Here is a 144,179-nt window from a genome sequence, read left to right on the forward strand (position 1 = left end):
TTGGATTTGTCTTGAGAATTTTCATAGGTACAGTGATTTAAATAAATAGCTGATTAAGACTCATATATGATTTATCAAACCACTTCATTATTCGTATGCAAAAATTGGATTGCTCCACCAAAATGTGAACTGTATCTGATAGGAAAAATCTCAGCTTTCTAAAGGCCTTCCTTTTTTTCAAAATCGGTGCGAGGATAGCTAATGAAAAACGCCGGCTAGAACAGATTGTCACCTTCGTGGGACCGAAAGAAGGACAGCAGGTGCTTCTGGAGGCATTATTCATTATATATTTGGCCGTTGATGGTGCCGGTCGTTATGAACGGCTTGCTGAATTTGCCACACCCACAGATCGCCTGCCACACTAAGTACTTCTTGGCAAATTTTTCGACCTTCTTCATCCGGAACTTATCCGGAACATCCAGGCGAGACTTGTCGACGAAAAACTCCAAGCCGGGAATCTGCTTGGCGTCCGTTTTATTGTTTGTCTCGTCGTCCATTACGATGCATTTCTGCTGCACCAACCACTCGCGGTACAGCTTCCTGGTGCAGGATTTGGCCACCGTATTCTTAGTTGAAGATGCTTATTTCAAATAACAGAAAAAAACAATCGTCGGTACTTGAGCGTGTAGGTGATCATCTCTTTTTGCCAGTGGTAGCGGGGAGGAATACCCTTCACCATCCCTCTCCAACGTGGGATATTGGTAAAGATAGATGATAAAACCAATTTGTACCTTCCTAAAAGTTGTCCTAGCTCGCTTTCTACTCTCTATATGCAATGTTCACACTGCCGTACTCTAAACGGAACTAGCAATTCTATACCTTCATCTCCTCATCTATCGTATAAAAATTACCACTTTAGTCTGTTATTTGAAATTAGCATCTTCAACTATGTAAATCGTTGACTTCACGCAGAAGTAATGCTAAACATATAGTCAAAGCACCGTATTATGTTTATCGGTTCGGTTATGCGCCTTCCTTACCTTAAAAACACGAAATCCGGCCCGCTTCATTGTCTGCTGGACGAACCAGATGGCCACCTTCTTGGCCACGTCCCAATTCGAAAGGTTCGGATTGCGCTTGAAGTAATCCCTCACCTTCCTTGCGTTCACGGGGTCGGTTGTCTCCGCTTTTCTTCCGCTGCCAGCTCGCCGCTGGGTGGTTCACCTGGAACGATTTTACCCCACGAGACACGGTCGAATTGTCGATTCCAAACTGTTTCGCGATCCACCTGTGGGACTGGCCTGGATTTTCGACGACGACACCCATAATTTTTTGTCGAGGCACTTATTGCTTCGAAGTCATCTCGATATCCACTTGACAGATTGTGACGAGATTTTGCTCATGTAAACATTACTAGTTTTACTCAAAATATCATCAATTTTTACCCATGCAATAAAAAGTTATACATAAAAGAAAGTGTTGCATTTTTTTTTCGAGTACAATCTTTACTCTTGCAGAAATGGTCCAGGCATTGAACGCTCTCAATTAATAACTGTGGAAGTGCGTCTAGAATACTAAGTTGAGAGCACGCAATAAGCTACAATGCGATAAGTAATAAGCTTAAAATGCGAAGAAGAAGAAGAATCAGAAGAAGAAGAAGAAGAAGAAGAAGAAGAAGAAGAAGAAGAAGAAGAAGAAGAAGAAGAAGAAGAAGAAGAATAAGATTAGAGCCCCTAGTTACTCTCAAATTATCTAATTTTATAACTAGAACTTCTGAATGTGTACAAACAAAAATGGTGTTTGAGAGACTCGTGCAAAAAGTGGACTGGTTTCAGCGACAATTGCTTAGGCTTAATTGAGAAACATGTAGTGTTGATATCTGGTAATATCTGGGAACATCCAGGATCGATTATTTAATATGTCCGGTGATGTTCAGAGAACTTTGAGATGAACTTCTAGAGTCCTCCCAGTGGAGTTCTTTGCATTGTAAAGCTCTGAGAATGAGGGTAAGGGTAATTAAAAAAAAATCTACGTGATATTTTGGAAACTCTATGTGGGATTCTGAGCAATTCCTGTTGAAGTTATGGAAGTTATTTGGTGAAGAAGCTGTTCGTTCAATAATGTATATCTCTAATCTAGAGTTAGGAGTGAGCATTCAGCCCAATTATTACTAAACCTTGATAGGCTCCGGAAATCTCCCACGATTGAGTCATTCATATAGTGGAATTGAAAGAAGCTTTGTTATATGGTAGCTGAAAGCGTTCTGTGTACTTTATAAACAAATCTTTGAAAGCAAGTTAAGGCCTAAAATCATCAAGATAGAGCTATGTGAATTTTCCTAATGAAGTCAGAATCAGAATATTCAATTGACTTTCTTCAGTTCTATTTACATCTTGGACCTGCTGAACATATATTATATAAACGTAGCTCTTGCATGACTTGATTAAGATAATAACAGACAAATATAGTTCGCACAATTATAAATACTGTCAAATCTAGGACAAATAGAAGAAACTACTACGGTAGCTTATGGGTGCGCTCATAGCCTTGTCAGTTAAGGTACGGTATAACCAAGCTGGAGGCGGTGGATTCCCTGGGCACAGAGTATCACTGTGCTTGCCACACAATATACAAATTCATGCTTTGGTATTGGCATCGAAGCTCTCAATCAATAACTGTGGAAGTACATTTAGAACACTAAGTTGAGAGCACGAAATAAGCTAATATATCATAAGCAATACGATTGACATGCAAAGAAGAAGAAGGAGAAGTAGAACAGGATCTGAGATTTTGAAATTGATAGATAATTTACTCAATATTCATCTCAAAGATTTGCAGGGCAAACCAAGAAACATGCATTAGCTTGAAATATTTAACTCAGTCGATGAGTGATCGTGGTTTTGGCAAATTTGTGTAAACGGAACTCCAATTTAGGTGACATTCAACGTCCGTGCATGCTGCGCTCATTGAATAACTTCCAACCAACAAAAGCGCCTCTGCATGAACCGACGTGTACTTCAAAGAAATCCATCCACTGAAAACGAATCTTACTCAGAAAGTGAGTCACTTCTACTCATTCGTATGGAGACATTTCTAAAAGTGTAGGGTATATGCGCTGAGTGACCTACGCTCCATACGAATGAGTAAAAGTGACTCACTCTCTGAGTAGGATTCGTTTTCAGTGTCCATTTTGAACGATCTATACGATTTTTTTCACCACCCTCCAAGGGATCGCAGCTTTCAAGCTCACCATGAAAAGCTCCCCTCAAGTCACCTAAGCTTCACGCGTCTCATTTTCACGTCACAACTCTCAGCTATTCAGCCATTCGCGCTTAAATGGACCTCAACTCCTTACTCGGACTTACCCCATCATCGTGAGGCAGTACTTGATCATGAAACGAAACGCACTCTCGGCAAGCAATTAAAATCCATGATGCAATTGAACCCTTGTCCGCGTGTCTGACTAACTGACTGACTGACTGGCCGACTAGCCGACTCTCAGCTCTCTTTCTTGGCAGGTATGTAGGTAGGTAGCGCAATGGCTAGCTTCACCGAGTATAGTTGGTAATCTAGTTACAGCCAAAAACCGTTCACCGTCGGAACGAGCAACGAGCGCCTTTTGCTGTTCTATTTGTATGTGGGGGTGCGCGATGTTGAACTCCTTGGCTCAGGTGCAATGGCTCTAGCTCCTGCTGCAGTACGGCGAAGTAATTGATAGCGGGCAGGTCGCGTTCGAGTCGTTTCTCACGTGGTTGCGATCGGTCCTTGTGTTTTGTTTGGTTTATGAGTTGTGACTTCTGTGGACAGCGAAAACAAAGAAACACCAAAGTGGAAAACGATGGAATTGGTGTGTTGATGAGCGGTGGATCAACAACAACAACAAGAAGAAGAAGAAACGTGCGAAGCCTTCAGGGAGAATATGACCTAAGCAGTGGCTGTTGTTGAAGAACGTAAGTGTTGTGATGGGCTCGTCTGGATGTCAAAGGGCTCCAGTTTGCCTTGGTTGGAAATCGTAATTAAAGCATTTCTCAGGAATTGTCGAGCTTCGCTCGAGTGGATCGTTACCAAAAGGAAAAAGTGACAATTGGTATCGTTATGTTTTTTTTTTATGAAATTGACAGCACAAGGTCAAGCCGTGGCTTTTGAATAAAAGCTAAGCTGTTGTAAGTGGCGTTACCGTGGAACTACAATTTGGAATGCCGAAGCCATTACCGGTTTGCTGGTTGATTAATGCGACGCCGATGTCGTACGACAATGCATTGAACATACATATGTAGTGGTGTTGCGTGGCAGCAGGTGCCTGACGTTGACATTGGGATTGATTACTCCGCTTATGTGATTTACATTTGTACTCACCGGACAGCGTCATTAACCAGTATGTACCTATGCCATAGAAACTAAACGCCCGTTCGAGTAATGCATTCCTTTCGATTTATTAAATTAAAGTGACGGATCAGGCAGTCACGCGTTGGGCTATGATTAGTGTGGCTATTTGGCGTTGTAAATTATGATGGAACTATGATTGGCTTTACCAGGTGGAGTGCACCAAAAAGGGCAATTTAGCAGAAGCGGAGGCAACGAGGCATTCAATCACTGCTTCCTGGTTTTGTTAAAACAATGTTCTTGATTTATTTCGAGTTGAAAGTTTTGACCATTGAATGATGTGAAACGGTTACTTTGTAGCTTTGAAATGAGTTTTTGCAGGAATTTAATTTGAAGGTTAGTTCAAGAACTATTGAGGGAGAGGCATTTTTACAAGACTTCAACCAGTGGTTTGAGAAAATCCAACGGAAATCCAGTGAATTCTGAAGGTAAGCTTACAGGACGCAGTGGAAAAGCCCGGAGGAGCCTTTGGGTTGAATCAAAGTGTGTTGTTACTTCATACTTCATGTTTACAATTTTTAGAGAAATCAACTAATATCAACAATAAGCATAAGTGTGAGTTGCTGCTAGTCAATTTTGGGGTGTTGGCATCTTTTTTGTCTTTATTACAGAGATTTTTAGCCGCTAGTTCATCTCTTAAGATAGTAAAAAAAAATGGGTTATCAGAAGAAGATTTCCAATCTTGGCTGTGGTACATTCATCTTGCTAAAATTAAAAGGCGTAGAAAACTGCCAAAAGGGCCAACAAACTGGAAACACAAACAAGGAACACTCAGATATTGTTGTTGTTCGCCTCCTTTAGGAAGCTGATGACGGCGGCTGCTATCGGGGACTCGTCGCCCAACAGGTTCCGAATGCTGATTGACTCCAAGCCGAAGGCAGTCCGAAGGTCCTCCAGCTCCGCGCAGTTCACGAGGGTGTGCTCCACGGTGGCTGGCACTCCGCAGGTTTCGCAGGTCCTCCGGAACGGTGTTCCTCCGAAGTTGTGGGAGAATCTGCTGTGCCCGGTGCGCAGCCTTGACACCACTCGTTGTTCTCTTAGGTTTGGTCGATCCTTCCAGGTTCAGGTGGTCGCCTTGATCTTCCGAAGGTGGTGTGTCCTGTTGTTCCTCCACTCGGTGTCCCAGGCTTTCTGAACCGTCCGCTTTATCCACTTTTTGACATCTTGGAGCGGTACATTGCCGGTGGACCTGAGCCGGCGAGGTGGTTGGCTGTTACGTTCCCTTGGATCCCGTAGTGACCGGGTACCCACATGAATACAGTGTTGGGCGGCGCATGCTTTACCATCCCTTGGATCCACGGATGCTTCGGTGTTTCTGTTCTTAGGGCCAATATCACGCTGTGTGAGTCAGTTACGACGAATATCGGCCGGTTGGCCGGTAACTTAACCGCGTGGAGAATGGCCGCTGCCTCAGCTGAGAACACCGAGTATTGGGTCGGAAGCGATCTGCTCACAAGAAAACCATCTCCGGAGACCCCCATTCCCACTCCGCTCCTGGAGAGAGATCCGTCGGTGTACCTAACTTCAGAACCTTGGTAGTGCGCCCCGAGAGTTTCGACAACTGTCCGGCGTAAAGCCAGCGAGTTGTCTCCTGCCCTGAAGCGGTCCTTGATTCGGCTGTCAATTTTGTTCTTGTGCGATTGCCAACTTTTGTCTCCGTGCCAGTGAACCCTGGCCACTGGAGGGAGATCTACGTCGGTGGCCGTGCGGAGGAGTCAATTCGCCTCGTCGAGGAGAACGATCCTGTTGTTTCCCGACGTTTTAGCGAGCGGCTTTGTTAGCAGTACCTGCGGTGACAACGAGCCGAAAAGGAAGGATACCGGCTTCAACGCATGCAGCGTCGGCCGGGGTAGAAGGCAGGAGACCGGAGACTGTTCGAACGTAGCCGTTGTACACCGGTTCCAGAATCTGGATGGCTTTCTCGACGGCAAGGCATGTAATCTCTACACCGTACAGTAGGCGACTGTCGATGATGGCTCGAGCTACGCGGAAGCGGATTTCGTGATTGTTTGATGGTGGGGGCGGGAGATGGTCTTAATAAGGTTGGACCGACTGCGACAGTCCTTCTTTACTTGTTGGTTGGAAGTGCGGTTCAAAGGATAAATTCCCAAGACCCTCACGGTGTTTTTGGTTGATATTGCTTGTTGTTTAATCATGATGGGCTGTCCGTTGTTGCGATGCCTGGTGGTACATATATGGCAGCGCACGCTCTTGCCGGCGGAAAGCTGGAAACCAACAGAGTCAGCCCATCTGACCACCGAGGAGACTGCCACTTGCGCTCTCAGTTTCGGACCCACCGTTACAATGAGGACGTCATCCGCGTAGACGAAGATGTAAACGGTCTTGGGTAGTTGGTCAAAGACCCCATTCATGGCCACCAGGAAGAGGGTGACCGTGATTACCGAACTCTGTGGCACTCCGGTTTCCTCACTGAAACTTCCGGATTGCACGTTTCCGAGTGAAACCCGAAAAGATCGGTCGGTCAGAAAGTTCCGGAAGAAGTAAAGGATGTGTACTTGTTCGGTTGAACGCTTTGGAGATGTCCAGTTAGACGATCTCCGCGTGATGACCTTGGTCCTATGCCTCCTTCAAGACTTCCCCAAGAGCGGCGAAGTAGGTGGAGGTGCCATACCCTTGCACGAAGGCGTGCTGCCGATGGTCAAGTAGCCCCTTGGCCTCAAGATATTGCTTCAGCCTCCTGTTGACCATCCGTTCAAAGACATTGGCCATGCAGCAGTTCAGTGCAATGGGACGGAACCCAGTGATGTCCTTGGTCCCGAAATTGGTTTTCGGTAACGGTATAACAAGGCTTTCTCTCCAGTTTTCCGGGTATTCTTCAGCGGTTCAGAGTTGGTTGTAAAGGTCGAGAAGTTTCGTTTTGCCTTCGAGTGGAAGGTGCTTTAGCAGTGGGAAGCCGATTTCGTCCGGCGGTCCGGCCGAGTTCCCGTTGCTCCGACTGAGAGCGAACACGAGTTCTTCCCAGGAAAGTGGGCTGTTGATCGGTAGGTCATCGTTGTCAGGAGGAATTTCAAAGGCAGACACAGAGGACAGAGAGGAACCGACTCGCTGTCGGAAGCTTTCGCTGCACTCCGAGATGCCGGATAGTTTGGCGAAGTATTTGCCCAGTTCGTCTGCTACGACGGTTGGATCAGTGATGGTGACGGTGTCTGTTCGAATCTGGAGCGGAGATGATTGCAACTTCCCGCTCCGCTGAAGATTGTCCTGATCTCCTGTCGGCATTTCTTGTGCTGCTGGCGATAGTTCGCGAGGAACTCTTCTCTTGCTGGTTCGTTTGGGGGAGGTGCGTTTGAGCTTCCGGAGTGCTTTTTGCCTGGCTTTTACTGCCCTTTTGATTTCGTCATTCCACCAGCGGAGTGCCTTCCGCCCGGGAACACGCCAGTTTTGGGTATACTGATGCTAACGGCTTTATAGATGATTTCCGTGATGCTTGGGATGTTCGTGGGTTCCTGGTTCTGCGCGAGGGTTCAGTACGTTTGCTGAAAACCGTCCCAATCAGCTTCCTCGTAGCGCCACCGCGGTCTTCAGGTGTTCTCTGGGAGCGATGCGGCGGATAACCGAATCTGTACCGGATAGTGGTCGCTGCCGCACAGATCCGGGTTAATCGACCAGAGCACTTTGCCCACCAGAGAACGGCTGGCTGTGGACACGTCAATGGAGGTGGTGTGTCGACCGTTGAAAAACGTTGGGCTGCCATCATTTAAAATGACCAGATTTTAACTCGAGACTCGAGAACATCGCAGAGGGTGACGCCTCTAGGGTCCGCTCGTGGGCGGTGGCCGTTCAGATCCCCTATAAACATCTTGGGTTCCGGTAGCTGATCAAGTATTCTGCGAACCTGGTTGTCCAGGCTGGGCAGCCTTCCGAAGGGCAGATATGCACAAGCGATGGAGATGCTAATTGGATTTTGGATTGGATTGGATTGCCGACGATTGGGAGGTCGGTATTCAGATCAACGATTCGGTGAGGTATTTCCTTGTGGACTCCTATAGCAACGGATCTTGGAGGTTGGACCCTTTTTTGATGGACCAGGTATATTGACCGTCTAGTGTTCTGTTCATGTGGTCTACTGTATCGTTGTTGACTTCTTGTTGGGCAAGCACCCAAGGAGACGCGCCGCTGCAGAGGAGTTCCAACTCAGCCAGGTGGAGAAAGAAGCCGCTAATGTTCCATTGAAGGATCAGATTCACAGGAACCGGTAGTGCGGAGGTAGGGTACCCACGCTCCGATTCGCTGGTTGAGGGTCGTTCGGTTGAACAGTGATGGCTGATTGCGTAGCAACTGGAATTTTGATGTGTTCCAGTCGGGCTTGCTGTGGCAGAACTCGGTACCGAATGAGACCGATCCCCACCAGGGGCAGGTGGAGGCGGTGGTAAAAAGGTTGGTCGCTTTGCTTGAGCTGGGTACTGTGTTTGGGGGTGATCTCTTGGCTTGGGACTTGAATCCCTCGTTGTCCTTCGGGGAATGGGAACAACTGCCCTTATCCGTCCCGATACTGAGCTTTGCCTTGCATCCCGCGTTGTCCGAAGGAGAATGGGGGACGAGGCCACTCTTGTCCGTCCCTCTTCCAGGTTTGCCGCAGCGCCGGGGGGTTGTCACCGGTTCCAATGTGGGGAAAACGTCCACACCGACGGGGCCCCGGCTACTGTGGGCTACTACTGGGTTCTTCACATTAAGCATCTTCGTCCGAGGGTCCCAGAGGCTATCCGATAGTTCCGGTTGGGGTATATCTTCCGCACTGCTGGTGCCCTGAGTACCCAGGGTGTTGGTATGAATGATAGTGGTAAATGCTACAAATAAACTGTTTGTGGTGGAGATTCTGGCAGAACAGCAAGCAGATCAGAAATTTCTCATTCTTGGCTTTATTATTATTATTATTGGATAGTCGAGGTTAAAAAATGTATCTGATTTGCCCCCAGAAATCGTTTATTATTTTCACCATTTTTGGTTTCTTTAAGCTGCCTTATGGTCACCCCCAGAAATCATTTGTTATGGAAGTCTTGTGAATTCTCACCACAAGAGATTTAAAAAGATGTATGGTTTCCTTAAGCTGCCTTCTGGTCACCCTCAGGAATCACCTACAGTGGAAGTCATGTGAATAAGTAATTAATTTCTGTTGGCGACCAGAGAGCAGCATAAGGAAACCAAAAGTCTCTTGGGGTGAAAATTCACAGGACTCTCAATATAAGTGATTGCTGGGAACGAACAGAAGGCAGCTTATGAAAAACATAAATCCTTTGGGGCGAAATTTCATAGGATTTCAGGCAACCAGCATGCAGCATAAGAAAAAAAAATGTTTTGGGGTAAACATTCACAGGACATCCATAATAATCGAATACTGAGAACAACCAGAAGGCAACTGAAGGATACTTAAAATCTGTTTGGGTGAATACTCTCTGGGCCTCCATAATAAGTGATTCCTTATGGTTACCAGAAGGCAGCTAAGGAAATCAAAGACTCTTGGGGTAAAAACTCAAAGGACTAGTAAGTGCCTCTTGAGGACGAACAGAAGGCACCTTAAGGTATCCAAAGGACTCATGTAAATCAATTTGACTTGTATAACAAGTGCTTTTCTATTTAGATGATTCATGAGGGCGACCAAAAGACAGCATTGGGCAATCTGGGGCAGGCCTGCTCCAACCGGCTGGTCTACCCTTTATTGCGGGGTCCCCTATGATTTGATATCAATTACCAAATTCTAGCACACATATTATAAAAATAGGAACTTCCCTGAACATCGAAAGAACTTCTCTGAACTTCCGCAGGACTTCGCTGAACTTCAGCAGAAGTTCCCTGAGCTTTGACAGGCCTTCTCTGAACTACGGCAGGACATGCTTGAGGTTCAGCAGGCCTTCCCTGAACTTCGACAGAACTTCTCTGAGTTTCCGGAGAACTTCCCTGAACTTTAGCAGGACTTTCCTGAACTTCAGCAGGACTTCCCTGAGCTTTGGTAAGACTTCCCTGAACTTCAGCAGGACTTCCCTGAACTTCGGAAGGACTTTCCTGAACTTCGGTAGGACTTTCGGCAGGGCTTCGAACTTCATCAGGACTTCGCTGAAGTTCGGCAGGCCTTCCCTGAACTATGGCAAGACTTCCCTGAGCATTAGTAGGACTTCCCTGAACATGGAATCTTTGAATTGAAGTTGTCATTTCAGTAGTAGAATTATTATAACTATACAAGAATATTTTGTTTACGAATACGGTCAAAATTTCGATACTTCTCATTTACCTTATTTGCTATGCTAGTTGGTATTGTTGCATTTTGAATTTGGGTGTGGTTCGAACGGGTGTGGATTCAGTATCAACGGAAAAGGATTTACTTTCACCTTAAGCCTAAGCCTTTAAACCAAGCTCTCGAATGTAACGACCGTCCAAGATTTCCAGTGTCCCAATGGGTTTGCCAACTCGAAAGCGAACTGATTCGATGTACTAGAAACATTGTAAAAGTGCCGCAAATATTTCAGAAAAATAGAAAACTTTGTAGAAGCTCAATAAACTGCATAAAACTTCAGAGAAGTTTGTAGAATTTCGGCAGTTTTATAGAAGTTCAGAGAATTTTGTAGAACTCCATCAAACATTGTTGAAAGTTTTCGAATTGAAGAGAAATTATGCAAAAATTTTAGGCACTTGGAGAACGTTGTTGAAGTTCAGGAATTTGTTTAATTTATTAAACTTTTTTAAACTTCAAAGAATTTGTAGATTTTCAGGGAACATCGTAAAAATGCAGGGAGAGCTTTCAAAATTAGAAAAAAAATCTACGTAATATTGGAAACCTTAAGGAAACTTTTCTTAATTTTAATAAACTGCAAGAAAGTTTCATGGACTTTGTATAAATCAGGAAATGCCGTAGAAATTCAGCAAACTTTGTAGGATTTCAGGAAGCTTCGCAGAAAATTATCGAAATTCTAAAAAATCCAGCGATCTTTGGAGAAGTGCAGTGAACGTCATAAGAATACTGATAACTTTGTGGAAGTCAAGCAAATTACATAATAATTCAAGGAATTTGCCGTATTTTTTTTTAATTCCGGAGAAGGTCAGCCATAATTGTGAACAATGAGCAAATTGTAAAAATTCAGCATGCTTCTTAAAACTTCAGGGCTTGATTTGGGAACTAACTTAAAGTTTTTGGAACTTTTTTGCATTAGTAAAAATCATGGAGAAAGTCAAGATCAACTTGAAAAAATAATAACTATAGAACTTGGAAGATGATAATGGAACTTCGTAGAGTACGGTGCTGACAAAAAATAAGATTTACTTTTGTTATTGATTTCTTCTGTGAAATGGTACTTCGAATGCCTTACCTGCCTACCAGTAAAACGGAGAATCTTCTGAAGAACAATTCCCAGTGGGTCACCTGCAGTCGGCCCGCAAGCTTGGGTAATGGTATAACCGGCCTTGGCATTCGCAAAGATGTTCCTTTCCATCTTCTCCCAAACAACTCTGACTTGAACGCCTGCATTGCTAGAGTCGAAATGCCGTGGAATATCAAAGTTATCTATATCTACGTACCACACTCTCTTAATAGTCAGGAGCTTATCGGTTTCTTACTAACTCTCGACCCACCATTATCATTACCACCGGTAAAGGCGTAGAATTCCTTCGTCGTAGACTTCAAAAAGCAGTTACAGCAATCGAGAATCGGGCTACTAGCATTGGTTTCGAGATGTCTCCTACAAAGTCTTCAACCATGCACTGTTGCAAGGTTATCCGTCATAAAAACTGGCATTTAGAAGGGGCTTAGATATTGTTGGGGGACTCCGTTATCCCTAAGCCCAAGTCTACAAGAATCTTGGGCGTTCTTTTTGACAGGAAATGTAAATTTAGCATGTATACGAAGCAACTTAAAGAGGATTGCAGAAGCCGCCTGAATTTTATAAGAGCTATTTCGGAAAAAAGCAGACCAAGACCCTTCTTTACATGGGAAATGCAACGAGAACATCAAAACTTTTCTCCAGTAGGATGCATCCTCTCTGGTTCTCTGGCTCCACCGCCCATGCATTGAAGTCGCCCGCAATGACCTCCGGTCTTAGACCGACAAGTACCGCAGTGAGTCTGTCCACCATCTGCGAGAACTGCTCGATAGACCACCTGGGCGGAGCATAACAACTACTTAAATATACTCCATTTACCCTGGCGATCACGAATCCCTCGCTCGAGTTGGACACGACTACCTCCTGAATGGGGAAGCTCCCCATCGTGCATATCGCCACCATCCCCAACGTGTTCGTGACCCAATTCCCGTTGCCGGTTGGGACGCGGTACGGGTCGGAGATGATTGGGACATCCGCTCCCCATTCCGCTGCCTCGAACATGGCTTAGCATTGCTCTTTGCCGGGGCAGCATTGCTCTTTGCCGGGGCAGCATTGCTCTTGGCCCATGGGCAGCGTGGGCCACCTGCCATGTGGTTGGTAGGGGATTTCCCTTTCTCCGCGCATATAGTGCACCTCGGCGGCTTTTGGCAACCTTGTGCCTTATGACCCTCCGAGCCCCACCATCTGCACAGCTTGCTTCTGTCGGTGTTCTTGCAGTCCCGAGCCACATGGCTCTGGCCGAAGCACCTAAAGCAAGCTGTAACCGGCCGGGGAGTACTCACGGGGCAAACTGACCAGCCCACTCGCACCCTCCCTGTGGCTACCGCCTTTCTGGCATCAGCTACCAAGAGCTTGACGGTAGCCACTTGGGTGGAAAACAGTCCCTTCCTCAAGGTAATCGCTGTTTGCGGTACCTCAACTTGACACTGCTCCCTGAGTGCCGTGACTATCTCGGTCACCACCGTCACTTCCTCCAGGTCCTTGACCTGGATGGTGATCGTCGAGCGTAGCGACTTCACCTGCACCCCATTACCAACGACCTCCTTTGCCAGTTTCTGGTAGGTTGGTCCCTGGTCTTTAGCGCCACGCTTGAGCACCAGGAGCATCGCGCCAGTACGAGTGCGCCTGATGCTCTGCACGTTGCTGCCCATCTCCACAAGACACTCGTCCGTTCTCATCTTCTTCAAGACTTCCGCGTAATTCGACGCTTCCGTCTTAAAGATAAGAGCCTCGCCCTTCATCTTGTTCCTGTTCCGAACAGAGCTGCTCTTGGGGGCAGTTTTGTCCGAGGGTTTCGGGGGTTTCGGGGGTTTTGGGGGAGCGCCCTTCTTACCACCCTGCTTGAAGCCGCTATTTTTCTCAACTGATTTTCCATTCACTATTTCAGCCCTCTTCTGCGGATCGTCCACTGTTGCAGTGGACTGATGGACCACCACCACGCACTCCACCTGGGCAGAGACTTTCCGTCTCTTAGGGCGTGCCGCGCCCTTTACTGGCGAGGGTGAGGGCCGATCGCGCTTCTGTCCCTGCGTAACGGCAAAGTGGAGGGCCTCGCTGGCCATCGTGTTGTTGCCCACGAAGTTGAAGGCGTCCGTCTGGGTAGACTTCGGCTCCTTCTGTTCCACCCTCCTCTAGTCGCGACCTCTAGTCGCTTCCTAAGCCGCTCGTGGTCGTCCTGGGCCTCGTTCACGGTTGCGCGGAGCTGTCGCAAGGCCTGCTTTAGGTCCTTCGCGATGTTGTTCCGCGTGCTCGTGAACTCAATGATGGCGTCGAGCTGTCCCGTGATTACCAGCAACCTAGGGAGGGGCCCAAAGCTATTCATGGCTCTGATTAGCCAGGGCCAGTCCTTCGGTTGCTCCTCCTGCTGTCCACCGATCTCGACCGTTGTCTCTGCGTCTCGCGGAAATTTCGACCGTTTGTTCGGATCACTATGTTGGGGAGATCTGGTTAGACCACCCTTCGCGAATGGATTCGCGGTCGCCTCCTCGGTGACTTGTTCTCTGGGGGTTTGGGGTTTTGGGCTTGTTTGATGATGATCCATCATCCCGACTATTGGGTCTCCCTTAGACCACTATCCTACCGTGCAACTGGAATAGTCGCTGATTGATCCCCATGGGTGCCTATGCAAGCAGTGAGGTCCATGACGAGGGTTGACATAGGCCTTCATGGGGCGTTATGTTCAGAGCCGGATCGCGTAAGACGGGAATAACTCAACCGAACCTATTCCCATCGCAGTTTCCCAACTGGGTGGCACGGAAGGAACGTATTCTAAGGCTTGCCAGAGTTCCACCCGACTGTACTAAGAGGATGAAATACCTTGGCCGCCAGCCCGTAGCGTGGTTTATACGAAGTTTCCGCTCTGTTTCCTACATACGGCCAGTGTGTCAGTAAACATACTTGCAATCTTACTGACATCGATCGCAAGGCGCCGTCCGGCGCGTCTCCTCGTTTGTTGTTCGATTAGCCGACTGGATCAGTACCGCAGCACTGGTGGTCCATCGTTTCGAGGGTGCACCACGAGGAGGCGAACAACTTCACACCCCCAACGGCCTTGTACTCATCGATTTCGCCGCCTCTAAGAACATGGACATACGTAGTACCTACATTCAGCATAGCCTCCCATATTAGTACACCTGGAGAACACCACAGCAGACAGAATCGCAAATCGACCACGTTTTGATCGACCGAAGGCACTTCTCGGACATTATCGACGTCAGGACCTATCGCGGTGCAAATATCGATTCGGACCACTACCTTCTAATGTTCAAGGTGCGCCAAAAACTTTCCGTTGCCAACACCGACCAGTACCGACGCCCGCCACGGTACAATCTGGAGCGACTGAAGCTGCCGTTGCCGTTGCCGGATGAGGGAGAGCTCACCGAAGCCCCTCTTGAGGACTGCTGGAGCAACGTGAAAGCAGCCATTAACAGCGCTGTTGAAGGCACCGTTGAGTTCCTGGAGCAGACCACAAACTCGCTCTACCCGTGTGAGGAGGGGATGGAGGTAAAGCACGAAAAGTAACATCGACATTGGGTCTCCCTGCCGTACGGATCGCTCTATACGGAACGGCTGTGATAGGCGCCCATTCACCAGCAGACGTGACGAAGACGCAGCAGCGACCCGAGAGAGCCAGCCGAAAAAACCCTGGTTGAAACCCAGAGATAGAATAGTCCGATGCAGGAACTCGTGAGAGACCCGATCGAACGCGTGGTCGAGATAATTAAGAGATCATTTTCCCTTTTTGCTTTCTCGCAATTAGTTGTGCTACACGATCCTTAAAGCTGGGTTTAGAATAGGCAAGACAAATGATCAACTCAGTTGAATTCAATTGGTTTGAAAAGTTGAGCCTGGTTCAACTTTTTTTTCAATTCAAGTGAGTTGATCAAGTCAGTTGAATGGCATGGTTTACACGTTCAATTCGCGTTCAAGTCATTTTAATTCCACTAACTTGATCAATTGACTTGCCCTGTCTAAGCCCAGCTTAAGCGAGAGCGTGGCTTGGAAGATGGATCGATCGGTGTTGGCACATTTTTGCGCGTCACTCAGGACTCGATGTGTCCGGAGAATGTGTTCCAGGCGGGTCTTCATGACGTGGGAGAGAATTTTAAAGTCGACGTCGAGCAGGCTGATCGGACGGTATGCTCTCGCTGTTCCATCGCTACCTCTCTTTTTCACCAGTACGATAGTGCCATCGGCAAATTCCGAAGGTAGCTCATCCGTCATAGCTTCATTGGTGATGTCGAAAGTTCGATGGTAAAACTCTACCGGTAGACCATCGATACCCGGCGATTTTCGTTTTTGTGACGTTCGGATGGCATTTTTCAATTCGTTGATACTGATCTCTGCCACAAGAGCAGCGTTAGCTTCGACGTTCTCGGGTACTGCTCTCTCGGTTTCAAATATCTTCTCCCCAACTTGCCTGGTCTCCCCCAACGCATACAGGTCCTTGAAGTATCGGAGCATGTGCTGCTCGATCTCCAGGGAGTCTAGAATCTGCTCTCCTCGCTCGTTCTGCAGCTTTGTGATTATTGTTTTTTTACGTCGTCTATCACCCAACTGGAAGGTGGATATGCTCTCTCCAGCTACGAATGTTTCATTGATCCTAATGAAATTTTGTGCGAAGCGTCGCTGCAGCGTGAGCATTTTCGCTTTCACACGGTTGATAGTCGTCAACATGCCTGGATTTTGGTAGTAGCCATCATACGCGAGCCTCAATTGCGCGTAGAATCCTTGGTATTCAGCGTTAAAGATGCTGAATGCTTCGCTTGACTTTCATCGGAAAAATGATTTAATTTTTGGCTTCGCGTATGAGATCCACCATGCCATCCAGCTGGGGAAATTCCTCCGTTGGCGGGTCCAAAACTGCCACCGGACTTGGAAATCATCGATGTTTTCGGCAGTCAAAAGATAAACGGAGGGACCAGAATCCACGTCCTTGTTCACGACCGAGGTGCGGAAGGCAAATTCGCGCTGTAAGAGCTTTGTGGTCTGTGAACGAACATACGTGTGTGGCAGCACTTCGCAGATACTCGCAAAGCCCATAGCTTACATATATGCGATCGAGCCTGGATGCCGCATTGTGCGTAACGTATGTGGGTGCGGGGGTGGTGGGATATAGCTTCAGCAACAGGTCTTGAAACTGCGGCTGCCGTATGGTGGCTTGGAGCGTCGAACTTGTGTTTGAACTCGTGGAGTCGCTCGGGCGAAGCACGCAATTAAAAACGCCAGCGAGGACGACGTGTTGCGTGTTGTGCCGAAAGTAATATGCGATCGTGCCGTTGAAGAATCTCTCTCTTTCCGCACGAGCAGTTGTTCCCGATGGCGCATAGATATTACAGAGAGTCGTGTTTTGCACCCTCAAAACGATGAGGCGGCCATCCAGGCTCTTCTCCACATGCGAGAACTGAATGTGGTCTTTCAGCGCGATTGCCGTTCCTCGCCTTGCCTGGGCCACTGGTATTGCAGACAATGTTGAAGTCAGGGAGAGAGAGCTGATCATTCTCCACCTCCTGGAGGAAAACGATATCTAGCTCCAGCGTTCGTACTAAGGTCCGAAGAGATGATGTTGATGGAGGCGAGGTTGTTACTGGAGAACTCAGCCATTACGACAGTTGGTTACTCCCATCTCGCTTGTCGTCGCAGTCGTCCTCCACCCGAGGCTTCTTGCCTGGTGGTCGATTGCGGAGATGCCTTCTTGAGCTGTTTCGTTACCATCGGACTTGCCAGTTGCAGTTTTGCGATCCACTTCGCTGCTTGCAGGGGGCTGTTGAGCTGTGGAGGGAGTCAACGACCCGCTGTCCGATGGGGGAATCGAAGCCGAGGTAGAGGCTAGCGTGGGAAAATATAGTCAGGATCTGGGATTCAGAACAGCTACCGGAGGAGTGGAAAGAGGGAGTGATATACCCAATATATAAAGGCGACAAGCTAGAATGTGAGAACTATCGAGCGATCACTATTCTTAACGTGGCTTACAAAGTGCTTTCCCAGATCATCTTTCGCCGTTTATCGCCGCTAGCAAGCAGATTTGTGGGAAGTTATCAAGCCGGTTTTGTGAACGGGCGATCGACAACGGACCAAATTTTACGTTGCGGCAGATCCTCCAAAAGTGTCGTGAATATCAAGTCCCTACGCACCACTTATTCATCGATTTCAAGGCCGCTCATGATACTATTGGCCGTGAAGAGCTATGGAAGATTATGGACGAGAACGGTTTTCCCGGGAAGCTGACCAGACTGATCAGGACTACGATGGATGGTGTACAGTGCTGCGTGAAGATATCGGGTGCGATATCGGACCCGTTTGAAACTCGCAAAGGGCTTCGACAAGGCGATGGTCTTTCCTGCCTCCTGATCAACATTGCGCTAGAAGGTGTTCTGAAACGTGCGGGCTTTAACATGCGGGGCACGATCTTCAATAAGTCCAGCCAATTCAGACGTGGAAAATTGTCCGAGGAACGTTTCAGGCCGTGGCGGAGTAGTACACCAGGCTGAAACGTGAAGCAGAGAAGGTTTGACTAAAGGTGAATACGTCGAAGACAAAGTATCTGTTAGCTGGAGAAACCAAGCGAGATAGGGCTCGCATAGGCAGAAGCGTGACAATCGACGGGGATGACTTCGAGGTGGTGGATGATTGGTGACGGAAGTCGTGCTTAATACGGACTCCACAAGACCATGAGGTCGGGTAAACTGCACCTCCGTCCTAAATGTACCATGTACAAGGCGCTGATAAGACCGGTAGTTCTCTACGGGCACGAGACGTGGACGATGCTCGAGGAGGACCTACAAGCGCTGGGTGTTTTCGAACGACGAGTGCTTAGGACCATCTTTGGCGGGGTGTGTGAGAACGGTGTATGGAGGCGAAGGATGAACAACGAGCTGGTGCAACTCTATGGCGAACCCTGTATCCAGAAAGTGGCGATAGCTGGACGATCCCGCAAAAATGGTGTTTGCCTTGAATCCGGCCGGTACAAGACGAAGAGGAGGAGAGCGAGCAAGGTGGTTAGACAAAGTGGAGCAGGATCTTGGAAGTGTGGGACGGTCAAGAAATTAGAGACAAGCAGCCACGGACCGAGTGAATTGGCGTAACATTGTGATGCAGGTGCAATCCTGAGGGATGTCGGACCAGGATAAGTAAGTAAGTAAGCGAGAGAAAGCTACAAACAATGTTCCAGCACACGATAATAGTCAACATGGGATGGATCAGCAAGGAATATCCCTAGGATTGTTAAACCAACAGTTTTTGGATGGATGGACCAGATGGACAGAAAATACCAAATAGTTCTTACGAGGCTTCGACTTGGATACACCTGGCTAATAAAACACTATTTGTTCGAAACGAAACCGCAAGACATTTAAAATACCTGTAACAAGAACGAAACTGTTCATCATATCCTAATAGGCTGTCAACAACAAAGATGCCGAAGTGAAAGTTATAAGTTTTTTGAAAAAAAAAATAAGAATGTATATATTTTGTGAACATCAATTATTAAATTTTCAGAGATGAATGTCTCTTTAATAAAAAAAAATGCTTTACCGAATTGTTCAGTAATTCGAAAACCCAGTTAAAGAATACTGTAAAATAATCTTAGTATGTATCTGTACAGTTTTTCCGGCTAAGCTCCAGACGTTGAGCTCTAGCATGTTTTGTTATGGCACTGGCTCAACAGGTTAACTGCATGTGCTGAAGTTTCACCATTTGCATTAACCCTTTCGTTTAGATATCCATTGCATGACATTTTTGCACACCATACTCATTTCTTACGATGTCTTTTTTTATGTTATATGCAAATCAGAACAACACCATTTACCTACTCATTTGCATCAACACCTTTGTTATGCTTCTTGAGAGCCAACAGTTTTCTAACAAATAATCATAAAGGTGCCAGAACCGTTTAAAACCACCATTCTTTTCCATTAAAGGCGCCTCCGGTAGTGCCATAAAATTAATTACAATTGCAAACTACTTCCAACCAGTCCCTGCATATGCTCAAGCGCAAACTCCACGTGCCGTACCGATGCGTGGCATCCGATTAAACGAACTGCGTATAAACAATTAACTACTTACCATTTTCCAAACTACGTTAGACGAATGGTTATTTTTGTTTGCTGAAAACTTACCATTATCACATCAATTGCAAAAAAGCCAGACATGCTTCAAGCTGCACTTCATTTATCAAACGCACGTTTGAGTAATACATTCTGGCAGTAGGTCCGTCTACTTCCACGAACCAATGCAAACTTGAGGTAATGCACTTGTTTGTGAATTTCCTTCCACTCTTTGGCTTCAAATAACGAACACTATCTACTGTTGCAGCCCAACCACAAACCGCACCGATTGAGATCAAGACCGAGCACCAGCCATTCACCGGTTCCCGTCCCAATCGGCTCCTCTCGACCTTTAAAATCCACTTATCGCACTGTAGCGTCACTAATCCTACCGACGACTTCAATCAGCATCTCCTCGAGTGCCACGGTGCAAGATTGCTGCACATGATGAGAGCTGGTCGTCGTCGTCACATCTATTGCAGCCAGAAGAGTATTGACCTACCTACCGTAAGTCCCCAGCCCTCAGTCGTTGCCATACATGGTTTAGGAAAAAAAAAAACGAGCGAAGAACAAGCCACCGTGCTTTTTCTCAACCAGCCGGTCCTAGCGGCTTGAAATTGCTGTTGTGATTAATCCACCGTTTCTCAACGACTGCAGCAGCCACCGATCAGCCGAGATTAGATTTGCAAAGTGATCCCCCCGCGACGAATGGCGGTTGTCGGTTGAGACCTTCGGAATTTGGTTTCTTATAGGAGGTCCCGAGTGCAGGTGAATGCAAGTATCGGTAGCTTATGGGCTGTTCTCGTGGGTCGTGTCATGCTCGAATTGGGTTGTGACTCGATTGCGATAAGTTTTCATTCAGGTCAACTGAGCCAAATCGATAATTCATCGATTTTGAAAAATATACCACTACTTCCAAACATTAAGTCCACCATCCATTAAGTGTCGTCGGCATCTGAAATATTCGAAAAACTTCACTTTGAAAACGTATTTAAACAACGCACAGTACCACGACGACCCATCAATTGCGTGAGGATTAGCATGATATGCTGCTGCTGCTGCTGCCATTTACCATCCGTGGCACGTCTTTCGAAATATGTAGGGTAAGATGGGGTAAGACGCTCCTCCGGAGAAAGATGACTTTTTGCAAAGTTTGAATACATTTTCAATGTATTTTCGTACATTTATCATTGCAAGTTCAGGCATTGAACTAGCAATGTTCCTTGACATCCCATCTTACCCTAAATGACTAGCCGACTACGACTACCAACAACCACCGATGACGACGCATTGGTTGTTGTCTCCAATAGCTTACCAACAAACAAGGCAATATTTACAACCGTCCAACACTTGGCCTGGCGGCGTACGTTTGCAATTGACCTCGAAATTCAAAACCCCTCAATCCGCTGCACCGACCGACGCTGCTTTGGTAGGCTTGAACCGAAATGCCAATTGGTTAGTCAAAGCAACCATCGCTGTTTGCAAGATAAATGTAGGTATGTACTCATATTGGCTCAACTTGGTTCCTCGTCCACACAACCCTCCTTACGGTGTGGCGGGATGCTGTGATTGCGAGCGAAGCGACCTTCAAACGATCGAAGTGTAGTGAATGCATGCCGAGTGAAAAGAAAATAAAGCTTCGGCAAACTCACCGAAACCGGTTGAGGAAGCTCGGACGTCCACACGGCTCGGCTCCGCGCGAACGAAGGAAGCAACGAGAGGAGAATGTTGCAATTTGCAGTCGAACGCCGGGCGAACGAGAGAAAAAATAGAGTCAAGGTCGCGAAATGCGGAGTTTATTTTGGATAGCATCTTTCGCCGCGCTCGGCCGTTGGCTGCCGCGCGGACAATGACTGCTAGTGATCGACCTGGTGGAGAACTGGAGAACAACGAGCGAGCAAGCGTGGAAGTGTCAAATCGGTTCGGTTGGCTTCGGATGAGAATGCGAGCCGGTTAATGCCGCTGGTGCAAGTGAGATGGTGAAATGAGCGGACCTTGCAGTTGGAAGTTGTGTGGTGGCATGAAACAGTGGTTGTAGAAAAGGATGGATGCACGTTAATGGTCTTGTTTGTAATGGATTGTCTCGATTGGCACAGTTTAATGTATGCTTGATGGGTAATAAGGGGAGATACAAAACATTTGAAGGTGTTATATGAACACAAAGTGAAACTTCCAATTACGAGACAGAATCATTTGTATTTAGGAAAATTAGGACCCGGAAGGAAGTGCACAACGATTATTAGGAAGAAGGTTCAATCCATTCATAAACAAAATGAGGAAATGATTCCGCTAATGCATTGCAAATTGCGTTGAATGTTTCTCTCAAAAAGCTGTAGGTCAGCTCTGATTGAGATATGTCTCAACTAAGAGGAAGGCATATCAAGACGACTTTAGCATGCTTATTGAATTTTCTAATAAAGTACGACCAACCGGTGGCAACTAACGATTTCAAATTGGCTCACTACTTGACTAGCATATTGATCCCAATTACATCTATAAGCGTACCCCACTCTAGTCGAAATTCTAGTACTACACTATGTTTGTTTTGATTCGCTATGAAAGTTTGACAGATAAAATGAGGGGTGTGTGGATTTTCCTATGTAAAGAGAGGCGCATCGAATAGTTTGGAACCGCAGATAGTACCAGAGCTGAGCCAAAAAGTTGAGCACGTTTCTTCGGGACCTTCTGGTCTTAGAGTTACCTCTATGGTATGACTATTTCATAGCCATTTTTTCAAGTATTTACACTTGTTTCCCACTGCTCTTTCAATGCTTATATAGGAAATCCAGAATGGAATCTAGACACTTTATCAAATGTATCTGTAGGATACAATGTTATCTTTTGATACTGAAATGATGAGCTGTGGGTGTACTTATGTGGATTTTCCCCTCCAAATAAAGAATAAATAATAAATAACAAATAATATGAATACTCTCTACTGGGATCTGTAACAAACCCTAGACTTGGATCGGGAAAATTTGGAGAATCTCGACTAGCATCCGGATTCATAAGCATCTGGTACCGACTGAAATATCTACAATATCGGGTGAAATCTGAAGAATCCGGACTGTGATCCGAAGATTATCAACTGGAATCTAGAAAATTCGAATGAATCCCGGTGAATCTCAACTACGATCCAAAAAAATATTGAATCTGTGATTCTACGCGAATCCTTTCTGGGATTCTGAGAAAATATTTTAAGGGATTCTAGAAGCATTTTTTCTCCGACTAAAGGAAATTTTTATCCGAGATTCTAGAGGAACCCCTTCTGTACGATATTCAAAAATTCATTCTGGAATTCGTGGAGAATCCTATCCGGAAATCACGAAGAATCCGTTCTGGGAATCACGAAGGATCCTTTGTAGAATTCTAGTGGAATCCTTTTTGTGATTTTAGGTGAATATTTTCTGGGAAAATTCATTCTGGAATTGTAGGAGAATCCTTTCTCAGATTCTAGGAGAATCCATTCTGAAATTCTACGGGATTCCTTTCTGGAATGAGACTAGATGAGACTCACCCTAGTGGCTTAACCAAGACTCCCGGATATCTAGCTCAGTAGCATGAGACCCCGGAACTGTGTCACAGGGCCGGCATGCTACTTGGTAATTTGGAGGGGTACGCGGAACAAACTGTGCAGAAACTGTGGGATTTCTTAAGTGATGGTGAAATTAATTGGAAGCTAAAGTGTGGGTGGAAAAAGTCTAGAAGTTTATTCAAATGGAGTTATGGTGCGGATGGTTTTATTGGGCTATTATGGGGTGTGTTCTATGGGTTTCTGTTTCCTTGGTACGTACCGGTGGTGTTTGCTGGACGATGGCGAGCACTCGCTGGTGATTGTATTGGGCAGCTGTTGTTTGGCCGCGATGGCGGTCCGTGGCTTGATCACTCCATCGACAATGGTGGATCGGTGTCTTCAACTGGTCTGGAAGATGGCGCCCGGTGGCTGGAGCTGTGGTCACTACAATGGCGGATTTGAGGCTTGGGTTTGCGCGTTGCAATGGCGGTTCGCAACCAGGGAATATAGCAATTCCTGTGCAGCTACTGAAGTAGCCTTTTCGTTGTCAACGGTGTCTCCCTTCGTTGGCGAACATCATCTGACCGTGACAAGGCCGATAAGGGTCTTCCTCCTTAACAATTAGGACTTCCGAGTCCGAGGATGCTCTCCTTTCTAGCAATTATTAAGCCGGAGAGTGGAAGGTCCTTGACATTTAAACCAAGACAGTCGAGACTGACTTGGGCGAAAAGTGCCGATCGTGAGGATATCCGTGAAATAAACCAAAAAGGTCCTGAATGAACACCAGGAACATAAAAAGGTAATTCACTGTACTTTGGTTCACTTTTGTACTCCACTCACGTCTTCTAGGCACAAACGCCAGTTTACTTCTGGGCTATGGTTGACCATCCCAGCTATCAAAAGCCCTCCTATTCCCATCCAGTTTTCAATTCGTTCCTTATTTCCTCAATTTTCCTACCTTGTAGCTTATCACCACCCATCCATATCATCTCCTTCGCCTATTGAGTTTTTCTACCACAGTTGATCATAACACCCTTTCGATCCTGTCACACCCAATTAAGTTTATAAACAAATATCAATTTCAAATTACCTACTAAGACATAAATTTTTCAATAACAGCAATTTTACCTACAATCCTACTAATCCTACTAACCCAACACTGACACTAAACAAACACTACAGTTTCCTAAAACAACATGCGCAAATTAAAACCTAGGACATTGTAACTAAACCGTTACAGGTATTCTAAGAGTATCCCTTATTTGATTCGGGGTTTCTAAATCAATGCTTTCTGGGCTTCAATAAGAATATTCTGAGATTCAAGGAAAGTCCTTTCTGGGATTCCATTTCCAAGAAATCATTTCTAGGATCCTAGGAGTATCCATTCCGGGGTTCCAGAGGCATCCTCTCTGGGATTCTACGAGAATACTTTCTGGGATTCTAGAAGAAACTCTTCTTTGATTAAAGTATTCTTTGTTGTATTTTAGAAGAATACTTTCTGGGACTCTCAGACTAATGAAGAATTCGTTCTGGGATTGAAGAAAAATACTTTTAAGAATTCAAGTGGAATGTTATCTAAGTCTCTTCGAGAATCCATTCGCATATACTGGGATTCTTTGAGCATTCTTTTTCAGAAAGTAGGATAATCCTTTCTGAGATTCTAGGAAAATATTTTTTTGTAATGTTAGAATAACCTTTTCTGGGATTGATTTAATAGGAATATTTTCTGGGATTCTTTGGGAAATTCTTCTGGGATTCAAGAATTCTTCCTGGGAGTCAATAATTATCTATGGAAATCCTTTGTGGGCGTCAAGAAGCATTGGTTTTGGGATTCAAGAAGAATCTTTTTTAGGATTCTAACGGAATGCTTTTTGGGGTTGTTTGGGAATACTTTCTGGATTACTGGGAAAATCATTTCTGGACATTCCTTTTTGATATTCTAAGAGAAACTTTACTGGAAATGAGTATTTATCCAGGGATTAAAGACAATTCATTTTTTGGATTCTGGTGAAATTCTTTTTAAGATTCTCCGAGAATCCTTTCTGAAATACCGAAAAATCTTTCTGGAATACTGGAGAATCCTTTCAGGGATTGTTTTAAGGTGATTCCCTGTAGCGTCCTTGTTCATGTTACACCTCGCAGTTTCACATGTAAATTCATGTGAATTAACGTAGCTGAAACTACTACTTGTTGTTTACTGCGGAAAAGCAAGCAATGTTTGTAATTTGCCTCGTAGCACTTGAGTTGTGTGCTCTTGAAATTGCGATGTGTGATGGAAAAATCGACTCTACAAGGAAACACCTTAAATGCTGTCTGTGATTCTTGAAAAATCCTCTTCTGAGATTATAGGAGAATATTTTCTGGAATTCTAGAATAACCATTCTGGGATTCTAGGAGAATTATTCTTAGAATTCCTTTCTGAGAATCTGCGGGAATACTTTCTGGAACACTCGAATTCATGAAGAATTTGTTCTGGCATTCACGAGCAATCCTTTTTGGGATGTTAGTGAAATGCTTTCTAGCATTCTCCGAGAATACTTTTTGGAATTCTGGAAAATCCGTTCTGGAATTATTTAATAATCCTTGCAGAGATTGAAGGAGAATCCTTCTGAGATTCCAGACGAATCTTTCCTGGAGTTCTAGGATTTACTTTTCTGGGATTCTTGATGATTTTATCGGAGTTTCATTGAATTCTAGGGCAACTTCTTATAGGATTCAAGAATTCTTTCTGAGTTTTTTGTGGAATCAATTTTGGGAATCAAGAAAAACTTGTTCTTGGATTAAAGGAGAGTCCTTTTTGATATTTTAGGACATGCTTTTCTGGGATTCAAGGAGAACCCATTCTACAATTCAAGGGAAATACTTTCTGGGACACTTGGATACAAAAAGAATTCATTTTGCGTTTCAAAAGGAATCCGTGTTGCAATTCCACGGAAATATTTTCTAGGATTCTCCGAAAATCCTTTCTGGAATACTGGGAAAATCTTTTCTGAGATTCTTTATAATCCTGTCTGAGATTTTAAAAGAATCCTTTCTTAGATTCAAGAGAAATTCTTTCTGGAATACTGGGAAAATTCTATCTGGGATTTAATGTTAATCCTCTCTGAGATTGTAGGAGAAACCTTTCTGAGATTTAAGAAGAATTTTATCTGCAATTCTAGAATAACCTTTTCTTGGATTCAAGGAAAAAAAAATCAGTAAATCTAGGAAAATTATTTCTAGAATTCTAGGGAAACCTCTTCTAGAATTCATGATTTCTTTTTGGGATTCTAGGAAAATTCTTTCCGGGAATCAAGAAGAATTCGTCCTGTGATTCAAGAATAATCCTTTTGGGATTCTAGTGGAATCCATTCTGGGAATCAAGAAGAATTCGTTCTGGGATTCAGCTCTTATTTTGAGAAAAACTAAAATACATACATTCGTGACGGCCTTAAACATTTGCTCATTTCACTAATAACAACACCAATAAGCCCTTTGGCCCATATATAACTATCCCTCCAGGAGTGCACTTTATGGACCGCACATATGGAGTTCACGTAGCATTTGGTATTCGGCTTAATTGATTCCAACATGGAATATCTCGTGGCAATTGCCGCCGGAAAAGTTGTTCAGTGGATCAAGGCCTTATGGTTGGTGGTTCATGCTAATGCTCGTGGCCATCTTGAAGGTTTCTGTCTTCAGAAAAGTTGTTCAGATGTGCAAGATCTGAAGCACGGTGAGCAGATTAGTTGAGAATTAATTCACTGCGCGGAACTAGTATACAGGTCATTATTTGTATCTATCTATCTATCTATCTATCTATCTATCTATCTATCTATCTATCTATCTATCTATCTATCTATCTATCTATCTATCTATCTATCTATCTATCTATCTATCTATCTATCTATCTATCTATCTATCTATCTATCTATCTATCTATCTATCTATCTATCTATCTATCTATCTATCTATCTATCTATCTATCTATCTATCTATCTATCTATCTATCTATCTATCTATCTATCTATCTATCTATCTATCTATCTATCTATCTATCTATCTATCTATCTATCTATCTATCTATCTATCTATCTATCTATCTATCTATCTATCTATCTATCTATCTATCTATCTATCTATCTATCTATCTATCTATCTATCTATCTATCTATCTATCTATCTATCTATCTATCTATCTATCTATCTATCTATCTATCTATCTATCTATCTATCTATCTATCTATCTATCTATCTATCTATCTATCTATCTATCTATCTATCTATCTATCTATCTATCTATCTATCTATCTATCTATCTATCTATCTATCTATCTATCTATCTATCTATCTATCTATCTATCTATCTATCTATCTATCTATCTATCTATCTATCTATCTATCTATCTATCTATCTATCTATCTATCTATCTATCTATCTATCTATCTATCTATCTATCTATCTATCTATCTATCTATCTATCTATCTATCTATCTATCTATCTATCTATCTATCTATCTATCTATCTATCTATCTATCTATCTATCTATCTATCTATCTATCTATCTATCTATCTATCTATCTATCTATCTATCTATCTATCTATCTATCTATCTATCTATCTATCTATCTATCTATCTATCTATATATTTCATTAGGAAGCGGTCCCAAAAAATCAATGGCAATTTCTGACCACGCTTTTGTAGGCATCATGGTGCAAAGATTACAGCTTTTGACGTATTTATCCACTTGGTCGTCCATTTTCAACCACCAGACTTTTCGACGTAGACGGCGTTTCATAACGATCATCCCAGGATGTCCATCATGTGCACATACAATGATTTGAGATCGAAGAATTTCTGGGATGACTAAACGATCTCCCCGCATGATAACTCCAGCCACCGTGTGAAGCTCGGGTTTGAACTGCTTATTACCCTTAACGCTCGTTGCCCATACATCTGTTTCCAAAGCATACATAAGCTCTTGGAGCGTCGTATTATTCTTGGTCGCTTGTATGACATCATTCAATACTACAGCATCGGAAATTGAGTGTTCTATCAATTGACGAATGTAGGCATCTGTTCATATGTCGAATGCTTTCGGGGAACACACCGACAATCGAGATAACGAATCAGCGAGATTACTCGATCCTGGTTCGTAAATAATCTCGTAATCATAAGCCTGAAGCCGCAAGACCCAACGCTCGATTCTCAGACAAGGGCGTGATCGAGGGTTGAACAGATATTTCAAAGCCTTACAATCAGTAATTAGTTGAAATCGTGTTCCCAGCAAGTAAAGGCTTGTACTCGAAAAAAATGCACAATTTTTATCCGTGTGTAACTTTTTTTATCCGTGGGTAAAAATTGATGAAAATCTGGGTTTAACTAGTTTGGAGTGAATTGTTTACATGTGCAAAATTTCATAACAATCGGTTCGGTGGTTATTGAGATGTCATCGAAACAAGAAAAAAAATCGCCGGAGAATTTTGTGCGCCGTCATGGAAAATCCGACTGCAACCATGAAATGGATCGGAAGACAACTGGTAATCACCCATACAACTGTGTCTCGGGTGGTAAAATCGTTTAAGCAGTCCCAGTCGACCGAGCGGCGGGCTGGAAGTGGAAGAAAATCGAAGACAGCTGACCCTGTGAAGGCCCGGAAGGTGTTGGATTATTTCAAGCGTAATCCGAACCTTTCGATTCGCGACGCGGCTCTGAAGGCAAAGTGTTCCGCCTGGTTCGTTCAGCAAACCATGAAACGAGCTGGGCTTTGTGTATTCAAGGTCCGGAAGGCACCGAACCGGCGTGATCAACAAAACACGGCGGCCAAATCCCGCGCAAGTATGCTGTATCGAGAGTGGTTAACGAAACCGATGTGTGTGGTTATGAATGACGAAACCTACATCAAGGCAGACGCAAAGCAGATACCGGGGCTGGAGTTCTACGTTGCCAAATCACGGTTTGATGTTCCGAAAGACATTAGGAAGCAGAAAGTGGACAAATTCACCAAAAAATACTTGCTCTGGCAGGCCATATGCCAATTCGGTAAACTGAGTAAATCGTACATCACAATGGGTACCATCAACAGCGAAATTTACCGCACCGAGTGCCTCCAGAAGCGTCTGTTGCCCTTCCTGCGGTCCCACGGAGGCGAGACATTATTTTGGCCGGACCTGGCATCATGACATTACGCGCGATCGACGTTGGATTGGTACAGAGACAATAACGTTGTTTTTGTACCAAAAACCGCCAACCCTCCAAATTCACCAGAGATTTGTCCGGTGGAAAGATGTTGGGCCATAATGAAGGCCAAAGTTCGAAAATCGTCCAAGATGTTTCAGAGCGAGCTGGAGTTGAAGAAAGAATGGATGAAAGTGACCAAAAAGGTCGGCTCCACCATTGCACAAAATGTAATGAGGGGTCTTAAGGGAAAGGTGTGGGCTTTCAGCGATGGAAAGGAAATTGAATAAAGTACTTATGCCGAAACATATTCCATATGTATTAGTTCATTCCCTGAAAGTTTCAAGAAAATCCGACTTAAAATAAATTTTTGGCGAACACTTTTGTGTGGTGCAGTTTTTTTCGAGTACAGGCCTTACGATCGCCAATGCTTCTTTTTCTGTCTGAAAGTATTTACGTTCCAGATCAGTTAACGGCTTGCTAGCAAAAGCGATCATTCTGGTTTCCTCTTTCTCGTTTTGCTGCAAAAGTACGGCACCCAAACCTTCCGGGCTTGCATCTGTCACATCTGTTCTATTCGGTCCGAGGGGCACGCAATACAAAGAACCGGTGCGTTCAATTTATAATGCAATCAAATGTACTTAAACTAATTAATGCGTTTTGAAGTAGTACTGACGGTAATTAAAATTATCTATCCGTAATTAATGTACTTTAATTACGAAATTTCGAACATGAGCACTCATACATTGGATTTCCAGTGAAAACTAATTGTATGAGTGTTCATTGCAAGGCGCCTATATAACATGATATGAGTCATAGTCTGTCCGGGGTATTAGATAACATTCACAGTACACTTTAACTTCTTTTACATTTTTGTACGGTTTTTTATGGAGGGATCCATAGTGCAATGGTCAGGAGAGTCCAATTTTTGGACGTGATTGAAACATACGAAACAATTTTTAAAAAAAAATTTGAAGTATTGAAGGTTCATATGAAGGAGGTGAGCCTAAGCTTTCGTTTGGTGGCTGTTTCAGCGTTTGGGATTTTATCCAATAAATTATTCTTCAAGTGTTACCATGCTATGATCAATCTTAAGCGGAGAAAATTTCTGAAGTGATCAGCAGATAATTCATTCCTTTTTCCCCATGACCATCGCGTTCCGACTTCAAATTTACACCGTCGACAAAGAGTTGTATTCCACAGTTGCTAGTTAAGGGACAATGCATTAGAGTGAATCGCATTTACACCTCGCAAATTCAAGAGCAGCTCACTCGAAATATTTAGAAAGTGGCACAACGTTTTGACAAAGATTTCAAATTTCATTTGTGGTGTCACAACAGTGTCCGAGATTTGTGCTCTAGAAAAATTGAAGTTATAGGGCATATCAGCCATCATGACGGCCATCTTCCTGGAATCACCTTAAGTACCTCGTACGATTTTCTCGAAAAAATGAGCTCCGCCTCCTCTCCTTTCGTCACGTTTTCCCTATTATTTATACATTGTTTTCCCTACAATTTTAAATCACGGTCTCTCCTTGGAGCGTGGCATACTAAATGGATCACTTCTTAACACTTTCCAAGCCTGCCATTAACTAGCACAATAATGCTAAAGAAAGTCGAGTGATAACCCAACTCAACCAAAATCAATGACCAGGTTTGAAAATCAACCCCATTGCCCACTGTTATCGTATTCCATGCTAATACTGCTAATAAAGGTACTATAAAATTTAAAATCATGCTAAACGAATCAATGACCATGAGCAGTGCACAGAAAGCCCAATACTTCAACCTTGCTTCGAACCCTTCTCATTCGCACAAAAAATAAGCTCACGCACAATTTCAATCGAACCACCTTTTTACCACCAATAAGTAATCCATCACAAATGGAATGCGCCAAAAAAAAAATTGTGTCCCCAAAATTTAGCGTGATCGCCCAAACATCCCCCCCTATTAATTAGCATTCCATTCACGGTGCACTTATCAAACGAATGTGACCGAAATGATCTTAGCGTCAGGCGACCGATCGATTTTATGACAGTGACACCTTTTGCGTTGTTTTTATGCGGACTGGTTACACCGGTGCGCAAGATATTTCGCTCCTTCGGACAGTTTGCACGTCTCAATTCTAGATCAAGGCAATCGATTCTTGGGTCCGGATCCACCTCGGCCCGTGCTCGCACACATCAATTAACCATGCGAAACAGGTTCTCATCTCGCCAAGCCTAAACGTTGAGACGTTCTCTTTCGCGATCGTGATACTGGGGGCAGCTCAGCGGTTGTCCTTTCGTGTGAGAGCAGAGTGCAGACAGAGCCCAGCTTTCGCTTTCACATACGACATACACTTTCCTCGTCTTGGATCGCTGGAGGGTGACCCTCGGCCAAACAAAACCGTCACATACGCCTAGAACCCTCTTCAGTCTAGTCGGAGATTCGAACTGGTTCAGATCATTTTGCCACCGAAGAAAGGAAACCGAGATGAGTCCAAAGTTGAGTATCCTGTTGGGAGTGCTGGCGGTGATCCTGGTCGTGGCGGAGGCCCGAAGGGAGCGAACTAGCACCATCACAACCACCAGCACCAGTGCCATCCGGGGGCCATTGAAGCTGGACGATCAGAAGGCAAAGGTCGCAGCCAAGGTAACCGGCCTGAAGGAACGGGTGGGCGAGGCCGTCGAGAAGGTCAAGGTCAAGTCACGAGAGCAGCGGATGGACAGCGAGAAGAAGCGTGTCGAGCGGAAGTTGCGACGCGATCAGAAGAAGGTCGAAAAGGAACTCAGCAAGGTGGAACCGCAAAATCCGCACAATTTGAAGATGCCCGACTGCAGCACACAGGGAATGGTCTACAACGGAAGACGGTGCGTTCTGCCGCACAAGATGCGGGTGTGATGATTGTGTTAGACATAGCTATTTCCAGTGCCTAAGATTGATAAGTAGGTTAGCGATTAAGGAAGTGTTGTCCGTTGTTTCCACTTTGTTGTAGGTATATATGAGTTAATAAAAAGGTGTTAATTTTGAAGTTTGTTTCCGCTTGGCTGGAGTTTGCTGCAGGTACGTAGGGTCTCTACTTAGTGTTTGGTTGCGGTGATCTTGAGCAAGGAGACTTCAGGCCTACACCGCGTGATTGCGACCAGTTTTTACGCATGAATCACTGCTCGGCGTGTGTTTGAGTGGGTACGTGTTGCATTCTAAAGTGAAGTAAAGTCATTCCACAGTGCAGGGGAAGCCGGTTAGCCTCGGTGGAGGATAACCGGAGCCCTGGTGTCTGCGGTGAGCGATCAATGTTGGATTATATGGTTTTAATTCAAATGATAACATTTCTTGATCAGGGTGCGTATGCAATTTTGCAACAATGAGTTAATATGTAGGATTAAAATATGTACTATACACGCAGTTCTGTTTTTACTCGAATTTTTCCTTGCCTTTTTTGATCATGTGATCTTAAGGGGCAAAAGGAAGTAATTAAATTTATTATATTAAATTGGAGTTCAGATTATTTGATCTACTAGATCAACCAGCCTATGCACATCATTAACTGATTAATTTTCATGCACAGGATGATTCATAATAACTTTCACCGATTTCACAAATATGCAATTCACAATGGGAATATATTCAAGTTTTTTTTTTAAGTGTGTACAAATATAAGCTTGTATTGATAGTCACTGAAATTTCTTCGAAAAAATGAAGCATTTATTTTTCGCATCATCCTTATCATTATACCAGGCGTAGAAAATCTGTTCACTGTCACAGCTAAGAAGCATCACAAGTCAAAAAGTGCTGGAACTAAAGCGTGCGTGCCATCTGTTTTGATGTAGAACTATGTCTTTCGGGAAAAGTGCTAATTCAGGGAAATGCAACGAAAATTGGTCAGATTTTAAATGCTAATAACTTGGCCAATAATCAATGGATATCGATGATTCGTGTGTCGATCGATTCACCAGTGTTATAAGATTTCCATGGTTTGTCACACATTATAATTGTAAAATATTTAAATAGTTAACAGTGAAGAAATATGGATATATTCAAATGTTCCATACATTTTCTTCGACTGCAAGTTGCTCATCCCTAAAGCTGCCACCAGAAAGTTGATCCCTAACCACACAAGCCGCACAATCATTCAACGTTACACGTTGAACGGTTCGACCTTGGACTTGTTCCCTGCAGTGTGGACATCGTAGCATTCCTAGCAGCTCAATACATACACCTCACACAAATAAAAAACAACCTGACGCAGGTGAAAATCGCTGCACTTACCATCGTGAGATCCGCTGCCATGGTCCATAGGTTATCTTTGCCCAACACGTACCTAAAATTCCGTCGAACATCCAGCTCATCGGAGTAACTGTGATCCGTCGATATCAGAAGAATTTGAACATTGAAATCAGTAGGAATTGTTCGATTTATCAGTCACCCATAAACATTTTGTAAAAACAAGCTGGCCTTAAACAGTCATGCTCATTTATAAATGAAATCCAAGTTCCAATTACACCACTAAATTCAGGTTGAATATAAGGTTTGTTTGGTATAAAGATGCGAGATGGTTATTAATGGTAAGTTCGACGTCCTCGCTCGCTATGATTATCGAGCGAACAGAGAGGCCAAGTATTGGGGTACCACTCAATGCTCAACATCATTTTTTGTCTGCTTTTTTTCTATTCATTCACCTACATCAGCAAAATACAAAAAAAAGAAGGGACATAGAATGCTAATCTAAATGCTTATGTAAGGGAAGCGTAGAAAGTTTGATTGCATCAGTTCATACTACGATCTGCACTCGGTGTGGTCGAATGCAAGTATTCTTTTCTCCCGTGTATTTTTGCAATGTGGACGATGGATGGTTCTCCCAGCAGCTGGTGCAATTCGTGGTTCATTCGCCTCCTCCACGTTCCGTCATCCATCTGCACTCCACCGTAGATGGTACGCAACACCTTCCGTTCGAAAACACCAAGGGCGCGTTGGTCCTCCACGAGCATAGTCCAGGTCTCGTGGCCGTAAAGGACCACCGGTCTAATCAGCGTCTTGTAGACAGTCAACTTCGTGCGGCGGCAAATTTTATTCGACCAGAGCGTCCTCCGGAGTCCAAAGTAGGCACGATTCCCTGCCATAATGCGTCTTTGAATTTCTCTGCTGGTATCATTTTTGGCGGTCACCAGTGAGCCCAAATACACGAACTCATCGACCACCTCGATTTCGTCACCGTCAATCTGAACTCAGGGTGGGAGGCTAACATTGTCTTCCCTAGAAGCTCTTCCTTTCATGTATTTTGTCTTTGATGCGTTGATGGCAAGTCCAATCCGCCTAGCTTCAGCCTTCAGTCTGATGTACGTTTTCATTTCAAAGTTCCATGCCATGATGTCAATGTCATCGGCGAAGCCAAGGAGCTGGATGGACTTCCTGAATATCGTGCCACTCGTGTCTATCCCAGCTCTTCTGATCACACCTTCTAACGCGATGTTGAACAGCAGACACGAAAGTCCATCACCCTGCCGTAGCCCCCTTCGAGATTCAAAGGGACTCGAGAGTGTCCCCGATACTCGAACAACGCACATCACTCGATCCATCGTCGCCTTGACCAATCGCGTCAGTTTATCCGGAAGTCCGTACTCGTGCATAATCTGCCATAGCTGATCTCGATCGATGGTGTCGTATGCGGATTTGAAATCGATGAACAAATGATGTGTGGGCACGTTGTAATCGCGGCATTTCTGCAGAACCTGCCGAATCGCGAAAATTTGGTCCGTGGTAGCGCGGGCATCCATGAATCCCGCCTGGTATTGCCCCACGAACTCTGTTGCATATGGTGACAGACGGCGGCATAGAATTTGGGAGAGTACCTTGTAGGCGGCGCTCAGCAGTGTGATCGCGCGGTAGTTGCAGCAATCCAACTTGTCGCCCTTTTTGTAGATTGGGCATACGACACCTTCCATCCACTCCTCCGGTAATATCTCCTCCTCCCAAATCTTGGCAATTACCCAGTGCAGCGCTCTAGCCAGTGCTTCACCACCGTATTTTAATAGCTCACTTGGTAATTGATCTACACCAATTGCTTTGTTGTTCTTCAGCCAACCGATCTCCTCCTCAACTTCTTGAAGATCAGGAGCCGGTAGCCTGTCGTCTTCTGCGCGTGCTCCAAGGTCTGTTGCCGTACCACCTTCGTGTTCTGCTGCTTCACCGTTGAGGTGCTCGTCATAGTACTGCTTCCACCTCTCAATCACCTCACACTCGTTCGTGAGAAGGTTACCGTCCAAGTCCTTGCACATATCGGCTTGCGGCACGTAGCCTTTGCGCGAACTATTTAGCTTCTCGTAGAACTTCCGTGTGTCTTTTACGCGGTACAGATTTTCCATCGTCTCGCGATCTCGGTCTTTCTGCTGACGCTTCTTCCTTCGGAAATTCGAGTTTTGTCTGTTCCGCGCTTGTCTGTATCGCTCCTCATTCAATCTCGTGCGGTGTTGCAGCATTCTCGCCCGTGCTGCATTCTTCTCCTCTCCTAACAGTTTGCATTCGCCGTCAAACCAGTCATTTCTTCGGTCCGGGATTGCAGTACCTAGTGCCGCTGCAGCAGTACTACCTATGGCTGAACGGATGTCCCTCCAGCCATCTTCAAGAGAAGCTGCGCCAAGCTGCTCTTCCGTGGGTAGTGCAACTTCCAGCTGGTGCGCGTAGTCCTGGGCAACTCCGGCGTCCCGTAGTTGCTCAATGTTGGGTCGTGGCGTTCGACTTCGACGGGTGTTATGAACCGTCGAGAGTTTTGAGCGCATGCATACTGCAAATAGGTAGTGGTCCGAATCTATGTTCGCACTACGGTATTTCCCGTCGATTAGAACGTGATCGATTTGGTTTTCTGTGTGTTGGTCAGGTGATCTCCAGGTGGCTTTGTGGATATCCTTGCGGGGGAAAAAGGTACTTCGAACTACCATACCCCGGGAGGCTGCAAAGGTCACGCATCGTTGGCCGTTGTCGTTCGATACGGCATGCAGGCTGTTTGGCCCGATTGCCGGTCTATACATTGCCTCCCGTCCTACCTGAGCGTTCATGTCGCCGATGACGATTTTGACGTCCCGTTGCGAACAGCCGTCGTACACCTGCTCCAGCTGCGCATAGAACGCTTCTTTCTCGTCGTCGGGTCTTCCTTCGTGTGGGCAGTGCACGTTGATGATGCTGTAGTTGAAGAAACGGCCCTTAATCCTCAACTTGCACATCCTCGCATTGATTGGCTGCCAACCAATCACGCGTTGGCGCATCTTACCCAGCACTAGAAAGCCGGTTCCCAGCTCGTTGGTGGTGCCACAGCTCTGGTAGAAAGTAGCCGCTCGATTCCCGCTTTTCCATACCTTTTGTCCCGTCCAGCAAAGTTCCTGCAGTGCTACGACTTCGAAGTTGCGTGGTTGAAGTTCGTCATAGATTAATCTATCGCAACCCGGGAAGCCGATCGATTTGCAGTTCCATGTTCCGAGTTTCCAATCGTAGTCCTTATTTCGTCGCTTAGGTCTGTGCCGATTATTCCGATCCGTATTTCTTTCTTCAGTATTTGCAACTTTGTTTTTTTTTTAGGGCGACTTGTTGGGCCTGCCCAAACCCCCTGTCTCGCCGGGGGACCATCGTGCACAGCTCTGTTTAGAGTCCCACGCTGGCACTAGGACGGTGATCAGCCGCTCCTAACATGGAGAACAGACGCCGTTTTGAGCCGCACCTCCATGGTGAACAGACGCTCGGGTTTGGTGAAGCATTTCCTCTATGACCGTACTATGGTTACCGCGCCAGTGTTCGCGTCGCACCTCTTCACTTTGCTATTGCCGGACTGGCAACTGTGTCCATGTTTCAGCTGGTAGTCTTTTGTTATCATATGACTCGAGGAGGCGTGAAGTAGGAACTTGTGAGGACCAGGGCTAGGTATTCCGCTCCTTCCAGGTTGTCAACTCACCATTTTGTAGCCTCAATGTTATGCTTCTTGTAATAATCTGAAAGATTACTGCCTTGGGAAGAACCTGATATGAATGAAACTGCCGATGGTATTTCCTCCAAATCGATGCGTGATGCAGAAGGCACTTGATTGATTGAGGAACTTCGATTGCAGGCGTCCACTCGCAATGACGATACGATGAGGAACAGGACGAGAGACGATCGCTGCGTGCTCTCGTAGTCTGCCGTCACATCAGCTGAGGAGTGCGCCGGGTTATGTTCGTAGTAAATAGTGAGCGGCTAGCATCTCTATGCGGGGGGTATTCAATACCGCACATCTCCCTCCTCCATTAAAAAAAACATCGATCGTAGTATCTTGAGAATCTTGAGAAGAATGACTTCACGGAAAGAGGAGGAAAGGAACACGTTTTTGCTACATTCACTCACAGGCAATCAAATGTAAGATGTATCAATATTATTCATGATGATGATGGACATCTGCAGCAGCTGGTAAAAGTGGATGCAATATTACACTTATCAAAATTATGTTATCTCAAATTCTGTTTACATCGCACAACTGCATTGAACAATGTGCAACTGTTTTTCGTCAGATTAGTAGGTGGTGTGTGTCTCCAGTAAAATGCCTTGGCTCTCTTAACATTTTCAAGAGGTAACATTTACTAAATTTTCCATGAAAAGAAAACTGGCATCACTGATAACTTCTTATTTGGGAATAATTGCCAAAAACTTGCACCTACAGTTGCTGGAGTTTCTGGATCTACACTGTTCTTCTAATGCTCGAATCTCTTAATCTCTACCAGTTTCTCCTTTCCCTTCACAACCTGCTTTATCCTTTCCAATTATATCAAACATACACAACTGGGGTGTCTTAGTAGGAGTAAATGCAACCATCTTCAAATTATCTGTGTAGCTTAAATGTACCGGTTAAATGAACAAACAAGCCTTCCTGCAGAGCTCCTTAAGCGGAAGGTTCTACTTAAGGTTCTAGCATTGCTAGATATAGGGTCCGCTCAAGATGCTACCCGGGTGGCCATTCAACAACGACAAAGAAAGATATTGGAGTGATTGTTCCACATTATCGGGAGCGAGACTGACCATGATCGTTTTCCTTCACTGGTGCGTTCGACAATCATTTTTGTTTGCATTCACCTTACCTCCTTGTCCATTAAACCCGTATCTTCAATTTGCTTCTGAATTTTCTTTAAAGGCTCAATCAATCCCACCTTGTCGCTATTTCGCCACTGAATTTGACTGAATTTTATGTAAATAAGCTTCTTAAAATTATACATCTTCCTGTTCAACGATTCATCCAGCTTGGGTAATGCAATTTAACTATATTCTGGGTTTGTTCGAAATTAAAACATAACTCATAATTGGGTTTGTTTCGATTTTCAAACCTTTAATGCGTCGCGCCGGTGGTCTTCCTAATGCACCATTAACCACGTTCGATTAATTTTGCATAACATAATTCACTTTCCATCATTATTCCGGTAGTTTTCCAGACGCAGTATTAATTGCTTTCGATCAATACTCCGGTGGTCCTCCAGACGCAACATAATTCATATTCGATCATTGTTTCGGTGGTCTTTCAGACTCACCTTTGACTAGCTATTGTCGCAAACAATTTATGAACAACATGCTGATGGTCTTCCAGACACACCTTGGATTACTGTAAATCACAAATCATTAACATTCCGGAGTCTACTAGACGCACCTTAACAGGTCACAAACCACTGACACCAATATTTTGGCGGTCTTCTAGACACGCCATTGCATGTCGATTTCCGATGGATTTCGAGACACATCCATCTTTAAGTCAAACTGCATATACTGCACATGCTTCAGTGGTCTTCCGGACACACAATGTGTTATGCCAGTCTACGAAACGGTTTGGATCAATTCTCCGGTGGTCTTCGAGACGCTGCATGCATCGTTCCCAACCATAAGCCAGAAATTTGAACAATTAATATGAAATGCTTTCAATTAAAAGCTCCGGTGGCCTTCCAGACACACCTTGCAGCATTCCTAGCCACAAACAAAATGCACAATGCTTCATGCCAAATACACGAGGTTTCCAATCAAAGCTCCGGTGGTCTTCCAGACACACCTTGTGGCGTTTTCGAACCACAAACCAAAACTATCTGCGCATAGTTTTATGCCAGAATACTTAATGCTTGTAATAATCAATGCTCCGGTGGTCGTCCAGACACACCTTGTGGCGTTCCACAAGCCAAATTTTTTGTTCGGACGCAACTGTATGAAATGTGTGAATCCGTTTATAATGACCTGGCAGGATCGCCAATGTGAATTCTGCCATTGATTGAGGAATTCGATTGCAGGCGTCCACTCGCAATGACGATACGATGAGGAACAGGACGAGAGACGATCGCTGCGTGCTCTCGTAGTCTGCCGTCACATCAGCTGAGGAGTGCGCCGGGTTATGTTCGTAGTAAATAGTGAGCGGCTAGCATCTCTATGCGGGGGGTATTCAATACCGCACAGTAACAGCTACACATTAGTAGGTATTATGCTTATTGTAAGACCATTGTTTCAGTCTTTATTCTTACCAATAGCAATTGCTCGAACTTTTCTTCGTTCACTGCCCATCATCTTTTTCACGAGCCCTGTTCCCACTTGCCAAATTCAATTTCCGCTTGAAATCCTTCAGGTCAATTGCAGTTCCACCCTTTTTCTTCAGTATGTGATTCACAATTGACGAGCATACCTCCATTGGCCTTAGTTCCGTAGTATTGACCGGTTTCATCTCCTTGGAAACCACTGTGTCGCACTTTTCACTGTATAGTAGGATAGGTTGGATTTATTAGATCCTCTGTATATATTTCATGCAACAAATGTAATGGCAATTCTTGTAATGGACTGCAGAATACCGTATGCGTGATAATGTTTGCACCATCGTACTAATAAGGTCCCGTTTCACCTGTGCATACAATGCCTTGGTTTTCTTTGCATGCACGTAACCTATAGCTCATACCGTAGTAGGCTGTGTATAAAAGAAAATGATTCACTTAGTTTGACAGTTGCACCATGACAAAGTGGCAGTGTATTCGTGATTTGTCCCACGCGCAAATCTGGCAAAAAGACATTTCAATCGCCGTGGGAGTGTCTCGGTGGACAGTCAAAAGGGTTTTAGACCGACAACTATCCACGAAGGTGGCCACAGGTCGTCCGAGGTCAGCTCGGGTTCCGAGGGTTATCGCTGCTAGCATTAGCAAGATTCGGGTGTTTCCAGTGCGTTCAATAAGGAAAATGGTAAAGGAACACGGGATCAGTGACTTTACGGCACGGAAGATCGTAAAGGAAGATTGCGGGGCGAAGTCGAGGGCACGGAGAAAAAAACTCATATCATTACCAACCGCATCCGGGAGCTACGAGTCGAACGATGCAAGTAAATTTTGAACTTTCTTAAGCGAAAAATCCGGTAATCCTGTTCACCGACGAGAGCATGTTTACCATCGATCCCGTATCAAATTCCAGAACCGACCGGTATATTACTTCTCTTCCGGTAAAAGACGTGGCCGACGAGCACAAGAACGTGTAGCGTTATGGTGGTTGGATTGGTGGCTTCCGATGGCAAAAAATGGTCTACATCGGGATTTTAAGTACCCAAGCAACAATTCTTTTATTTGTTTTATTTAAGTTGCCCAGAAATCCCTTACATGGTACAGGAAATACATCTTGATACGACAAAGTTTCAGCTTTGTTGCTTCATTTACTTTAGGTAACAATAATGAAACTCAACTGTTTCAATGTACTTGGATGACCTGTCAAATCATGCCTCAAATGGGAAGAGCAAACATCTTCTTCTTCTTATTCGCATTTCAAGCTTATTGCTTAGCGCATATTAGCTTATTGCGTGCTCTCAACTTAGTGTTCTAAATGCACTTCCACAGTTATTAATTGAGAGCTTTCGATGCCAATACCAATGCATGAATTTGTATATTGTGTGGCAAGCACAATGATACTCTATGCCCAGGGAAGTCGAGAAAATTTCCAACCCGAAAGATTCCCTCGACCGGACCGGGAATCGAACCCGCCGCCTCCGGCTTGGTAATACCGTGCCTTTACTGACTAGGCTATGAGGCCCCACAAGAGCAAACATGTAACACTCAAATTGGTATGAAGTTATATGCTACGTGATATTTTATGAAACACTTGAGCAACAAATCTAACTTGTGTTGTGTTTGTTAAATGAGAGTTCCATAAAACATTATGTTTCTTAAAACTTTGGTGCAAAAGAGTGTGAACTATATGTTTTTGTACCTATTGACCAACTGTTTCGAAATGTTACTAAAAAGTTGACGAACCAAGATGTGTTGAAGAACCTATTTGCAATCTTGTTCCAATTAAGCGTATGAATCTATAAGTTTTGAAACTTCGTTTTGCAATCAACTGAATCAAGTTGTCACTGTAGAGGTTTGTTGTAACCATCTAGTATCTACCATGGCTCAAATGTGTCTTGTCACATTGATGTTGTAAAATATTTTTGGACAACATTGGCAAAAGCGGAGAAATCGTAATGCATGTGCTAGGAAATGGGAAATAGGAAATGGAAGACCACGACGAGGACAATAGGATTACGGATGACGGGGGACGATGGTGACTAAAGACGATGCCAACAGCGGCTAGCATGTCCGTAGTCTCTCAACCAACCGGGTGTTCCAAAGGGCTGAATAGAACGGTGAGAAGCCTGAGGTGACGATGGATTGGTTGTTGCATGAGCTGGAGGCAGCATATATGTTGATACCGCCGAACGGAGATGTGGCCGTTGAGGACTCGTTTGAGACGGAGCTCGTATTTGCCGGAACTGCTGGCGAACTGGAAACGGCACCAAATAGCGGGTGGATTGCCAGAACTACTGGCTTATAATGCCGAAACCTGATGACTGCTGGTGGAGGAGCTGCACCGATGTCGCTACCACTCGATGTCACATTGCTACTGACAAGTGACGTTTAATGGATACCAACGATAATACGTAATGGTGCAGTTATGTTGACAAATCGTTGCGGTGTTGTTGCAGTTCAATATGAATCATTAGTTTTAATATCCATTCATCTGCAACGTAAAAAATACTTGCTGTAAACTTTTCACGATGTCTTGAAAAATAGCTACATTATTGTAACGTACTATTTAACATGTTTGCAACAGCTCAGTGAGCTGGATTATATCTGGATGAACCGTACACTACCGGCCGAAATTATGTTACTATAATGGAGAATGTTCACAAATATTCCAAACATTAAAAAATTAATTCAATTCAAAATTTTACACCTGTTAATGTTATGAGAGGGCTTTTTGATGTGTTATCGGTGCAGGACATTAAAGAACTATATTATGTTCTCCATTGGGAGTTTGAATCCTTAGGGTTTGATGGTTGAACTCAAAGCGTTGAAATATCGATCCCATTCACTAATTATTGCAGCAGCTAGCTGGTATATTTATTTGGAGTTGAATTTTTGTTTCTTGTTTCCAGGAGTCATACGAGTCCCACAACTGATCTCTAACGACCGTCGTCCGAATCCGTAACCGCTCAAGTTTTCTCATTTTTTTTAGAGAATATTGACGGATAAATACATTTTTTTCAGACATCATCGCACAAAGATGGACTCAAAAGCAGCAGCTTTCGGTTTTGTTGGGGGTCACACTTTCTTCGATGAGATTGAAAGCGCTAATTTTCTATAAAATCTTTGGAAAAAATGATTTTCTTGGTTTATTTATATCTTTTCCAACATTTAGGATCATCCACAAATTGACATTTTCATACGTAAAATTTAGTAAGTGAAAAACATAATTTTATTTTAAGCGATTTAATGCCAAAACACCTCCAAATACATTAAATGCGCAAATGCATGTAAAAATTTACCCAAATCGATATCTAACGATCTTCTGACTTTCGGGGGAAGGGTTGCGAACTGCAAATTTTACAGAGTCTTACAAGGACGGGAGGGGGATTTAATGATCATTCAAAAACCCTTACATAATTTGTGGATGGCTTCCTATTAGAAAAATCAAAACGCAAAATCAAATCGGACCGTTAAACTTTCGTTTGATTTTCAAACCCCCAATGTTAAAAATTTACACTATTTCATAATTTATAATATTTTCTGTAATTAATAAACTGTAATTTTCATCAAACCTGAGAAATTTGCGGTTCAATTGCAATGGATAGATAAAAATATTCTGTTCAAAAATGACGAAATTATGAAAGTTTTAGCATTTTTCAGAGGGGGTTTGCGAGTTAAAGTAATTAATTCCAATTGGTTTACAGGCTACTGTTTTAATTTAATTTATTTATTTACTTATTGAGTGACTATTTTTGAAATTGTTAAAAATTTATACCATTGATTTTATTTAAAAAAAATATATGTTTATGTTTAAATATATGCATAAAATACTTCTTAAAATGCCAATAAAAAACGCTTATTTGTTTTAAAAACTACAAGGGATAGCCCAATGGGGTTGTACGCAATGGTAACGTAGGACTACGTGGTCTTATATAATAAATCTTATTATTTAACTGCAGCAGGAGCTTGTGATTTGTGTAGGAATATGAATTTGAGCGGGGTGCCAAAAGCACTGCTGATGCCGACGACCGGACACCACCACACACGGTGGTTGGAACTGAATCCGATCAGCGGTTGAGGCCAGCCTTGATAGCTAGCTGCTTGCGATGAGTATTTCGTTGTGTACTGGAGAACACCACCACTCACCACGCAGTTATTGAATTCAACTTTGAAATCTGTGTTGGGGAAATCGCTTTTCGGTGATAATTTTAATCAACATTCGTGCAATTTTCAAAAGTGACATTTTGAAAAATGATGAAGTCTTAAATTAAACAGATGCGTAGGAATATTTCTTATAGATTGGTGATAAAATTATTGAAATTAGTCCAGGCGCAGCTGAGTCATTAATGTTCAAAATCTTTCATAAGTTTGTTACATATTCCATTTTTGGTTTCCACAAAGTGTACCCCCATATAGATATCACTGGTGTAGTCCTACGTAAAAAGCTGATCACTTACTAGGCCTTGATTGATTGTTACATCTTCCGTTCTGGGAGAAGGATATGTGGGCACCATCCAGTCCCGATCTTAATCCGCTGGATTACTCAATATGGCGCGTCATGAAGGCCAACGCCACCCGAGTAAAGCAAGCCTCAGACAAACATTGACCCGTACCTGGAGATAAATGGATCCAGACTATATTATTAGAACCTGCTGTGCATTCCGGCAGCGTGTGGAGGCCGTAATTGCATCAAGTGGAAACACGATCGATGATTAACATTGTTTAAGACTTTGAGAAACATCTCCTCTTTGAATAAATAAAAAAAAAAACTCGAGAACGAAATTTTTGAGAAAGTTTTTAATTTTGACATACGGTACAAGCAAGTTTTTCCAGAAAGCATAATTTTATATAAAAACCTTCACGAGAATGACTTTCAGTACATTTGGGGACACAAACTTTGTTCGACAAATATACAAACATAAAAATTACAAAATTATTAAAAAAAACCTTCCGGTGACCATATTACAGAACCTGTTCATGTAGCGAAATATTGTTAATTGATCCATTGATAATCACGCTTCTAAAGCTACAGCACATTGAAACCCCGGTATTACATAGTCACTGAAACGATCCTTCCTTCCCATCTATTACAGCAACCTCACTCTTGATCTTCGATCGCACTTGCATAACATTGCGCGTGTCAATTGCACACCTTCGCCTTTAGCACCTCGTCATCGGTTTCAACGCAATCGACCAAAGCCAAAGCAGCTCAGCACTTGAGAAAACCCATTTGCCGTGACTCTGACTTTGTTCTGTCGATTAAATCCGAGATACGTAGACATCCCCTAACAACCCCTCGTCCGATTTGACTTCCCAGTAGCAGATATGCGTGCTATTGATCCAGCGGTAATTACTCGTCGTAGGTACCCGCCTATCAAACACCGACGATCGCTTCAAATGGCGACGACGACGACGACGACTATCAACGTAACTAAGAGTACGTGCGCGTACGCATTCATTCGTCAAACTTTTCCGCTCAATCGAACGGTCCCGTTAGTCTAAACGAGCAAATAACCTGTAGTACTTGTTGATACCGATCATATGACAATCCAAGCCGGCGAATGCTCATTTTCTCGTTGAATGGATGAGAATCAAATCACAGCTATTATGGAGCTACCTCTTAACCACCCCCTCGCAACATGACAACAACAACGAACGCCCCCGTATCATCAACCCCTCATCAAAACGCTCGAGCGCGCGCCGGTGTGCATAATTTGTAGCGAGTTGATTCACGCTCGCGAACCACTCATTAGCCCATTGTTGTTTGACGTTGTTTGTACGAATCCCTACACCTCCGGTCCGGTCAGTCAGTGTGAGAAATCGTGTGCGGATTTTGGCACCACCGGTTCGTCTCTTGCTCTGTCATGCAGCTCTTTTGTTCGCATCTGTCACCACCAGCAACTACCAGGTGTTGATCTTCATGAGTGCGATTCAGCAGTCGCAATCTGATCCTAGTGATCTTTTGCTGGTGACCTTCAATTTCCCAAATTTTGGTATTCTCGGATCGCCGCACGAAAATAGCAACTTTCAACTTTTGCATCCAACATAAACGATAGCAACTCCGTTCGAGTTGCGAAACTGGTTGTCCTCTGGAGGCTCAATAAAACAAGCTTCGGACAAAAACCGACCATCTTGAAGTCGGTACCTATCTACCTTCTCTTGCAGCTGGCCCCGGTTCGCAGTGCAGTGCAACGAATCGCGGTTCTGTCGTCATAATTGTTTGTTCATATCTCTTACTACTAGCGCTAAACGGCGGCAGCAGTTTGTTAACTCCAAACACTCCAAATATCGATGGGTTTTTTGTTTAGCGTTTTTCGACATTCTCCTTTGGCTTGGGCAGGGGAAAAAAAAAAAGTATTAATGAAATTGACCGCGCTGCTTAACGCCACACGGCGATGGTCGGACCCGGGTGGTGGCCGGCAGTGGCAGTGTCCAGCTGTGGATTTCCAAATCACGCCTCATAGGCTGCATTCTCGGGGGGCCCACTCTCTCACTATCGTTGGTCGATGTGAGGCATATTGTTGCCCTTTCCTATCTCTCTGTACGATTTCCATTTTAGCGTATGGGTTTTTGGTTCTGATAGGTTGCCGGTTGCAATGGATTGGTGTTAGTGTATGATTGAACAAAACGATGTTAAACAATTTTTTTTGCGTTTAATATTTTTCGTATTTTAAGGGCTGTATTGACAGCAACGGATGTCATTCTGGAAAAAGGTGCTTCCTTTGGCCTTCAATGGCAAACGATGTCGTCCTAGCAGGGGTTCTGAGGTTGTCTACATATTAGGTGTGACATTAAAACGCCAAAATGACTCTTTAAATGAACTTAAACGATGAGAAGTCCAAATATGTTCAGGGAAGTCAAGAAACTTTTTGGAATGTTGCATGATTTGCAAGAAAATTTATACAACTTTTTGAACATTGCAGGAACTTCAGGGTGTTTTCATTAACTTAAGGAAAATTGCGAGAGCTTTTAAAAGTTCAGAAACATTCTGGGAGGTTTAGAGAACTTTATTGAAGTTCAGAGATCCTAAGGGCAGTTTCAATAACTTCAGAGATACACTGGAAACTTCTGAAAAGTCTGGACTTTTAAATACCTTGACTTTTGAAGATCTTGAAGGAATAGTCATTTTGTTTGGGTTTTTAAGTTTTCAAGATAAATTGCTGATTACAGTTTTATCATCATCAATATTTCTATCCGGGGGCTGCAATTGTTAATCATTTTGTTGGAAATTTGCTCTAAAGTCTCAACATTCGAAATTCTATGTATTTCGGTAGTACTGTACCAGGGAGGCAACTTCAAAATCATCTTCAGAATTTTGTTCTGAATCCTTTGAAGTGCTTTTTTCCTGGTAGTGCAACAACAAGACCATATTGGCACAGCGTAAAGCATGGCCGGTCTAAAAACTTGTTTAAATATAAGAAGTTTATTCGTCAGGCAAAGTTTGGATTTCCTGTTTATAAGAGGATACAAACATTTGATATATTTGTTACATTTGGCTTGAATACCCTCAATGTGATCTTTAAAAGTTAATTTTTGGTCAAGTATTAATCCACTTTGGTTGACCAGGTTTGACCAGGAAATTGGAACTCCGTTCATAGTGACTATGTGACTACTACTAGGTTTCAAAAACGAAGCTCTAGGCTTATGTGGAAATATTATATGTTGAGTTTTGGAAGCGTTGGGAGAAATCTTCCATTTTTTTAAATAAGAAGAGAAAATATCTAAACTTTTCTGCAGTCTGCTGCAAATAACACGAAGACTTCTTCCTTTACCGGAAATGCCTGTGTCATCCGCGAATAAAGATTTGTGGCAACCCTGAGGCAAATCAGGGAGGTCCGAAGTGAAAATGTTTTACAATATAGGCCCAAAAATGCTCTAACAGGTAGTCGATCAGATTTGGAATTTTGATAATTTACCTGTAGAGTTCTGTCAGTTAAAAAATTTTGAACGAATTTCCATAATATAGAGTGGAAAATTAAACTTTTTCAATTTAGCAATCAAACCTTTATCCTAAACACTGTCGAATGCTTTTTTTCTATTTCTAGAAGAGCAACTCCAGTTTAGCAGCCTTCAGATTTGTTTGAACGAATTAAATTGGTAACTCTTAAGAGTTGATGAGTAGTTGAATGCCCATGGCGAAATCCAAACTGCTCATCTGCAAAAATTGAGTTCGTATTGATGTGAACCATCCTTCTATTCAAAATTATCTTTTCAAAAAGTTTACTTATTGAAGAAAGCAAACGGTAGCTAGAAGCTTTAGCTGGATTTTTATCCGTCTTTAAAATTGGAACAACTTTTGCATTTTTCCAAACATCTGTTAAATAATTTTACCAAGAAAGACAAGGTACTCTCTGGGAGTTTTTTGATGAGGATATAGAATTTTTTTTTTTTTTTTTATATCTTTATTAAGGAGACTTTCAGCCGTTGGCTGGCTCGTCTCCGAATATAGAAAATTCCATCATCACCTGGAGCTTTCATATTTTGAAACTTTTTAGTTATAGACCTTACTTCGTCCAAATCAGTCCCCCAGGAATCATCAAAAATATTTTCCCGAGAGAAAATATTCAGAAAATCCCGAGCAACTTGATTCTCAATAGGACTAGTAAGACCCAAACTGAAATTATGGGAACTCTCGAATTGCTTAGCAAGTTTCTGAGCTTTTTCCAAATTTGTGATCAAAATTTTACCACCTTCTTTTGGAATAGACTTTTGAGGTGTTTTATCAAAATTTTGTGAGTTTCCAAAAGGGTTTGGAACTCGGGTCTAATTTAGAAACATTGTTTTCAAAAGTGTTGTTCCTCAGGGCAGATAATCTCTTTTTAATTTGTTTTTGCAAATCCCTCCTGATAACTTTCATGGCAGGATCGCGTGTTCTTTGATATTGTCTCCTACGGACATTTTTTAGACGGATCAAGAGCTGAAGATCGTCATCTTTTATAATTGAAACGAATTTAACCTCGCATTTTGGTACTGAGGCAACTCTTGCTTCAACTATAGAAGTAGTCAGAGATTCAAGAGCATAATTAATTTCATCTTTGGTTTGCAAAGGAATGTTTGGATCGAAGTTATATTCCATAAATGTTCGATATTGCTCCCAATCAGCTCTATGGTAATTGAAAGTAGAGCTATTAGGATTACAAATTATTTCTTGGAATATTTCAAAAGTTACTGGAAGGTGATCAGAACCGAAGTCACCAATTGACATCAAAGTTGACATGAATCAGTTAAGACCAAATCAATAGTTGAGGGATTTCTTGCTGAAGAAAAGCATGTTGGGCTGTTTGGATATTGAATAGTGTAATAACCTGCAGAACAATCATCAAACAGAATATTACCATTGGAATTGCTTTGAGCATTATTCCATGAGCGAAGTTTTGCATTAAAATCACAAATAATGAAGAATTTAGACCTATGACGGGTAAGTTTCTGGAGGTCACCCTTGAGAAAAAAAATTTTCTGGCCTACGCATTGGAATGGCAAATAGGCAGCTATAAACGTAAGTTGTTCAAATTTTGTTTCAACAGAAACTCCCAAAGTTTCAAAAACTTTGGTTTCAAATGAAGAAAGAATTTTATGTTTGATTCGTCTATGAACAATGATGGCAACGCCACCACAGGGTCCATCAAGACGATCATTTCTATAAATCGAATAATTTGCGTCCTGGTTAAGGAAAGTTTCAGTAACGGCAAAATGCACGATATGAACTCTCAAAAAGTTAAATAGCTCGTCTTCATTATCTTTAAGGGATCGAGCATTCCAATTTAAAATATTTAATGCTTTAAAATCCATTTCTGAATTTTAAAGTCATGGCAATATTGTGATGCCGGCGCCGGTGGTGTAGTGGTAAGCGTGACCGCTTTCTAACACCCCAATGGGTGTGGGTTCAATCCCAGCCGAGGTCGGTGGGATTTTTCTGAGGCCTAAAAAATCTCTGGTCACGTCTTCCTTCGCAAGGGAAGTAAAGCCGTTGGTCCCGACCCATGTGTGTTGTGAATAGGTGCGATATCCTACGCAGGTGTGGAAGCTGCTTTCCTGCACATTCGGTTGCCGTCAACGGATGGCAATCGATGTCCGTCGGTGATTGGCACTAGATTGCGGAACAGAGACCGACGTTAACTAAAGGAAAAGAAGAAGAAGAAGACAATATTATTCGCAAATTTTACTCCAGTTTGAATAGCATCAAACATAGAGTAAGATTACTGGGTTCAATCCCAGTCGGCGCCGCCGGGATGTTCTGAGGCATAACATCTCTGATCATGCCTTCCTTCGGATGGGAAGTAAAGCCGTTGGTCCCCGGTTCATGAGTTGATGGGTCGATAGGTAGGGTCCATGTGTGGGAGCTGCCTTCCTGGCACGTCGGTAGCATTGGTGCTCAGCATGGAAAACAAGATCGACGGAAAAAACAAACCAAAGGAAAAAAAATAGAGTAAGATTTAAGCATATCAGAAATCATGTCAATTAATGATTTCTGTAAAAATTCCATTTTAGGGGCAGTAATGCTTCCTAAGTCAAAATTTTCAAAATTTCCGTTAGAATTACGTTGATTAGTATTTTGATTTCCACCCGGTGCAATAGCAGCATAGGTAGCTCCATTAACTCGCTGAACATTGTTAGCAGCAAGGGGAGTAGGTACAGATGAAACATTTGAACCAGGGGTGATATTTGTACCTACGGGTACCAATGTAGAATTTGTTCCTCGCTGACCGTTGTTAACAGTGTGGAGCGTTTCCTACCTGACGGTTAGAACGAGATTGTAGGATCGCTTTGCGAGTCTTACATTCCCAAAAATTGGATTTGTGGTTTTCACCACAATTTGAACGTTTAAATTTCTTAGGATCTTCCTTCACAGGACAGTCGTCCTTTGCGTGAGAGGAATCACCACAATTCATGCATTTAGCTGGCATGTAGCAATTTTTAGTTCCGTGACCCCATCCCTGGCACTTACGGCACTGAGTGAGGTTTTGGAAATTTCCTACAGTCTTCCTGAAGTATTCCCACTTCACTCGGACATGGAGCATAAGGCTAGCTTTTTCTAAGGCCTTAAGGTTGTTTAGTTCACTAGACTTGAAGTGAACTAAATAAAAATCATTAGAAATCCCGTTGCGCGAATCGCCAAGACGGGATTTCATTTTCATTTTGATTACTTGGAGTAGCACAACTCCAAGTAATTTTGCCAGTTCATCCTTGATCTGATCCAGAGATTCACCACTGGGCAGTCCTTTCATGACAACCTTGAACAAACGTTCAGTTTTGGTGTCGTAAGTAAAAAATTTGTGCTTCTTCTCAGTAAGATACTTGAGAAGACATTTAAATCCGTCCAAGGTTTCAGCCAATACACGGCATTCACCCAGACGTCCAATTTGTAGTGAAAACTTAACTTTCATGAAGTTTAAAAGTTCTATGCGAAGAGCGCGGTAATCGGAAGTGGTTATCACAATAGGGCCGAGAAAGTTTACTAAAATTTTTCCTGGATGATGGATCATTCTCATCATCCGTGAGCAAATCAAATTGATTACTCAAATTAATTTCATCAGAAGGGGGATCAAGAGTTTGCCCCTTTCTTTTGCGTTTAGGCGCCATGGCGGCAGTAAATTTTTATCCAAATCGACTTCCAAGCAGATTACTATAAGAATCTGAAGGATCGAAGAGAAATTTTCCAAATCGATATCCAAGAAGGATTACCTGGGGTAGGGTCCAAACAAGGATCGAGGAGGAATAAGAGTTGAACAAGGTAGAAATTTTACAGGTTGAACACTGAAAAGTTCTGTTTAAATTTGTTGTAGCTTTAGGTTGTAGTAACACTTCCTTCAGCAAAAAGTAAATAGATCCGCACGGCACAAGACCATGATGCGGACTCATAACATTGATTTTAATTTGTCCAAGTCTGTGTTTATAACTAGAATTTGGAACGTAGCTTAAGAACCAGCCGGCAAAGTTTTTTTTTAAAGGCGTATAAATATAATTTAAATTTGAACTTAATTTTCCATGAAGAATTATCACAAAATGTCACTGTGAATGTGATTATGACCCGAACAAAGGGGAGAAATGGCGAAGAACTGGAAATTGAAAAGAAGGAGAAAGTTCTACATCGGGAAGGGAGTGAAGTGCACCATGCGCATGTGCATTGAAGGCATCAAGCTGATTGTTCCAGCAAAGAACCACTAAAAGGCCGTCGAAGAGCTGTTGAAGCAGAAAAAAGTGGAATATTCTTCCCACGACATCGAGGCAGACAAGCCGCTCAAGATGGTCCTGCGTTTTCTGCCCGACATGAAAACCGCTGCGCTGTCGGAGGAACTGAAGGAGAACGGTCTCAAACCGCACCAAGTGTTCAAAATAAAATGAATCGGTACGACACCTCCCGTAAGTACCGTGACCAGCTGTATTTGGTCCACCTTGAGCGGAACTCAACGTGTCTGAAGGACTTTCAATGCATTCGGGTTCTTTTCCACATCGTGGTTAATTGGGATCGCTATCAACTTAGCCACCGTAACGCTACCTAATGCTCAAACTGCCTCATGTTTGGGCACGGCACCAAAAATTGCCACATGGCTCATCGCTGCAACGATTGTGGCAAGCAACATGCACACGAAGCATACATAAAGGGTGATACGGTCAAAATTTGGTCAATATTAAGTTGACGTATTTCTTTCAATTTTGCATTTAAAAAACCTGAACACCCCTCATTTTGAAGGTGTGTGTGTGTAGAATGTTGCTCCTATTTTGATTTTGGAATTCACTCTTCAGTTGTCAAAATGCCGTCCAAGCAAGAAGAGCAGCGTATCAAAATTTTGCTCGCGCATCGCGAAAATCCGAGCTACTCGCACGCAAAGTTGGCAAAATCGCTAAAAGTTGCCAAATCAACCGTTACAAATGTAATTAAAGTGTTTGGGGAACGTTTATCGACAGCCAGGAAGTCTGGATCGGGGGGAAATCGAAAACCGGAAGCCGCTGAGACGACAAAGAGAGTTGCCGGTAGTTTCAAGCGAAACCCTAACCTCTCTCTACGAGATGCCGCAAATAAGCTGGGTGTATCGTCTACAACCGTGCATCGAGCCAAAAAACGAGCCGGACTATCGACTTACAAGAAGGTAGTGACTCCAAATCGCGATGATAAACAAAATACGACGGCCAAAGCGCGATCCCGGAGGCTGTACACGACGATGCTGACGAAGTTTGACTGCGTGGTAATGGACGACGAAACCTACGTCAAAGCCGACTACAAGCAGCTTCCGGGACAGGAGTTTTATACGGCAAAAGGAAGGGGAAAGGTAGCAGATGTTTTCAAGCACATGAAACTGTCAAAGTTCGCAAAGAAATATCTGGTTTGGCAAGCCATCTGTACCTGTGGCTTGAAAAGCAGCATTTTCATAGCTTCTGGGACTGTCAACCAAGAAATTTACGTGAAAGAGTGTTTGAATAAACGTCTGCTGCCTTTCCTGAAGAAACACGGTTGTTCCGTACTGTTTTGGCCGGATTTGGCATCTTGCCATTACGGTAAAAAGGCCATGGAGTGGTACGCCGCCAACAACGTGCAGGTGGTTCCCAAGGACAAGAACCCTCCCAACACGCCAGAGCTCCGCCCAATTGAGAAATACTGGGCTATTGTCAAGCGGAACCTAAAAACTGCTAAGGGCGAGCAGCAGTTCAAGGCAAACTGGCTTTCTGCGGCGAAGAAGGTGGACAAGGTGGCTGTACAAAATCTGATGGCAGGGGTCAAGCGTAAGGCCCGGCAATTCGGATTTGGAAAAGCGGAAGCCGAACTGAATATTTTTCCTGAATTTTATACTAATTGAACTTGAAAAAGAAATTTAATTTGATTTTTTAAATAAACGATTTCACCGATTTACACGCGTTTTCCCTTGACCAAATTTTGACCGTATCACCCTTTAGGATGGAGAATGCTGATCCACAATGCGCCAATTGTGGTGCAGCTTATCGCGGCACCAGAAAGTTATGTTCAAAACGTGCGGAATTTATGGATATCCGCAAAACCAGCCAGGTCGGAAAGTGGTTCCGGCACGCAACGAGCAGAATTTCTCCGCCATTACCCAACGGCGTCCGATTCCGGTTCTTCCGCCGCTACTGCATCGGTCCCGCCAACAGCTGGGGTGCATAACACTCCGGTAAACTCAAGTCGTCAGTCATAAGCGGCAACCGCTGCAGACCGCGACCGAGAATGCAGACACTCTGCTTACATCGGCGGAACTTGTTTCACTCGTGACAGAAGTCAGAATGATCCAGCGTAGCTGCAGGACCTAAACAGAACAGTTTCATGCTGCCATATACCTCATCAATAAGTATGGACCGTGAAGCCATCAAAACTGCCAATTGGAAGGCTTGCTCGCTCAGGAGCAAGAGCATCGAGGAACTCAGCTCGGACCACTATCTGCAATCCATCGAGGGAACAACACGTAGTATCGAGACAGATGAGCAATACGCTGAACTTTCACAGCCCTACCAAAGATCTCATTACGCTCCGTAACACCATTCGTAGGCAGTACCAGCGTTCTGGTCTGCCTAACTTGAAGACCAATTGTAATCGATTAAGAAAGATCTCAGAAATAACCACCACTGGAAGTGAAGGCTGATGGTATAGGTCAACACTTCGTCAGCTCTCATAATCTCGGACTGAACCTGACAAATCCATACGATACTGCGGTTCCTGAAAATGCAACCATTCGAGTGATCGGATTACAGTTGTATATCAACACGCGCGAGTTGCTCAAATTGGAATTGATCTTTTTGCTTAGTAGCACTGACTAATAATACCACGGTCAGTGGTCACGTGATTGTATTCGGTGGTGCTTTCTCAGCTAAAGTGAATTTTTCGTGAGATTCCAAACGAAAGTGTTGTAAAGTGATAAACATTTAGTGCGAATATCACGCGGTGGCTGCAAAATAACGTCACCAATACACACATCGTTGTGATAGTGCCCATTGAGGAACGAACTGAACAGTGTGTCCCAAGCGGCAGTGTGAAGTGAAAAGTGTCGAAAATCGGTTCCCGTTTGTTGGTCGCGAAAAATCGTCAAAGTGAAGTGAATTTGTAAAAGTCTCACTGAGCTCCGGTCAAATGACCGGCAGCTCTTCCACCCCACCCGGGGTCCCGCCAGACCCAGGCGATGGAAGAATTCCTGAATGGATGCGGGGTGAAGATGAGATGGGCCAAACTATGGTTCTAGTGTTGCAGCGGAAAATTAACGATCCTGAGCAGAATCAGGAATCTCGTCTCCCGGATCCATTCATCGTAGCAATCGGTAGGCAATCGGTGTAAAGGGAGCCAAAACCGTGAAAGCTACCCGTGAAGGACGTGGATCACGATATCTTCTCCGCACTAATTCTAAGAACGATCGTCGAAAAGCTGACAAAAATGACGGAACTCACCGATGGGTCAAAAATTGAAATTCTCCTTCATCCTACGCTCAACACAACACAGGGAACCGTGTATGATCCAGACTGCACCAATACCGATGAGAAAAAAATTGAGGAAAATTTGAGTTCGCAAGGTGTACACGCAGTTCGACGTATTAAGAAGCGAGTTAACGGCAAACTGCAGAATACTCCTCTACTGGTTATTTCATTCCATGGGTCGGTCTTACCAAAAAATGTGTACTTCAGTATGGTGCGAATCGCAGTACGCCCATATTATCCATCACCTATGATCTGCTTTAACTGCGGCGCTTACGGTCATCCTCGCAAATTTTGCAAACAAACCAGCGTCTGCATGCAATGCTCTCAACCTCTTCACTTGGCCGACGGTGAGCAGTGTGATAATCCACCTCACTGTTTCCATTGCAGAAACGGGCATTCAGTCACGTCACGTGACTGCCCAAAATACAAGGAGGAGGAGAAAATTGTCCACATTAAAGTCAATCAGTGTATTTCGTTTACTGAAGCAAGACGCATATACGCTGAAGAAAACAAAAAGGAATCATTTTCTCTTATTATCCAAGACCAACTGAAGCAAGAACTAGCTGCCAAGGACCAACTGATAGCCAACCTACAGAAGCAAGTGAACGATTTAGCAAAGCAGGTTGCTTAATTAACTTCTGTGTTAAGATCTCGCACCCATAGCTATTCCACAGCCCCACAACCACCACGCACAACCATCCAACCCAAACCATCAACACAGAACCCATCTTCCACACCAATTCAGTTAGCTGCGTCATCACAAAAAACCGATTCACGTCTATCTAGGAAAAACAGAGCTTTCATCCCGCCACCAGCTAACTGGAAAGATAACCGGAGTAATGATAGTGACCAAGGAATACGAACTCGAAGCAGAAGCGGAAAACGCCCTATTGAGATATCTCCAACCGACACAAGCAACAATCGGGGTAAGCTTCCATCAACCCAGCCTGACACACTGTGCAGTACGACTAGTATGGACGAATGATGGATCAAGCACCTACCAAAAAATCAACATTGACCCTCCCTATGATTGACCCCGCGACAAAAATGGACATGAGAACGGACGAACAACACCGATCAATCAGCACACGTATAGACCCCGGCAATATCGACATGGAATATAACTCAGGAAAACGTTTGAAATCAACGCTCGATTCCAACAATCAACGAGAAATGCGGTTCGAAGGCGGGGCAAGTGTAGTACCCCCTTCACTTCCAAAAAAGGAAGCGAAGCTGGCAAAAGAGGGGGTCCGGGACGACTTCCTCCAACCCGTTGATACCCAAACTTCCAGCTCGGCCGCTGTCGATTTGAAGCTGCAGTCTCTGCCATCCTCAACAGTCTCCAACTCCGTCGCCTACGATAATTTCCGCAAAATTAACAGTGAACCCTCATCCAGCAGGACAACAGCAACTAGAACTCTCGATTCGCCAAGCGCGAGGCCTTCCATGTCGACCCTGACCAGGGATGTTCTTCCGATGAGCCTCTGGCGGCAGTCGACGTGGATTGCTCCCATCTTCGGGCAAGTCCCAGTGAAAATGCCGAGCCACCTAAGCAAAACGGAGACATCTTAACCGAAAACGACGAAGCCTGTTCAAGCTCTTTCAGTCCGTCCTACGGACACCCTCGACAAGAGGAGGGTGATCGTGTAGTAACGTTACCCCTCCCAACACTGGAAGTGGATGTTCGGGGAGACAGGAATGGAGTAAGCCACGAGTGTCTTGCATCTCTTCAATCCTCCCGGAAACCAGTCGAGTTGAACTACAACAGCAGCAACGCCCGGAAAGAAAAACAACGCAAGCCATCAAGCAGTCCAGTTCGACCAAAGTCGCCGGCTGCACCACTCCTATCACCGCAATCTTTACCTCAAAAAGAGAACGCACGGTTGTCTTCCCAGTCTTCTGACGACACTGTGGTTTCCAACAACAAAGGACACAATTTTCCACCATCCTTTGCAATGCAGTGGAACATATGTGGCCTTCGTTCACACCAAAGTGAGCTGCAGATCCTGACCACGAAACATGAACCTGTCGTTATCGGTCTGCAAGAAACTAACGCTGATCATCACAGACTATCCACTGGAGTCTTGGGAAATAGGTACCAGCTTCTATTGAGTCAATGCTCAGCCCATGGCAGACAAGGCGCTGGTTTGGCTATCAAGAGCGGAACTCCTTTTCGTCAGATTCCAATACAAACCAACATCCAGGCAATTGCCGTTCAACTATACGCTCCGACTAATATAACAGTCGTATCGGTCTATCTGCCACCTAAAGAAAAAAAACTCTGCAAGATTATTTCGTGAATTACTGGATGAACTCCCGAAACCTCTACTGCTATTGGGTGATCTAAACGCACACCACACAGCTTGGGGCAGCAGGTTATGCCCATCAGCTTCAGAGGCGAAAAGAAGAGGTGAACAAATTTTAGATCTAGTGGTACAACACGACATGCTGGTGCTCAACGATGGTTCTCATACTCGGATAGATCCCACCACCGGAACCTCTCAAGCTCTCGACGTCTCCTTTTGTTCCACATCGATAGCTGCCAAATTTAACTGGAGGATCCTACCGGATTGCTCCGATAGTGACCATCTCCCAATTTTAATTGACATCTACAGTGTCTCAGATGAACCGAAGCATCGAGCAAGGTGGATCTACGATAAAGCTGACTGGGACCTGTATGAAAATCTCACTAGCAGAACTCTGCGTCCGGGACAACCTCTGACGGTGGAGGAATTCTCAAGCAGGATCATTTCGGCGGCAGAAGCTAGCATCCCAAAAACTTCTGGGAAGAACGGACCGAAGGCTGTAGTATGGTGGAATACAGAGGTTAAAGCAGCAATAAAGGAAAGGCGTAAACGACTTCGTGCTCTTCGTCGGCTGAGCCATGATGATCCACGTAAAATTACTGCATTACTGCAACAGCTCAGCTAGCCAAATTTGGAACAACATTAATAGACTTAATGGTAAAAGAAAAAACAACACAATCACACTGAATCTTCCAACGGGCATGACCAACGACGGCCAATAAGTAGCGGACGCACTGGCCGATGAATACCAAAGGAAATCATCTGATGCCAACTACCCTGAAAAATTTCAGAAGAAGCATAAAGCAGACGCTCGTAGTTCGTCAAAACCCAGCGTCTAAACCTACAGAAACCCTACAACGTAGATTTTTCGATGGAAGAACTGATGTGGGCTCTTGATCGTAGAGGAGGCTCCTCAACTGCTGCTGACAACATAAGCTACCTTCTGCTGCAACGGATACCATTCTCTGCCAAAACTGCCCTGTTAGAGCTCCTAAATAGGGTTTGGGACAATGGCACGTTTCCGAAGCAGTGGAAGCTAGGTACAGTAATACCCATACCAAAGCCTGAGGTGGATCGTAGCAAAACAGATGGCTACAGACCGATAACTCTTCTAAGCTGTTTCGGTAAAATGTTTGAAAGAATGGTGAACCGCCGCCTGATCACTAAACTGGAAGCTACGAAAAAATTGGATCCACGCCAACACGCATTCCGTGCTGGAAAAGGTGTCGACACTCATCTAGCCAAGCTAGAATCTCTCATCAGTCTCGGTAACGATGAACATGTGGAAATAGTTTCCCTAGACATATCGAAAGCCTACGACACGACATGGAGATCCGGTATTCTTCGCACCCTAGCAGATTGGAAAATATCTGGACGAATGATGAACATTATTTCTAGCTTCCTTTATGATAGGTACTTCCAAGTGGCTGCTAACGGAACCACTTCAAGCCTCAGAAAAGCGGAAAATGGGGTTCCGCAAGGATCCATACTTTCCGTGACCTTGTTTCTGGTGGCCATGCAACCAATTTTCAATAAAATGCCACCTGATGTCGATATTCTGCTGTATGCCGACGATGTCATTCTTATGGTGAAGGGAAAAAAAATCACGGAATAATTCGTAAATCTCTGAGGAAAGGTGTCAACGCCGCTACCGATTGGGCTTTCAGCGTTGGTTTTTCTATCGCCCCAACCAAATCCAAGCTATTACACGCCTGTCACCTACAGCATCGAAAACGAGGTCGTAGCATCAATATAAATAACACCCCAATTCCACGGGTGAGAAAAACGAAAATTCTTGGAGTCCTGGTGGACGCAAAGTTCAGCTTCATACAACATCTGAACTCTGTCAAAAGAAGTTGCAGCAAAAGGATTCATATCCTGCAAATCCTAGGGCACCGGTTGAAGAGAAGCTGTCGAACCACCCGTTGGTTGTGCCCAAACTGTTATTTGGCTTATGACTCACTAGCATTAACTTTGAAGATACGGTACGAATCCTTGGACCCACATATAATGATGTAGTGCGCCAAGCATCTGGTGCGTTTACAACCAGCTCAATCATCTCCATCATGGCTGAGGCCGGATGCCTTCCCTTCCGACTAGCACTCATACAACGTCGTTGAAAAAAACCCAAGTACGATCGACTATCCGGTTGTAAAACGAGCTAAAGAACTCCTGCTAGAATCTGCAGGATTCTCCCTTCCGAAGGTAAGCAGCATTCTAAGGGACACTGATAGACATTGGCACACACCAACTCCACAAATCGACAATCATCTGAGAAGCACTATCAGAGCGGGAACAAACAAGGAAATCGTAATACTCACACACACAAGTTTTCACTGATGGCTCTAAAGATGGCAACTCCACTGGTGCTGGAGTGGTTATAAATAGCGATCAATTCAGTTACTGTTTACCAGGTATTTGCAGCGTCTTCTCTGCAGAAGCATTTGCCCTTAACGCTGCTGCATCAAAGTCGCATTAACAACAAAACACACGGATTCCGCTAGTTGTCTCGATGCCCTACGGAGTGGTCGATCTAAACATCCATGGATCCAATCCGTCGAAAAATCCGTAGAAGGCAAAAACGTCACATTCATTTGGATTCCAGGGCACTCCGGCATTACCGGAAACGAAGAAGCAGACAGCCTTGCTAAACAAGGAAGAAATGAAGCTGAACTCGACATCCCAATACCATCCGAAGACGTCATACATGCTATCAAAAGGAACATTTGGGCTGCCTGGGAGTCCGAATGGCACCACAGCCAAGCTCAACTGAGGCAAATCAAACCTACATCAGAGAAGTATCCGGATCGGAAATGTGCTTCCGAACAACGCATTTTAACACGGATTCGAATAGGACACACTCGACTCACCCACTCGCATTTGCTGAACAACAACCCTCCACCAATATGCAGATGTTGCGGAGTGCAACTATCAACACAGCATATATTAGTCGACTGCAGGGAATATGCTCAAACACGAATCGCTTGCGGGATCAATGGATCATTAGCTGAAATATTGGCGTACAACCCACGGAAAGAGGCAGCAGTTCTACAATTTTTCAAAGATAGCAACCTATATAATGAAATCTAATCTTAATAATTGCCATGAGGAATTTGTTATGTAATATCTTTTTACCCGACACGAATGCCACGATGATGGTAAAGTGTCCTTAATAAATAATAATAATAATAATAATGAAAATGCAGCCAACCTCCATCAAATTCCCAACAATTTTCCTGTGGAATCCGAGATTACGGCTGACGAACTGAACATGAAGGCCCCAGATTTCGACCAAATTCCGAATCTAGAACTCAAACACTTGAGTTCCAGATTCTTCAACCAACTGGTACTGTTTTTTTTTTTAATCAGTGCCTTAGCTAAAGTCATCCCCATTCGGAAGCCTGGGAAAAATCCGTCCTCTCATTCAAGTTACCGACCCATCAGCCCTCTCTCGGGGTTATCTAAGCTGTTCGAAAGGCCAGTCTACCACCGGCTCCTAGCATCTGCCGATGAAAACAACTTGTTGCTCGAAGAACAATTTGGCTTCCGTGAAGGTTGCTTGACTGTTCACCAGCTAACTCGGGTGACAAACATTCTCAGACGGAACAAGACTGTATCCAAAGCATCTGCCATGGCATTGTTGAACGTTGAAAAAGCATTCGATAATGTCTGGCACGGTGGACTGGTCTGCAAATTGCAGCGCTACGGTCTTCCAATCTTCCATGTGAAGAACATAACAAACTATCTCTCAGACAGGACATTCCGAATATCTCTGAATGGCATCACATCGGATGTTCACCTCCGATATGCCGGCTCTCCCTGATGGTGGATCGTTGTCTCTGTTCGCAGACGGCACATTCATCGTCAACAAGGGTAGGATCATCGGAGCTCTGACTGCCAAACTTCAGAGAGGCCTGGACGTCCTGTCTGAATGTTTCAACAGCTGAAAGATCTCAGACTTATTCCGTCTGAGAAAAATAAGATCAACTTAAACGGCACAGTGGCGGAATGGTCCAAAGAGGTTGCCTACCTCGGCCTTACACTTGACAGCAAGCTGCTTTTCAGTGAACACGAAATCAAAATGCAACATCTTGATAAGGTCGCTGTACCCGCTAATCAACAGGAGATCCACCCTATCCCTGTCTACAAGCTAATCATTCTTCCCGCAATCGAGAACGGTATGCCAATCTGGGAGAGATGCGCCAAATGCCATAACCTTAAACTCCAAATGATCCAGAAAAAGATCTTCAGGATGATCCTAAACAGTCCTCCACGGACGCGAAATTCTGAGGTCCACCGCCTGGTTGATCTTCAGACTTTAGGAGAGCGAAGAACGGTTTTCTAGGAAAGGTTAAGAGGCACCTGTCTTAGATCAGATCATCAGATCATACGCGATCTGGCACGTTGGGTTAAGTTGTACTCGTTATCACATTTTTCAATTTAAACAAAACACAACCCCGAAGGCGTATTCCGTAAACTAGTTGAAAAACACAAATATTAAATTAGAATATCCAATGAAACAAAGATGAAGAGCCCGAAAGGCTTATCAGTTGAAACGTTAAATCAATCTACAAGCATAATCAACTGAAATAACGGCGCCGGTGGTGTATTGGTAAGCGTGATTGCCTCTCACCCCAAAAGGCCTGGGTTCAATCCCAGTCGGCGCCGCCGGGATTTTCTGACGCAGAAAATGTCTGATCATGTCTTCCTTCGGACCGTAATTAAAGCCGTTGGTCCCCGGTCTATGAATTGATGGGTCGATGAGTCCAGGTGTGGTAGCTGACTCCCTGGCGTCGGTAGCATTGGTGCTTAGCACGGAAAACAAGATCGACGGGAAAAAATATCAACAGAAATAAACATAATTTTACTTTGACTATATGTTTTAGTATTACTTCTACGTGAAGTCAACGATTTACATAGTTGAAGATGCTAATTTCAAATAACAGACTGTAGTGGTAATTTTTATACGATAGATGGAGTAGATGAAAGCATAGAGTTGATAGTTCCGTTAGAGTACGGCAGTGTGAAGATCAGCGATGGAAGAAAATCGCTTCTAGCGATCAATGAACTACTCCTACTCCTAAGCACTAATACACAGGGAATACTGAGAGCCGTGAGTAACAGAGATCTCAAGAGAGTACGACGAAAGCAAATCATTGACAGGCGCACTCACGATTCGTTTCGCATACCATGCAATGCTTGTCGTCAATGCAAGCTACCAACTGTTGTTCTCGATTTGTACAGTTTAGGACAAAAGGTTGTTCGGATTATGTACACTCAAAAAATTCTACACGTCATCATCATGTGTCTCACACTTAATTTTGCGCTTATTGTGAAACACATCCATTTCATGTGTGAATCTTATGCAATGAATCATGCCTGAACATTATTGATTTGCATTGTGACACACTTGGATTCTATGTGCCTCATATAGTGATATCAATAGCTTTGCACATCATAGTTCAATATTCTACTTTATCGACTTCTACTCTGCCGACTCTAAAAATGAATCGACAAATAATATAAGCAAAACTGCCAGAGGCCAGAGTTTTCACATATCTTTTTAATGGGTTCGATTTGGGATTCGATCATGAACTGTTGGGATGTGTTGCTGCCGGAGTCTTCGTTTGATCCCACTGTGCCACGGTTGTTCTCATATATCAGGCGGGTTGTTAGGATAAAGTCACAACTCTTGTTTTCCTTTTTGAGCAAGCAATTCACATTGCATTGAAATGCAAAACACTTAAAATCCATCTGTTTTGAACAGTAGTAGGATTCAATGTGCAATACACTTGAATTGATAGTGATAGTTTTTCAACATTTCAAAGTTTGAAACACTATAAATTAACGTGTACAACACATTGAACCAAGGTGAAATACACTTAAAGTAAATGTGATTGTGCATTTAAAAAATCAAGTGTTTAAACACTTTGATCAAACGTGTGGAATTTTTTGAGTGTACAGTGGACGAGCAACTGTATTCAAATCATGATCATTGGCATGATGATCATGACTTTTTTTAGCTTTTCAATTTTGATATAGTTTCGGCGCATTTTGCTAGTTTAACCGTCCTAGTGCTTTACGGTCTTTTTTGAGCCATTCAATTCGCTATAACTTTGTACTGCGAAAAGCAATTGACCTGCAATTTTGTGAATTTTCTCAACTTTTTGAAACACAAACGCAATCAAAAGCAGATTTCAAAGACCTCTAGGAACGGTTCTACAGAAAAAGTGACACATTATGCATTAGCGGGTCGCATTCATATATGCTTGCAAAAAAAATATTTTCAACCGATTTTTGAGCAGTTTATTGGATGCTGCCTTGAAATAAGTATCACGTAGCTCTGAAACCCTGGGCTCTCCAAATTGTCCTTGATTTTAAGCAAAGGCCGGTTCAAATCTACCATACTTTCAACCCTTCTGGGAAAGGGGGAGGGGGTGGGAATTAAATGAAGTAAAAAAAAACACACACACATGAGGGAAAAACAGATTTTCAACGTGAGGTGCTAACAAATTTTAACAACAAATCCTAAAAACGTGGAAAACTAAAAAAGATATGAATAATTAAGTGATTTCTTTCCATTTGATCCACATGATACATTTCTGTCAATTTGAATAACTTTTGAATTGATGATATTAATTGATATGAATTGGATTTTTACTAAATTAGATTTAGATTTGTATTGAATTTGAATTGGATATCAATAAAAATCGAACTGATTTTGAATTTAATTTGAGTTAAATTTAAACTGAATGAAAATTGGATTTGAATGGCATGGAAACCGATCCTGAATTGAATTTGAACTGTATATGAATTAGATTTGGCTCTCCCTTAGCTCTGTTGGTAAAGGCGCAGGGATACAAAGCAACGTTATGCTGGAGATGGCTGGGTTCGAATCCCGGTCGGTCTAGAAATTTTTCGGGTTGGAAAATTTCTCGACTGCAATGCGTTGCGTGACGATGTCATTTACTACAAATAAGACCATAGCAAATTCACGACTGTGGTTTGTATGTTAATGAGCATGCAGCGTGCTTCGTAAGTGCATATAATAGAAATTGTTTTTGTACTGATTCTATTCGGTCAAAATGCGTGCTTTGATAAGGGGATCAGACAATGCTGCAATATTCCAGGATTGACCTGACATAGGCGCTATGATATGATTGCTAACATAGTTCTATACTTGTTTGATCTAAAAGAACTAAGCATCTGAACTCTTGGATGGTTTGAAGAACCTAGAGTACCTGGCATCCTTGACAATAGATCACGAATCTCTGGTTCTACCTAGTAGTACAAAATATCTGAACTGCTGAACAATTTGGACAACCTAGAACATGAGACATTCTTGACACCGTAGAGCCACACACTCTGTTTTTACTGACGCCACACTCAAGTGCGTGAAATCTTGCACTCGAGTCTAGCGTCAGAGAAAACAGCGAATGTGGCTCTACGGTGCAAAATGCGCATATTCGATAGTGACAAAACGAGAGCTCACTTGACTATTTGAAGGTACATTCATTGAAAACTCATTATTACTACAACCAACCGGGGGCTGTTAGATTTCTAAACCATTATGTATGATTATTATACGAGATCTGTATAAGAAGGCCGCGTATACATTGAATGTTATAAATGAGCTACCACCCAATGTTTGAAAATTGAAAGTAACTGTGTATTGGTGCGGATGGTTATAAATAGCTTGCTCGAAGGAGGCAGGAAACTATGCTCCATTCCAAAAACATAGCAGCGTATGATTCTCAAGGCATGGACTTCAGGAACAGTAGTTTAGAGATGTATCCACTGCACATCATGGGTGACCAGCAAACATCGCCTTCCTCCTCGGTGCTTCCACAGTCTCTTATAGCATCATAGCACGCGAGATATATAGCCGCTATTCGCATAAGAATCTCATGTTCTATAGGAATCCCTATCTACATGGGACTATTATGGGAATACCGGCAGTATAGCTGCGCTAACTTCACATTTTTCGGCCGATACTGTAGATTAAAGTGACCAGATCTCTTCAGACCCAATCCGGGACGCTTGATTTAAAACACTTATAATATGTACAGATATATTTGTTTTCTTGGAAAACATAACAGCTAGGGTTTTTGATCTAATTTCCGTCCTACTAAGGACATCAAGCACTTTACCACGCTTTTTGGAAAGGGTTTGAACAAAACATGGAATGTTTTCATCAAAGATAACTTCTAAATTTATCCACCTTTCCATACGTACCGTTGGATTTGATAAAGAATCAAACAATGTTGAGATATTATTAAAAATCTAACACTGCTTCTTGCTTCTAAATTCGTCCTACGCGTTTCAATTCCGTCCAAACGCATTGAAACGCCATTAGATTTCCTTCGTCCTACGGATAAACGGAGAAAAAGGGGATGCGCTAGGAGCGCTTCTTTTGTTTACAATACGTTCTAATAGGATTTATGTTGTAGCTAATGAACTAACGCATCGGAACAAACGTATTATTGTTTTGTGCATTGTGAAATCATTGATATTATTGATGATTTCTGCTCGATAGAACGGAAATGGGCGATTACGATGAAGTAGCGCTCTTCCCTACCTGATACTTGATGCTGTTTTACACACTTAGAAGATGATTAGCTTAAGGTTCTTAAAATGTTTCTAAAGCTTTAGAAATGTGGCTTGAACTAAGATGAATTTTTGACAACTTTAAGCATAGAAATTCAAACCATGCCAAACATTTCACAAAATCCATTCATAATTCACTTACCCATACCCATAATCAGTGTGGTTAGTTGTATGGCTTAATCCGTAGTTCTACAGATATTGATATTTTCTACGGATCTACGGACGATTGTTGAAATTCGGATTGTTGCAAATTCTTACGGATATTCTACAGCTTCGCTACCCTCCCCCGCTCATCACTTTAAAAAATTTGAAGATTTTGAGCCGTGTTCTATGAAAATGTTTGTTGGGCAGAACAAATGTAGCTGAATATTTCTCAAGTTAACAACAATTTTCACTGTCTACGGATTATACTCCATGAAAAGTTAACAACACTGCCCATAATGTCAAAAAAATTCAAGATTTTCAGAAAGTATTCGAGAGCTTAAAAGCTGATTAAAGAATTTAATATAACAATAATTAAGAAAGCTACAATCTGTTGATTAAGTTCAAAAATGTTCAAAGCATACTATTGTAGATAAAAGTTCATAGAAAATAAGAGTATGGTAACCAGAGCTTCAGGAACGAATCCAGTACGCCAATATACACAGAACTGCTTTGATTTTGCCGGAAGTGCAATGTAGCCACCAAAATCATCGCAGATCCCCAAGAAATTCAACTTTGTTTTCTACCTAATTAGTAAACATTTTGGAAAATTTCACAGAAAAATAAGGGAACTTCTCAGTTCTTCCCATGGGTATTTCAGAGCTTGTATACAAACTTCAGTGAAATTTACAGGGTTTTAAAGAGCTGAGGGATTTTCTAAACATTGTAGAAAACTTTAAGAGGTTCTGAGTTGTTTCCAGAACATTAGAGAATCTCTCAGGTTTTTGGAGATGTTTTCGATCGCCCGAAGGAAGGTTTTAAAATAATGAATTTTTCGGAAAAACTTTCAGAACGTACGTGACATAACAAATCAAAAATCATCATCGTTTCATAGATTTTTATCTTTTAGGAATGTTTCACAAATTTTTCAGGAATGAGCAATCCTTAAAGAGTAGAATTAGAAGTCAACGTAGTTCATAGAAAATTTAGATCGTGAGATAATTTTCAACACTTCAGCAATTTGCAAATGAGATTTTCACAGAAGCTCTACACTTTTTATAAATTTTCGCAAAAATGTGCACCGGGAAACGTTCCGGGCTGGTACCGGAACCAGTGGACCGACTACCCGTCTATCAAAAGGCCTCAATTCGGCCACATTTTTGGCACACTATCACGATAGTCGTCGTGCATAAGGCAATGTGTAGCGGAGAACACAGCGCACTAGGTGCAACGTTAGGTTATCGTATTAATTCAGAAAAACGCGACTGACTTTCCAACTCCCAAGTGGAAATGCAGAATTCTTATCATGCGAATCTCGCTTTAAGTCTATAGTCTGTATACGGCAGTGCGCCAGTGCGCGCGACTCACGAAACCCCGAATTGACGGGGAATTCGCTTATATCTATTTTTTTCTTATTGCTTGCAGCCTGCTAGCAACCGTGCCCTGCATCTTCAAGCCCACACTGCTAATGAACAACAAACGCAGCAAAATACAAAAAGAACACTCACTCTCACACCTCACTCTCGTCATGTGAAATACACACGAGTTGCGATTTGTGTACGTAGTGAGCGAAAAAGGTAACTCACTTTTCTGAGCAGGACTCAATCCCTCGATGATTGATTTTCTGTGGGCTGCTTTTGTAGCAACGTTTGATCATGACGGGTGATGATTAACTGTTAGTCGTAAAGCGTACAGTTTGCGAGTAACTCTGTTGACGATGAAGTGGAAATCTAATCATGCTCGTTTGATTTCCATCGCTGATCACTGGAGTTAACAACATGGAATTGAAAGTTACCATCAATGACGTTCTGTACGTACCAGATCTACGAGCAAATCTACTTTTCGTGAAGGAACTGGCTATAACGGACATCAAGATATTGTTTGGAATAACACTTGCGAGGATGGAAAATGAGGGTGAAGTGATTGCAGTGTGTCCAATACGAGGAGACTTTTATAAGCTTAACGTCTACTATGAACAAAGCTCTGTTTATGTCTATGAAGTTGAAGATTAAAATCTCTGGCACCGTAGATTGGGACATTTGGTAAGTCGTAATTTCAAGACTCTGGCTGGTATGGTAACCGGCGAGATAGCTTTCAGTGAACCAAAAACTCAAAACTAACCAGCTGTTAATATAATGCAAACCGAAGAAGGGTAAACCAAAAAAACATTTATTTTGTAGGAACTGCTCATTGTTGTACTTCTATAGCCAAATTCGAACAAAAAGTGTTGAAAGTCCTTAAAATAAACCCAAGAATAAAATTGGGTTGAACCGGTTAAAACAATAAAATGGAACGCAACGGCATGGACCTTAAAGCACCAGATTTATCTTAAAAAAGCCAAAATGGTCTCAAAATAGCTAAATGCTTTTAAAATGCCAAAATGGGTTCTGAAAAACTCAAAAAAATCCGCAAACATTGCCACTTAAACAATGGCCTTGGAAACGCAAAAATGCAAGAGAAATGCCAACATGATTATTAATATATTTGATGTGATAAGGTTCAAACGAACTAACTTTACAGAGCCGAGGATTCTTGGTCACTATACAATATATCTTAAAACTATATATCTTCCGCTATCCAAAAAAAAAACCTCCTCCATCAGAACTAGAGCCGTTTCCAGTGGTTTCATTGTATGGCAGTTACGCCAACGGTGGTCAGAGCGCTCACACACTCATCACTAAACGGTTGCTTTCCAAAGTCGACGACGCATCGACCGAAAGAACTGCTGATGAATAACAATGAGGAGGACCACACAATGGTTGCTGCCGAGAAAACAGACGATCGCGTGGAACACATCGAAAGTGTAATGACAACATGATGTGTAGAATAAAAACCAGACGCCAAACAAGAGAACGAAGTAAATATTTGAGATGGTCTAAAATCTGCCAAAATTAACACAAACGCGTCAAAATGATCTTTGACACACTGAAACGGCCTTCAGTTGATCATCATGGTCACGAAAATAAAATAGTTCAAGGGCGTAGCCGGCTTTAAAAATAGGGAGGGGTGAAGGTGATCTTTAAAAATTGGTCATTAATGAATGCATCCAGGCTGAATATCAAACATACGATCATCAAGGTCAGTCTTTCGATCAACCAAACTTCGCTCAAGAGATTCGCATGCAAAATCCATCCGATCGTATCGCAAGTTCCAAAATACCTCGGCCCGCTTTATTTCCCGCACAAGGTGAGGAACCATCGCTTATAATTGGCTTCCATTGCACTTTTCCACTCTCCGGTTTCGATCGAGCCACGCCGTGTCCATCGAATTGTTTGCGTATGTTGATCAACCCCGTCCCGCTGCCCCCACCATCCAACCCCTTCAAGAAAACAAATTTCTGTTTACTTCTGTCGTCGTCGTCGTCGTTGTCGTCGACACGCTACACCTCTACCCAGCTAGATCGTGGTGCGTCGCACCAAAGCACAAACAACACATAGAAGCTCGTAAATATGCAACTCGAAAGAAAAAAAAAAGCTTCTAAGCGAGCGGCAGCAGCGTTCCGCCCGTCGTCGCCTAGAGCAAGATTCATCTCGCGGGTTGACTTTAGTCTCGATCCGGACACCGTTCGCCAACAACAATCACGTTTTCCAGCTTGGCTCGGACAGTGCAGGTAGATTTTGGAGGGATTTTTCCAAGTCGTTTTTTCGACGACGACGGCGACGACGGCGACGACGGCGACGCGAGTGTAATGAGAATGGGTGATCAAGTGGGGTCACGACGACGACGTGTTGGGTGAACCATAAAACCTAGGCTCAAGGTCGCCAAGGCGGGCTCCTAATTGAGTTGGAAGAGTAAAGTGCCTCAAATTAGTGCGCGCGCGTGGTTCAAAAGGGGAAGGAAGAAGTTTATATGTATTCAGGAAATTGCCACCGGCGCTGATCCGGTGACGAAGCGTGAATGAGAAGTCATCAAGGATACCGGATGGTTGGACGTTTGAAAGTGACTGAGCTTTTTCCTAGAGCAGTGATTTGGAAACCGTGCACGGTGGTGGTCTGATTGATCCGAAGTCTCGGAAGGAGCTCAGCGATTCGTTAGGAACAAGTTTTGGTCGATTTGGTGATTTGACGGTGTATACTTCCTGGTGCAACTAGTGTCGATAATTCTGAAGGTTCTTGATTTTTTTTGTATTTGTGGAACGATTTTGAAGAATGAGGATCATTAGTAGAAGGCGACCGAAGATTGTGAACAGTGGACTTGATTTGTGATTAGTGATCAAAACAGCTTTGATTCAAAAAAGTATTGTGAGAAAGACCTCCAGATTAACATCGATAACCTTTCAAAGGAGCAAAAACTACTTCGAGAAATATATAGCCATAAGCCAGAAAGCCTTTTCATGATTTTTCGTCATCTGCTTCGACTTACAGCTGTTCTGATTTTCTTTGATCAACCTTATATATCGCTGATGTGATTTCATTGACAAGCTACCAAAACATCAAGAGAAGATTCAAAAAGATTTGTAGTTGAGTAAAGTGGTTTCCAAAGACAGGTCGAAGAAGCTTTATGAAGCAATCCATTAGCGGATCATCTGCATTAAAAGAGAAAGTCAGAAGAACTCCAAAGTTCTTGAAACAATTTGTTTTATATCTGTTCTGGAAAGTAAAGCTTTAGGTTCAAGGTACTTTGAACCACACTTAAAAATAATGAAAATTACCGGCGACGTAATCTGTAATCAATGATAAAAAAATGGAGCATGTAAGTGCACTGCACATGTAAATGTGCAAATTTTGGTATATAATGTAAATTTACAAGCTTGTCGTGTAAGTTTACTTTGACAGTCTTATCCTGGAACTTTTCCAGACTTTCGGACAAGATTGGATTCCCAGAGGCTCTCGAGAGTTGTACTTCAGACAAGGGGTATTCAACTCTACATCTAAGCTGTGCCGCGAGATGTGCCAAAAGCTATGGCAAGCGCTGTGTCGAACGTGCCGAAGTACACTGTACCAAAAGATCATCCTCTGTTCGAATGAAACCTCGGACTATTCAAACCGAAATATCAAAATCGCTTTTTCGAATGATAGCTGCAACAGGATGACGGTTGTATGAGAATCGAGTGGAACTCAGTTGAAATACATAAAAATCTCTGTAGTATGATTGTCATCCCAAATTAAAATGCATATGGTATTGGTTCTGCCCCATAACGCAAATCACCCAAATCGATGTGATGAAATTCTATCGAACGTCATTTTCTTATCTGAGCTGACAAACAGAGGTGGAAACATATGCATTGCTATCAGAGGTGGTACGAACATCTGTAAAGCGTGGAAACTGAAGATTATCTATTTTGTGGTGGAGGAAGTTTCCTCCACCAACAAACGATTTTTGTATCCATGATGGATTGGCAGTTCAGGGCTATTAAATATGGGAATGTAAACAATCGAATTATGAATCTAATTTGAAGCATTTGCAAGTCATCCAATTCTTAAATTTTTGTCCTCTGAGCACTGTATGTTTTCCAGCCAATTTTCAAATAAATATATACAAATATATAACGAATTCAACCATAAGGCAATCACCCGAAATTCGAAAGTATAATCATTCGAAGTATTGTGGACTTTTCGTTCAGTGTAGGCCGGAGTGTACCAATCAAGGTGTCAATATCCCATTAGTTTGGCAACCCTGAAGTTATAGTGACTTTTGTGATTGTGTTTTCATTGACGAAAGTTGATCGATGCTGGACGAATTTTCCTCCAGCTGTGGTAAATGCTCGAACGCGAACGGCTTACTTACCAATCAGACTAAGGCCTTGTTGTCCTCTGCTGTCCGAAGAAGTCGTCTCCACTCTACTCGATCCATGGCCACACTTCGCCAGCCTCGTAGTCTGCGAAGGGTCCGCAAGTCGCCTTCTACTTGGTCGATCCACCTTGCCCGCTGTGCGCCTCTTCTTATTGTTCCTGTTGGGTCGCTTTCTAGAACCATTTTCACTGGGTCGTCGTGCGGCATTCTTACGACGTGTCGAGCCCACCGTAGTCGCCCAATTTTTGAAATGTGGACGATGGATGGTTCTCCCAGCAGCTGGTGCAATTCGTGGTTCATTCGCCTTCTCCACGTTCCATCATCCATCTGCACTCCACCATAGATGGTACGCAAAACCTTCCGTTCGGAAACACCAAGGGCGCGTTGGTCCTGCACGAGCATAGTCCAGGTCTCGTGGCCGTAGATGACTACCGGTCCAATCAGCGTCTTGTAGACAGTCAACTTCATGTGGCAGCGAATTTTATTCGATCCATGCGTCCTCCGGAGTCCAAAGTAGGCACGATTCCCTGCCATAATGCGTCTTTTAATTTCGCAGTTGGTATCATTTTCGGCGGTCTCCAGTGAGCCCAAATACACGAACTCATCGACCACCTCGATTTCGTCCCCGTCAATCTGAACTCGGGGTGGGAGGCTAACATTGTCTTCCTTAGAAGCTCTTCCTTTGATGGCAAGTCCAATCCGCCTAGCTTCAGCCTTCAGTCTGATGTACGGTTCCGCCTGACGGCAAGTCCAGGTTCTATACAGTGGAATGCCACACGGGAATTCGGAATTACGGAGAAATAACGCACACGCGAAATACTAGAAAAAACAAGTTTACTTTATTAAGCGATTAAAAGAATACACGCGGTTGTTACGCTTTTCTATTGGAGATGAACTTTACTCGCAGCTGTCACGTACCGAACCAAGGTTGTGCGTATGGTAGGTGAACTCCATGAGGTGAGGACGGGAATCAACGATGTGTACAGAAGAGGTATGCAATGTCCGGTTCAACACTCCCCCTCAATGGATATCTCTTCAGTTCTCCTTTAGCCCGAGCAGTTCAGAAAACTCCCGGTGCTTCTGCGGTCCAAGCGGCTTGGTCATGATGTCTGCAAGCATCCGATCAGTCGGACAATACTCTAGTCGTATTTGCTGTTTCACACACAACTCCTGAACAAAACGCTCTCTTGTGTCTATGTGCTTGCTGCGTCTGCTTTTTCTCTCGGAACGCACGAATGCCAAACACCCTTGATTGTCCTCCATTACGAGGGTGGGTTGATTCTGGGTTTCACCGAAATCATTGAGGAGCTCTGAGCCATATCGCTTCTTGACATGTTTCACTGAGGGCTAGGTACTCAGCCTCCATCGACGAAAGACTAACACTTGATTGGCGTCGGCTAGCCCATGTAACAACTCCGCCTCCAAACTTGAATACCATTCCGGACGTTGATCTTCTACTCTTGACGTCACCCGCCCAGTCAGCGTCCGAAAACCCGATTAGGTTCTGATCCTTCTCGCCTCCTAGCTGCAGCTGATGACATTTCGTTGCTTTCAGAAAACGAAGAACACGCTTCGCTGCGGTCACGAGGTTCACTAAAGTTTTGTCCCAGAATCGCTGCGGTTGCTGCGACAGCCAGGTACAGAAGACCTCCAACGAGACTACGGTACTTCGTCGGATCCTCGAATGCTTCGCCAGTATCCACCATCTTCAAATATCCGGGATCCATCGGCGACTTTGCTGTCTTGCACTGCTCCATCCCAAACTCATTAATTAACTTGTCGATGTAATTCCGCAGACTTAGCTTGAACACTCCATCAACACGTTTGACTTCTACACCGAGAAAGTGCCTTACTTCCCCGAGACAGGTTAACTCGAATTCCATTCGCAATCCTCGGCAAATCTTCTCTATTTTCGTTTCATCCGTTGATCCAACAAGAAGGTCATCTACGTACACCATCAGGAACACTTTCGCCTTACCGCCTTCCTTCACATACAAACATGGGTCGGCTGCAGCTGCTCTGAACCCGTTCTTTACCAAGACTTCATCCAACCGTTTATTCCAGCAACGAGCTGACTGGCGTAATCCATAAATGCTTCGTTGAAGCTTACATACTAGTTGTTCCTTGCCAAGTACCTCGAAACCAGGTGGCTGACGCATGAATACGTCTTCTTCAAGAGATCCATACAGGTAGGCTGTCTTAATATCCAAATGGCGTACAAACATATCGTGCTTTGACGCCACAAACGCTACACTGCCGAACACACGGAGATGACTGAGATCAGGTTTTCTCCCCCACCAAAGCTCATAGGGAGTCTTCCGGATGGATCTGGAGGGAAGCCTATTTTGAAGGTAGGTTGCTGTGAGAATTGCCTCACCCCAGAAGCGCTTCTCCAATCCTGCATCGACTAACATGCACGTGGCCATTTCCCCTAGTGAACGATTCTTTCGTTCAGCAAGTCCGTTTTGCTGAGGGGAATAGGCGGTGGTGAACTGCTGTTGAATTCCTTCATCTTTATAGAACCCACGCAGCTCCTTATTGATGAACTCTCCCCCTCCATCCGATCGCACCACGCGCGGTTTTCGACCAAACAGGTTTTCGACCCATCTGACGTAGTCCTTAATATTTTGTGCTGCCTCTGACTTGTTCCGTAGGAGGTACGTTACGGTAAAACGACTGTAATCATCCGTGATGGTCATCACGTATCGGTTTCCACTAGGAGTGATACAGTCCATCGGTCCACACAAGTCCGTATGAACGATGTCCAGTACTTGCGATGCTTTCCGATCAACAACCGGAGGAAATGTAAGCCTGGCCGACTTGCCTTCCATGCAGCACTCACACACCAATCGCAACCAGCAGTCACTCACCTTCATGCCCGTAGCTAACTCTTCTTTGACGATTCTCTCGGCAGCAGCCCACTCGCGGTGGCCCAGCCGTCTATGCCACTGATGTTGGCAATCCACTTTATGCTGACCTTCCGATGCAGCCATCGATGCCTCTGCAACGCGCAGGTAGTATAGCCCACCATGACGACCTCCCGTTGCGACAACGGTACCATCCGTATCAACAACATCGCACCCGTCAGTATCAAAAACCACTTTAAACCTCTTTTGGGTCAACTTACCCACCGAGATCAGGTTGGTAGAAAGACCGGGTACAAATTTCACGTCATTTACGTCTATCTTGGTCACCTTACCTGCTCCGTCGATGCCGTACACGATGCCAGATCCTTCGCCTTGAATTTGTGTTCGCTTACCGTCTGCCAGTGTGATAAAACCACCAGTAAACTCGTTTAACGACTTGAAGAACGACTTGTCGTTTGTCATGTGGGCGCTCGCACCACTGTCGATCACCCAGCTGCTGTGATTTTCTTCTGCAACCGTAAACGCAACACTCCTCGCATCGCTCTGAGCAGCTTTTGCCTTCACGTTACCTTCCGCCTTCGAGGAACTCCCATCCTTTTTCTGCTGCGACACCAGGAACTTCCGGCAGTTTCACTTGAGGTGGCCAACATTCTTGCAGTAGTGGCAGGTACGAGTTTCGTTGCTCGATCTACCCTCCGCGGATCGCATCGCCTTCTCTACCTTGACTGGAACACCTTTCCTTTCGATATGCCGATTGAACTCATCAACCAGCTTTGACTTCACAACGTCCAGTGAAATGTCGTCATCCGATCGGCTGTCTAATGCTGTCACTAGACCATCGTACGAGGGAGGAAGGCTCCTAAGCAGCATGCATACCTTGGTGTCCTTGTCCAAGTTCATCCCAGCTGCATCCAGGCGATCGAAAAGATCATCGAAAACGCGCAAGTGCTTTTCGACATCGCAATTCTCCGCGAGATTCATGGAACACAGCCTCTTAAGCAATGACACACGAACAGAACGTGTCGTTTTCTGATGGTAATTCTTCAGCGCATTGTAGGTATCCCAAGCGAGAGCACAGTCCTTCACCAGCGACAGCTGGCTATCATCCAACAGCAGGATCAACGTCGCTTTCGCTTTTCTGTCGTCTGCTTGCCAAACAACCGTCCTGTTCGCTACTATCGGAGGATCATCACTAATCACGTGCCACAGGTTCTCACGGGACAGCAACATTTCTACCCGGATCCTCCAAGTTTGCCAATTCGTCCCATTAAGCAGGGGAATGGAAAACTTTGCAACACTTTTCCTCTTCTTTTTCGTGCTACTTTTCACGACGAGCACCGTCCAGTCTTTCGCGATTTCACTTCGCACCCGCGGCGAACGTAACCAAAAAAACTAATCGGCTCTTCCTGACCGAATCTTTCCGCACCAGAGTCTTTTTCCCTTAGGGCAGGTAACTGGGCTCATAACCTGACGGCAAGTCCAGGTTCTATACAGTGGAATGCCACATGGGAATTCGGAATTACGGAGAAATAACGCACACGCGAAATACTAGAAAAAAACAAGTTTACTTTATTAAGCGATTAAAAGAATACACTCGGTTGTTACGCTTTTCTATTGGAGATGAACTTAACTCGCAGCTGTCACGTACCGAACCAAGGTTGCGCGTATGGTAGGTGAACTCCATGAGGTGAGGACGGGAATCAACGATGTGTACAGAAGAGTTATGCAATGTTCCGTTCAACACCGCCATCGTCTCAAAGTTCCGTGCCATGATGTCAATGTCATCGGCGAAGCCAAGAAGCTGGATGGACTTCCTGAAGATCGTGCCACTCGAGTCTATCCCTGCTCTTCTGATCACACCTTCTAACGCTATTTCAAAGCAGACACGAAAGTCCATCACTTTGCCGTAATCCCCTTCTAGATTCAAAGGGACTCGAGAGTGTCCCGATACTCGAACAACGCACATCACTCGATCCATCGTCGTCTTGACCAATCGCGTCAGTTTATCCGGAAATCCGTACTCGTGCGTAATCTGCCATAGCTGATCTCGATCGATTGTGTCGTATACGGATTTGAAATCGATGAACAAATGATGTGGGAACTCATGAATCCCGCCTGGCATTGCCCCACGAACTCTCTTGCAAATGGTGACAGGCAGCGGCGTGGAATTTGGGAGAGTACCTTGTAGGCGGCGCTCAGCAGTGTGATCGCGTGGTAGTTGCAACAATTTAACTTGTAGATTGGGCATACGACACCTTCCATCCACTCCTCCGGTAATATCTCCTCCTCCCAAATCTTGGCAATTACCCAGTGCAGCGCTCTAGCCGGTGCTTCACCACCGTATTTTAATAGCTCACTTGGTAGTTGATCTACACCAGTTGCTTTGTTGTTCTTCAGCCGACCGATCTCCTCCTCTACTTCTTGAAGATCAGGGGCCGGTAGCCTTCGTTTTCTGCTGCTTCACCGTTAAGGTGCTCGTCATAGTACTGCTTCCACCTCTCAATCACCTCACACTCGTTCGTGAGAAGGTTACCGTCCAAGTCCTTGCACATATCGGCTTGCGGCACGTAGCCTTTGCGCGAACTATTTAGCTTCTCGTAGAACTTCCGTGTGTCGTTTACGCGGTACAGATTTTCCATTGCCTCGCGATCTCGATCTTCCTGCTGACGCTTCTTCCTTCGGAAAACCGAGTTTTGTCTGTTCCGCGCTTGTCTGTATCGCTCCACATTCAATCTCGTGCGGTGTTGCAGCATTCTCGCCCGTGCTGCATTCTTCTCCTCTACTAACAGTTTGCATTCGCCGTCAAACCAGTCATTTCTTCGGTCCGGGATTGCAGTACCTAGTGCCGCTACAGCAGTACTACCTATGGCTGAACGGATGTCCCTCCAGCCATCTTCAAGAGAAGCTGCGCCAAGCTGCTCTTCCGTGGGTAGTGCAACTTCCAGCTGGTGCGCGTAGTCCTGGGCAACTCCGGTGTCCCGTAGTTGCTCAATGTTGGGTCGCGGCGTTCGACTTCGACGTGTGTTATGCACCGTCGAGAGTTTTGAGCGCATGCATACTGCAACTAGGTAGTGGTCCGAATCTATGTTCACACTGCGGTACGTGCGGACGTTGATAATGTCGGAGAAGAATTTCCCGTCGATTAGAACGTGATCGATCTGGCTTTCTGTGTGTTGGTCAGGGTATCTCCAGGTGGCTTTGTGGATATCCTTGCGGGGGAAAAAGTTACTTCGTACTACCATTTCTCGAGAGGCTCCCCTTCACTCATATCAATAGTTTCAATCTGAAATAACTTCGGAGTTTCTTATCTTATCGATTTGGTATGTTCAGGTTGAATTATTCAAACCGATGTGGAGTTAAAATATTGTTTTAGTTTATGCCGAGACATTGAAAAGTCAATGGTTTTGCAGTTGATTGTAAGACGCCATCACGTTGTAGTGTAAATATTTAATATCCACTTGTCCGTTCATTTGTTAGTGAGGAGATGTTGTTTGAATTATTAGCATTTGGAAAATTTTAAATTTCTTTATAAAGCTTTTATTTGAAATATTAAACTGGCATTAGGGCCACCCGCATATAGAAAACACAGAAGTAGTCGTATATCAAAAATAGAAAAGAAAAACAGGAGAAAACGAAAACAGTCTTCACCATTTTCGTCTCAGACACAGGTACAGTTGGATTTCGCTTTTTGGGCTAACTTTAAGTGGGCTACGTTTCAGTAGGGCTCCCAAGACAAACGTCATTTCTAACAGTGCTGATTCCTTTTCGAAATTTCGACCGGTTTCATGCAAAACCCGGCAAACGAGTGGAGTAATGATATAGATTATGTCCATTGCGATACAACGAGTTGCTTCCTTGATTGTCGTCAACGATATGGCTGAATGAGGGGTGAAGCTAATTTTTGACTTATCAAGAAATCCACCCGAGACCTAGTTCAACAGCAATATTTGCTTCAGGGGATAAAACAGCATCGAAAAAAGTACACTGAGAAATTGTAGAATATATTAAAATGAAATATAATCATTACAATTCATTGACATTTGTGTGAATATATTTGACGTTGTACATTGCACCAAAAGAGTAGAGAAGAGACTGGAGGTACTCGCTTTACAACTACTCCTATGAGATTAAGCAAATGTTTTTGAATGACCCATCCGATCAACTCGAGAGATGGGAAACTCCGAAGTTATTTTAGTCTTTATCTTTACTTTCATTGATATAAGAGAGGGGCGGAAAGAATACAGTAAGCCCCCCCCCCCATATCTAACTACGCCTATTCAATGGAGCACATGTTTTTGAATACATATGATATCCACTTGACAAGATCAGAAACACCGGATTTATTACAGTTTGAAGCTTTACTTCCATTTAAATGAGTGAGGGGCGGGGGTTTAGATCCCCCCCCCCCTCTCATCTTTTAATATGCCTATGAGATTGAAAAATTGGTTTTGAATAATTCATCTGAACATATCACAACGATAAGATAAGAAACTCCGAAGTTATTTCAGTTTGTAGTCTGACTTTCATTGGTACACCGGCAGTGTTGGCAGAAAAAGGGATTTTTGGCATTTAATTCGGGCCATTGACCTTTGAACAGCTATAACTTTTTTAGATACATTCTAGCACCATACATCCTTCAGCAAAGTTGTAAGGCACTTCCTGGGCTATAGTATTTAGATGCGTGGTTTGTGGTCCCTAATAATAGAGATGCAAAAAAGTAGGTATTCTCATACTAATTTCCATACAAATTTCAAACGCAATGCGGAAAGCCGGGTTACAACTAATCGTCCCCAAATTTTGCACAGTTGTTCTGAAAAAAATATCATATTGACCCATCCTAATAATAATAGATCAAACATTGTCCAATGTACAGTTTGAAATGATGGGTACATGGTTGTTAGTTCGGTCATTCGGACTGCCTAACATGATTGGTACTCATTTTCTAAAGGTGGGGCCAATCTAAAGTTAGGTACTCTACTCTGAAATCTGTGAAAGGGAATCTAGGGAATCATGTAGAACAAAACGTTCAATGAAACACTCATTGATTATGTCATTGAGAAAAAATCGACCAATGTAACATGTCCGATGTACAACTTGACTAGTCAAAACGTCCCATGTGATTTTTTTCTATATTGTAGCATGACATTCAAAGTAAAATTGCGATTTAACCGTTTCTACTGAATCTTCAACGTTATTATTCACTGACTACATTAAACATAGTATTGCATAATGTATTGTTTATAAACAGTTAAAATGATAATCTGTCGAACTTCAACTTCGATTTTCTCAAAATGGTGTATATGTTACATTGGTCTATTTGAAAAGTGATGCGAGAATTATTGACTGCTTACACGCTATTTCAAAACTATCCAAATTTGGGTAGAAACCACCCAGATTGTTCAAAACTGAACCTACCCAAAAATCGATAAACTATGTTGCGAGTGACAAGTTGACAAATGGACAACATCGTCATGAATCCGATCGACTTTGTTCATTTGTCAACTTGTCACTCCCAACATAGTTTACCAATGTTTGGGTAGGTTCAGTTTTGACCGAACTGGGTGGATTCTACCCAAATTTGAGTAGCCTTGAAATAGCGTTTTTTTTTTTTTTTTTTTTTTTTCATACAGGGGGTAATCTGCTCCCAGACTCCTGAGAAGATAACTCAGGGTGTGGGGATGGGATAAATAGCTCTCCCGACCCACTAAACCTTACCCTGTGCTCTAGGCCCTTGCCCTCCCCGGAACCGCCCGAAAGCATTATGTCATGGGAGGGGGCCGGTTGCGCTATGGCGCATCACTACGTGTTGTGTCAGACATGACACTCGCTACTGCACAGTGAGCAGCTGTGCAGGGCCTTCCTCTTGTTGCTCGCTGTTCGTTGTTCGCCTGAGTTCTAGAGCAGACGTGATAGCCAGCCAACTGTCCAGGGCCCGTACAGGACAGATGTGACCGCTTACCAGCTGCGTGTGCTAAGCACTCTAAGAACCCGGCGTCACTCCTGCCTTTGCACAACGAGGGTTTGTGCAGGGCTTCTCAACCTCCTCTTGTTGTTCGCTGTTCGTTGTTCGCCTCGGTTCCAAGCAGACGTGATAGCCAGCCAACTGTCCAACAGGGTAGCTTAGGACAGATGTGACCGCTTACCAGCTGCTTGTGCTAAGCACTAAGAACCCGGCGTCACTCCTGCCTTTGCACAACGAGGGTTTGTGCAGGGCTTCACTGCGGTAGTTCGTTTAGCCGCAATATCTCTCCCTTGGGTTCGATAATTAACGTTTCCAGGGCACACCACGAGGAGGCGAACTACTCCATGCCCCAATTGAAATAGCGTATAGGCTGAGTGTGAAGGCACTGCTCTATTCAATTATTTGCTCTATCCATGTACCAAACGGTCAGGGTGGCCAGACCTACCGATTTTCGGGGTGCCTACCGATTCACAGACGAAAGGTTCAAAACTACCAATTTTTCACTTTTCCTACCGAGAATCACAGCCTTTTAGATTATAATTAGAAAAATTGATTTCGACTCGTTTGAAGCAGAAAAACTGAAGGACAGTGTAGTGTTCTGGAGCAGAGTCACCCTTCCCACACAAGTCTGGTCCTCCGAAAGACCCGGAACATCCGTAAAAGTGGTCAATTTATGAAGCTGATCCTAGAGCTCTGCGGTTTCTTTCGAAACCACTCATAACCGTTTTATCAGAAAGAATTCGGAGTTGTGATTGAAATATGAAGCATGGGTACCACATAATGGTTAACCAAAAGATCCCGAACATCCGTAAAAGTGGTCAATTTATGAAACTGATCCTAGAGCTCCGCGGTTTCTTTCGAAACCACTCTAGACGTCTTTTAGAACTAATTCGGAATTGTGACCGTAACATGGACACTGGGCACTACCGGATGGCCCACCAGAAGATCCGGAACATCCTTAAAAGTGGTCAATTCATGAAACTGATCCTAGAGCTTCGTGGTTTTCCAAAACCACTCAGAACAGTTTTATAAGAAAGAATTCGGAGTTGTGATTGAAATATGGACCCTGGGGACCACACAATAGTCGACCGAAAGACCCGGAACATCCGTTAAAGGGGTCAATTCATGAAACTGGTCCTAGAGCTCCGCAGTTTTTTCGAAACCACTCAATAACGTTTTATCATAATGAATTCGGTGTTGTGATCGGTATATGGACCCTGGGTACCACATAATGGTCGACCGAAACATCAGGAAAATCTGTAAATTAGACAAATTGATAAAACTGATCCTGTAGCTCCGTGGTTTTTTACGAAACCACTCTAGACGTCTTATTACAATGAATGTGGAATTGTGACCGGAATATGGACGCTGGAGACTAAGGAATGATCCACTAGAAGATCCGGAACATCCGAAAAAGTGGTCAATTCATGAAACTGATCCTAGAGCTCCACGGTTTTTTTTTCGAAACCAGTCATTAATGTTTTATTATAATGAATTCGGTGTTGTGATTGAAATATAAACCCTGAGGACCAGAGAATGGTGGACCGAAAGATCCTAAATATCCGTAAATGCGACAAATTAATAAAACTGATCCTGTTGCTCCGTATTTTTTTACGAAACCACTCATAGACGTCTTATCAGAATAAATTCGGAGCTGTGACCGGAACATGAACCCTAGGGACCATCGGATGGTCCACTAGAAGATCCGGAACATCCGTTAGAGTGGTCAATCCATGAAACTGATCCTAGTGCTCCGTGGTTTTTCCAAAACCACTCATAACAGTTTTATCAGAAAGTTATATAAGTAAAGCCATTTGTTATATTATTTTAGTTTTGTATCCAAACATCAGCATTTTGACTTGGAGTTACTTTGATAATACTCTATGAATTTATAAAAAAAGGCGTGAAACTAAAGCAATTAAGTACTTTAAATATGCATCTTTGAATGAGGTTATAATAAGAAAACAGCAAAAGCAATAAGAATACAGCATTTAATTTGTGATGACTATATCTATTTCATAATTGATGTTTGAGTGTTTTTTTTTTCAAACAGACGAAAAACACGAAAATTGTTTTTAATATGTTTGTAAAATATGTAACAAATACTATGTTTTTACTACATAGGATACCAATATAAATACCCTAAATTACAATATGGAACCAAAGTTACCTGCTTTATCAAAGATACCCCGTTTTACGATAAACTTCAAGTGCTTTACTAAAACATTCATAATCCGGTTTAAACTCCTAATTCATTCTGATGAGACGTCTTTGAGTGTTTCCGAAAAAAACTGTGAAGCTCTAGGATCAGTTTCATTAATTGACTTCATTTTCTTCCGGAGAACCATCCCGTGGTGCAAAGAGGCTGTTTTCCGATCACAGCTCTGAATTCATAGGATCAGAGGTCTATAAAATGATTTTGAAAAAAAAGTGGGGCTCAACGATCAGTTTCCAGAATTGACCACTTTTACAGATGTACCGGATCTTCTAGAGGACCATCCTGTAGTCACCATAGATCAGATTCTGAACACAAATCCGAATTCATTCTGATAAGATATCTATGATTGGTTTCGAAAAAATCGCGGAGCACTAGAATCACTTACATGAATTGACCACTTTTACGGATGTTCCGGATCTACCGTAAGACCATCCCGTAGTCTCCAGAGTCCATATTCCGGTTACAACTCCGAATTCATTCTGATAATACGCCTATGAGTGGTGTCGATAAGACCGCGGAGTTCCAGGATCGGTTTCACGAATTGGCCACTTTTACGGATGTTCCGCGTATTTTAGTGAACCATCTCGTACTCTTCAGCGTCCATTATCTGGTCACATCTTCGAATTTATTGTGATAAGACGTCTAAGAGTGGTTTCGAAAAAACACCGGGGCACAAGGATCTGTTTCAAAATTAGACCAATTATACGCATGTTCTGGCTCTTCTAGTGCACCATCCCGTAGTCTCCAGAGTTCATCACATTACTGTGATAAGACGTCCATGAGTGGTTTCTAAAAAACCGCGGATCCCTAGGATCAGTTTAAAAAATTGACCACTTTTGCGGATGTTCCGGATCTTCCGGAGAACCATTCTGTAGTCTCCAGAGTCCACGTTGCGGTCAAAACTTTGAATTCATTGTGATAAGACGTCTATGAATGGTTTCCAAAAAATCACGGAGCTCTAGGATCAGTTTAATTAATAGACCACTTTTACAGATGTTCCGGATCTTCGAGTGAACCATTATGTAGTCCCCAGCGTCCGTTTTCTGGCCACAACAGCGAAATTATGATGATAAGACGTCTATAAGTGGTTTCAAAAAAAATCGCGGAGCTCTAGGATCAGTTTCAAAAATAGACCACCTTTGCGGATGTTCCGGCTCTTCCGGAGAACCATCCTGTAGTATCCAAAGTCCACGTTGTGGTCAAAACTGCGAAATCATTGGGAGCTGTCTATAAGTGGTTTATAAAAAAACCACGGAGCTCTAGGATCAGTTTAATTAATTGACCACTTTTACGGATGTTCCGGACTTTTCACAGGGCCAGACTTGTGACCTACCGCAAAAATGGCCAAAAACTGCCAATAGAGTTTTTGATCTAATTTCCGTCTTACTAAGAACAACCCGTGCTTTACCTCTCTTTTCTGAACGAATTTTAACCAAAAATGGAATATTTCTGTCAAAGATGACTTCTAAATTTATCCACCTTTCCATACGTACCGTTGGATTTGATAAAGAGTCACAAATTGTTGAGATATTGTTATAAATCTAATACTGCTTCTTGATTCTTAATTCGTTCTACGAGTTTCAATTCCGTCCTAACGCATTGAAACGCCATTTTATTTTCTTCGTCCTACGGATAAACGTAGAAAAAGGGGATTCGCTAGGAGCGCTTCTTTTGTTTAGAGAACAATGAGCGTAAATATTCATACAATGCGCTCTAACAGGATTTATGTTGTAGCTAATGAACTAACGCATCGGAACAAACCTATTATTGATTTGTGCACGGTGAAATCATTGATATTATTGATCTTTTCTGATCGATAGAACGGAAATGGGCGATTACGACGAAGTAGCGCTCTACCCTATTAAAAAAACCTACGCTGCTTCTCGAAAACTGTGTGACGTAGCAAAATTTTATGTAAGTAATTTTTCGCTGTAGATATAAAGTCGAAAAAATAATTGAACCAAGTTTTTGGATATATTTGAGACCTTCCAGATAGTAGAAAGATAAGTTATGAAAATTTCGATATCTTCCAGAGGCCATGTGAAAAATTAGCGAGATCGAAATATCCAGTAAGGTCTTCAAGGCTTTTTTTTACGCTTCTGTAGCGGCTCTGAACTTAGTGTTCTAGATGCACTTCTACAGTTATTAAAGGCGAGCTTGCCAACACCAATGTATGGTTTTGTATATTCTGTGGCAAGCACAATGATATGCCCCACGCTTTGTCTGAAAGCACTTTTTTTGCAACTTTTATGTACCTCAGTTTTTTCTTCACAGGAATTTAGTATTGATCATAGCAATCAAATCTATGAAGGTTTTAAAATATTTCATCTTGGGTTTTTTGAGAAAAAGTGTTTTGAAGTACACTTAGCCGTTTATTAAGGCGTATATGGACTATTGACTATACAAAACTGTTACGGATCGAAACAAATTCAGCTAAAAATGATTCAAAAGAGATTAAAGTTGTCGAAATACTATGTTTCAACGGTATAGTAAGATTCCTTTTTCGGTACCATAAGAAATCGTAGACTTGTTATGATCTCATGTTTAAATTAATAAAATAATTAAACTCTTGCAAAAATCTATGATTTCATATTTAACAATATGGAATTTCGGGGCTACCGGAGGTTTCGATAGACCAACTTTCACAAGTCACCAATGAGTAACATATAACATATAACAAGTATAAAACTACAGTCAACTTTCCACAACTCGATTTCCACTAACTCGATATTGAGTTTTAGAACCATATTTTTTTTTTTTTGTTAATTACTTTATTTGTACAGGCTCATTCGAATAAACTTTACAGAGCCAAGTTATCATTTTCTTTATACATTATAAATGTTTAATGTCTTAAATCTAAAATTAAAGGATTGGAACCGATTACTCGCGGTCTTCTCGAGGTTAGTGGATGACAATTGTTTGGATCGGGAGAGGGAAAAGGAGATTTGGAATATGATTTATGATTCAAAAATTTCACTATTTCTAAAACAAATACTTAATCCTATCGACGTTATATCAACTCTGTAATTATAAAATTATTACAGAAACAAATCTACAAAAAAAAAAATACACACACACATACAAAACACAAACTAAACACAAGGTTAATCAAACTTACAATCTATGGTTAATATTCTTCAAGAAAACATATATGAGTTGCATAAACTCCAGATCGCGTCTAGCCAAAATATCCCGAACTGGAACATTAGGTTGTCTACCTCGAGCCCGAAGGGAATCGTACAACTCGGATCTGACTCCACGGTGCTCAGCACATGACCAAATAATGTGATCTGCGTCCTGGTAACCTTGTCCACATTCACAGAGATTACTGTCCCCCAGCCCAACACGGAACAAGTGAGCGTTTAACGAGTAGTGATTGGACATGAGGCGAGACATCATACGGATGAAGTCTCGACCCACATCCAACCCCTTGAACCAAGGACACTTCGACACCTTAGGGATGATTGAATATAACCATCGTCCCAAACTCCCTTCACTCCATTTATTTTGCCAGCTGGCGAGGGACTGTTGACGATAAATGAAGAAAAATTCGTCGTAGGCGATTTGTCGATCGTAAATATCGCCTTCCATAGCGCCCACCTTTGCAAGCGAGTCCGCCTTCTCATTGCCCGGAATCGAGCAATGAGATGGGACCCATGCAAAGGTGATGACAAAAGATCTTAAAGATAAAGCACTTAGAAGCTCTCGTATTTTCATGAGAAAATACGAGGAGTGCTTTACCGGCCTCATGGAGCGAATAGCCTCGACAGAACTGAGACTATCCGTAAAAATAAAATAATGATCTGGTGCAAGTGAGGCGATCGTTTCTATCGTATAATGTATTGCCGCCAGTTCAGCAACATATACGGAACAAGGAGCATGAAGCATTCGAGAGGCGCTATGAAATTCGTTATAAATACCAAAACCAGCGGACGCCTCTATTAGTGATCCATCTGTGAAGAACGATCTTGCGGAATCAACTTGGCCAAACTTTGCAGCGAAAATTGACGGAGCAATCATGGAACGATGATGCTCTGGGATTCCGCGAATCTCTTGCGTCATTGATAAATCAAAATGAACAGAACTGTCGAAGTCGGAGAAGCAAACACGATAGGGATTATGCTGCGAAGGGCTGACATCCTGTGTTATGTACACGTAGTACAATGACATAAAACGAGTTTGAGGGTTTAGCTCAAGAAGCTTCTCAAAGTTTGCAATCACCAGTGGGTTCATAATTTCACAACGGGTGAGGAGCCTGAGGGATAATTCCGAAAACCGATCAGAGAGTGGCAACATGCCCGCTAACACTTCGAGACTCATCGTATGAGTCGAGTGCATGCATCCTAACGCGATACGAAGACAGCGATACTGGATCCGTTCCAGTTTGATGATGTGAGTTTTAGCCGCCGACTGGAAACAAAAACTACCGTATTCTAAAACCGATAAAATCGTTGTCCGGTACAACGTTAGAAGATCTTGCGGATGGGCTCCCCACCACGTTCCGGTAATTGTTCGGAGAAAATTGATCCTTTGTTGGCATTTCCGCTTCAGATACTCAATGTGGGATCTCCAGGTGCATTTTGAATCGAACCAGACCCCAAGATATTTGAAGGACATAGAATGAGTGATCGGTTTACCCAAAAGTTGAAGCTTTGGTTGTGCTGGGCTATGCTTCCTAGAAAAAACGACCAACTCAGTTTTCTCCGTGGAGAATTCGATACCTAGCTGGATAGCCCAAGTAGACAAATTGTCTAAGGTATCCTGTAAGGGTCCTTGCAGGTCGGCCTCTCTGGGTCCTGTCATAGACACTACTCCGTCATCTGCAAGTTGTCTCAACGTGCAGTTGTCCCTTAGACAATTGTCAATTTCTCTGACGTAGAAATTATACAGAAGGGGGCTTAAACATGAGCCCTGGGGGAGACCCATGTAGCTAAATCGTGAAGCTGTAGAGTTTCCATGAGAAAAGCTCATATGTTTCTCTGACAGCAAATTGTACAAAAAGTTATTAATTAATGGAGAAAGGCCACAAGCGTGGAGTTTGTCTGAAAGGACTTCAACCGATACTGAATCAAAAGCCCCCTTAATATCCAAGAAGACAGAAGCCATTTGCTCTTTATTAGCAAAAGCCAACTGAATTTCAGTGGAAAGCAACGCGAGACAGTCGTTCGTTCCCTTGCCCCTACGGAAACCAAATTGAGTATCTGAGAGTAGGTGGTTCAACTCAACCCATTTGTCCAGGCGAAAAAGGATCATTTTCTCCAACAATTTTCGAATACACGATAGCATCGCAATGGGACGATACGAGTTGTGATCTGACGCGGGTTTTCCAGGCTTTTTAATGGCTATAACTCTCACCCGCCTCCAATCATCCGGAACAATATTAAGCTCCAGGAACTGACCAAACAAGTTCAACATGCGCCTCTTAGCGACGTCTGGGAGGTTCTTCAACAAGTTGAACTTGATTCTATCAGCCCCCGGAGCCGAATTGCCACACGAAAGGAGCGCGAGTGAGAGCTCCAGCATTGAAAAAGGCTGGCTGATCTCGTCTACCGAATTCGTCGTTTCGCGAGGAATCATCTGTGCCGGCACAGAATCAGGACATACTTTTCGCGCGAACTTGAGAATCCAACTATCGGAGTACTCCTCGCTCTCGTTGTTTGAAGACCGGTTACGCATCCTTCGCGCCGCATTCCAAAGCGTATTCATCGACGTTTCGCGCGATAATCCGTCCACGAATTGCCGCCAGTATCCGCGTTTCTTGGCTTTGATGAGGCTCTTGAGTTCGCGTTCAAGAGCCGAGTACGCTTCGAAATGTACGGGTGTTCCACGTTTCCGGAAAAGCTTAAACGCGTCGGACTTTTTACGATAAACCTCAGTGCATTGCTGGTCCCACCAAGGGGAAGGAGGTTTCCTACGGAAAGACGTTCCTGAAACCGGCCGAGTTTGAGCTTGAAGCGCGCTGTCCAAGATCAGATTGGAGAGGAAGTTATATTCCTCCAACGGTGGAAGCCCTTCTACCGACGTTAGGGCATCTTCTATCACATTCTTGAACTTTGTCCAATCGATATTACGGGTAAGATCGTACGCGACGTTAACGGGTTCCGACGGATTGAACCCACTGGCAACTGAAACTTTGATCGGCAAGTGATCACTACCGTGGGGATCTTGGATCACATTCCACGTGCAATCCAACGATAATGAGTTAGAGCAAAGTGTGAGGTCTAATCTACTTCCATTCGAGGATGGGCCAGCCAAACGTGTTACTTCTCCATTGTTAAGAATTGTCATATTAAAGCTGTCGCAGAGGTCATATATCAAAGTAGAACGGTTGTCATCATACAGTTCCCCCCAGTCTGTACCGTGGGAATTCAAATCTCCCATAATCAACCGTGGAGCAGGAAGTACTGAACATATATCTGAAAGTTGTTTGCGATTAACAACGGCTCTAGGAGGAATATAAACAGAAGCAATACAAAGGCTCTTACCTTTAATAATAGCCTGACATGCAACAACTTCAATACCTGGAAATTGTGGAAGATTCACTCTATAGAAGGAATGGCACTTTTTGATCCCCAAAAGTACCCCTCCTCCACGCGAATCCTCACGATCCAGTCGAATAATGTTAAAATCATAAAAAGGAAGATCGATATCTGAAGAGAGCCAAGTTTCACAAACAGCAAATGCATCACAATCATTATTGTGAATTAAAAATTTAAAAGAATCTAATTTAGGAATGAGACTTCGACAATTCCACTGTAGAACAGTGATCAAATCCCCGACCTCGTTTGGAAAATTATCCATCGAAGGAAATGATTGCTGCAATGAGGGGCCACTTCAATGTCAATTGCTTCAAGAGGGTCTTCACAGAAGGAAGCATTGCCAGAACAATGCTTTTGAGAGGATCAGAAATATTGAGGTACTTGAGAATATCGTCCACAATTTTATCAAATGAGAACAACCCGGATGAAGAAGGGGCTTCTGTTCTTAAAAATGTGCCATCAGGGGTTTTTGATGTCCCCGGGAGAGATGGAAAGTTCTGGTTATAGTCAGTTCTGCGGAAACCAGGAGGAGTTGAAACTTCCTTTTTTCTATCACTCCTTGATTTGGGCAAGCTGATTTGGGGTTCCTTATCTGCAACTTTCCGCGAACGGATGCGTTTTCGTTTCCGTGCAGAACCTTCCGGAAAACTGAAAGAAACTCCCTCCTCAGCCAAGTCAGAGTCAGACTCGTCATCAGACAAAACAGCAAAGGGATTTTTGTCGTTGGTTGATGGTGTGGCTGTTTTTAGCATTGCTGCAAAAGACTGCCTGGAACGCTCCTTAAGAGAGCGTTCTAGTTTCTCCCCGCGTTGTTTGTACGCCGGGCACGATGAGAGACCATGAGGAGTTCCCTTACAGTACACGCATTTTGGTGCAGTGACTGTGCAGGCGCCATCCTCGTGCTTCTCCCCGCATTTAGAACAGCGTGCCTTGCTGCCACAGTGAGAGGCCGTATGTCCCAACTGTTTGCAGTTTTGGCTGTTCATGACCCGAGGAACAAACAAACGCACAGGTAGCCGAAGTTTTCCCAACTCGATGTAGTGAGGAAGGGCTGAACCAGAAAAGGTCACTCGAAACGAGTCTGTGGGGGTAAAGCTCTTTTTACCCTCGCTGAAAGATACTGAGTTCAGCTTCTGGACTTCCAGTATCTCAACCGTGGGAAGCAAGGGGTTTTTGAAACGGCCAACCGCTTGCTTCGCCAAGATCTCGGGGGTCAGACTCGCTTCGGTGACCACACCTTCGATCTCCACATTACGAGCTGGGATGTACACTCTATACTCGAGTGTAAAGAGCTGGGAGGCAGCAATCTCGTTAGCTTGTTTCAGGTTAGAGACGACAACGCGAAGTTTATTGTACCTCACCTTCGAGATTTCGGTCACGGCCGAGAACCGCTTCGTCAGATCATTAGTAATTTGCCTTACATTCAAAGGTTTCTTTTTGGGCTGAAAGTAAACAACCCATGGGCCAGTCGAGTCTTCTGGGTAGGCTCGCGATCGGGGGCTTATCTGTCCCTGCCCATTACCAGACTGAGATGACGAACCAGGGATGACATCATCTGATTTCTGGGATGACAGACGTTTTCGACCCTTCTTGCTATCGCGTGGCAAAGTGGTGTCATCTTCCGACAAAACGTCCATTTCGTCTTCCGACAAAATGTCCATTTTGCCGTACTAGTGGGAGCGAAAAACGCTCTACCACTGCAACGATAATCAAAATTACTCGGACACAATACACGAGAAAAAAAAAATACAAACACAGAAACACAAACTTAAAATTTAACTGATGGGAGAGAGAAAGAAACAAGAACAAAAACTTATCTGATAATCCTATACTACTACCACCGAGCGTTTACACAGCAGCAGCGGAGCGACGCGCAGCTTTGATGATCTTCGATCCGCGTGTGCGGGCGGTCTTCGTTGGTGTGTGCTTGTATGAAGCTCGGCACTCAGCTGAACACACGAGATGGATGAGCGGTTTGAATGTGGAGGCAGATGCTGACACTCGATGACGATGATCCGTGTACAGGTATGCGTTACCACGCACCGATGGTGCGCAAAATGGTTGGCGAATTGGCAATCGCAAAAACAATTTTCCTTCCGATGATGCCGAAAACACACTTTCTTCTCAGAAAAAAACTCACTTTTTGATAAATTTATCGGGAATTATGCCAGGAATCACTAAGCGAGAAAAAACTGATTATTTACGTCAGATAATAGCGAGAAAACTTCCAAATTAACGGAGCGCGAAACAAGTCGACCGTTCTTCTTGCTAGGACGCAGTGAGATGGGTTTTAGAACCATAGTAAACATTAACTTCATGGCTACTGTAATAGCGATTTTGTATTTTATAACTCGATAATTCTATAACTCGATGGTCCCTTGAATATGGAGCTGTAGAAAGTTCAAAGTATTTAGAAAACCACCTCATTACGATGTTAAAAAACAGAGTCAAGACCTACTTTTAACTTCAGACTGATTATTAAAAAAAAAGTCATAATAAAGGCTTTAAATCGCGAAAAAGACCTCAAAACGCTAACATGACTTAGCAACGTCAGAACACCAACAAGGCTTCACAATCGCTAAACAAGATCAAAACGACCTAGAATTGCATCATAAACGCTTAATTGGTCTACAGATCTTATCAACAGCCTGATAATGACAACTCCTGTAATAATCATGACATGTTAAAATACCCAAAAATAGTCCAAATAAGTCAAAATGACCTAGACTTTCCCAACTGGCTGTATTATGCCAAAATGGCTTTTAAATTGATTATCCCTGTATAATTTTAAAATCAGAACTATTCTACATGCTTGTTAAAAAACCTATGATCAACAATCTGAATTTCTGCGACCCACCTGAGGGTAGCTTGTGACCCACTGATGGGTCGCTACCCATAGATTGAGAAACGCTGCTATAATGCAAAGTTATCCCTCATTTCGTCAGCCAATTCGGAGAGATTCTGAAGCTTCCGGTTTTCACTACATGCATGACGTTTCTTGGGAGAAACCTGCGTCAGACATGATTTGAAAATTTCTACACACCTCGGCAGTTAAAATGGTTTGAACTTCGTTAACATCTTTCTTCTCGATATTTGTGAACCTCAATTTTCATAAACTTATTGTTTATACAGGTAAACGGCAATGTAACATGCGTTTGCCGTAATCACGATATTTTTTAGGTGGCGAACTCTCATTTTTTAAACCCTTCCACCCTGCTCATGCCGTTGATCACATTTCATAAGGGAAGCGTAAAAGAGAAAGATATATATCGCAACAAATTCTCTTTATTATACCTGTTTTCAAAGACATTGAGTGGAAGTTGTTCCCGATGAGACAGTTTATAGAAGCTACATTCAAATTCAAATCCCTATTCAGAAGTTTTTCCTTGATTTCGATGAACTTCGATGAAATTCTTCAAACTTTCCTGATGGTCTTAGAACTTGTGAGTTGTGTGAGTTTCTGGATTTCTCAGATATTTCTTAAAGTTCACAGTACTTTCCTAATGTTAGTAAACTTTCCCTGTGGTTCACAGACCACCCTAAATTTCCTGGCGTTTAAAGAACTTTTTGCAGAGCATCATTAAAATTCATATAATGCTGCTACAGTTTACGTATTACTCCATCACTATTGAGAAATGATGAAGTATTCCAGTTTTTTTTTACAGTTGTTATTCTTGGATTTATCGCAAGGATCCGACCCTAATTGAAAGGTCCCGCTATATATACCCTTCGAAGTGTTGGAACACCCTCCAAAGGCGCGCCCCTTTGTCAGTCAAAATCGGATTCCTTAGCAATAAAATTAAGGAATAACACTGATAATGACCATGCATCAGAACCCTAGTCTTAACCACTTCAAACTAGGGAACAACGAATTGAAGATTAAGAATCACATAGGTGAAGACTAACTAACTCATTTTTTCCTTGTTTCAAGATCATCCTCGGTCACTATCAACAAGGCATAAAAAGTAACAAGGACTAAGATGTGTTCCTTTGATTACTGAAAAGTCCTGTTCCCTTAGTTTAAAGTAGTCAGGACTAGGAATCAGTGGTAGATCTTACATCCCGTAACGTACCACGAAAAGGTGATCTACGCACGTTACGGGGTATTCGTAGAACTTACCAGGAGTACAAAAAACTCGCCTGAAGCTCACAAAACGTCCCTGAATTTGGCAGAATTTTTCTGAAGTTCATAGAACTTCTCTGATGATCGAAGCACATCTTCAAAGTTTGAATAATTTTCCAGAAGTTTGTAGAACTTCCCTGAAGCTCAATGAGCTTCTCTGAAAATTGCTCTGATTTTTTGGAGGAGCATCTTTAAAGTTTGCAGAACTTTCCTTAAATTCACTACAGTTCCCTATAGTTCGCGGAGTTTCCTAGAAAGTTGCTGAACCTTCCTGAAAGTTTCCTTAGACAAAATAAGGGAACTGCAAGAAGCTCTCAAAATTCTGCAGTAATTCAAGATAAGGGCTACTTAAACATACTGGGCAAGAGTAGCTAACCTCATGTGGGTTTTATTCCTATATTATGGGCATTATCGGTTAAACTATTTTCAAACAAATTTGTCATGGTTACCAGAATTTATTGTTCTAGCAACAAATATTAATTGATTTTGTGCAAACTCGTCATCACCAATACGGATCTTACTTGCGAGTCAAAGAGAGCTCTTTAACGCCAATTGGATTAATTAAATCAACTTTTGAACCTTGCCTGACTGCATTTGTTCAATTCGTAATAGTTTGGTATCGGCAATAGTCAATATACGCTTTCATAATCGGCATTGTAAACTTCAAAACAGTCTTTCTCAAAAAATCCAAGATGGAATATTTTAAAACCAGCACAGATTTGTTGGTTAGGATCAATACAAACATCCTGTGAAGAAAAAACTGAGGTACATGAATATTGCAAAAAAAGTGCCTTCAGACAATTGTCGAGAAAGTGCCCAGGGTAGTCGAGAAAATTTCCATCCCGAATGATTTCCTCAACCGGACCGGGGATCGAACCCACCGCCTTCGGTTTGGTAATACCGGGCCATTCCGGACTAAGCTATCTGAGCCACCCACCCCAGTAAGATATTGGTGCATTTTTGTGGCCAGGATAGGGTTTAATCAAAGTCAAAGGGTCTTCCAATCGTGCACTAGGAAACACTTGATGCTCTTTGAAATGCTATAGTTAGTGCGTTGTGGATCTACGGAACTCATTCTTAAGATCAACTCTCTCTTAATTATTAAAAGATATCGTTCTGTTTCTTTAATGCCATAATACAAGATTGTAAAATATTTCGGAAACCACCCTTCAAAGACAAAATTGTGGTTTTCGGCTTAACTGCAATTAAAGCTGTCACGTATAGGTATTGTAGAAAACATTCCAGGAACCGAAATCCGACCGCATTTTGGACTCCAAGATGGTTGATTTAAGTACGTACAAAATGTCGAATACGTTCAAAATTATTGGGTCCATCGAAATACTTTTATGGTAACTGTTATCAAACGTTATTTTTTAGGCATTTTCGAGATCAAACTGGTGACTTAAATAATGAGTGCCTTTCCGTTTGTTTGCAGCATGGCCTCATCAGTTAATCATTTCCTCAAATTTTCAAGCAAATTTTGGGAAAATTTTCAAGAAATACCAAGTAGAGAAGATTTCCAAATAATGTGTCGAGTGAAATCAAATCTGGAATAAAGCCTAAAATTGATTTTCCGGGAAGCAAGGCATTCATAAATCACATGTTGCCAAAAACGGAAAGGCACTGTAAATTATGTTTTAAAGGAATTCTGCATCAAAGATTACAAATATTTATTTAAACGTGAATATCGCCTTCAATATCGAAACCTACGATCACAATTTTCGGTAATTGAAGCAAACGAAGCTTTTCTGAACCAAACACAATAAGTTCGGCAAACCTCTGTCTAGGCTTTGAGTAGTAATTTTACTGAACGGCGATAACTATGATCCTAGACCCACATTTACGAACAGAACGACCCCCACCTTTCATGTAGAGAACGCACAAAAAGTCGACAGAACAACCAAGCACTTACCACCCCGGAAACGTCCCCACTCGCAGCGAAGTATATGATCCTGTTCGCGAGAAAGAACATCCAAAGATTTCTAAAAATCCACCACCATTTCTCCTGCAGCCATTTTCATCCCTTCTCCAGCTATGTCCCCCCTAACGATGTCCCCGTGGAAGCTTGCCCTGGTGGTGTTCCTCCTGGCAGCCAGCTGTACCCAGGCCAACATTAGCTCAGCGTCGTCCGCATCTTCTAAAAAACCGGTAAGTAGCGGGATTTTTGCTATTGGCGTTTGGCGTTTGAGTGGTTTGCATTTTCCTACTAAACGAAGCAATCACCCCCACTTGAGAGACTTTTTCACAAGGCTGATATGGTGACTAATCCACACGTTTGTATGGTTTTCTTTCTTGTGTGTGCGTGTGTCTTTTTCCTCTGTTTGAAACCCTTGCTCAGCTTATTCGGCACACACGTGCGCTTGGCTTCTTCCAGAAGGTTGCAACCGTGGGCCGGTTGTTCTACCAGCAGTACAACGACACCACCTGGACGCTGCAGCGAATCTACGACGTTGCGAGGAACGAGTTCACCGATACCTTCACCACCACGACCCAAAATGTAACGTTGAGGCTTGTTATGAGTGTAGATCTTACCTGAACTGAATTTGTCGATTTTGATTGATTGTAGCCCCTGTTACCGACGACGACCGCAGACCCAGCGACGAGCACCACCGAAAAGTATCGAATCTCCCGAGCCGAACTGGGTCGCATCCTGAATCGGAACTACCGAGGCCTGCAGAAGCTGTTCCGCTTGGAGTGGAACGAAGCGTGGAATGTAAGGCCCGGCTACTAGCTCAGCGGAAGATTCTAGTTTGACCAATCCAAAATATTTTTCTTTTGCAGGCATCCCGATACAATGCAGAATTCTACAAGCAGGATTTGAAGAATTCGGCCATGCCGACGTTAAACATGACCGGATCGAGCACGACGGTCAGGCCATGATCGCTAGCCGACCGAAAAACCCACGATGTTCCAACTTCTTCCTAGTTAATGGGGATCTTTCTGTGATAGTAATGACTACAGTTTTGTTTTCGTAACACTTGTAATGGGTACCTCTAGTTTGTAAGGTTTTGAAATTGTGTTCCCCCGAATTGGAGATTGCGATGGACCTCCAGCGCTGATTGATGGAACTAACAAAGGTTAGTTCTCTCGACGGGTTCATCGCCAGTGAACTTTCGCTAGCATAAGTAACCGATTAAGCTAATTGTACTATCGTGAGGAACATTTTCTAGCAGTGCCAATAAATCATAAATCACATTAGCCAACAACGAGCACCATCCAATGTCAGCGGCGCCTAATAGCCTTTTCCATACCCGAATGACCGATGATTTCATTTGAAACCACACACCTGCCAAATTACTCACTCGCGCTTTCAATGTCAAATGTGATCCACCTTCGACTAGCCGACCTTGATCATCTCGATGTTTCAACACTGAACGAAAGCGACAAAAAAGGAATGCGAAGCAACTGACGAAAAGGAGAGTGAAATGTTGCATCATTCCCATTCCGCTCCGCATCTTTCTCTCGCACACACTTGATCTTCGGGCCTTCGGGGGATTTTTTTTTTTCCGTTGTTTTGATTCGCTCAAGGGAGGAGATCTATGAATCGATTAACGGGATTCTTCTGCGCGTCTCTTGTTTGCGTCCGACTGGCGTCCGACTGGCGATGGAGACGACAGTACACAAAGTTGGACAAAGCATGAGTTGAAGGCCGTTGAAGGAACTTGAAAATCACTTTGCACGCTGCAGTTTGTGGAAGTCGGCTACGATTGCCTTCCTCTTCTTTCTTTTAGGCTTTTATAGCGGGCGTTTTGCCGGCTATCAATGTTTTTGGTATTTTAGAATCACTTCCACAGCTATTAATGGAGAGCTTTCTACGTCAACACCAATGTATGATATTTCATTTTTCTCTACCGGATCGGGAATCGAACCCGTCACCTCCGGCTTGGTAATACCGTGCCGTGTCGTTACTGACTAGGCTACCTAAGGCTGCAATGACCACGGGTGACAAATTTGCATCATTATACAAAATGTCACACGAATGCGTGGTGAGTAATATCGAGTTAAAATTGGCGTGAATTTTCAGTCAAACCTTCGCGGCTTAGAGGGAAAAACCTTGACCGATAATTGGCTCAAGATCAACGTCAGGTTTACATTATTTTTTAACCATTGGAGAATTAGTAGATGTAGCTGAAAGGTAGATTCACACTTGTCGATTGGCGAATCAAAGCCAAAAATAGTCATGCGACACCTAGTTTTACGATCCGTAATTACAAAAATGATGATGTACTAAAAAAAAATGTCATGCAATTTGACAGATATTAAAAAGTCATTACCATTTTCATCCACTTGCCATCTGTGAGTCAATCGTCACTTTGATTCTTCAATTAGAGTGATGAAAATTTTCCCAATAATTTTGTATTACTTGTAAACTTATCTTTCTGTGGTGAAGAAATGCTACCCGATAGACACCTAATTAAAAATTATTTGTTTTCTTCGTCAACTTGTATGGATGAACAAATTAAAGCGCGACTCTCGACCCTACGATTCTGCGTCAAAAGTCCCGGTTTGAGGGGAAAACCGGAAGGAAACAAACCGTTTCGACAGAGCGGCCATTTGACATTTCCGTCACGTGTAAAACATCGACGCCCCAACGTCGTCTACAGCGCCAATCCATTTCGGCGCGAGTTCAGTACCAGCTTCGAGACCATCCATCGACTGGGAATTTCCGCAGCATTATCGCCAATCGCCGCATTTCGGGCGATAGCCACAATACCGCCGCAAACCAGCCGGTATCTGCTTTGTCGACCAATTCATCAGCCTGCTATTTCGGTACCGTGAGTAAACCCAACAATTAATCTAACCACGCGCATGCGTTAACGACACCACACAAACCACGAAGAAGAGCTCGATGTAACGGCGCCGGTGGTGTAGTGGTAAGCGTGTTTACCTCTCACCCCAGCAGGCCTGGGTTCAATCCCAGTCGGCGCCGCCGGGATGTTCTGAGGCATAACATCTCTGATCACGCCTTCCTTCGGATGGGAAGTAAAGCCGTTGGTCCCCGGTTCATGAGTTGATGGGTCGATAGGTAGGGTCCAGGTGTAGGAGCTGCCTTCCTGGCACGTCGGTAGCATTGGTGCTCAGCACGGAAAACAAGATCGACGGAAAAAACAAACCAAAGGAAAAAAAAAAAAAAAAGAGCTCGATGAGAAAAACTAGCTAGCAATCGCTAGATCAAAATCCGCACACAGTAGGGAAACTAGAGGGGAAGAAACACGAATAATAAAAACCTAGGTTATGCAATTAAATAAACTTCCTTAAATGTTTTTCCGTTAAATATTAAAGTTTCCCATGTAACTTATTTTTTTTTTTTTGGTTTCGAGAATCCTCACATTTCGCGTAGGTCTACTTTTTTGTGTTAAGAAATGCTCCTCGTGTTTATTAGCCAAATTCACATCAAAGATTGATGTAGGAATGCATAGGAAATCAGTTTGGCACGGCATTTGTGACCAGCATACACCTTCCGGTTGTATGAAACAGGTCAAAAACCGTCCGAATCCGCACATTTATTTATTTTTTTTTTTTTGTATGGCAAAATAGTGAACTTTTCGTGAACATTAACGGCAAAGAACTCACCAACACTGGGAGACCGTGAGTTCCTGCCCACCTGTCTTAAAACATCTCGCGCCAGGTTAGACTGCCTGGGAAATCAGTCGCTCCACTCACGTGTCTCGATCGGCGGGGATTTTTTAATAAGTGAGTTCCTCCGGTGATGGCACTTGTGAGTGTTGTTTTCGTGAGTAGGTAGAACGACCGGTAGCATCAACTATTCTCTCGTCGCGATTGTGGCGACCTCTTTGTGTGGAGAATTTCGATCCATCGTGCTGTTTGAGTCTTCTGTTTCGTTTGGAAATTAAATTTTTGGTTCTGATTGAACAAACCCGCCCTGAGGTCGGGTTTCTAGCCGGGCAAACAAGACTCGACGGACGGCATCACAACATAAACAGGACATAACCTCAAACGGTAAGAAAGATGCCCAGCAGAGAGTACCATAGGAAGAGTTGGTACGTAAACTTGAGACCATTCTACAACAACTGAAACCCCAGGGTAGCCACGACCATCAGAAGGAATCGGAAGATCGGAAACGCACGGAACAGGTTAAGAGAAATAGGAAGATGCCAGCTAGAGACGTTGACACGGAGAACGACAGCAGTGAGTTTGAAACGGTGGATCAAAATTGCAATAGATATAATACACGGAGTAGTAGACGGAAGGATACTCGAGGAGGCAAGAGTCCTAGGTCGAAACGCGACCAGGAATATACAACAGATGAATCCAGTAGCGAATACGGAGAACCGCAGCGATCCAACCGAGGACTTCAGGGTGATGAATATCGGCGGCATGGCAGGCATCAAGGAACTGGCAGCCAACGGAACCGGCATCAACGAGATGACGAACGGTACAGATACAGGCGAAGAAGTCCTAGCGGTGACCGATGTAGTACAAGAAGCTCCTTTACGTCTGATGGACATAGGGGTAGGAATTTTCAGCAATCTCGAAGGATTGAGCACTGGAAGCTCTCCTTTTCAGGGGACAACAGAACAGCATCCATAGAAAATTTCCTCTACAAGTTGAAGAAGATAGCAGAACGAGAAGGAATTTCTCAGCGGAGTTTACTTTGAGACATACACTTGATCTTGCAGGGTCAGGCATCGGACTGGTTTTTTACATACGTGGACGAATTCGAGGATTGGGAAAACTTCGAGGAGAAAATCAGGTTTCGGTTCGGGAATCCAAATCAGGATCAAGGAATTCGACAACGGATCCACGAGCGGAACCAACACAGGGGTGAATCTTTTAGTGCATTCGTATCGGAGGTAGAACGGCTTAACAAAATGCTCTCGAAACCGCTTTCGAAACGACGGAAGTTCGAAGTTGTCTGGGACAATATGTGCCCACATTATCGCTCAAAAACCTCCATTATTCGAATACGAGACTTGGAACATCTAATCAAACTCAATCACCGGATTGATGTGGCGGATACCAGCTACCAGATAAAGAATACGGAGTCTCGAAATCAACGGAATATCCATCAGGTAGAATGTACATCTTCCGTAGATGAAAGCGAAGAACCAGAGGATATAGACTTGATCGAAACCAGACCGAACGTTTGAGGTCAGAGAATAAGCCAACGAAACCAACCGATGATGAGGAGGAATACAACAACGACGTCTTAGCGTGTTGACAGTTTGCTTCCTGTCAGTTGCCAACCTGGTATGTGTGTTAATATGAACCAACAAGTATGTGCCATAAAAATGGAGGAAAAGAAAGACAGATATTATCTCCCTTTCTTTTATTTGTTTGACCTTTGATTCTCTGATCTGTCTTGATGTTCTCGGAGCTTCCTTGAAGCTCTCGGAACATCTTGAAAGTCCTAAAAGGGAACCAGCCTAAGCCCCAACCTGCTGGTCTTAAGCCAATGGCAGCTCTGGGGTGGGCATTCAAGGCCACTTTTTTTACGGTTCCCAGGGCGTTTTTGCGTGGAAGAGTTTTCGGATTGCGGGGAAGTCCCAACCAAATAGAATAGTAGCATTTACCTTCAATCGATTTATTATGCGAACCAATCTGCTGGGCTTGGCAATGTTTAGATGATGACGGCCGGATGGCAAATTGTTAAAATGTTAATTGAAACAGTCCATATAAAATACAAAAGCTTTGCGAACGGGTTTATGCTGAGCAATTTTTACACTAGTAACAGCACATCAGAACAAAATTTAACACCCCATAATGGGGTGTTTAAATCTGTGCTTTCTTGTTAGCGCTAGTGTACTAGAACTGTACTAAAAAGTCGCCAGCATAATGTAAACAGAACGTCAACAACTACCAGCATGAGATTTCAGGAGCAACTGAAATTCAAGCTAGTTGGTTGAGCTAGTTGACAGTGCTAAACCAGCATATTGTAAACACCACATAAGGACTTCGAAAGATTTACAAAGTACACCATTGTACTGAAGTTGTACTCCTTTAAGCTAGTATCTCAAATTGAATATTTTGCAGTACTAGCTGCGTATTATTAGTACCATCGAGGTAAGTCTAAGACCAGAAGGTCCCGAAGAAACGTGTTCAACTTTTTGGCTCAGATCTGGTACTACAAGCTAATCGATGCACCCCTCGAAACATAGAAAAATACACGAACCCTTCATTTTACCTGTCAAACTTTCATAGCGAATCGAAACAAATTTCGACTAGAATGGGGTACGTTAATCCATTTGCTTAGGACCAATTGGCTAGTCAAGTAGTGAGCCAATTTAAAATCGTTAGTTTCCATCGGTTGTTAGAACGCTTCTAAGGCCCAAATGCAATGTGAGCGGAAGCGGAACGGAAAGTTTGACTGTTGTCACAAATTACATCAAGATGCCTAACCGAAGTCGATCTGGCTCTAACTAGCTTTCAATCCGACAAATAGCCTTACTCAGTTGGGGCTTTTCCCACCGACAAACCGACATGAATGACCATAGCAAAAACAATAAAATTTCTGACCAAAGCACACTACTGACATCTGGCTCCGTGTTCGCGGGAAATATTTAGCTAAGCCATGAACCTGCAAGCAAAAGTTATGAATTGGTTTGTGTCTTATCTATTCTGGACAAATTATTTTTATCTAAATCAAAAAATCCTATGGTTTTGACAGTTCGGATCACTGCACATTTAAATCGGCCGTTTACGATTTTCGGGCATAAGTCAGAATTAAGTGTCATGTCGGTTTGTTGATGCTTTTCCGTTGAGCTGTCATTGCGTTGGACCTTTACTCGCTGCAAAAAAAAACCTAATTTCGATTAATTTTCGTTTTACAAATCATATGTTTAAGCTTCCGGTTCTGTACTGTACTGAAGTTGTCAATTTTCCCCCAGGGTGGCAATTTTATAAGCACCAAGTCCGTATTCTCTCCCTTTATACCCAGCGATACGTTGGTAAGGGGAGTTGAGATTTAGCGTAGCTTTTAATTTATTTTGATTTGAAAATCTTTTGAGTGTACGCATTTATAAATTTCTCCATTCGAATGAGTAAAAGTGATTCACTCTCTGAGGAACATTCGTTTTCAATGTTCATAACAGAGGACAGTTAGTAATACTTACCCCCTGGCAGGTATGCAACTGTCATCACACTGTGGTGGATATGAACAGCGTCTGAAATTTATTCCACCGACGGATCGCTTCCTCTACACTGAAATCGAAATTAACTCAGAGAGCGAGTCACGTTTACTCAGTAGAATAGATATTTTCACATCCGGTTCCATTGGTACGATATGTGAGAGCGTATTAGTGAAAATTCGAGAAAAATACATTACAAATCACGATCAAACTCATTTTGACAGACCTAATTTCATACATTTCTTTGGTTAGTCAGAGGAAAATAATAAACAACTTTAAACGGCGATGCACCCTGAACTTGAGTAAATGGTTCAATGATTGTTTTTGCAAACAGTTTCGGATTGATTAAAAACGCACAGATCTCTACGCAGTCTTTTTCACTTTATAAATTTTTAAACAGCAATTAAAATAACTCATCATCGCTTAGCCTAGCTTAGCCTTAGCTACTTCTACTACAACTACCGGAGCTGTCTGCTTGATGAATTCCCACACGTCTTTGCCACGGTTCAACTGCAATTGAAAAGAAACGTCGAATGTTAACACTTGCATAGGAAGATTCACTCGGCCACTGGTGCAGCATCCAACCAACTTACAATCCGTTCCCTCCACTTGGGAGCAGCTTCCGCGCCGAGGGGTCCACTGAGAAGTAGCAATGATGCCAGGAGGACAAGAACAAAGAACCGATTGAAGTTCATTTTTTGATGCCGAATTAATGTATCTGGCTGACCGTTTCAAGGCAATGTGATGCCGTCCCGAGCGGGTAGTCTGGTTTATATATGATGCTGCCGCGTGGAGTAAAAAATCGAAGATTCCAGATGAAAAGATTTTTTTCAAAAAAAAAAGCCGACCTAAACGTGGAGGCTTGGCCTGTTTGCAAATGTTAGCTCATAGAGGTAAACCTGTTTCCGAAGTGATCACCGAATCTTTTGGCTTTTACGGGGAAGAGGAATTCCCTTGTAAAACTGTATTTTCCAAGCAGAAGAGCGAGAGCAAATTTTGAAATTTGAATCTCAAGCCTTGGAAGGGGGATTCCCAGTTGGTATTTTAGCTATCGTGATTTAGGCACTGAATTTAACCGACGGAGTGCCCATTTCCAATCTGTTCCATGTATGTTGACAAATTTCAACATCGAATTTCGTTCTGTCGATCTTGATCTAGTTGACAGCAGTGTTGTATTGTTTCTTCAATATTACGTGACAACTCAGTGTTCACTCGGCTGTCGACAGAAGCAGAGTCGATGTTATAGTAAAAGTCCAGCCTAGAGAAAATACTGCGAACAATCAGCACAATCACGCGATCGTCTATTTACTGGGCAGCAACAGGGATGGAAAATCATTTACATTCATTTCGTGCATTCATTTACATTCATTTGCCTCTAACTTTTTTTCATTTTCCGTAAAATAGTGTTTGAAGATTTTGTAGGTTTTGATATTAGCTACATCTTTTGTGAACAACTCAAATCGGTATCTCTTATGCATGATGAATCAGTTCGATAAGAACCTACCATTGTTTTTCAGTGAATGTAAATTGCATTCACTGTAAAACAATAACATTTCCTGCCAGCTCTAGTTCGTCATGCATAAGAGATGCAGATTTTAATTATTTACAAAAGCTGTAGTTAATATTATAATTTATATATATTTTATTATATATAAGTTAAACACGAACCTTCCCCGGACTTATCCTCTGGAGGGCCGCCTGACGCAGCTAAAGGAGTATGCGCCCTCATCGAGATAGCGCAGTCAGCACCAACGCAGCAGGATGACATCGGACACCTTGCCAGACCCAGGAATTCCAGCCAATCGGACAACGTGACGATCGGACCATCGTTGCTAGGTGCCAAGTTAGCCCTTTCTAGGGCAAAAGGCAGGGCAGTTAGGTCTTTGATTAAAACTGAATAAATCACTTCGTATCCAGTAGTCAGACCGTGCAGTTCGTGTGTTCTTTTTTTAAAAAGAACCTCCCGATAGATGAAAACTTAAGTGGCGCAGTCGTGCGGATTTTTTTTTTCTAAGTGTTAGAAGCCGGAATCGTCCATCCGCGAGTGCATATCGTGTGATTAGTGTTTTGACCTTCGAAAAAAAAAACCGTGAACCATGAACCGCTTCCGTTAGCCCGCGATCGTGCGTCCGTGAGCGAATATTGTGGACTTGTGGTTAATAGGAGCAGGTCGAGTGCGTATCGACCAGAATTTATCATTGAACCGGAGCAGCGTCGAGTGAACATCGACAAATTAGGTAAGTCCTTTTAGAATTTTATTTAAGTGAAAGCGAGTGCAAAATCAGTGTGAAATTAATTGTAATTACCTAGCCAAGAGTTAGAGTGTGCGTGATTAATTAAGTGATATTCTATTCCGAAGACAAAATGGAAACAACACAGAAGCGAATGAATGCTGTGCAAGAAGAACAGCATCCGACTGAGAATGATATTAGCGACGACGAAATGCCTACACCCCGAAATAACATCAGAGAAAACCAAATCGCTTTGCTTGAAAGAGAAATGGCTCAGATTTCCGCCCAGTTAAGCCGACTGAGCGCAAATCAAGCAAATCGTAGTAATAATGTGATGACGCCTGCAGAGGACGTTATAAAAAGCCTCCAGACGCCACCCGCCTTAAGAGATCTAGTGCCGTTTGAAGGTAACCCTATCAAACTGCATCAATGGACAGTGTTATGCCTATTCTTTTAAAGGCAAAAAACACAGCCATGTTTGACGTATAGATGCAAGCCATACGAGCGAAAATTGTAGGAGATGCCGACACAGTCCTCGAACTGTACGGTACAAAATTAGATTGGAAAGAGATCAAGAGTAACTTGATCACCCATTACAGCGACAAGAGGGACGAAGTATCTCTCACGAAAGACCTTTTTAAACTTACACAAACAGATTCTGTTGAAGCCTTCTACGAAAACATCTCGTACATCATAAGCCTACTGATGCACCAACTCATTCTGAATAAGCAAGATGCAAACGTAAAAATGGCAAAACAAAAATATTACCAAGATATTGGGCTCAACGTTTTTGTAGCCGGGTTACAAGACCCACTTGGACCAATCATACGTGCGCAATCGCCGCGCACATTGCAAGAAGCTCTGAGATTCTGCTCGGAGGAAAGTAATTATAACTATGTGAAAAATCCCTTTAAGGTACATGCTCAGAATTTGGGTGCAGTACCAAAACAAAATTATCCACAACCGCTTAAACCCCGTTACAAACCACCTCTACCACAACCATTTAGAATGCAATCAAATTCAAATCGGTATGCTACTCCACAACAAAGATTCCCATATCAAAACCAAGTAAATCAATTCCCTAGGCAACCTTTTCCTTTCCAGTCACAATTAAATTCATTCGATAAACCCAGACCTTGTTACCAACAACCTCATCCTCCACCAAATCAACTGCCAAGATCTTTTCCTCTCAATCCTCAACCAAGCCAATCATACACGAAACCAAACCCAAACAATTTCAAACGACTACCTTCAGGCAGAATGCAAGCTACTTATAACATCCATAGGCCTAACATCCACGTAGAAGATGAGGAAGCCTATGGATATGATTACTACATGCCCGACGGCGAGGAATATTACTATAGCGATTATTTTACAAACAATGATGATTCTTTTACAAACAACGATGAGACTGCTTACTATATGCAGCATCATCAAACCTCTCCTCTGGAACCTTCCGTTCCTGAGCAGCCATCCGCCAGTCTTGAAACGGTAGATGACTTAAATTTTCATGTGGCCGGCGAGTGGAAACAGAATACTTGAATAACAATAATTTTATACCTTACGTGAATATTACAACATCGAAAGGAGTGCTAAAATTTTTGATTGACTCGGGTAGCAACAGAAACTACCTGTCAAGAAAACATGTGAATTTCGAAAGATGTAGAATCACCAACCCTACAACCGTGAGAAATGTTAGTGGAACTCACACAGTCAACAGATTTGTAGAATTTAACCCTTTTCCGGAAATCCCCAACACATGTGCACAAATTTTCTTGATTTTCGATTTTCATCCCTTCTTTGACGGTCTCATAGGATATGAAACCTTAAAGAATTGGAAAACTGACATAATTACTTCACAAGATGAACTTAGATTCCCTTCAGGCAAGGTGACTATGAAACGCAAATACCCTGAAGTGAAATCAATTTATTTAAATGCCCACGAATCTAAAGTAGTGAGCTTAGCAACAAAATGCGATGGAGATTTTTTTTTTAGATAAGGATGTCACGATGGATTCACATACTTTTATACATTCAGGATTGTACCGAGCAAAGAACGGATACGTTGAATTATACGTTACCAACTATGCACCTGAACCCCGCAAAATAAGTCTAACCTCTGACGTTGTGAACCTGGAAATAAATAATTTCGAGTGTAGCACACCAGAAGATAATCAATTTAGAGAACCAAACCTAAAGAGAACCCTACTCGAGCAGATTAGAACAGATCATCTCAATGCCGAAGAAAGGAGCAAACTCTTAAAGGTTATTTCTAGACATGACGATGTATTTTTTATTAAAGGGCAGAAGCTTTCGTTTACGAATGCAATAAAACATACCATTCAAACGAAATGCGAACTACCTATTCACACGAAGTCGTACCGTTACCCTTTCTGCCATAGAGAGGAGGTAAAACGGCAGATTTCGGAACTATTAGATCAAGGTATTATTAGACCTTCTAATAGTCCTTGGACTTCGCCTGTATGGATAGTTCCAAAAAAATTGGACGCCTCAGGCAAGAAAAAGTGGAGGTTAGTGATCGACTACCGCAAACTTAATGAAAAAAACGGTTGACGATCGCTACCCCATCCCCAATATAACCGATATCCTAGACAAGCTAGGACGGTGCATGTACTTCAGCACCTTGGACCTCGCATCTGGCTTCCACCAGGTCGAAGTGCACGAAAGAGACATTCCGAAAACAGCTTTCAGTGTCGAAAATGGGCACTATGAGTTTGTAAGAATGCCTTTCGGACTAAAGAACGCGCCATCCACATTTCAACGTGTGATGGATAATGTTCTCAGAGAACACATTGGTATCATCTGTTTAGTGTACATAGGAGGATATCATCATTTTCTCATCTAGTTTGACATAGCACATCGATAATCTGTCAAAAATTCTTAGGACTTTGCAAAAACACAATTTGAAGATACAATTGGATAAGAGCGAATTCCTGCAAAAGGAAGTTGCTTTCTTAGGCCACATTGTGACTTCAGAAGACGTTAAGCCAAATCCAGATAAAATAAAAATAATAAAAGAGTGGCCATTGCCCTCAAACGAAAAGGAGTTACGGGGATTCCTAGGTATCCTAGGATATTACCGTAAATTTATAAAGGACTTCGCGAAGATTGCCAAGCCTTTAACGAACGCCCTGAGAAAAGGTGAAGAAATTTCCCATTCGAAGGAATTTATCGATGCTTTTGAGAATTGTAAAGCTATTTTATCAAGTAGCAACATACTTCAGTACCTCAATTTTTCAAACCCGTTCATTCTCACTACAGACGCCTCTAATTTTGCAGTTGGCGCTGTTCTATCACAGGGTATCATTGGAAACGATAAGCCCATAGCCTTTGCCTCGCGAACTTTGAACAAATCCGAGGAAAAGTACTCAGCCATAGAAAAGGAACTTTTAGCTGTAGTATGGGCGTGCAAATATTTCCGCCCGTATCTGTACGGAAGGAAATTTATACTCTATACGGACCATAAGCCTCTAACTTATGGATTGAATTTGAAAGACACCAACAACAGACTTGTTCATTGGCGTCTTTCACTCCGCTACCGTCCTGGTAAACAGAACGTAGTAGCTGATGGTCTTTCTAGAATTCGCAACGAACTGAACGTTAACGAAAATATTCCATCCGATGACGACACGAGTATCGAAGATGCTGATTCAAGCAGTGGGAGATACTGAGCCTGATGAACAAACCGTCCATTCTGCAGATACAGATGATTCGGAGTTCATAAAGTGCACCGAACAACCAGTAAACGCATATAGCAACCAAATTATTCTAAAAACAGGACCCGATGAATCAGACAATTATGAACAAATCTTCCCGAGGGTATACAGAAGAACTATTACCAGATTAGTTTTCGGAGTACCCATAATTTTCAAAATCTTCAAAGAATATTTAGATCTGAGAAGGACGAATTGTATTTTTTGTCCTGAAAACCTCATGAACTTAATGCAAACCGTATACAAAAATCATTTCAGCAGAGCACGTACATTCAAAATTTTCCTTTCACAAAAATTGCTAATCGATCTTAGAACTCCCGAAGAACAAAATTTAATTATAGAACAGATACATGATAGATCACATAGAGGTATCTGGGAAAACAATGAAGAGATCACAAGGAGATTTTACTTTCCTAGAACGAAAGCTAAAATCAAAGCGTATATAAAACTTTGTGATACTTGCCATAAAAACAAATACGACAGACACCCCTATAAGTTCGAATTAGGAACTACACCGAACCCAAACAGGCCTCTCGATATAGTACACATTGATATATTCATCGCAGAAAAGATGTGTTTCCTTTCTGCAATTGATAAATTTTCGCGATACGGTACACTAATTCATATTAAATCAAGAAATATCACAGACATAAGAAAAGGATTAACAAAATTCATCAGAACCTTTGGAATACCGAAACTGATCATATGCGATAACGAGCCGGGATTGAGATCCGTCGAGGTGCGTGGACTTCTCCACAATCTCAACGTAGAAATTTTCTTTACACCACCAAATCATAGTAAGAGTAATGGATTGGTGGAACGATACCACTCTACTATTTGGAGAAATTTTTAGGTGCATCAAACCTAACTTTGAAGGATTGAGCACAAAAGAGATTTTTATATTGCCTGTGCTCAGTATAATAATACTGTTCACCCAGCAATTAAATTAAAGCCTAGAGAAGCTTTCAAAGGCTTGAAAGACCATGAAGAAAGACCTCTGGACATGGAACTGTAAAAGGAATTTGGAATATCACAACAGGAAACGTGAACCAGCACCAGATCTTGCTCCAGATCAGGATGCTTTAAAGAAGGTTCAAGGCATTAAACGAGAAACAAAACCAGTGTATTTGCCTGTTAGAGTTGCTGAAAACAAGGGTAGATTACTTGTAGACGGCTCTGGCCGGGAAGTTCACAAAGAGAATGTTAAGCAGATCTAATAACTTTTTATTTTCAGAATGGATAAAAAATTTGAAGACTTGATACTTTTCAGTCTGTGTTTTGCTCAGATTGTAGGGCTAAGGAAAACACTAGGAAGAAAAACCACAAAACAGTCAAAAGAAGCAGCTGCAGCGTGGCTTAAAATAGGTGAAAGCCTATACGAATTAGCCTGTGCAGCAGCGGTTAGGAGCCACATTAGTAGGGAATCAACTGATTCCTTGGTAATGTTAATGGACGACGTGCGCAACCACCTGCAGCGCACTAGCGTAACGAAATAATTCTTATATACACCTAATACCCCTTTAACATCTCCAATATACTAACAAATTATCAGCAAGTTAAATAATAATAATGCTTTACAATAATATCATTACAGAAAAGACACGATGAACCCACACTGGACAACTTTCATTTACCTTTTATCCACATTATTCGCCCTTTCCCATCCTACATCCATTCAAATCCATGATATCACCAACAACGCAGGAGCGTTGATTCTCCAAAGGGGGGAGGGAAGGATTATCACCGGGTATGACAGACTATTGCACATAATAGATTTCCATCAATTCGAATTTTCGTTGTCAATTATCGAGAACGTAGTAGGACAGCTTGTAAACTCCTCCAGTGATCTTTCAAAAATAATCCAAATGAAGCTTAGATAAATTAAATTTATTTTAAATACGTTACACGAAAAAAACCACAGAGAAACAAACGAGCCATAAACATGCTAGGAAGTGCGATAAAATTTATTACCGGAAATCTAGACTCAGAAGATTTGAATTTAATAAATACAAACCTAGACGACCTTAGAAAAACTGGAAATGTATTGATCAGACAAAACAACAGACAAATAAAACTCAATTCAAAATTCGAAAATAGATTAAATCTCATCAATAATGAGGTATCAAATCAAAAAAATACCTTACAGAAAATTCTTAACGACAACGATTATGTTATCACAGAAAATCAGAAAATATTTATTATTTTCCAATTAGATGCCTTCCTAGAAACATTAAAATCTATAGAATATTCCATAATACTTGCAAAAATTAATATCACTAGCAAACTTATATTGTCACCAAAGGAAATTGAGGTCATAGCCCAGGAGATATCAAGCCAGGGATTACAAATTCAAGATTTATGTGACGCCAGCAACTATCTGTCAACGACCGTCTTTTACCGAGGATCATCACTTATCATCAGCGTTAATATTCCACGACTCCTTCCAACAACGTACAGAAAATTCATCATCGAGCCTCTACCCATGGTCAACCGAACAGTCAAGATGTCCCACAATGTAGCATTCATCAACAAACAAGAAATATTGGCAATTATTTCTCAGTGCCAAGAATACAACAAATTTACTATCTGCGAGAGAAAACAGCTGGTCGACATATCCAACAACACCTGCGAAGCTCCATTACTACGGGAACAGTATGGGCAATGCGATCTATCGGAAAAACATTCGTCAACAGAAATCAAGCTAATAGCCCCAGGCACGCTGTTGGTGATAACCGTTCACCAAGACGTAACCATCAACAGCACATGTGGCGCAAATACCAGAAAGTTGACCGGAATACATCTGATAGCATTCCATAATTGTTCCTTGTATGTAAAAGGCGTAACAGACAATACCTGGAAAAATTAGAATTCAAACATAACATCGGAACCATATCGTTCAGCGTCATTATCATCCTCTTAGCAGCACTTTTAAGTTTTGGAATCATCAAATACCGACGACTCATCAAACTGGAACATTGCTCGGGACGATCAATTCTTATGGGGGGAGCAGTTAAACACGAACCTTCCCCGGACTTATCCTCTGGAGGGCCGCCTGACGCAGCTAAAGGAGTATGCGCCCGCATCGAGATAGCGCAGTCAGCACCAACGCAGCAGGATGACATCGGACACCTTGCCAGACCCAGGAATTCCAGCCAGTCGGACAACGTGACGATCGGACCATCGTTGCTAGGTGCCAAGTTAGCACTTTTAGGGCAAAAGGCAGGGCAGTTAGGTCTTTGATTAAAACTGAATAAATCACTTCGTATCCAGTAGTCAGACCGTGTAGTTCGTGTGTTCTTTTTTTTAAAAAAAACCTCCCGATAGATGAAAACTTAAGTTATATATTATAATTTTACGGTATTCTGTTGATGGAAAAATGTACAGGCAAATGAAAGTAAATGACTTTTGACAGACATCCATACTTTTACTGTAGGGCTTTACCATTTTGTGGTCCTCCTCATTGTTCTTCATCAGCAGTTCTTTCGGTCGATGCGTCGTTGACTCTGGAAACCAACCGTTTCGTGATGAGTGTGTGAGTGTTGACCACGTTTTGCGTCCATTGCTGCAATGGAAGAACTCTGCCTCCCGTTGGCGATACTGACATATCATGAAACCACTGGAAGCGCATCTCGTTCTGATGGAGGAGGCTTATTGGATAGTGGAAGATAAAGGGTTTATTGTGTTGTACCTTTTGACTATATTTTTAAGATTTATTGTACAGTTAACAAGAATCCTCGGCTCTGTAAAAATAATGAATTAATTAAACTGACGTGCAATATTTTTCGATTCTCATTGACGAAAACCATATTGAAATGCTGCCTGACAAAATATTATGTCAATATTCTATGACAGACTAAGTAGTCCTGTAAATAGTTTGTTACTGGTTGAGATTGTCGCAGACTGTTTCTTCATTGAGCAACAAGTTTTTTCGATTCCCGTGTTGTTGTGCTTGTTGGAATAAATACCATATCTAACGACGAACACAGTGGTTTTAGGTATCCTTCCTCGTCAAAAGAAGAGACTGCAAAGTTTTGCGGACATAGCGCAGGAGAGCTGCAGGATCACCGGATATCAATATTATTGTGTTTCCAGTTTTATAAGAAGAATGGCTGCGTGCTTTAAAATTTTAATCCTCACTTGGTGCTTTGGAAATCTGAATTAAATAGCATATTATTCTTGATGGAGCATACCGTAATTAAGCAATTATGGTCGATCTTCGATGTCGACGGGGTTTGACTATCGGCCGAGATAGAAGACCTAAAACGGCGGCGGCGTTATGTTGTGTTCCGGCATGTTTCACAGTCCCTGCAAATTATGTGGGAACGGACAGCAAGTTAATGACCGCTGGTTCTACCTACTGTGAGGGAATGATTTTTTTTTATAAAAGTACGTTTATTTGTCGATTGTTTGTTTAGGAAAAATTATTCACATAATTATTTAAACCTCGACTCCAAAATTACATTTCAGTTCATCTATATCTATCCTGCCATTACAGCTATCAATGAAGATGATATAGGGTAGAAAACTACTTCGGCCTAATCGCCCATTTTGGGCCTATCGAGCAGACAACTTCAAACAAATCCATGCTTTCAGAGTTAACATGTCGATTATGCGTTTGGTAAGATACTTTAGTTAATAAGGTAGGTATGGTAAGGTATGAAGGTTTGCACCCATTATTCTCAAAAACAAAAGAAGCGCTCGGACCGAATCAATTTTTATCTTCATCCGATAGGCCGAAGTGAATTCAGCAGCTATATTCTTCAACACACGGGGCCAGTTGATTGCTGGATTTGCTGTTTCGACTTTCGGTTTAGATGTACGTTCATTGCCTGCAAGTACGGATTAATGAGTGATGCCTTACACTTGAACGCTGGTAGTTGTAAGTTGAGACCGCCATCCTCCCGTTTTCGCGCTAGCTGCTCCATCGGAATGGTCGCACATGTACCACGGAATAGGTAGCTCCGCATGGTAGCCGTCAGCTTCGCCACGTGTGCCGCCGTTGGATTTAGATTTGCTGCTATTTACCACATCTTCGATGATAGGAAGGTATTTAACAGTGTTACCTTTTGATGTAAGGATAGGCTGCGTAACGAGTGTAGCCACACGTGCCGAGTGAAGTTTGTCTCGAGTAGGTCCCAAATTCATTTTGGTCATTACCCGCACCGAGTTGGCGAAAATAACTCCGAGAATTTTGATGGTGTTTTCGGTACAAAGCCACGGCACAGTGATCGGGTTGTTATTGAGGCCGACGTCGATTGCCGTTGTGTTAGCTTCATTCAAGCGCGCTTCTGCTACCCTTTTTGTAGATTGGGCATACGACACCTTCCATCCACTCCTCCGGTAATATATCCTCCTCCCAAATCTTGGCAATTACCCAGTGCAGCGCTCTAGCCAGTGCTTCACTACCGTATTTTAATAGCTCACTTGGTAGTTGATCTACACCAATTGCTTTGTAGTTCTTCGGCCGACCGATCTCCTCCACAATTTCTTGAAAATCAGGGGCCGGTAGCCTGTCGTCTTCTGCGCGTGCTCCAAGGTCTGTTGCCGTGCCACCTTCGTTTTCTGCTGCATCACCGTTGAGGTGCTCGTCATAGTACTGCTTCCACCTCTCAATCACCTCACACTCGTTCGTGAGAAGGTTACCGTCCAAGTCCTTGCACATATCGGCTTGCGGCACGTAGCCTTTGCGCGAACTATTTAGCTTCTCGTAGAACTTCCGCGTGTCGTTTACGCGGCACAGATTTTCCATCGCCTCGCGATCTCGGTCTTCCTGCTGACGCTTCTTCCTTCGGAAAACCGAGTTTTGTCTGTTCCGCGCTTGTCTGTATCGCTCCACATTCAATCTCGTGCGGTGTTGCAGCATTCTCGCCCGTGCTGCATTCTTCTCCTCTACTAACAGTTTGCATTCGCCGTCACACCAGTCATTTCTTCGGTCCGGGATCACAGTACCTAGTGCGCTGCAGCAGTACTACCTATGGCTGAACGGATGTCCTTCCAGCCATCTTCAAGAGTAGCTGCGCCAAGCTGCGCCAAGCTACTCTTCCGTGGGTAGTGCAACTTCCAGCTGCTGCGCGTAGTCCTGGGCAACTGTGGCGTCCCGTAGTTGCTCAATGTTGGGTCGCGGCGTTCGACTTCGACGAGTGTTATGAACCGTCGACAGTTTTGAGCGCATGCATACTGCAACTAGGTAGTGGTCCGAATCTATGTTCGCACTGTGGTACGTGCGGACGTTGATAATGTCGGAGAAGAATTTCCCCTCGATTAGAACGTGATCGATTTAGTTTTCTGTGTGTTGGTCAGGTGATCTCCAGGTGGCTTTGTGGATATCCTTGCGGGGGAAAAAGGTACTTCGAACTACCATACCCCGGGAGGCTGCAAAGTTCACGCATTGTTGGCCATTGTCGTTCGATACGGCATGTAGACTGTTTGGCCCGATTGCCGGTCTATACAATGCCTCCCGTCCTACCTGAGCGTTCATGTCGCCGATGACGATTTTGACGTCCCGTTGCGAACAGCCGTCGTACACCTGCTCCAGCTGCGCATAGAACGCTTCTTTCTCGTCGTCGGGTCTCCCTTCGTGTGGGCAGTGCACGTTGATGATGCTATAGTTGAAGAAACGGCCCTTAATCCTCAACTTGCACATCCTCGCATTGATCGGCAGCACTACAAAGCCGGTTCCCAGCTCGTTGGTGGTGCCACAGCTCTGGTAGAAAGTAGCCGCTCGATGCCCGCTTTTCCATACCTTTTGTCCCGTCCAGCAAAGTTCCTGCAGTGCTACGACTTCATAGTTGCGTGGTTGAAGTTCGTCATAGATTAATCTATCGCAACCCGGGAAGCCGAGCGATTTGCGGTTCCATGTTCCGAGTTTCCAATTGTAGTCCTTATTTCGTCGCGTAGGTCTGGGCCGATTGTTCCGATGCGTATTTCTTTCTTCGGTATTTGCAACTTTGTTTTTTTTTTCAGGGCGGCTTGTTGGGCCTGCCCCAACCCACTGTCTCGCCGGGGGACCATCGTGCACAGCTCTGTTTAGAGTCCCACGCTGGCACTAGGACGGTGATCAGCCGCTCCTAACATGGAGAATAGACGCCGTTTTAAGCCGCACCTCCATGGTGAACAGACGCTCGGATTTGGTGAAGCATTTCCTCTATCACCGTACTATGGTTACCGCGCCAGTGTTCGCGTCGCACCTCTTCACTTTGCTATTGCCGGACTGGCAACATTGCCCAGGCTACGCCACCCAGCTGTGTCCATGTTTCAGCTGGTAGTCTTTTGTTATCATATGACTCGAGGAGGCATGGAGTAGGAACTTGTGAGGACCAGGGCTAGGTATTCCGCTCCTTCCAGGTTGTCAACTCACCATTTTGTAGCCCTTGCACAGGCAGGCTTCAAAGCTCCGGAAGTCAAATATACAATAGCTGCCAACTGCTTGCTTTTCGTCAGGCAATCCTAAACGACCTACACGTAGCACACGTTGGCATCGTCAAAATGAAAGCTCTGGCACGATCCTACGTTTATTGGCCTGGAATCGATTCGGACATCGAGAGAACTGCGAAGCCATGTCCGGAATGCACCCGTCATGCAGCGGCACCACCGAAGTTCAGCGGCCACCATTGGGAATATCTGAACGGTCCATGGGCACGTATCCACGTTGATTACGCTGGCCCCGTAGCAGGTTCAATGCTTCTAATAATTGTCGACGCATTCAGCAAATGGTTCGAAGTTAAAATCACCTCTTCCACAACAGCAACTGCCACTATCAAGATTCTTGACGGACTCTTTGCGGCGTATGGAGCACCTGTAACACTTGTGTCGGACAACGCTCCGCAGTTTACTGCAGTGGAGTTCAAGGCGTTCCTAGAGAAGAGTGAAGTTAAGAACCACAAACTTTCAGCTCCCTACCATCCGGCAACAAATGGTCAGGCCCTAGGCGAGTAAGAGAGGTGCCACAGTCGGAAGAAGTGTTAGTTTGTTTACTAAAATGAACCATGCCCATTTTGTTATGGCAAGTTTGCTATAAGAAATGCTCCTCGTATTTATTAGCGAAATTCACATCAAAGATTGATTAATTCAGTAGAAAATCAGTTTGGCACGGCATTTGTGACCAGCATACACCTTCCGGTCGTATGAAACAGGTCAAAAACTGTCCAAATACGCAAATAATTTTTTTTTTTTTTTGAATTGCTGTATGGCAAAATAGTGAACTTTTCGTGAATATTAACGGCAAAGAACTCACCAACACTGGGAGATCGTGAGTTCCTGCCCACCTGTCTTAAAAACATCTCGCTGCAGCAGTACCGTAAAATTCCTCACAGTGAAACAGGAGATCCACCAGCGAAATTGTTTCTGGGGCGAAACATCCGAACAAGATTTGGACCTCGTCCGAGATGGAAAATGACAGGTGGACAGGAACTCACGGTCTCCCAGTGTTGGTGAGTTCTTTTCCGTTAATGTTCACGAAAAGTCACTAGTTTGCCATACAGAAATTCATAACAAAAAAAAATTATTTGCGTTTTTGGACAGTTTTTGACCTGTTTCATACGACCGGAAGGTATATCCTGGTCACAAATGCCGTGCCAAACTGATTTCCTACCCAATTAATCAATCTTTGATGTGAATTTCGCTAATAAACATGAGGAGCATTTCTTATAGCAAAACTTGCCATAACAAAATGGGCATAATTCATTTTAGTAAACAAACTAATACTTCTTCCTTGTGTGTCACCTTTCATTCAGCTCCTAGGACCTAGGACCTCGTCAGACCACAAGATACCAGCACGAAAATTTCCGAGAAGCAACGAGCAGCTTTTCAGTCTTCGTTCCGTGCATTCGCTCCAGGAGAACGAGTTTACTTTCTCTCGGGAAATGCGCGGATGGACAAGTGGATTCCAGGAACTATTTTCGCTCGATGGAGAGATTTGCACTACGAGATTGTTTTCAACGGAAGGCATCTAAACCGCCATACTGATCAGATACGATGTTTTCACAACGACAACGAGTTAACACGCACACCATCAAGCGAAACAAGGTATTCGACTTTGGCATCAGGTAAGCCATCAGGTCGCGCTCATTTTTACGGTAACATACTGACGTCACAAGAGCCGACAGACAACGAAGAATCCAGTGCAACGTCCGAAAGTTCTTCTGATTCAACTGATTCGTCCGATGAACCGTTCCTGTCGCCAAGTAGCAGCCCGGATCGACGTCGAGAGATCTCTCCACCTGCATTACGCCGATCGATCAGACAACGACGTCCCCCTCGAAGATATTCTCCGTAGCTTTTGTATTTCTTTCTTGGAGGAGGGAGGAAATATTATGTATGTTCATTTCATTTTCCAGGTACCGTTTTCAATCAGTGTATGCTACGTTTTCAGTCAATAGAAGAATATAAAAACCGCGAGTTCGATTTCGAATGGCTTTATGTTGAAAGCTATATTTCTATGTAAAGTCCCAATCAATTAAGTTAATTCTCACGTTAGTAGAACCGGTTTATTACTTTTCTCACAGAAACACCCACTGATACGTAATAACAGTCCCTTGAATTCTCTTCATCAACTTTCTCTTTGAAATAAATACTACAAATTTGATACGCTTACAAATAAAAAACGGAAAGAGTTAAGATAATGGATGATTGATCAATTAAAAGAACTAAATCTCGATAACTTTTTCAAAGGGACGTATCAGATTTTGTAAACAATGCATTTGATCGTCGATTTGGCGTAACTGGTAGCTCGCCCACGCATGTTAACACTACCATCAGATAGGGGAAATTTTCCCCTACCTGTTAGTGGTGTTAGTAAGCGTGTGTGAGCTACCAGTTACGCCAAATCGATGATCAAATACATTGTTTACAAAAGCTGATACGTCCCTTTGAAAAAGTTATCGAGAAATGTTTACATTTGTTCCGTCCACTAGCGGTCCTACGTCAAGCTTCCGTTCATGTTCTACTTTTTTTTTTAGTTATTTTCCCGTAATTGCTCTATGGTTCCCATTTCAGAAAATGTTGAAAGCTTATCACATATGGGTCATTCCGCGCCAAGTGTACACAACACATGAAATTGACCTCTTCCGATTTAGATCAAATTTGTAGGGTATGTTCATTAAAGTTCAAATTTTAAAAAATCGAAAGTTTTATGCTAATCGGACCACCCCTTAGTCAAGGGGCGCATTTTCCATTTTTCGTGATTCTATGGAAAGCACTGCCTTCTTTTGTTTATATCTCCGGAACAAATAAAGCTACAAATTGCATTAGGTATTGTTTTAATAAGAAAATTAGACAAAAAATCTTAATCTGTAACTTTTGTTTCTGTACAGTGTTGCCAAATATTTTTTTATTTTTGTTTGAAAACTTTATACGCAGTTTTCTCATAATACGTGTCATTTAATTTTCATTTTAAGGACACCATCGTGTTCTTCATCCTTTTTTACATAAGAAACACTTAACGACAAAAAGTAATTTGCGTAGTTCCTGAGATATTGCATTTTGAATGAACGAAGTCATAAATTATGAGGGTAAAACATCTCTGGCGCATCTGTCTAGTTCATTAGAAGTTTGCAGATACCGAGTTGGCACCTTGTGTTAAACACATCAAAATCACTCTTCGACACTCTTCGACACACTCAAACACCCTTCAACCGCCATGAGAACCAATTTTTCAATCTTTTCTAGCAGCACTGCCATTCATTTGATGCCCTTTTTTGTTTTTGTTGATTTTTTTCCTGAAGGAGGGACCTCTAAAAATCGGTAAGATTTCACAAAAAAACTGATCGGGACACCGAAGTAGCCCTCACTCCCACAATTAGGAAAGAAGATTCAACATCAAGCTCAACATTGAAAAAACAGACAATTTCAACCTCTTACAAGCTAGAATATCAGCATTCCTAGTTGAGCATTCAGTCGGTTAACAACGTCCCGGTTTCAGTTGCGCGGCATCTAGTTTTTTTTTTCGGTGTTTTTTTCCGCCCGAGCGGTTTTTTTCACCCCCCATTGGGTGCCCCAAGTGACCAGTGTCCAACAGAGGATGTGGAATTCCATCGGCCGAGCCCCTTGGAGTTACCATCCAGCTTTAATTCATCCCGGTAATCCATCACCGGAGTTAACGGCGTCGTCAAGTCCATCATTTTTTCACGCCGTCGCGAGGGTGTGCAAGTGATAGTGAAGCGTGTCGTATCACCAGCTTGCCGACCCACCAACACCAACCATCACCACCGGATAGCAGCGTGGACCAACACCAACGCACCACGTGATAACAGCGTTTCCACACACACGCTTTGTGCCGGTGTAGTTAAGTAGCGAATAAGTTTTATTTATTGCCCCTTTGTTTTAGTTTCCCCTTTCTCCCATACCACGCAAATATTTTCTTCTTCTTCTTCTTTTTCTCTTGTCCCTGTGTGTAGTTGTTTTGTATCTATTGCGGTGGCAGTTGCCCCGCAATGGATGGTAATAGTGATGGCGGGGGGAATACCCTTCCTGCCCTTCCCACTGAAGACGAACTGTCCGACGTGGAAACGTCAGCCACGGTGAAGAAGTACACCGGAACCATCCCGAAGCGGCCCAGGCGAAAACGAGCACCGGAGCCCGTACCGCCTACCCCATCTCCTCCTACCCCACCTAATCCATCGCCACCAACACCACCAGCACCGTCACCCCCCGCACCACCAAACCCGTTTCCCCCTACCCCACCTAATCCCTCTCCCCCCACACCGCCAAAACCGTCTCCCCCTACTCCGCCTAACCCCGCCAAGAAAACAAAAACTGCCCCCCGCCATAAGTCATACCCAGACGCCTCGACAGGCCCATGGGTTGTTTTTTTCCGACCCAAACAAAAACCGCTTAACGTTAACCAGATCGAAAAAGATCTATTCAAACGTTTCTCGTCAGTGACCGACATTTTGAAGGTGAGGCCAGACAAACTGCGCGTCACTGTTGGTAACCGCAAGCAGGCGAATGAGATTGTTGCCTGCGAGCTTTTTACGTTAGAGTACCGCGTTTACATTCCCAGTCGTGACGTGGAAATCGAAGGAGTGGTCACCGAAGCGAGTTTGACCTGTGATGACTTCTTGAAGAGGGGGGTTGGTGTCTTCAAGAACCCCGTTCTTCCAGAAGTCAAGATTCTTGACTGCACCCAAATGCAGTCAGCATCCCTCGACGGGACAAAAAAAATCTATTCGCTGACTGACTCGTTTCGAGTGACTTTCTCCGGATCGACTCTGCCAGATTACGTCCGAATTGGGAGGGTTCGACTTCCTGTGCGGTTGTTTATACCAAGGGTGATGAACTGCACCAAGTGCAAACAATTAGGCCACACCGCCGCCTTCTGCGGCAACAAGCCACGATGCGATCAGTGCGGCGAGAAGCATGCGGAGGGTGCTTGTGGTGCTCCTCCTAAATGTGTTTATTGTTTGGCACCTCCGCATCCTCTCGCAGATTGCCCGAAGTATAAACAGCAAGGAAAAAAAAACTTGAACGGTCTCTGAAGGCGCGCTCTCAGCGTTCCTTTGCGGAGATCTTGAAGACTTTCAATCCTCCTCCCAAAATCACTCCGGAAAAAGAAAACAATAATCCGGTCAATCTTCTCCCAGTTGACGAGGACGACACTGACTCAGAGGGCAATGACGGAAGTCCTTTTGTTTTCAAAGGTCCTTCAAGGAAGCGATCCAAGAATGACTCGCAGAAAACTAAAAAAACTGACTCCCAAGCCCACTTGGATAAATCAAGAGGTCACGGAAATAAACCGAAACCCAATCCACCGGGTTTTAAGCCTGTCGATTATGACAATGAATTTCCGGGGCTTCCGGGAACATCTAAAACCCCAGATGTCCCAGTTTTGCAACCAGAACAGCAGAACGCCATGTTCACGCTTTCTGGAATTGTGGACAGCATTCTCGATCTGTTCAACATCACTGACCCTCCTCGGAGCATCATTAACATGATGCTTCCAATCGTGAAACCTTTTCTGAAGCAATTTGCTTCCAAGTGGCCCCTCCTTGCTTCATTCGTATCCTTCGATGGATAATTTTCCAAAAAATGATACGGTATCTCTCCTTCAATGGAATTGTAGAAGCATTTTACCAAAACTAGAAATATTCAAATTTTTACTGCATAACATACACTGTGATGCGTTTGCTCTCTGTGAAACATGGCTCTCTCCAGATGTTAACCTTTCTCTTCACGACTACAACATTATCCGTCTCGATCGTGCAGATTCGTACGGTGGGGTGCTCCTAGGGGTCAACAAACAACACTCATTCTACAGAATCGACCTTCCTCCAGTGTCAGGTATTGAAATTGTCGCATGTCAGGTGAATATTAGAGGTAAAACCTTCAGTATTACCTCGTTATACATCCCTCCGAGAATGGCTGTTTCTCGGCGAGCGCTATCTGACATCTGCTCAGTGCTACCTGAGCCGCGGTTGATCTTAGGGGATTTTAATTCCCACGGTACAGGCTGGGGAGAGCTGTACGATGACAACCGCTCAACCATCATCTATGACCTATGCGACGATTTCAATATGACCATTCTAAACACCGGTGAAGTAACTCGAATAGCCAAACCTCCAGCAAGAGAGAGCAGACTAGACTTGTCACTCTGTTCGAACTCACTATCATTGGATTGCATGTGGGAGGTAATCCAAGACCCCTATGGTAGTGATCATTTGCCCATCAAAATTTCGATTTCCAACGGTTCATCTTCACAGTGTCCAATAAACATCGCGTACGATCTCACGAGAAACATCAATTGGGAAGAATACGCGAACGCGGTCCGTGACGGTTCAGAATCGGTCGACGTTCTCTCTCCGTTGGATGAGTACTCCTTCCTATCGCGGCTCATAGTGGATTGCGCGCTTCAAGCACAAACGAAGCCTGTTCCTGGCACTACCATTCGCAAACGTCCTCCCACTGTGTGGTGGGACACGGAATGCACCGACGTGAATAAAGAGAAGTCTACCGCGTTTAAACAGTTTCGTAAATACGGTTCCCGCGAATACTTTGAGCGGTATACGGAGCTAGAGGAAAAGTTTAAGAGCTTGGTCAGGGCCAAAAAACGCGGTTACTGGCGTCGGTTCGTCGAAGGGCTATCGCGAGAGACTTCCATGCAAACGCTCTGGAATGTCGGCAGGAGAATGCGTAACGCGGCATCATCTGTCAACGAGGGCAAGGAGTACTCTAACAAGTGGATTTTCGACTTCGCGCGTAAGGTTTGTCCCGATTCGGTTCCGGTCCGATGCAACACTCGTGATCCGCCGCTGGAAAACGATGACATGGACTCCCCGTTTTCGATGGTAGAATTCTCAATTGCTCTTCTTTCATGCAATAACTCAGCTCCGGGAATTGATCGAATCAAGTTCAACCTGCTCAAAAACCTCCCAGAAGTCACACAGAGGCGATTGTTGAACTTGTTCTATCGATTCCTTGAGCTCAACGTTGTACCGGATGATTGGAGACAAGTGAGAGTTATCGCCATCCAGAAGCCCGGTAAACCCGCTTCGGATCATAATTCGTACCGTCCCATCGCGATGCTGTCGTGTATTCGGAAGCTGTTAGAAAAAATGATTCTTCTTCGTCTGGACAAGTGGGTCGAGGTGAATGGCTTACTCTCAGATACGCAATTTGGATTCCGTAGGGGCAAGGGAACGAACGACTGTCTCGCGTTGCTTTCAACTGAAATCCAATTAGCCTATGCTGAAAAACAGCAGATGGGTTCAGTTTTCTTGGACATTAAAGGGGCGTTTGATTCTGTTTGCATCGACATCCTTTCGGAAAAACTCCATGCGAGTGGGCTTTCTCCGATTATCAACAATTTCCTGTTTAATTTGTTGTCCGAGAAACGAATGAGCTTCTCTCATGGCAACACGGAAATTGCACGAATCAGCTACATGGGTCTTCCACAAGGCTCATGTTTAAGTCCCCTCCTGTACAACTTCTATGTCAAAGACATTGATGAATGTCTGGCCGAAAATTGCACGCTAAGGCAGCTTGCAGATGACGGCGTGGTTTCCATGGTTGGACCAACAGCACCGGACCTGCAAGGACCATTGCAAGATACCTTGGATAATTTGTCTACTTGGGCAATGAATCTGGGTATCGAATTCTCTCCGGAGAAAACAGAGATGGTTGTTTTTTCTAGGAAGCTTTATCCAGCACAGTTTCAGCTTCAACTTATGGGTAGAACAATCACTCACAGCATGTCGTTTAAGTATTTAGGTGTCTGGTTCGATTCCAAGTGCACTTGGGGAAAACACATAGCGTATCTGAGGCAGAGATGCCAACAGCGAATCAATTTCCTTCGTTCCATTACCGGCACTTCATGGGGAGCCCATCCGGAAGATCTGATAAGACTCTACAAGACCACCATTCTCTCGATTTTGGAGTACGGTAGCTTTTGCTTTCAATCGGCGGCGGGGACGCACATATTGAAGCTCCAAAGGATTCAATATCGTTGCATTCGAATCGCGCTAGGTTGTATGCAATCGACGCATACCATGAGTCTTGAAGTTCTTGCGGGCGTCCTCCCCTTAACAAATCGTTTTGCGGATTTATCGTTCCGGTTCCTCATCCGCTGTGAAGTCATGAACCCGCTGGTGATCGAAAACTTTGAGAAGCTGCTAGAGCGGAATCCTCAAACACGATTCATGAGCTTGTACTACGAGTACATGACTCTGGACATCGGCCCCTCCTCGTTCAACCCCAATCGCGCTGTCTCCCATCATTTCAGTGGTTCTTCCGTGAGATTCGATCTCACAATGAGGCAGGAGATTCAAGGAATTCCAGAGCCTCACCGTTCCCTGATTGTCCCAACTATTTTTGCGAACAAATACCGCCACGTCCCCACCGAGAAGAGATTTTTCACAGATGGGTCGGTGATAAATGCGTCCACTGGTTTTGGAGTATTCCACGATCTTCATAGCGCCTCATACAAGCTTCAAAAGCCGTGTTCTGTATACGTTGCTGAACTAGCAGCTATATCGTACACGTTAGAGCGTATTGCCTCACTTCCACCTGACCATTATTTCATTTTTACGGATAGCCTAAGCTCCCTGGAGGTTATGCGTTCAATGAGGCCGATGAAGCACTCGGCGTATTTCCTCCAGGAAATACGATCGTCATTGAGTGCTTTATCAAACAGCTCACATGTCATCACCTTGGTATGGGTCCCTTCTCATTGCTCTATCCCGGGCAATGAGAAAGCGGACTCGCTGGCCAAGGTGGGCGCTATGGAAGGCGATATTTACGAGCGACAAATCGCCTACCACGAATTTTTCACGATCTCTCGTCAGCAAGTCCTCGCCAACTGGCAACAAAAGTGGAATGATGGTGATCTGGGAAGATGGCTACATTCTATTGTCCCACAGGTGTCGATCAAACCCTGGTTCAAAGCGTTGGATATGAGTCGTGATTTTATTCGTGTAATGTCCAGGCTCATGTCCAATCACTGTTCGTTAAACGCCCACCTCTTCCGTATTACGCTTGCCGACAGCAACTTGTGCACCTGTGGAAACGGTTATCACGACATCGAGCATGTTGTTTGGTCCTGCTCCTTGCATTGTGAGGCGAGATCCGTTCTGTGTGATTCCCTTAGGGTCCGAGGAAAACAACCCTTTAAGCCAATTAGAGACGTCTTGGCTTGCCGTGATATCGACTTTATGAAGCTTATTTACGACTTTCTTAAAGCTGTTGATTTATGTGTTTAGTGTTTTGTGTTTTAGTCATCCTTTACGTTTAAGTTTTAAATTAGTTCAAAATGCTTTCCCTTGTCCTCCCTCCAAATGATCAATAAATGTAATCCCTAATCTCGAGTAAACCGCGAGTAATCGGCCCCCGTTCTACTAACATTAGTTGTAAGAAAATTATATTCACACACAATAATGTAAAAAATATCCGGCTCCGCAAAGCTAACGTATTTGAGCCTTGACAAATAAATGGATTATTAAAAAAAAAAAAAAAAAAAAGCTAGAATATCTGTAACTGTATATGAATGAAGCGGATAATAATTATCAAATCAATTATTGATCGATAGCTGAAGACAGATATTTCTTTCTAATGTGTTTGATGAACTTTCGTCGTGGATTTCATATACACAATACCAAATCAGAGAGATCCATCCTACTAGCTGCCGCATACAAATAAGTTCGTTTTTTTTTGCAAAATTAAGATCCAGAGATTGCTTAGAAAGGGGCGTGCTCGGTTTGGTTATCTGGGCTTGATTGTGACTGGAATTCGGTTGGAATGGATTCGAGAGGGCTATACTGGTTTGAGCCAGGATGTCAAGCATCATGACATGAGAATGCGACGGCTGAGGGAGTACTTTTTGAGATCGGAATGGAACTCCAGACATACATACATAGCACATTCTTTTAGATAGGTGTTGCGGATGACGATCAGGGATGCGAATTTGAATTCCTGTAAGTTGTTTACATAGACGTGTGCATTATTTCTGGGATTCCGTGCTTTCACTGTGCATGATTAAATTGGTAAATTTTTGGAGAGCAAAAAAAAAGAATTCTGATTATAAACAAAAGTGGATGTAATGCTAGCCAGTAAGCATTAATTTTCAATAAACGTCGACATGCAGAAACACCCATAAACACCTTCCGACACCCTAAAACACACAAGAAACACAATTACCCCCAGTAACGTGGGTAGATCACCTTTTCGTGGTACGTTAAGGGATGTAAGATCTACCATCAATTCCTAGTCCTGACTACTTCAAACTAGGGGAACAGGATTGTTTTTGGAATCAAAGGAACACATCTTAGTCCTTGTTACTTGTTATGCCTTGTGGATAGTGACAAGACTTGGCTTTGTCCACCGAGGATGATCTTGAAACAAGGAAAAAATGAGTTTATTAGTCTTCATCTATGTGATTCCTAATTTTCTATTTGTTGTTCCCTAATTTGAAGTGCTTAAGACTAGGGTTCTGACGCATGGTCATAATTGGTGTCATTCCTTAATTTTGTTGCTAAGGAATCCAATTTTGGCTGACAAAGCCTTGCCTTTAGAGGGTGTTTCAACACTCCGAAGGGTATAAATAACGGGACCTTTCAATTAGAGTAGGATCCTTGAGATAAATGCAAGAACGACAACTGTAAAAAAAATCGAATACTTCATCATTTCTCAATAGTGATGGAGAAATGCGACATGCACTAAACTAAGGATACGGGAAATACTACAATAGATCAAATTAGTGGTCGCAGTGGTGTTAGGTCCCGAACAGTGGAACACAATTACAAGCTTCGTTCTGGTGTTACGGAACTAAAAAGTGTTTGTGATGGCCATGCTAAGCAATATGGAGACTTGTATGTGACAATGCAACGACAGTGCTGCAACCCATTGAATCTGCATACAGTTATTCGTCGCAAGAATTTGAAACCAATTTCTGTACGGTTTCATGACGAGTACAATAAGAACTTTGCCAAAAATCAGTATGCATGGAAAGTATGCGTGCAATGTCATCTGGCGGTTAAAAAACATAGATAATGACCAGCCATCTGCAAGTAAAATTCATCTTGAATTATTCATTTCCATCCCAGCCGTACGAAAGCACGTCTATATTGTACAATCCGAGTTTTTCAAATTCACTCGTCATAGCTTACGTGAAGATGAAGTCGTTGTAGTGGCAAATTTCTCTGAAAACTATTCTTTTGTTTTTTTTAAGTGTACAGGGAATTCATTATAATAATTTGCTGGCAGCCGTTCACACTTTTGATGCCTACACTGTATACAGAATAAAGTTGTACCATTGAACTGCGTTATAATGTCCGATACTCTAGAGCACAGCACAACAACATTTCATGCTTTCCAGCGCCATTTCATAGAGTATCATTTCATTTCATTCATTTCAGTATAGAGCCTAGGTATCACAGTTGTCCAAAATCTCGTACTTCTCCGATGGTGCGGTATCCTGGTTTTCCACGAAAGCAAATTTGGGGTGCCCACTGAGTGGCACTACTTTGTTACGGCACATGGCAAAGGACCAAGTGACGGATTGGGATGAACTTTGAAGAGATTGACAACGCGAGCTAGTTTACAAGGAGCCACTATTCACACGCCAAAGGAGCTCTATGACTGGACAATGAAGAATTGCAATACAAACGTTAGATTTGTGTCATCTGAGATCTGTTCCGAAGAAAAACAAATACTGTTCCCTCGTTTTGCATCAGCTGCATCTATTCCCAGTATTCGTTCAATACATGCAGCAGCTCCTTCTGGTATTGATACCATTATTATGAAAACTGTTTCTGGTGCCACAACTGGTTCAGCTTTTAGAGTTGTGGCAACGAAACGTGCAAAGCAAGTGGATTCGAATAATAATGGGAAGAAATCATCACGAAGTGCTAGCCTTGAGAAGAAAAATAAGTAAATTGTAATTTATGTTTTACATTGTTATAATAAAATGTAAGAAACAAATCGATCAGTGTTTGATACAATATTTTATGTATTGGAATGTCTTAATTTATAATGCAATTCGTTTAGATTATTACAAGTGCAAAGTTTTCAGCCACTAAATAATATTTAAATTTGTCAACACTGCATAACAACTATTGTTGGTGTTATCATACCTATTTTGTTTCTCTCAAGTATTATTTAACACAGTAAGCCATGAGAATGAATCTTAATACGAGGAAACGTTAAAAAAATAACCCTCATAATTTATGAATTTCGTTCATTCAAAATGCAATATCTCAGGAACTACGCAAATTACTTTTTGTCGTTAAGTGTTTCTTATGTAAAAAAGGATGAAAAACACGATGGTGTCCTTAAAATGAAAATTAAACGACACGTATTATGAGAAAACTGCATTTAAAGTTTTCAAACAGAAATAAAAAATGTTTGGCAACACTGTACAGAAACAAAAATTACAGATTTAGATTTTTTGTCTAATTTCCTTATTAAAACAATACCTAATGCAATTTGTAGCTTTATTTGTTTCGGAGATATGAACAAAAGAAAGTAGCGGTTTCTAAAAAATAATGAAAAATGAAAAATGTGCCCCTTGATCGAGGGGTGCAACGATCAGCATACAACTTTGGATTTTTAGAATTCGAACTTAAATGAACATTCCTTCCAAATTTGGTCCAAATCGGAAGAGGTCAAGTTCACTTTTGCAATTTTTTGTGACCACTTGGCGCGGAATGACCCATATGCTAACAGAAGATTAAGTTTTTTTTTAATTGGGTTCCTAAAAGTTTTTTTTTAAGAAAATTTGTGATATTTTTCGGTGTGAATTTTTTTCCCGCACATTCAATCACAGCCAACTTCATTGCTTAACTTCAGTATGTAAAAATAGACTGCTATCACCGCAGCTTTATACACATAAACAATCCAACTTTCTTTCAGCCCAAGCCCAATCATGTCGTAAAAAAAATCAGTATATAAGCCTACCGACACCTCAGAAACGGGGATTTTTTCGCCGTCTGGTATGAAAGCACGCATTGATAATGACTTCCATGCATGGCGTGAACGAACTGGCACACGGGGATTCACGCGTTCCTTCTGTTTTTTTTAATCCCTTATGCCTTCCATCTCCATCGAATCGGTATAAAAACTATCTCTCGCAGCTCCTTCTGCATCCTCAGATCCAACTCGGCATTCAGTCGATCAACAAGTAGCTCGTGATCAAATCAATCCAATCAGAAAAAAAAATGAACTTCAACCGATTGTTCATCTTGGTGCTGGTAGCCGTTTTGGTGCTTCTCGGACAACAGCCCGGCGTGGATGGTGCTCCCAGGTCAAAATTCGGCAAGAAACTGGTAAAGACTTTTTGCTAATTTGATCGAAATCGTAGGTGAAACTAATATGATTTGTATTCTTCACAGGAAAAAATCGGGAAGAATGTGTTCAATGCTGCCCAGAAGGCACTGCCAGTAGTGGTCGGATACACGGCCCTAGGACGGTGAGCTGGAGTAGTATTTTAGTTGGATGCATATTTTAAGGTTAAATAACGTGATTAGTATGTAAGAGCAATATTTATGACAGACTGATTAAAGAAATAAACACCCTCAATTAGAACAGTAACTAGCTGCACTGATTCATCCGAAACAGATATTATGTCCAGAATATCTCCAAAAAGGCTTGAAAGTGACACCGATAGCTTCGAATGCATCCTTAAGAATCCTTGCACTTCATCAGATCTCGATTTATTTTCCAAAAACCACACAGGATTGAATTCTGAAAACTTTTCATCCGTAAATATCCTCCAAGTTCTGCTGGTTCTTGTTCGTTGTTGATCGAGGCACTACCCAACTAACATTTTCAGCTTTCTAAGCCAACTTTTCCAGCGTTGTGCTGTAAAGTAGCTGAAACAAAGCTGCAGATACTGCTACAAGCAGAAGCTAGCAAAATAGTTTTGGAGAGCGTTTGTTCAACTTTTTCACAACCATTATTCAATTTGTCAGTCACACTGAATAACTTCAGCCAATAAACGCTAATGTTACTTCTATACACATTTTAATCAACTTGCAACTTTTAGCTGCAAAACAAAGCTAATAAAGCCAATATTTTACTTATTTGATGGCTTCTAAAGAACCAACAACTCTTACTGCATAACATAAACATCAAAAGTACTTTTTCAACAACTAAACAACCTGTACTCAACTAATAAACTGTGTTAGCGCTGCTTTGGAAGCTATTTTACAGTCAACTAGGTTTATTTTTAGACGTGTGCAGTTTTACAGCTTTTACTCTGCTTCTATACAAAGCTGAATTAACTAGTCGAGAAAAGTGATTCATGTGCACTATTATAAAGCCTCTACTCAGCGATCTTGTTGTAGAAGGGCATGTGTTTTTGTTTACGTCAGTTCAATGTGTTGGCGTAGCGAAGTGGGTAGTATCAAGGTTCGCCAATGCGGTCGTCTCGAGTTCGATTCCAGGTTCCGGTACAGTGTAAATCATTTGGTGGTGTGGTGTGCTCATAACTTATTTCGATTAATATGAACTCAATCAATTCCTCCAACAAAAAAAGCGTAAACAATATTTAACCCGGCTTCAATTCAATATAAAGCTGTGTAGTGATTATTGGATAAGCGGGAAAAGGTTGAATATAAGCGCCTTTAAAGTTCGCACACAACTAAACAGCAGGATAACAGTTGTATAGAAGCGTAAATGGAAGTGTGCAATAAGAGCATGTTCCAACCGTCCCAACAGCCATAAGTAGCTGACTAAGTTCGCCAGATTTGCTTGTATAGAGGTTGAGTAAAGGTTGCCTGATATCGTATAACGTTTGAACCCAACAAACAATTTTAGCTGCCGATTAGCTTATACAGCTAAAATTTGCCTTATGCAGCTAATTTTTGCCTGTATAAGCTAAGCTGCAGCTAAAATTGTTTGTTGGGAATGCAGCTTGAGGCTTTATAAATGAAATGAGTAAAGCGTTTATATTGTGAAAATTGTTAGTTGGGTAATTTCTTCAAAGCTATCTATAAAATATGTATTTAACGTTTCTGCATCCTCAGCTTCATCATGTCCATTTCTCCAGATGCTATAGAGCATCTGCAAGTTTTCGGGCTGACCATATCTTTCAGGATACGTCAGAGCTCTTTGCTGTTAATTTTATTATTTTCTACAGATTGTTGTACGTATTCTCCACAGAACTTTGTTGATCTTTCTCTGCTCAAGATCTAAAAACGCTGCTCGGTGCTGATCACAAACCTGATCTCAAACTCGATCCAGGACGCGATCTAACACCCAAGCCCGATCCTGATTCAAATTCTAATGCGGTGGTATTTTTCACTATCTGAATATTTCGCTTGATCACATTTTCCAATATTCTAGCACTTGCTCCGCTTTCTTCAACCGCTTCTGAAACTTCTCTAGCCACTGATTCAATTGATTGTATTTTGTTACACATATTTTGTTCTAGGATTCTCATTTGCCGCTCCATATCTTCTTTGCATATTACAACATTTTCATTCATTTTCTTCAAGATATCAAGGAATTTTGAATCACCCTGTTGCAGCTATTTTGTTGTTTCCGACAACAATAACACATATATTTCTAACCACGATTGGTTTCCATTGCCTTCCAACCGTGTTTATCAATCACATCCGAACACTTTAAAATCAATCCTCAAGAACCAAAGCAAAACACTTTTCCGTTATCCCTTTCTCTGGCATTGGCGCAAACACTGCACTTGCACGGTGGACGACCCTTGGGTCAGCAGCACAGCAGTATAACGAGTTAGGCGACGATTGACAACCCACCCCTGTTGTGTAGCCGCCCTTATTTTTGACATTTTCAAGCCTTTCTGGAGATATTCTGAACTTAATAAGGTTTTGCACCGTCCGGGTTAACCTCAATCGGATGACAGTTCAGTGGTACAGTTACGTGCACTTACTTAGTCAAATTTTCTCAGGTAGATTTTCTCGATAATTTTTCAGACTTCAGTGAGATGTAAAAAAACACTTCTGCAATGTCCGCGAGCAACATCCTTTTACCGCGCATTTCCTCAACAATTTTCAAATTAAAAATCGAAAATTTCAACATATTTTCTTTCGATAAAATTTCTAAGTGCTTCATTTGATGAACACTGAGTTAATGTGTGACGTCACGCTGCAGTACCTAATACCGGTGTCGGATGAATCATTGGAGCTTGTTACTGTTCTTATTGAGGGTATTTATTTCTTTAATCAGTCTGTCATAAATATTGCTCTTACATACTAATCACGTTATCTATGCCTAAAATATACATCCAACTACGAAACTAGTCCAGCTCACCGTCCTAGCGCCTTGTACCCGACCACTACTGGCAGTGCCTTCTGGGCAGCATTGAACACATTCTTCCCAATTTTTTCCTGTGAAGAATACAAATCATATTAGTTTCACCTAAGATTTCGATCAAATTTGCAAGAAGTCTTTACCAGTTTCTTGCCGAGTTTCCACCTGGGAGCACCATCCACGCCGGGCTGTTGTCCAAAAAGCACCAGAACGGATACCAGCACCAAGATGAACAATCGGTTGAAGTTCATTTTTTTTTTCTGATTGGATTGATTTGATCACGAGCTACTTGTTGATCGACTGAATGCCGAGTTGGATCTGAGGATGCAGAAGGAACTGCGAGAGATAGGTTTTATACCGATGCGATGGAGATGGAAGGCATAAGGGATTAAAAAAAGCAGAAGGAACGTGTGAATCCCCGCGTGCCAGTTCGTTCAATGGGAACTCCATGCCATGCATGGAAATCATTATCAATGCATGCTTTCATACCAGACGGCGAAAAAATCCCCGTTTCTGAGGTGTCGGTTTGTATACCGTTTTTTTTGCGGCATGATTGGGCTGGGGCTGGAAGAAAGTTTGTTTTTATTTATTTAGTCGTAGAAGATATTTATAGAATGTTTGTAAAGCTGCGGTGATAGCAGTCTATTTTTGCATACTGAAGTTATGCAATGACGTTGGCTGTGAATAATTGATGTAGGGTAAATGGCTCTTATGTTGGCGTATGCATCTAAGACTGGGCCCGTGGCTAAAAATCTACTATTTATCAATTTTATCTAGAGAAACGCGTCATTGGGACGGTACTAATGGATATTTTGATCGCTATTGAAAATCTACTCGATTGCTGAATTTATGTATGGGCCCAAATAAGGGGCATTTAGGCCGAAATTACATCCATTTCCTCTACTTTTTGAGCAATATGAGTTTTTAACACTAATTTTGTCTTTTTCACAAAATAACTCACCAAATTACCGTGTTTATTATTCCCAGAAAGACTTTTCATTTGAGAACATCTTTGTCTCAGTCGTCATTTTGATCAGAAGTGACGTTTTCATGCTACATTTAAGGCTGTTTTTTTTTTTATAATGCGTTTATTTTTCCAGGCTCATTTGCCGTAGCTTTGCGGAGCCGATATTCATTGTTTAGATTACAAAATTTCTTAAAACTAACGTTAGTAAAGCGGGGGCCGATTACTCGCGACTATCTCGAGGTTAGGGGTACCAAATTGTAACAAATGAATGGCAGGGTAGGGATTGAGAACACAAGGTTTGGAGAGCAATGTGCTTTTTATCTCGAACTAAGCGACCAACTGATGAAAAAGACAAACATGGGGGTACACCGATGGGCAGCTAACAACTTGGGAGAACACAAGATGACACTAACTACTAAATCCTCAGATCGATCCGTTTTAAAAACACATAAATTAAATTGCAATAGTCGAGATCTCGTCTCGCCAAGATGTCTCTAACGGGCCGCATAGGTTGTTTTCCTCGGGCCCTGAGGGATGCGGATAACTCGGATCTAGCAACACAATGTAGGGTACATGACCAAAGCACGTTGCGATATCGTGATAGCCACTACCACAAGCGCACAAATTGCTGCCTGCGAGCCCGATTCGGAAGAAATGCGAGTCTAATGAGTAGTGATTGGACATGAGCCTTGACATGACACGTATAAAGTTACGGCTCATGTCCAATCCTTTGAACCATGGCTTGTTCAACACCTGTGGGAGAATAGAATGTAACCATCTTCCCAGATCACTCTCATTCCATATGTGTTGCCAGTTGGTGAGGACGTGCTGACGGGTAATTGAGAAAAATTCCGCAAAGGCGATTTGTCGATCCAAAAATATCGCCTTCCGCGAGTCCGCTTACTCATTACCCGGAATTGAGCAATGAGATGGGACCCAAACTAAGGTGATAGTATAGGAGCAGTTAGATAAAGTACTCAATTTAGCTCGGATTTCGGTCAGGAAATACGAGGAGTGCTTCATCGGCCTCATTGATCGAATAGCCTCCAACGAGCTAAGGCTATCAGTAAAAATAAAATAGTGATCAGATGGTAGTGAGGCAATTTGCTCTACTGCGTAAAATATGGCTGCTAGTTCCGCAACGTATACGGAACAGGGTTTTTGCAGTTGATATGAGGCGCTATGAAATTCGTTGAATACTCCTAATCCAGTGGAAGCGTTTATAGTTGACCCATCTGTGAAAAAAATCCTATTGCTACTAACATGGTGGTACTTGTTTGCAAAAATTAACGGAACAACCATCGACCGATAGTGATCTGATATTCCACGAATTTCTTGCAACATGGTCAGATCAAAATTTACAGAGGAACTATAAAAGTCTTGGAGGCAAACACGAGAGGAATTGAATGAAGAAGGGCCGATCTCCAGCGTCATGTACTCGTAATAGAGACTCATGAATCTTGTTTGAGGATTTCTGTCGAGCAGCTCCTCAAAGTGTTCTATTACCAATGGGTTCATTACTTCACAACGGATAAGAAACCGGAAGGACAGTTCCGCGAAACGATCTGTCAGTGGGAGAACACCCGCGAGTACTTCGAGGCTCATCGTATGTGTCGAGTGCATACAGCCAAGCGCGATTCGGAGGCAACGGTATTGAACTCGTTGCAGCTTCAAGATATGTGTTTTCGCCGCGGATTGAAAGCAGAAGCTACCGTACTCTAGAACCGACAAGATGGTTGTTCGATACAACCTGATCAGATCTTCCGGGTGTGCTCCCCACCAAGTTCCGGTAATTGTACGAAGAAAATTGATTCTTTGTTGGCATTTTTGTTTCACATACGCAATATGTTTTCCCCACGTGCTTTTGGAATCGAACCAGACACCTAAATACTTGAAAGATATACTTTGAGTGATTGTTCTACCCTTTAGTTGAAGCTGTAACTGTGCAGGATGATGCTTCCTAGAAAAAACAACCAACTCAGTTTTCTCCGGAGAGAATTCGATACCCAGCTTCATAGCCCAAGTAGACAAATTGTCTAAGGTATCTTGCAATGGTCCTTGCAGGTCCGGTGCACTTGGTCCTATAACGGACACAACCCAGTCATCTGCAAGCTGCCTTAGCGAGCAATTTTCATCAATACAACCATCAATGTCTGTTCGCTCTTCGATAAGCTGCACACGCGGCGTGGAATATGGCCACAGAAAACGGGGGAATTCGGATCACTCGGACGAACTATAAATTAAACGCGTGGACTACACAGAAACGACCGTATCGTGCGGTGGTCAAAAGCCTAGTTCTCAGTTTATTCACCCTCCTTACCTAGCTTGCCCTAGAGAGTCTGTGTTCGGGTCAGACTGTAAAAATGCTCTATTCTATACACCAGTCTTCGGTATTGAACATACAACATTGTGTTCGAGATGAACATGTTTTCGCTGTGTGGCGCTTTTCATGTTTGCACTTACGCATAAACTTTTTACCCTTGTGTTCGAACATGTATCATACATGTGGGAGCGTCCAATTTTTGTACATGATGTTTGAACATTGTGTTTTGAACGTCTAGAACAAAAACAGTGCAGCGAGTGTTTGAAGGTATAGGGAGTGGTTAAACCGAAACTCTGCAGTATTTTTTTTATTATTATTATTAAACTACAATTAATATCCAGAGCCTTAATTTTCATTTTGTAAGGTAAGTAAAACATAATTTTATATGCTGGGCGTCCCTCACCTCCCAGTTACCTCAATCATCAAATATTATTTTGATTTCTCGGTCTAAAATTACATGCATTGCGCGTAATTTAATGCTTTTGATATATTACGTTGGTAAAAAAAATGTATAGAGAACATATGAATTTTTTATCAACATTCGCTTTCATAGCGATAATAGAGAAAGTTAGAGTGCATTGTGTCAGTCATATGTTTTCATCATGAAAGTATTCTACCGAAAGTATTCTAGAAGAAGTTTTCCAATTGAAAACATTGCCATAGTCCATTCTATATGCGCGAGTATTCATGGCCGATAACAATAACAAACTAATATTTTTGGCAGAAGCGAAAGTGAGGATAACAAACTCCCCACTTCAAAATGGGATTACACAAGTGTGCGTGTTATAAACGTCAGAAAGGTCAATAGAGACGTGTACGACAAACAGCATGGCAAATTTCGCGTCGCTATAACTGTTCGTTCATTCACCACCTATACAAAGTAACACCAGATTAGACTTCACAACCGATACCTAACAGTGTAGGCTTGATGAATATTTGAAATTTTATGTTTTATTAGATTATTATGGGTTCTATTTTTTACATTATTTTTTTTAATACACCCAGCCCTTTTTTTAAGCGATCTTATATTCCATTTTTCCGGTGTTCAAATAAAACCAAGCTTGATACAACTGATGTCAACAAATCGAAAAAAAACTAAAGAAAACTATGGTACCTACATCAATTGGGTTCTTTAAGCGTATTGAGGAAAATGCATAATCGTAATCTGCATTAAAAGTGGAACCCAAACCCAAAATTTCATCTATTTTGGTACACTGGAACTATTTTAAATAAGCACGATTACATTTGCAAAAATCACCTTATTAGCGCCCCTCGGTGTCACTTTGTATGGGAGCGAGCTGTCAGTTTGTTAGTTTAGCGTCAAACAGTGAAGTTATTATTTTGCTTCAAACCTTGATTTAAAAATCGAGATGAAAGTGTGTGGGTTCGAAAAAAAAATCGCTGTGCTCAGAAAACGAAGCTTTTTCAGATGATGTATAAAAAACGATACATTTTTTAAAATTAAAGAACCCTATTGTCTGACTTCACCACAGAAACCGAAAATGGAAAAAAAAATTACCCCCGTAAAAAAGGGTTGGGTGTACGTTAGTTTTGTGACTTTAATTTTACAATCAGTGTGTTTTTATTAGGAAAAATGGCGAAATTCAATGTAAAGGAAAAGTTTTTCCGATTTGACGAAGGATCACAGCTATTTAAGTGCTTGGTGGAAGGATGCCGCAGCATGTTAAAAGGGGCAGATAGCAGCTTAAAGCGCCATGTTGTTCAACAACATCCCACTGTCGCAAAACAAATCGGTTTGGATGGATACAAAAGGCCGATGAATACAGAAGTTGGACAATCTGAAGGTCCATCAGTAAAAAGGATGAAGACAATTTCAGTACAAGTTGATCCTGACAATTTCTTTTGCGGACTGGTGAAAATGTCCGCAGTTCACAGCCTACCGTTCAATTTTTTTTGATAGTGAAGCTTTTCATGAAACAACTGGTATTATGTCTAAGGCCCTTGGAATATCCTCCAATTCCAAGGCAATGGTTTCTTCAATTACGGATGTGGCCAATAAAATTAGAGAGCTGATTACAACTGCTATTCAGTCCCGTATGGTCTGTTTCAAATACGACGGTGCATTACGTCATAATCGCAAAATCTTTGGAATTAATGTACAGTATCTCGAAAACGGTCAGTTCATTATCCGTACTCTTTCAATGCTGGAAATGAAAGAGAAACAAACAGGTGAAAACTTGAAAAAACACATTGAAAATGTGCTCAAAAGCTATGACCTAAATCTTTTGAATGTGTACTCGGCCACAACTGATAATGGTCAAAACATGCTGAAATGTTCTAGCAATTTGCGAGTTGAACAAGATAAATCCTTGATGCTACTGTCAGATGACGATGACGTATCGTTCGAGAAAGAGGTGGAATCAGTTGAGAAACCTGAAACGGAAGATGAAAGTGATGAGGCTGAATCAAATATGGAAGTGATAAATAAATAAATAAATAAATAAATAAATAAATAAAAATAAAATATGGAGCTCATACCCTAAATCTTGTGGCCAAAGATGTCCTAGACAATGAATCAGAAGCATTCCTTAAAGTGGTTCGTAAATTGGTTAAAGCTGCAAGGAAGATGGAATTCAGAACATTTTTTGATATCGTAAAGATTCCTTTGCCACGAATTGATTGTGAGACGCGATGGGGATCTACTAAGATCATGATCGACAGTATTTTGAGTCATGAAGGCTTTTACCGAGATGTAGGCAAACAATGCGCTGAACTCATGCTAAGTGATGAAACATGGAGCTTCATGAAAGAATACAGAGAGGCATTCGAACCGCTGTTTTCAGCCACAAAAGCATTTCAACAAGAAAACTTTACGTTTGGAGATGCATTCAAGGCGTTCAAAAAATGTCAATTCGACATGAAGATGAAGGTAAATGGACAAAATCGATTTGCAACTCCAATTGTTGACGCTTTGAATTCAAGAATGAAGGAAATGTTCAATAATAGAGCTTTCAAGGCCGCACTGATCTTTGATCAAAGATGGTGTTTTGTGGATTCTCCATTCTTTTCAAAGGAGGATAAACTATCTGCCATTGTAAGTATCATTGATATCATAGACAAACAGGCATAACTTTTAGATCAATTTCCCATTTAAACCATCATCATTGATCTCAGTAACGACATCTCGTAAGCTCTGTAAGCTTGTATGCGAAATTGCAAAAGATGTTGCATACAAGTTAGATGCGTGAATATGTAGTGATCCTATAGTAGTGCTCCGTCAATTCTTCCTGGAGTATATCTGATTTGAACTTACCAAATAATATTTAAACTCGTCAAACACGTGATCGATAGCGAAGAATGAAGAGTTACGTCTATTTGTCTGTGATAATATTACTTATAATATTTTTCCTTGAAAATATTGTGGCAGTTTCTACAATGCATTTCTTTTTAATTTATTCGTATTCAGGATCATTTGCTCAAAGTGGATTCAATTCTTCATAAGTTGAAAGCTAAAGGTTATCCTGAAACAGAAACAGGAGAAACCTCGGTGACTTCTTACGATGAAGACGAATTTGATGCTATGTTGGCAGAAGAATGCAGTCAAGCTAGAACTACGTTTGAAACATCACAATTGGATCTCAAATTAAAACTTCTACAACTGGCGAATTCGAAAACGCGATTGCCGATAAATACGGACACCATTCAATACTGGCAGGCTAAACGATACGAAGACCCCGAGCTATATGATTTGGCTATGACTGCATTAGCTGCTCCAGCAACGCAAGTTTCGGTAGAGCGCTGTTTCTCTGCCGTTAAAATACTACTCGACGAACGCCGGCTGCGAATGTCCGCTGACTTGTTAAATGACTTGATGATTATTAGATGTAATCAAGATCTTCTTCCTTTGGCAGTATCGAAAATCCGCAATGAGAATAATTAAGATTGATTCCATTATTTCAACAATGTAACGATTCAAAATTTTAAAATGATTAATAAAATAAAACATCAATTGGAAACGGCTAACAAATCGATTTACTTCACAGGAAAATAATATTCGAATACTTAGATAATATGAAAGGTACGATCATAGAAGTAAATCTAAGACTAGAAGGACCCAAAGAAATGTGCTCAATTTTTTGGCCCAGCTCTGGTACTCTCTTCGGTCCCAAGCTAATCGATTCACCCCTCGAAACATAGGAAAATCCACTAACCCCTCATTTTATCTGTCAATCTTTCATAGCGAATCAAAACAAACATTGTGTAGTACTAGAATTTCGACTAGAATGGGGTACGTTAAACGTTTGCTTGGGACCAATAGGCTAGTCAAGTAGTGAGCCAATTTAAAATCGTTAGTTTCGTATTGATTGTTGGTACGATCTTCCCACAGAACGCTTTAAAATTTTAATACAATCGGATTTCTGGTTCTGGAGATATGTTCTAAAATATGCCGGTAGGTATGTGCCTTGAGACTGAAAATTATCTTCAAAAACGCATAAATTGTAGCTTATGATTCTCAGCAACCACTAAACCGAATTGGAGAATATATATTTCAAATGAAAGATACAATTGCTCCACAGGAAACTTTTAAATTAATGCAATCGGATTTCTAGTTCCAGAGACATGTTCATAAATGTGTTGGTAGGTATGTGTAAGAAGGGTCAGATCACACCATTGGTGGATAAATTCATTTTTTTTATTTAGCTTAAAAAAATTGTCCACACCTCTTCTGGAAGTTTTAGGACAGTTGGCTGGAACCTTAGCCATAGCAATGGAAAAAATTGGAATACTTTTTATGTTTTAGAGGATGTCTGCAAATTATCCATACATACTTTGACAGCATGCCTCTATACAACCAGCGCTGTTTACCGATGAACAATTTATCACTACCGGACAGCATCACAACCACCAGATTGATCGGTAGTTGCTTCCTACTACTTCTAAAAATTGAGAAAGTATTTCAAGAATTCATCATCCTACTTCTGCCATGGTTTAGGTTCCAACAACTCACACCGGCAAAACCCCTTGGATCTTCATCGAAAAAGGGGTGAAAGTGAACCAAGAAATGTATCAGAAGGTACTAACTGACTCAGTAGCTCTCTGGGCTTCACAGCATTTTGGCAATAAAGACTGGATTTTTCAGCAACGACGTGTCCGGGGTATTGAACCCATTGCAGCTTCAAGATATGTGTTTTCGCCGCGGATTGAAAGCAGAAGCTACCGTACTCTAGAACCGACAGGATGGTTGTTCGATATAACCTGATCAGATCTTCCGGGTGTGCTCCCCATCAAGTTCCGGTAGTTCTACGAAGAAAATTGATTCTTTGTTGGCATTTTTGTTTCACATACGCAATATGTTTTCCCCACGTGCTTTTGGAATCGAACCAGACACCTAAATACTTGAAAGATATACTTTGAGTGATTGTTCTACCCTTTAGTTGAAGCTGTAACTGTGCAGGATGATGCTTCCTAGAAAAAACAACCAACTCAGTTTTCTCCGGAGAGAATTCGATACCCAGCTTCATAGCCCAAGTAGGCAAATTGTCTAAGGTATATTGCAATGGTCCTTGCAGGTCCGGTGCACTTTGCCCGGTGATGGAAACAACACCATCATCTGCAAGCTGCCTTAGCGAGCAATTTTTATCAAAACAACCATCAACGTCTTTTACATAAAAATTGTAAAGAAGGGGGCTTAAACATGAGCCCTGGGGGAGACCCATGTAATTAATTCGTGAAGTTGTCGAGTTTCCATGAGGAAAGCTTATATATTTCTCAGACAACAAGTTGCTCAAATAGTTGATCATAATTGGTGAAAGCCCACTATCGTGGAGTTTATCCGAAAGGACGTCGATACAAACAGAATCAAAAGCCCCCTTAATGTCCAAGAAAACTGAACCCATTTGCTGTTTTTGCGCATAGGCCAGTTGAATTTCAGTTGAAAGCAACGCAAGACAGTCGCTCGTTCCTTTGCCTCTCCGAAATCCAAATTGCGTATCTGAAAGTAAACCATTCGACTCGACCCATTTGTCTAGACGAAAAAGAATCATTTTCTCCAACAATTTCCGTATACAGGACAGCATCGCGATGGGACGGTACGAGTTATAATCCGACGCGGGTTTACCGGGTTTTCGAATGGCGATAACTCTTACTTGCCTCCAGTCATCCGGAACAATGTTGCGCTCCAGAAATTGATTGAATAAGTTCAACAAGCGTCTCTTCGCGACGTCTGGGAGGTTTTTAAGCAAGTTGAACTTGATTCTATCCATTCCTGGAGCTGAGTTGTTACATGAAAGGAGAGCAAGTGAGAATTCCACCATCGAAAACAGGGAATCTATTTCGTTATTACCCGACGGACGATCCCGAACGTTGGTTTGAACCGGTACCGAATCCGGGCAAACTTTCCGCGCGAAGCTGAAAATCCATCTGTCCGAGTACTCCTTGTCTTTATTTATCGGTGATGACGCGTTTCGCATTCTCCTGCCGACATTCCAGAGTGTTCTCATGGAAGTCTCTCGCGACAAACCATCGACGAACCGACGCCAGTAACCGCGTTTTTTTGCTTTAATTAAGTCCTTAAAAGTTTTCTCGAGGTCGGTGTACCGCTCGAAATCCTCGACCTTGCCGTGTTTGCGGAAGCGTTTAAACGCGGCGGACTTCTCGCTGTTCGCGTCGGTGCAATCAGGTCGCTTGCGAACGGAAACACCCGGAACACGTTTCGTCTGTGCTTGCAGCGCAGAATCGATGATGACACGCGCGAGAAAGGAGTACTCGTCCAGCGGAGGAAGTATTTTTTTTTTTTTTTTAACTAGTTCGTTTATTTATTAGGCTCAGTCGTGTGTGACACTTTGCGGAGCCAAAATCAGTAATGTTTGATTTACATTTTAAATAGCAGTATTACTAGGTTAGTATTGGGTACCAATTACTCGTGGCGGGCTCGAGGTTAATAGGTAACAATTTCAATTGGAAGGATCTAGGTAGGAAACTGGTTTCTGAAGCCTCCTTCAGATACTACTCTCGGACGGTTGACCAAATCCTGGCTGGGCAGGGGCAAGTAGCACAGGAACAGGAGGATAATAAGACTGGGACACAATGGCGGGAAATTGTTTGGAAAGGAGGGGATAGTCACATCAAACTCTAACATCAGACAAACAAAGGAATTCGTAGATCGCTTGCATGTAGGGAAGATCACGTGTTCCCAATACATCTCTTACTTCACGGAAGGGTTGTCTACCTCGGGCCACTAGGGTATCCAATAGTTGTGCTCTGGAGGCGTCATTACCCGGGCAATACCAAACTGCGTGATCGATGTCATCATAACCGGTTCTGCACCTACATATATTGCTGTCAACGAGGTTTATTCTATAGAGATGTGCGTCTAGCGAGTAGTGGTTGGACATAAGTCTTGACATCACTCGAATGAATCCCCGACTTACATCCAGACCTTTGAACCACGCTCTCGAAGAAACATTTGGAATAATGGAATGTAACCACCGCCCAAGAGAATTATTTGTCCAATCGTTTTGCCAACTTAAAAGAGAACTCTGACGTACTAGTGGGAAAAATTCATCATGTGACATTCTTCTATCATAAATCTCGCCTTGTTGTGCGCCCACCTTTGCGAGAGAGTCTGCCTTCTCATTGCCTGGGATTGAGCAATGTGAGGGGACCCATACAAAGGTAATCATATATGATCTTTCGACCAGCAAACTCATCTGCTCCCTTACCTTTGAAAGGAAATAAGATGAGTGCCTACCTTGTTTCATCGACCGAATAGCCTCAATCGAACTGAGACTATCCGAGAAGATGAAGTAATGGTCTATGGGCATATCGGAAATCATCCCCAATGCGAAGTTGATTGCTGCTAGCTCAGCAACATAAACGGAACAAGGTTCCTGAAGTTTCCGAAAGGCGGTTGAGTATTCATTGAAGACGCCGAAGCCAGTGGATCCATCAATGCGTGATCCATCAGTGAAAAATCTTCTATTGCAATTGACTTGTTGGTACCTTTCAGCAAAAATGCGGGGAATTGAGATAGGTCGAAGTTGATCTGGAACTCCTTGAATAGCCTGTTTCATGGAGAGATCATAGTCAATGGGGGAGCTGTAGTTAGTAAAGCATACACGAGAGGGGTTATAGCAAGGAAGGCTAATATCCGATGACATATAATTAAGATAGATTCGCACGAATCTAGACTGGATGCTCAATTCGAGCATTTCTTCGAAGTTTTCAATCACAAGGTTGTTACTGACACTACATTTAATCAATATTCTTAATGAGAGCTCCCAGAAACGGTTCTGCAGGGGTTTTACGCCCGCTAGGACCTCTAGGCTCATATTGTGTGTTGAATGCATACAGCCAAGGGCAATACGTAAACAACGATATTGAATACGT

The 144,179-nt window shown here is 42.8% G+C and overlaps 2 protein-coding genes across 4 annotated transcripts; both read left to right on the plus strand.

Annotated features, from left to right (window-relative positions):
* The first annotated feature begins 3,840 nt into the window (after positions 1 to 3,840).
* On the plus strand, positions 3,841 to 96,984 carry LOC135712297 (uncharacterized). 3 transcript variants are annotated; one of them, XM_065235265.1, is made up of 5 exons: positions 3,841 to 3,890; positions 95,789 to 95,925; positions 96,116 to 96,274; positions 96,344 to 96,490; positions 96,559 to 96,984. In XM_065235265.1, the coding sequence occupies exons 2-5, from the start codon at positions 95,812 to 95,814 to the stop codon at positions 96,655 to 96,657; spliced, it is 519 nt and encodes a 172-aa protein (XP_065091337.1). In that variant the 5' UTR covers positions 3,841 to 3,890; positions 95,789 to 95,811; the 3' UTR covers positions 96,658 to 96,984. The 3 variants fall into 3 exon arrangements, with proteins under 3 accessions (XP_065091337.1, XP_065091335.1, XP_065091336.1); XM_065235263.1 differs by lacking the exon at positions 3,841 to 3,890 and adding an exon at positions 69,901 to 69,945; XM_065235264.1 differs by lacking the exon at positions 3,841 to 3,890 and adding an exon at positions 95,658 to 95,719.
* Positions 96,985 to 116,316: 19,332 nt separating this feature from the next.
* LOC135712251 (uncharacterized protein K02A2.6-like) lies at positions 116,317 to 116,766 on the plus strand. The gene has a single exon (XM_065235208.1). The coding sequence runs from the start codon at positions 116,317 to 116,319 to the stop codon at positions 116,764 to 116,766; it is 450 nt and encodes a 149-aa protein (XP_065091280.1).
* Positions 116,767 to 144,179: the final 27,413 nt, after the last annotated feature.

The sequence above is a fragment of the Ochlerotatus camptorhynchus genome, unplaced genomic scaffold (assembly GCF_037179485.1).
Source record: "Ochlerotatus camptorhynchus isolate MF236.1 unplaced genomic scaffold, CSIRO-AGI_Acam_v1.1 ptg000467l, whole genome shotgun sequence".
Taxonomy (NCBI): Eukaryota; Metazoa; Arthropoda; class Insecta; order Diptera; family Culicidae; genus Ochlerotatus; species Ochlerotatus camptorhynchus.

What these genes read in the sequence shown, in the direction of transcription:
- LOC135712251 (XM_065235208.1), top strand. Translation starts at nt 116,317, where the DNA reads ATGAAAGCTCTGGCACGATCCTACGTTTATTGGCCTGGAATCGATTCG.
- LOC135712297 (XM_065235265.1), top strand. Translation starts at nt 95,812, where the DNA reads ATGTCCCCCCTAACGATGTCCCCGTGGAAGCTTGCCCTGGTGGTGTTC. An exon ending in TCACCACCACGACCCAAAAT is followed by an intron (nt 96,275 to 96,343) that starts GTAACGTTGAGG and finishes GATTGATTGTAG; the next exon opens with CCCCTGTTACCGACGACGAC. An exon ending in AGTGGAACGAAGCGTGGAAT is followed by an intron (nt 96,491 to 96,558) that starts GTAAGGCCCGGC and finishes TTTCTTTTGCAG; the next exon opens with GCATCCCGATACAATGCAGA.